Raw genomic sequence first — 144,179 nt, forward strand, 5'->3', positions numbered from 1 at the left:
AAGTTTTGTACGTACAAAACCATGGCTAAAGTTGAGTGAAAGCTGCAATGGACACTTTTCACAGACTGTGATGATGTGCTTCCACAGTTATAAACATCGCAAAGCTAGTTTTTCAAAGTTTTTCATATTTTAAAAATGTAATACACATTTATATTGATATATTTTGTTATATTACCTTGTCAGTAAATGACAAAAACAAATTAACGCTACTGCGAGGATGTTTCTAATACAGTGGCTGAGGGAGTGACAGCAAATTTGTTTACCCAAGTTTACCCAACTATACCCAACTATGATGACTTCCTCTTATGAGAACTGAGAAATGTGAAAAGGGTCCATAGAGCTGAATCACAGTTGCAGTAGTTATAAATAGTTAGATAGTGTTTGAACAGATAGTTAAACATAACAAACAAAAACAAACAAAGAGTTGCTGATGCAGGGCTTGCTGCTACTGTTTTCTTTAAGCTTTGTTAATGATTTCCAGGGATGGCAAAGGCTGTTTGGCCAAGGACTTGCAGTTGAAGGACAATATGATAAGCAGCTGGAGACTGAACCAACAACTAGTCTGTGATGTCCACTTACAACCGAGACAGCGACACATGATCATGTGAGAAAATAAGCAGCTTGTAAACCATCATAAACAGCAGTTAAATTTAATAGTATATATAGTTACTACAGGTTTCCAAGATTTTACTATTCATTCATTCATTCATTCATTCACTCACTCACTCACTCACTCACTCACTCATTCGTTCATTTACTCATTCATTCAGTCACTCATTCATTCATTCACTCACTCACTCATTCACTCATTCATTCACTCACTCATTCGTTCACTCACTCACTCACTCACTCATTTGTTCATTCACTCATTCAGTCACTCACTCACTTACTCATTCACTCACTCATTCGTTCACTCATTCATTCACTCACTCACTCACTCACTCACTCACTCATTTGTTCATTCAGTCATTCACTCACTCACTCACTCATTTGTTCATTCAGTCATTCACTCACTCACTCACTCACTCACTCATTCATTCACTCACTCATTCACTCACTCATTTGTTCATTCACTCATTCAGTCACTCACTCACTTACTCATTCACTCATTCATTCACTCACTCACTCATTCATTCATTCACTCACTCATTCATTCACTCATTTACTCATTCACTCACTCACTCATTCATTCACTCATTCACTAAATCATTCATTCATTCACTCACTTATTCACTCACTCATTTGTTCATTCACTCATTCAGTCACTCACTTACTCATTCACTCGCTCACTCACTCATTCATTCACTCACTCATTCATTCACTCACTTACTCATTCACTCACTCACTCATTCATTCACTTACTCATTCACTCACTCACTCACTCATTCATTAATTCACTCACTCATTCAGTCACCCACTCACTCATTCCCTCCATCACTCATTCCCTCACTTATTCATTCATTCACTCACTCACTCACTCACTAATTCACTCACTCATTCATTCACTCATTCCCTCACTCACTTATTCACTCACTCATTCACCCACTCACTCATTCACTCACTCATTCACCCACTCACTCATTCATTCATTCACTCATTCATTCCCTAACTCACTCATTCATTCCCTCATTCACTCATTCCCTCACTCATTCATTCATTCCCTCCCTCCCTCCCTTATTCATTCATTCACTCATTCATTCATTCATTCACTCACTCACTCACTCATTCATTCATTCATTCATTCACTCACTCACTCACTCACTCACTCACTCACTTATTAGAATTGTTTTATCGGCGCCAAAGTACACGTTTTTAAAAGAGGAAAAGAGTGTTGTTTTCCAAAGAGTTTGAACTATACTTTGGTGTGTTATAATCACTGGATCATATTTCCTCACCCTGTCAGCCGTCATGGACATGATGAGACAACCCCTATTGGGCAATAGCTGGTGTCCAGTTACAAATGAATAAGAGACAGGGATTTATCCACAGTTTGAAAATGTTCATGTTGGCATTGTCATATTAATAGAGTTGCAGTTTGGCCTTTGTTTGGTAAAAGTCAACATTGTGTCTAAAGAACACCTGTAACACAAGGACATTTCATTTTAACAAATTATTTCATAGGAAATCTAAGATTTCAGTGTCTCTTAATGTGAAGTAAAAGTATTTATTACATGACAAGGAGACGGTGAAGAGGACCAGGAGGTGCTCAACACGGAATGTGTAGGAGATAGTAAAACTGCACACAAAGTTCACTTTTAAAAGGTGTTTTTCTCCTGAAGGAACATGGCTCTGCTCCCAGATATCTACATTTTACAATGTGAAAGCGTCACTAATGAGTCTCTGTTTCAAGCAAAATTCTTGACTAATAAAAAAAAGTGGATTCCTCATTTGAGATCTTACCTGAACTAGCTGCACTAAAAGTATGCATGATATTTACATTTACATTTGAGCTTTTTCACATTTACATTTGCTATTGGATATGGATGCTATGGATTGATTCTATACTTCAGGGCATGCGCTTACAAAGGCTCCTCTAATTTGGGCTATAATTAGCATGTTCACATGAGTCAAACAGGAAATAACATGCTTGTATCCTGTAAAATAAAAATACACTTGCAAGTGCAAATTTGAACTATAATGCATGTGTGCAAACAGTTATACTTACTTTTTTTTGATGGTTATAGAACACATCTGGCACACTAAGGTTTTGTCAAACACAGAGAAAAAAAACTGGTCACAAACTGTTAGAATGCTTTGGTAATTCAGATGTATAAAAGTAAATTGTATTATCAGCTCATGTGAATATACTGCCAACTTTGTGTTTTGTTATTTTGTTACTCCATCACAGGGTCTTTCTGTGATATTTGCTTTAAATTCTCCCCAAATGTGAGGCACCATCCACCCCCTCCGTCATGCATGTAGCTGCACATATGGAACGACTCAAAGTTTCCATGTGTAGACTTAGGCTTGAGCTGACCTAGCAGCAGTTATTAAGTGGAAAACCTGAGGCAACGTTTGGAAAGGAAGTAAATGACCTCATAAATCTACAGTATGCCTGTTCATGTCTCTCACACTCATCAGACTGTACCTGTACCATCTTTACAGTGGTCAGGATATATGCAACCTCATTTTCATTTCTTATCCTCAAATTAGTCAAATTAAACATTAAATATTGGGTTATACATACTCCCTATGTGATGTTATGTTTTTATGTCAGAATCAAGTTTCTTTTTAGGGCCCGAGCACCGATGGTGTGAGGACCCTACTGTAAATGCTCAGTCAATTATTCTTATTCTCCGAAATGAATCGCATTTCTGAGGGCCTAAACATGCTCGAAAACCCATGAAACTTTGCACACGCTTTAGAAGTTCTGAAAATTTACATCTGATGGTGTGGCAAAATGGCTCCACAGCACCACCTACAAAATTTCAATTAAGCGCCCTTCGTGCTACGTTTCACGTACAGGTATGAAATTTGGTAGACACATGTAAAAAAAAGCCCCTGGGTGCAAAATCTGAAAACCAAACAGGAAGTGAGATATTTCGAATTTTCATCGCAAAATATTTCCAGACGTTGTACTCTAACAAACTCCTCCTAGAGCTTTAATCAGATCAACATCATATTTGGTCAGTCTAATCTAAAGTCCTTTGTGATGTTAAATTGCGAAGATCTAGAGTTTTCGCTGAAGGGTGTGTCCGTGGCGGCCAGACAAAGTTTGATGTTTCGCCATGAAACAGGAAGTTGTTGTAACTCAGGCACACAATGTCCGATCTGCCCCAAACTTCACACGAGTCCTGGCCTGAAGACATCTACATGGCAAAATTCAGTTACAGTCATAAAGCCACCTGCGGGCAACAGGAAATAACATGTTTTACACAGTCGTAAACTCCTCAGATTTAACCAGAACCACATCATATAAGACCTTAGCAATGATAAATATCAAAGATCTTGAGTTTTCGTTGAAGGGCGCGTCCGTGGCGGCCTGACAAAGTCTGATGTTTCGCCATGAAAGAGGAAGCTGTTGTAACTCTGGCGATCTGCCCCAAATTTCACATGTGTGATAAGAGACCTGGCCTAAAGACTATTATTGAAAATCTATATGCCAATATTCAGTTAGTCATAGTGCCACCAGCTAGCAACAGGAAATGGCATGCTTTGCACTATAATTCACTCCCAGAAACACATTTGTATATGTCATGAAGTACCAAACATAGTAGAAACACGTTAAATCATGCAACACTTTGCTAAGTGCTAATGTACGCGATTAACGCCACAAAAGAGGAAGTTGTTGTAACTCAACTAGTTGTTGTCTGCTCCAAACTTCACAAGTCTTGGCCTCCACCTGGCCTGGAAGTCAAAGCACCACCTGTTGGCAGCAGGAAGTGTGGCACTTTGAAATGACTGCTATAATTCTCCTGTATTTACTCGCTTACATGCATGTCGCCCACTGTTCACCGTTTTCCTAAGGCCAACGGGTGGCGGTGAACCTGGGTGCGAGGGCCCTTTCATCACTGTTTGCAGCTCTTCTTTTCTTCTTCTTTTTTTTGATAACAGTCAGTGATAGGTTATAACTTGCATCATGCAGCATGTCTAGACATAAAATTAAACCACAATCAAGTCAAACAAGTCTTTTTGTTGAACTTCTAAAATCGGCAAGATCTGTTTTTAAAGCCTATTCCATCTGTCATGTATCTGTGGGCAATGTACTTTAAAATTAAGTTTAAAATGTTTTTATTTTATATTATTTAAATTTTTTGACCCACTTATGGAAACTAGGGCTGCTAGGCCCTTTTAATATAAAAATATATCAAATAAACATATCTACTTAACATGTTTAAAGACTGAAGAGCTTCCTAGAAGCCACCACAATTTTTTGTTTGTTTGCTAGCTACATTATAGTGGAAAACATCCTTACAGCAAAAAAAGAACATATGTCTCCCAAGGATGCATGTATTTTCGCGTTAACCTCAAATTATACTGTATAATAATAGATCTAAAAGCGCTAGTTTCAACTTTGTAGTAAAATAAAATACCTTTTTGCTACAATATGAAAGTCTAAGAACTCACTGTTACGGTGACCTGCTTTCATCCAGTCCAGCAGATGGCAGTAACCCATAACCGACCGTTCACATACTGCATGTTTCTTGTTCCGGAGTTTGCATCATCAATCATAGCAACGAAAACACCGACTTACCTTCATAATGGCAAGTACATTTCACCAGTTGTTTTTGATAATAAGTGCTTATATTTGAAAATGCATGTTTGTTAGCTCGTTTTTGTCTCGGTTTAGGTTTTTTGCGGCTAACATTGACTGCAGGGCGTTGTCATTCACGAGACGGTCCTTACATTAGCCAAATACTGCTCGAGTAAATAAAATAAACAATGCCAAATATGTATTTCCCCCCCCGCAGATTTATTTAGGGATTTCACAGAGTGGCTGTTCCGAAGAATATTAGATATTAGGCAATGACATACAGCTGGTTTTACTCTTAATTAGGCTGTTTTAATCCATTAAGCGTTTATGTTGCAGGCTGAGGTGGAGGAGACGATGAAAAGGCTCCAGAATCAGAAAGGAGTACAAGGAATCATCATTGTTAATGCAGAAGGTATCTGGCAAATGAGAAATGTTGCAGCTGTTATTACATATTTTAGTTTGGTTGTCATGTGCTTCAGCAGCAGCATGAAACTTATAAAACAAAGAGATCTTTGTTGTTGTATCTGCAGTTTTCCCTATGTGCTCTCTTTTAATAGGCATCCCCATTAAAAGCACCCTTGACAACGCGAGCACAGTTCAGTATGCTGGTAATATCCACCAGTTGCTCATGAAAGCTCGAGGAATAGTGAGGGACATCGACCCTCAGAATGATCTCACCTTTCTTAGAGTTCGATCAAAGAAGAATGAGATCATGATTGCCCCAGGTAAAGAGAAGTACACTTATGTAATGCTGAGTTATTTAGGTTAGTGCAGTGGTTCTCAAACAGGGGGCTTGTTGACTTTTTATTATAATATAAATATAATATAATGTCCATTATGGCCAAACTTTATATTAGGTGTCATAAAATAATATGTACTTACGTCAAAAAAATAAGTACAATATACTTATTGTGTTGTATTGCAAAAGACATTTGCTTCTATTGAGATGGGATATGGGTAAGGTTAGTGACAGGTTTGGTGGTATGGGTTGGTTTAAGGGTGGGTTAAGGACTTGGGTAAAGTTGGTTTTATATTCGCACATTCGGACTTCTGATAAATTCAGACTTTCCAATAAATGTGCAATAAATTAATGTTTGCGAATTTTAAGCAGCGACATGATATTGACAACCAACGATTGTCAACTTACAACATTTTTCACAGTCGATCAAAATAGGCAAGTATTGTTTTAATGGCATATTAACTTGTGAATGTCCACTGAATGTCCAATGTAGTGTGATTAACAAGGCTATTGAATATGGATGTCCGAATGTGCGAATATAAAACCAACTTTACCCAAGTCACATAAGGGAAGGGTCAACAGTGTAATTATAGATGTAATTACATGCAGGTATTTTCAGCAGGATCAAATGTTTATTGAAAGAAAAAGAACAACAAAATATTATTACAAGGCGTTTCAAAATCACAACAAAACAGTCAAAAAAAATATGTGTAAATATACATATATAATCATATACACATAACATGCAGGCATTTTTAAAAATATATGTACAATGGAAAAACATGTATGTACACAATAAGTGCATTGTATCAAATTATTAATTTAAATGTTAGTACAGTGTAGTTAAAGACACCTAATATAAAGTGGTACCATTATTATTATATTAAAACAATCCAACTTGATTCAAATTCTAAAAAGATGATATTTGAGATGTAAACTTTTTTCCTTCAATGACTATATCAACAGCCCCAGTACCTTTTTAATAATATATTATAGTTAATATATTGTAGTTATGTTAAAGGGTTAGTTCACCCCAAAATCTAAATTATGCCATAATTTACTCACCCTCAACAAGCCATCCTAGGTCTATATGACTTTCTTCTTTCAGTCAAACATAACTGGAGTTGTATTAAAAAATATTATGGCTCTTCCAAGCTTTATAATGGGAGTGAATAGTAACCAAGATTTTGAATAATAATAATAATAATAATAATGTTTTATTTATTTAGCGCCTTTCAAGAACCCAAGGACGCTTTACATGAAGTTGCTAGATAACATGAATAGTTTGTTCCAGAGCTTAGAAGCTGATATGCTGAATGCCCTACCACCCACACTAAATAGACAGAACTTGGGTACTGCAAGCAAGTTTTCAGAGCTCGATCTCAGAGTACAGGCAGGGACATAGGGGATAATCAATTCGGAGAGATAAGAAGGTGCTAAACCATGATGAGCCTTGAAAACTAGAGCAAGAATCTTAAACTGGATGCAGTGACTAACAGGGAGCCAATGTAGTTGCTGTAAGACAGGGGTGATGTGAGCTGATTTTTTGGTAAAAGTGAGGACACGAGCTGCTGAATTCTGAATGAACTGCAAGCGATTTATGACTTTTTTTGGGTAGACCATAAAACAAGGATTTGCAATAATCAAGACATGAAGTTATAAAAGCATAAACAACAGTTGCTGCATCTTTGAAATTTAGTCTTAAACAGACAATGTTGCGAAGATGGAAGAAACAGGACTTGACAAGCTGATTGATATGGGTTCAAAACATCGCCTAGAATCAAACAACACACCGAGGTTTCGTATAGTGGAAGAGGGTTGAATCAAAACACCGTCAATGTTAATAGAAAAGTCATGTTGGGTGAGATTAGGGATTAAGGGCCTACTAGCAGAATTTCATTTTTTTCCATATTCAACTTTAAGTGGTTTTGAGCCATCCATATTTTGAGATTGTGTAAGCAAGATGTTAAAGATGAAGCCCAAAAAAGCACATCCATCCATCATAAATGTGATCCATACGGCTGCAGGGGGTTAATAAAGGCTTTCTAAAGTGAAACAATGGGTTTTTGTAAGAAAAATATCCATATTTAAAACTTTATAGACTATAATCACCAGCTTTTGCTAATGTCCGTCTGTGCATTCAAGAAAGAGTCAAGTTCCAGTGTATGACGTAGGATGTAGGAATAGCGTAAGCTTAGGTGAGAGTAGACAACTCAACAAACTCAAGCTCCTCCAACATTTCTCTCCCATTATATAAAGCTTGGAAGAGCCAGAATATGTTTTAATATAACTCAGATTGTGCTTGACTGAAAGAAGAAAGTCATATACACCTAGGATGGCTTGAAGGTGAGTAAGTTATGGGATAATTTTCATTTTTGGGTGAAATAACCCTTTAATATTATAATATACAACCCCTGGTAAAATTATGGAATCACCGCACTTGGATGGATGTTCACCTACATTTTTTACTTTATAGCAAATAAAAAAATCACAGATATGACACAAGTAAGGTTTTATTCAATTGCTTAACATTCTGGCTTCATGAAACATACCTCAAACTAGTTCAATTACATTTTTTTATTATTAATGCATGTTTTTTCCAGATCAAGTAGAGAGAAAAAATATGGAATCACTCAATGTTGAGGGGAAAATTATGGATTCATATATTAAATTGCATTTCTAAAACAAATACTGGGATAAAAAATGCTAAGTTGAGATCATTTTGTAAATAAAACCTAAACAGATGAGAGTTGAATATGTCATAATATTGTATTTTTGCTGCCTGTCTGCACAAAGCCAAATATGCATCTGGTGTTTATCTGATATAAACTGATGACTATGATCATACATTAGTAATGTATTTTATTCTGTTCTCTTCACAGACAAGGACTATTTCCTGATCGTCATTCAAAATCCTACAGAGTAGTCCTGAATTCCTCATAGTAGCATTGCCATAGTATTTTGTTTTCTAAATAATGGCCAAAAGTGTTTCATTTCATATGTTCCAGTAAAGTGAAGTTTATGTAGTAACAGTTACATTTAAAGGAAGTTGCTTCCATCTCATTATAAATATTAGGTTTGTACTGATCTTGCTTACCATTCCAATAATTTGCCTTTATTCTGTAATTTATTATCTCATATTCTCTCTTTTGCAAGTACCCGAGCTGTTCATCATCTATATGCATCAACATGACACTATAACATACTGTACTTGTTTGTGTATGCTAAAAAGGACAATAAAACAACAATGCATTTCCTTATATTTATTTTTTGCCTATGTATTTTCATATGAAATGGAAAGAGTGCTCTTCAGTTTGCCATAATTTAAAACATAAAGTTTAGATTTGATTGTACATGAACTACTGATCTGTATATGTATAATATGTATAATGTAAAAAAAACAAAAACTTAATTATATCAATTATAAGGGGTTACTTAAATACACTATAGTTATAAAATGTTAATTTACAAGATTAGGATAAGAAAATTTGTAACTATATTGTTATTGCAGGCCTATACTTAAACTGGGTCCTGTCCCTTTAAATCCTGCTATGACATCACGAACTTTAGTACATTGTCTCGAGCTGTTTTGCTTACAGTGAGTCAGGAGCTCGAAAAGAAGCGAAGTCGACCGAGAATTCAACATTTAATAGCTCCTTTTTACCACATTCAAGTCCAGTTATGCCGTCTGACAGACCCTTCAAACAGAGACGGAGCTTTGGTAAGATGAGTTTTATTCGTGCTGTGTCAGCACAAGTGTGTTTGTTTATCAGGTTTGTTTTCGTACCTAGCCTGCTAGCAGCTTTGTGACACAGTGTTTACAATTTTTCTATAAGGCTTCAAATGCTCGATGAAGCGATATTTAGTGATTAGTACAAGTTTAAACGACGGTTTTTAACCAAAACGACAGGGGTCAGTTACTATCCAGTGAAACAGCCTGGCCTAAAGGCCTCCTGTTCAAATAACAACAAGAGCTTTAAACCACAGTTGATTTAACGTTAGCTGATTTGTTAAAGATCATATATTTATATTGCTGTGTTGTCCTTTCCACATTTGAACTGCCATCCAGCTTTTGGGAAGATCAAAATTTAAAACATTTATGATACATTTTTTTTTTCACAATGATACAAGTATTATTGTATAACAGGTGATATGAAATAAACCAAGCAGTCCATTTATGAATATAAATTGTTTAATAGCAACATTAAAGAAATGGATGGACAAGACATATATTGGTGAAATGATGCTGTAATTTGAGCTCTTTCTTATAGTCCAGACTGAGGACAGGGTGTGGGGAGGGAGGGAGGGAGGAGCATAAAACCCTTGCATAATCTTCCTAAACATAACAAACAACATAGATCTGCTGTTTTAAACACATCTGTAAGTGTCCCGGTCAATGTGTTCTGCATACGCTCTCATATTTGTCCAACCTTTGGGATTATGTAATTGACACGACCCTGACATGGGATGAGTTAAGATGACACATTGATGGGGCTCTTACTCTACCATAATGAGCAAGCCGGTTTGAGTGTTTTTGCATTTGACATGCATGTTTTATCCCCAATGTTGATTGGATTGTCCCAAACATTATGCACGTAGGAAAAGAAGGACAGTTCATTTGACTTCTCAAATACAGTCGGGTCACTCCAGATAAAATAAAAGTACTAATATCTTATGAGATTAATTGTGTGGTTCTGGTTTCAGAGCAATGCTATATCTGAAGTTAGATATTAAACTCTTTGAGAAGAATGAGTTTCATATCTACATATTATCAGTATCATGGTGGAATAAGTTTGTAGAGTAGGGTGTCAAACAGCAAGGTAACAACTCATCGGCAATAATCAACCCTTATTAGTTTCCTATGCATCAGTAATGTTACTTGCCTGTTTCTGCAAAACAGGTTTTCAGTAAGTAATGCTAATGCAGTGACTGTAGTGTCTTGAGCAATGAGGGAGGGCTACAGTCATGTCACTCATGTGCTTTCAGTTACATAAACACATCCTATCCTCAATTTCACAGACAAGGCTTAAGATTAGTCCAAGACTAAAATGCATGTTTGAGCTGTTTTAACTGAAAGCAACTTGCACTGACATATTTTAAGATATGTTTTGTGTCAAGATGCACAATTGTAATGTTTTTTTTCTAAAGCATGTTTATAAAAGCTACTTAAATGTCCTAATTTAAAAGGTCTAAGCCCTATCTGTGAAACCAGGCCTATGTGTTATAATTAGACTGTTAAATGTGGTTAACAGTCCACATAACAAACTTTTTTTTTTTCTTCTTCTTGTTTTTCAGCTGATCGTTGCAAGGAAGTGCAGCAGATACGAGAGCAGCATCCCAATAAAATTCCAGTGAGAAACTCTTTTGTCTTTTGGATGTGTCATAAAAGAATTAAGACTGAATTAGCGTTATTGCTTTCAAGATATTACTTTTGCATGTCAACTTGAGATTTCTTTTAAGATGCCAAGATTTATTACTCTACACTAGTGGTTTTTACCTTCAAATGGGGCCTCAAGATGACTTAAAATTATTTTAAATAAGACAATATTATAAAATAAACTAAAACAACTCAAAATCAATATATTTCTTATTTTAATTTGCCTCCTTTGAAGAACCACGATCCCACTGGTCTTGGGAAACATGGATATTTGAGGAAACCTGTGAAAGTCATGTGTAAATGAATAAAATCTTAAAACTCCATGGGCATTATTATAATGAATATAATATTTTTCTAGTTAAACCCAACTCTGAAGTATTTTATCAAACAACTGGAAAAGTCATAGATATTGTTGGATCGAATATTGTTGTTGGCCCTTAGAGTAAAAAAGGTTGGGAAGCACTGCTCTAGACTTAATTCAAGACTGTCAAAACACTATATCAATTTGTCTTGTTAATATTTTTTCTTACAGGTGATCATTGAGAGATATAAGGGGGAAAAGCAACTTCCCGTCTTGGACAAGACAAAGTTCCTTGTCCCTGACCATGTTAACATGAGTGAGCTGGTAAAGATAATCAGGTAAACATAATATCCAGAGCCCAATTTTGGATCTTAAAAAATGCTTTTTTTTTTTTTACTTGTTGAATTTTTTTTAAACCAGGTTGTTGAGTGTAGATTCTTGCCTTTCAGTTGATATCATTGACAGTTTTTTGACCACGCACAAGTCACTTTGAGCACCGTGAGTCCCGTGTGTTTCAGCCTCATCTGGTTTGTTTACTCGTCTGGTGGGGGTTTGGCGCAGAGTGGGGGAGGAGAATGCAATGGTGTGCCAATTTAGAGTGTCCGCTGACCTCGTCATCCACAGGGGACTTCTACGAATGCTTTTAAACAGTTCAAACTTGAAAACTGTTTTTCAATCATTACACAACATCCACATTCTTTGTAGTGTATATCCTTTGTGTTTTATTATTTTAAAAACAAGACCCTAGTGAGCTAAACTTTCCTTCAAAGATAAGCTTACAGCTCAGTGTTGCCTTCCAGGTATTTTAACACAGGCTCAGTCAGATGATCAGACTGAGAATGTTTAGTTGGACCCATGCTGCCTATCATACTTCATAATCCTTGGCTACAAGTCATGACTTCTTTATTTATAGTTCAGACTTGAAATAATGATTAAGTTATAATAAGAGTTTAAAGGTGAAGTGTGAAATTTCTGCTGCACTAACATCACATTTATAAACTAAAAACTAAATAAAAAAATATATGAATATGAATGATAATAATATTCCGGGTTCAATACAAGTAAAAGTTACAAGTGCGTAGTCTTCTCTGTTGTGACGTATATTCAAGTGAAACAGCTTCTGAAAAATGTAGGGCGGGACTTGGATCGATTGCTGTGATCTCGTGTGATTGACAGCTTGTCCCGCCCTCAGTAAACAAGTCATCAGGGAAGAGAAGAGATGTCACTGTAAGAGGGAGGGGAAGTTATTTTGATTAAAGATTATGAAGGCACATGAAAAAAAGAAAAAGAAAAAAGATATGCACGGATAAATCATTTAATAAATACCTCAATATTAAAAAAAAAAGAATTTTATCAATTTTGATTTCATGGTTTGTGTAGCAACTCGATGTAAAAACTGCACATAATGTAATAAGTATTACATTATTATTGTAATAAAATGTTCATAATGTAATCATTTTCTCAAAATGCAATAAAATCTGAGCTCATATTGTAATAACAATTTTTACATTATGAGAAATGTATTACATTATAAACTCACCATAAATTATCATAATTGTAATAGCTTTTAAAACATAAATAGTATTCCCTTACTGTACATTTTTAAAAATCTAAATCCAGTCTTAAAGGGATAGTTCACCCAAAAATGAAAATTTGCGCATCCAAGATGTAAGTGACTTTGTTTCTTCAGTAGAACACAAATGATGATTTTTAACTCCAACCGTTGCCATCTGTCAGTCAAATAATGCTAGTGGATGGGAACTTCTACTATAAGAGTAAATAAAACTTGCTTAGACAAGTCCAAATTAAACCCTGCGGATCGTGACGACACATTGATGTCCTAAGACACGAAACGATCGGTTTGTGCGATAAACCGAACAGTATTTATATCATTTTTTACCTCTAATACACCACTATGTCCAACCGCGTTGAGCATTCGCTTAGTGAGGTCTGATCGCGCTCTGACAGCGGCAGTGATGTACCGCGCATATACTTCAATGAGAGCGAGACATCACTGCCGCTGTCAGAGCACGATCAGACCTTACTAACGAGTGCTGAACGCGGTTGGACATAGTGATGTATTAGAGTTAAAAAATTATATAAATACTGTTCGGTTTATCGCACAAACCGATCGTTTCGTGTCTTAGGACAATCAATGTGTCGTCACGAGCCGCAGGGTTTAAATTTTCATTTTTGGGTGAACTATCCCTTTAAACTACCTACAAAATGCAGCAGATTTAAATATTCATGCAATTATTATTATTATATTTTTATTAAACGTAAAGCATTGGTATTCCTTTACAGTACATTTTAATAATCTAAATCCAGTCTTAACCTGCTTACAAAATCCACCAGATTGGATACATTTTGAGAAAATTATTACATTGTGAACATTTTATTACAATAATAATGTAATACTTATTACATTGTGTGCAGTTATTACATTGAGTTACTACAATGGTGAGTTTAAGCTCAATGGACAGAATTTTGTGGTATAATATTGATTACCAAATAAATAAATAAAAATGTAAAAACGGATGTGTTTTGATATTTTTAAAACTTGTGTATCATTTGAGATGTTTAAATCATAAGTTATACAGTCGTTTTAGGGTTTTTATGGCAATGAAATTGCAAAATAGGTTATAACTTTACACAAATTTAGTAAATGATTTTTTTTAATACTAAAATCAGGGTATTACGCATATTGCCTATGGCTATACAATTGAATCAGAGGGTATTTTAACAGTTACAATCTGAAAAAGTCAGGACAAGTGCAATTTTATTTTTGTGGTAATCAATTGTATGATTGAGCTGAACTTGTACTGAACCCAGAAAATCCCTTTAATTTGACTTGAATGTGCATGTTTTGTCATTATAATCAGTTATCAAATCAATTCTCTTTTCCAGGCGTAGACTGCAGCTCAACCCCACCCAGGCCTTTTTCCTTCTTGTCAATCAGCACAGCATGGTCAGTGTGTCCACCCCCATTTCTGAGATCTACGAACAAGAGCGAGATGAAGATGGCTTCCTCTACATGGTTTACGCCTCCCAGGAGACCTTTGGTTGCTAAGCAGGCCACTCGACCTTTGAGGGAGGGATAGCAGAGAGAGGGAAAGACAGCAACAGGAAGCAGGCTCACCCAAACGTACCCCTTCTTTCTCTCTCCATCATCACTGCTCCTCCCTTGCTGGTATGAATCTAAATAAAACCGTTGATTCTTGTCTATGTGACACTACAGTGCAAACCACAGCACTACTGTAAACACTATTCTGACCCTTTGACCCATTTCAAACTTAGTTGTTTTCCTTTATAAGCTCAGCATAGGTATTACACTGTTTATACTTTGTATTTGGGCCTAGTAGCTCTTTTCCCCTTGCGTTTTATTACTTTTAGGCCGTTATGTCAAATAATTAGTAACGCATATTGCTGTAAATAGGTGTGTGTGTTTTTTTTTTTTTTTTTAGGATTAATTTACTGTCTGTTTGCTCGTAGTAATTACCAGACCTTAGTGGTGCTGGTGTAAGATTGTAAAATCTTACTTCAGAATTAAGTGCTTATTTAAACCAAGTAATTAATCAAGATGCAGCGTAATTCTCATCAAATTTCCTGTTAGATCCATTCTGTGGTTCTCAAAACAAAACTGTAAGGAGACCAATGGCTCCAAAGGTGTAATTATAAAAATGATTTAAACTATCAGAGGGTTTCTGAAGCCTTTATGAGCCTGTGTTTATTTCTGGGCTCCTGTGTAAAAATAACTCATCATTCATTTATTGTAGAATAAAGATATCGCCTGACGGTAACTGTAGTCAAAAGCCACATTGATCTGTACTGTACACGTGTGAGCCAGAAGAACATCTTTTGGCATACAGTATTCTGCAGTCAGCCTCACATAATCTTTAGTAGATGCGAATAAAATGCTTTTTTTGCACAATTAAAACATCTAAGAGGACAACTTATTAGAAGTTCAACAATTATAGTACATAATTATATTCTCCTTTATACTTGTTTTTTTTCCTCCTGTGTCACCATACGAGCTGTATGCCTTCTGTTAAATCTCAGATGAAAGGATCGTGATGCCCTACTTTGCATGTTTTTTTCTCAACCTTTTTTATATTGATTTTATGCTATAGATTTAATTATTTCAGCTTTATTTAAAGAAAAACAAACTGAGACTTTTTAGATGTTTTGAAACCAAAAAAAACAAAAAACAAAACTGAAATATGTATGTCTATGTATGTTTGAAATGTTTGAAAAACAAGTGTGTGTATAAATCATTGTACGAAATGATTATGATGTGTTATGTTTTTAATTTCCAGACATATAAGCACCGATGATATATTGTCCAGTACCTTATGTGAACCTCACAAAGTTCATCTAGGGAAAAAAAAAACACATTTTATGTTTCCTTCAGTACACATCTGACAAACCTAGTGGGAATCTTTACTGTAGCTTAACAAAAATAGCAACAAATATTTGTAAGATGGGACAGAGGCACAGACACTGACAATTATGAGACATACAGTAATATATTTTTTTCATGCAAATCATGAATAAAGTCCATAAAGAGCAACAAAACTGCTCAGAAGTGCTAAAGACAATTAAAACAGTTACAATTAAATTGAGCTGCAAATGTTTCTGTATTTTGAAACAATGAAAGATGCATATGTTCAGTCCTTAACAGCTGGGCAGTCTATATTTGCGATATGGAGGAAGTTGTGTAACATCTGTAACTGTAAAATGCACCCAGTATGTTTTCCCTTGAACTAGTCTTTAGTCGTTATTATGAGCATTACATAGTCTATACCCAGTGTTGGGGGTAACGCATTACAAGTATCGCGAGTTACGTAATTAGATTACTTTTTTCCAAGTAACTAGTGAAGTAAAGCATTACTTTTAAATTTACAACACAATATCGGAGTTACTTTTTCAAATAAGTAACACAAGTTACTTTGATTTCCCATTTATTGTCCGACAGCTCTCCTGTCCGCATGCTGAGAGAAATCCTGAACTCATTTGTTTAATTTTTTTTTTTATTGTTTCAGAGTGAAGAGTAACACATTACTTTCCATGAAAAGTAACTAAGTAACACAATTAGTTTTTTTAGGGAGTAACGCAATATTGTAATGCATTTCTTTTAAAAGTAACTTTATCTAACACTGTCTATACCTGAGTGGTTTTCAACTAGGTGTTCCTATACCTGTGTACCACATGACACACGAAGCTGTAATGAACACCACTGAATATTAATGTGCATGTATTGTAAGATAATACTGACCAACAATATATGACAAATATATTGCAAAAGGAAAATCTAGGAAAAGTAGCTTTAAATGCTTCAAAATGTGTCACATCATGTTTCATTATAAATGATAACAAGCTAAATGATTTACACAACTATACACAGAAATATAAACACATGAAGAAAAATACATGGCTAATTTTGGTCCCATTTTCCATCATGGCCAGTTAAAGTTCCTTTCAGAAGAGTCTGTAGCACCCTGTGGCCATCAGGTGGCAGTAATGTCTAGCAGGAGATGAGCAGAGAGTTGGTGAGAGACTGGTGACTCTCTGCTCTCTGTATCGTCTCGCCATTAGAGAGGATCTCACACGCAGCCAGCTCATGACAAAGAGCGTTGAGCACCTCCAAGATATGTGCTTTCCCTGCAAATCAATTAAAGAGACGAGCTTTAGATATATGTATGTGGTAATCTTTCAATTCCATCAATTTTTTCATTATGAATTATCAGCGAAATAAAAAAACAGTATGAGTTGAAAAGTTTGATATGATTTGAATTGAAACTATATATAGTATATAAATATATATATATATATCTGATTGGCTGAGAGTCGTGCAATATTCTAGTGATAACAGCACTCCTATCTTTTCACCTTTTGTATCACTCCGCTTGATGCGACTGTCATGGAGGCCGAGCAAATCCATATTTTAACTGTTTTTTAGGTGAGAATGTAGTTGTTTAGACCTGAAATATGGACTCATTTACAATTTGTTTATACATTTTCTGAGATGCGAGCTCCAGGCCATCAGCAGCCGTTCAGTGCTCATGTACCCGCCAAGAACAGCTTCATCTTGGCCAGTGTTTCGGAGATTTGTCGCTGTGCCTTATAGTGGTTAAACATGAGCTATAATTCATTTTGGGTACATAAAACAGACAATCTTTGGTCTCAATCTATTACTTGTTCCTGAACAAATCAGGGGGAAAAATTGCTCATATATATATATATATATATATATATATATATATACACATAACAAAAAAGTTATGGTTTTAGTTAATAACATCAAGAAAGATCATTGTCACAAATATGAGTTTGATTTGTGACCTACCATTAGTGTAGAATCTTCCATATTTCATTAATTTTACATAACTTTTTTTTTTTCTTTTTTTTTTTTTTTTTTTTTTTTAAATCCCAATAAAGAATCCCTGATATTTAAAGTGGTCTGGGACATTTGTAGCACACTGTATATCTAATGCTCCAGACACATTTTCATTGCACACCAGGCCTGGTAAACGGTAAAGGTTTTATAATAGCAAAGCTGGCAAGTTAAAAGTTATTGTGTCTCTTACCATGCTGAGGATCACTGCAGGACTCCAATGTGCTGAGTAAAATCTTTCCTAAAGATCTTCTTGAGACATTCTACAATAAAAACAAACATTTTTACATCATAAATAAAAAAAAAAAAGGTAATTAAATGGCAAAATACTGTTTCATAATAATAATAATAATAATAATAATAATAATATAAATTTCTGATTAATATTATGAGGGGGAATTTTAATATTTATATACATAAGTTTTAGGGGTTTGTTCAAATCCCTTTGCCACACTACCAAACACCAATAAAATAATTTAATTAATACATTTATAAAAGAAATATAAATCATTTATAATAAAATTGCAAAATACTCAATTAATCCTAATTTAATGTGTCAGTATTAAAAATGAAATCAATAGTGTATTCTACCAGCCTGACATCACAGAAACTGAACATAATTGCACAAAATACTCTACTTATATCTACGGAAGAGGATTAGGGCCAAGCAATAATAAAAAAATAAAACCATCTCGAGATTAAAGTTGTTACATTTCGAGAAAAAACTGGTTAAATTTCGAGAAAAAAGTCGAAATAAAATGTTGAGAATAAACTCATTAAATTACGAGAAAAAACTCGTTAAATTTCAAGAAAAAAGTCGAGATAAAATGTTGAGAATAAACTCGTTAAATTACGAGAACAAACTCATTAAATTTCGAGAAAAAAGTCGAAATAAAATGTTGAGAATAAACCAAGCGGCAACCTCCCCCTTTCTCTCGTGAAGCCAATACGGAAGTAACTTAAACTGCGATTCATCGACTGGCCGCTAGGGACAGGCTCCAAAAGAGAGCAGAATCTCATAGAGTCCCATGTTAAATTGGCCAAGTTTATAGCAGAAAAAAAACATGTTTACAAGTTGGTTCAAATTGTGGCTTTGGTCTATACTGCTATTTTTGCCCTTCATGACAACTCTGAGGGGGGTGAATTTTTTTATAACTTATCCGTTTAAATTATATTAAGCCTTAAAGTTCTGCATAATTAAGGGCGTGGTCACTTGAGTGACAGGTAGATTGCGCTGCTGTCTGTGAGCCGTCATGTTACCTCAGCTGCCGCTGAATTTGGCATCTCAGCCGTATTTGTGCTCGATTATTTTATACAATTATAAAATATGGCTTGCTGCATAATATTCGAGACTGGTGTGTGTCTGTGTAGATGTGCATGCATGGGGAAGAGACACAGAACACACGTTGTTGGGCTGAAAGTTTTGGTTGTGAGATTTACTACAATGACAATGGCGGGAGGATATCAAAATCCGACAGCACTGCTTGGATATTATAACTAAAACTGCTGCACTATTTTGAAAAAAATATACTTTGGACATAGGCTCATTTGTTTGTTAGATACGATCGTATACAGTTTTACAACATAAAGGCTGCTCAGATTGCATCCTTTCTTGAAGAACGATGACAGAGAGCAGATCATTCAGAAGAAATGTGACATGTTTTTTTGTTTTGCAATGGACACTCATATTTTACCCAAGTGCCACGGATTGGATTCATCTCGCGATCTCTATTTCATTATAAAGGTATGAAGTCCCATTTGATTTTCCATGTTATTTGCACAACCAATACTACTGGTGTTGGAGGATCTATATCTTAAAAAACACCATAGATTGACAGTAAACCTTTAGAACGTTCTGATGATAAAACTTATCTTCATTAATATTTTAGATCGTATCTAAGATAGATAGATAGCTCCTTTGCTGCTAACATGGTCACGTCAAGCTAGGCGGGCGTGGTTTCAGCAACCAGTCATATCAGCTCAAACCACCTCCCCGGCTCTTTGCCCATTTTCAGTTATCCGGGAGTGACGTGCGATGACGCGCAGCTAAGATGGCTGCGGCCTCATTTACGCGTCAAAACTGCTGTTCAGAACTCTATGGGTGACGTCACGGACACTACGTCCATATTTTTTTACAGTCTATGGAATAAACTCATTAAATTACAAGAAAAAACTCGTTAAATTTCAAGAAAAAAGTCGAGATAAAATGTTGAGAATAAACTCGTTAAATTACAAGAAAAAAGTCGTTAAATTTCGAGAAAAAAGTCGAAATAAAATGTTGAGAATAAACTCATTAAATTACGAGAAAAAACTCGTTAAATTTCAAGAAAAAAGTCGAGATAAAATGTTGAGAATAAACTCGTTAAATTATGAGAAAAAAGTCGTTAAATTTCGAGAAAAAAGTCGAGATAAAATGTTGAGAATAAACTCATTAAATTACGAGAAAAAATTCGTTAAATTTCAAGAAAAAAGTCGAGATAAAATGTTGAGAATAAACTCGTTAAATTATGAGAAAAAAGTCGTTAAATTTCGAGAAAAAAGTCGAAATAAAATGTTGAGAATAAACTCATTAAATTACGAGAAAAAACTCGTTAAATTTCGAGAAAAAAGTCGAGATAAAATGTTGAGAATAAACTCGTTAAATTATGAGAAAAAAGTCGTTAAATTTCGAGAAAAAAAGTCGAGATAAAATGTTGAGAATAAAGTCATTAAATTACGAGAAAAAAGTCGTTAAATTTGTTCTCGTAATTTAACAACTTTTTTCTCATAATTTAATGACTTTATTTTCAACATTTTATCTCGACTTTTCTCGAAATTTAACGAGTTTTTTCTCGAAATTTAACAACTTTAATCTCGAGATGGTTTTATTTTTTTATTATTGCTTGGCCCTAATCCTCTTCCGTATATATGGGAACAACAGTGTACAAGCATGATAATCATATGCCCGTGTTGCTGACATGGCAAATATCATTTTAGAATCATCAGCAAATCGGATCTGCTGGATTAACACCCATCTCTATGAAATCTCTATTGTGCTAGTAAACATTTACAGCAGCAAGAGTGGGCTGATGAGTCTGAAATCCCTCCAGATTCACTCCCTAGAGATTTCATTTGACTGACCAGCTCTCGCAGCTGCTGCAGAAGCTGTAGCACATCCATCAGTTTCTCCTCCACCAGAGACAAACGCACCCGCTCTGTCTCCAGCATCTGCAACTCCAGGTGGAGCAGCTCCGTCTCCTCAGCCTTCTGCTGTAGCTCCTGGACCAGGGCGTCCCTCATCTGCAGACACACGACACTTACCATTGACCTTGCGCATATTTAAACACTAAAGCTCCAACACACAATGAATTTCAGGTTAGGAGAATCCTTGCCAGATGTGCCGATAGCCCGTAATTCAGCCGAGACACATAATTTCTCAGACAGAAATAGTTCAGATATGCTTGTTTTTGGCCTGTCTGACCATATGTCAAAAATCCACATCTGCTGACTGTGCTCACGTTAATGCTCGCCCCAAACTGGTTATGCTCAGAATGTTCCAGGAGATTTTTCCATGAATATGTGTGGGGCCTTTTTAAAAACACTAGCAACATAGTTCACGTCTGGTGCATCGCAGCCGAGGTGTGTCTAACAGCTCGATGTACATGTAATTGTGTAAGGCCTGGAGGTTTGTTCCTGTGGTCATCTCAGGAAGGGACAGCGATTGGCTGCTCACACTGACACACACGCGGCTGGTTGCTTGGGTGGGAGAGTGAGAGCTGTGGCTTTTCTTTGAAGCCCGTCGTTCTCATAACAACCGCTCAGTGGGCAAGTGCCTTGTAATCTAATTTTACACTCCTGCACCCGAAAGCAACCATGAATGTAAAAGTAAAACAGAACAGAAAGTCCTAGTTGGGTGACGTAAGGCGTTTAAAAGAGTTTATTTGGATGAACTTGTGCCCCTGCGAATGAAAATGTTTTACTAAGTATTTTAAATATCTGATATGTATTTTAACTGCTGGGTTACAATGTGTGTTTAATGTGATTCTGCTCAAATGAATCCAAATATTTAGTTGTTATGTCAATTCACCTCTATGTTCTTTTCCAAAAACACAGAGATATTTCTGGCTATGTAAAGTTAGCTGAATGAGCACCTTCATTAAAGGTGCAGTAAGTGATTTCTGAGAAATGCTGTTGAACACTGTTGATATTTGAAATCAAACCAAACACACCCCTCCCTTTATTGATCCGCCCCCAAAACGCACAAATACGCAAGAGCGGATGTCTCTTTATCATAGCTGAAGCGAAGCAAAATAACATTTTGGCGAAAAATAAAGCGAAGATTACAAGTCCTACAGGTTTGAAATGTCTTAAAGGTGAGGAAATGATGACAGAATTTTCCTATTCTTGAGTGATATATCCATTTATGTGTTGAATATATCATGCTATCTCACGAGCTGATCATACCTGGTCTGTGTCTATCTCCACCCTCCTGGCCTGACTCTCCTTCAGTTCTAGTTGTTTGTTGAGTCGCGTGACCCTCTCCAGCAGCTCTAGCACAGCCGTCTGACTCTCCTCTGTGCGAGAGTCGCCGAAATGAGACAATAGCTTCTTCACTGCTTTCTCATCACACCTGAGAGCACACAAAACAATTGAATAACCTAAATGAGTTAGTCAAATAATTGTAGACAGCAGTACAAGAGCAGTTGTGAACTCATCAAATGATATAGTAGGGATGGGTGTACCTGTCTCCACAGCAGGACAGTCTGGTGAGGATTCGCTTCACCTCATCTACTTGTCTCTGCTGTTCTCCGGTCCATCTCTCTTCCTCTTCATCAGACGCCGCCTGACCTTCCACTGAACGGAAAAGCTGCTCCTCCACTATGTAAGCATAAACATGCATGAAATATCTAATTACACTCGAAGCAAGGTGTCAAAATAAAAATATAATTTTGTTGGTTTCATCTAAAAAAAAAAAAAAAAAATTTTTTACTTGAATAAAACGAGATCATTTAGATGTAACCACACGAAGGTTTATACACTACCCTTTAAAGTTTGGGGTTGATAAGATTCTTTAAAGGTGCACTATGTAATATTTTCTGTCCGCTAGAGGTCGCTAGAGGCCTATTCAAAACAAAGGCGTAGCTTGATGACGGCAAGTTTGAGCACGGAATCTTGGGAAATGATGTCTTTACCTCAACAGCCGGTGGAAAACAATCGGGATAGGACTCGGGAAGAAATCATGCTCATGGATGCGATTATTAATGTTACTGTAGTATGAAGCAGAGCAGGACCGAGCATTGTGGGAGCTGAACGAGGCCGCTGGAGCGATTGCACAACACACACCGCGAGCAGCAGAACTTTTATTATGTCACAGTCGCCGGCGCTGCTTCCGCTTTTCTGGTCATGAGTATGAGGTAACGCAGCTCTGTTTATCATATTAGATACATCTGAAAGTTGAAATGATGTTATAATCACCGAGCGTTCGCTCGGTGGCTACTGTGAGACACTGGTTGCACACTGCAGTAAGCTACATCGATTTTAGAATATCATATTAAATGCTGGATGCTTGTGTTGATAAATGGCATGCAATTCATCTTAAAACTTATTGTATGATGGAGAAAATGCTGTATTACTGTTATTAAAAATAAAGCTGCATCTGATTATACTTCACAAAATAGTGTTTTTCTCTGAGGCATGGTAAAGCATGGTACTTGCAAAAAATCAAGAAAATTAGATTTAAACAATAATACTAAACGTTGAGCTATATAACAACAATTCGTTTTCTGTCTATATATATATATATATATATATATATATATATATATATATATATATATATATATATATATATATATATATATATATTGACAGGCGACTCCTCACACGTCCCGGAGCCTTGGTTAAAATTGCAATTTTCTCACGATTTACAAATAGTTGTTAACATTTGGGATATTGTAAGTACTCAAGTGAACAAAATATATAACACTGGCCTAGTGTTTTTTGGAGACTGCAAAATTCTTACATATTGCACCTTTATTTCTTTAATAATCTAAAACGTCTCTTATGCTCACCAAAGCTGCATTTATTTGATCAAAAAGTAAACAGTAAAACATTAATATTGTGAAATATTATTACATTTTAAAATACTGTCTTTTATTGCAATATATTTTAAAATGTAATTAATTCCTGTGGTGGCAAAGCTGAATTTTCAGCATCAGTATTCAAGTCTTCAGTGTCACATGACCCTTCTGAAATCAGTTTAATATGCTGATTTGTTGCTCAAAAAACATTTCTTATTATCATCAATGGTAAAAACAGTTGTGCTGCCTAATATTTTTGTGAAAAACGTGATACAAATGTAATGATCACCATTCTTTGATGAACAGAAAGTGCAAAAGAACAGCATTTCGTTAAAACTGGAATCTTTTGTAACATTTTTGTAATTGTAATTTTCGATCAATTTAATGTATCCTAATTGAATAATAGTATTAATTCCTTAAAAAAAAGGTTGAGCTCAGACTTTTAAACATTAGGTTACCATTTATATATTTTTTAGTTTATAAAATATCATTGAAAATGGAAGTATCAACTATTTACAAGTTGCACAACAGAGTCTCAAAAAGGCTTGAGTAATGTGAATATTTGTCTTACTGGTGTCAGGCACAGTCTCTGCACGTCCCGTCGGTGAGCGCCGATCCTGCTCTGTGTCTAGACAACAGCGTGGCGCAGTCTGACTGGCCCCATTATACCGTCTGTCCGGTTTACCGATGAATGGGATGGATGTTTTAGACACTTCAGATCTGTGAAGAATAAAATAACCGGACAGAGTAGATCAGATCATAAAGGTTCAGGAAAATATAGTAATGTACAGTAACACTAGCAAATAAACAGCTCAACAATTAGTATTTATTAGTTGATTTAAATATGCATTATAAACGTTTGATGATATAAAGCATGATATAGCACTAAACTTCATTTCCACATCTTTATTTAAAAAAGAAGTCAAGTAAAATCTGATGAATGCAATTTTCATCCTCAACCACTGTATTACTTTCACTGGCTCTTAAGAGGAGATGTGAGCAGTGAAGGTGATTGTGGGTAATTGTAGCCAGGCATGGTGACATTAGATCCATCAAAGCGAAAAGAAACATCAAAGATCGTGAAAACTATACGTAACTAGACCATAACATAAAACACAGTATGCATTTATGATGAACCGTTAACATGCGTCTGACGTACGACGCATATCAGAAGCCAGGTTTTAAAAGTACATTATTTGACTTTAAATAAACATATTTTGAGCATCTTTACATTTGTCAGACAGCTGTTAGTGAAAGCAATCGATTATGTTTCTGTCATTTCAACACAACCGTTTTTCTGAGCTTTGCGACAGCAGAAATGCAATATGGGGCTTTCATGAATCAAAGAATAAATGTTTCCAGATGACAATGTCTTGCCTGCAGAAGAGAAAAAAAGGCTGCAGAAATCCATTTGCTCCAGCATGAATCCCAGAGAGTAAAAAAAAAAGGGAAAGAATTTCAAGCCGGGTGCACTCATGCATATATCCTGCTGCCATGAGGAACCCTTCAGTGCAGAGCGGCCATAAATATAGCCCGTATGAGCCCACAGAATCATCCCTCGCAACACTATGCTTTCGCACAGTTTAAGGTCAATATTTGGAATCCACATTGTCAGATGAGGGGGTGAAGGGTGTTTGAAAAGGGGGGTGGGTCAGTTAAAGGTGGCTTTCAGGGCTCTCTGATGACCTACAGCTGCCGAAGCAGAGTACCAGGGAGACCCTAAACAGGCCTGTCAGGGTTGCTATAGGAACCCATTGACATAAGTGTGGTATTATGGTCTAGGCACGATGATAAAGAGATTGCACATGCACAGTGTAACTAACTGGAGTTTAACTGAAAAGGATGTTGAAGTTTGTGTTGGAATAATGTGCACCGTACTGAAAAAAAAAGGCACTTTCCAAGAACAGGTTACACGTTTTTTATTTTTAAAACTGTAAATTCATATTTTGTGGGACTAAATGCAGTTTTAACTGATTTTCCTTTCCATTCAAAAATGTTTTTTTTTTTTCACCAAGCATGCATTAAATTGATCAAAAGTGACATTAGACTTTTACACAGTTTTTGATTTCATATAAATGCTGTTCTTTTGAACTTTTTATTAAAGGTGCCCTAGATTCAAAATTTGAATTTACCTTGGCATAGTTGAATAACAAGAGTTCAGTACATGGAAAAGACATACATTGAGTTTCAAACTCCATTGCTTTCTCTTTCTTATGTAAATCTCATTTGTTTAAAAGACTTCTGGAAAACATGCGGATCTCAACATAACACCGACTGTTACGTAACAGTCAGGGTGTACGCCCCCAATATTTGCATATGCCAGCCCATGTTCCCAACATGTTGCTAATGTACTGTTAAATGAGGTTAAAGTTACCATCGTTTCTTACTGAAATGACGGAGACAAGAGTCGTCGCTATTTTCATTTTTAAACACTTGCAGTCTGTATAATTCATAAACACAACTTCATTCTTTATAAATCTCTCCAACAGTGTAGCATTAGCCGTTAGCCACGGAGCATATAGCCTCAAACTCATAGAGAATCAAATATAAACATTAAAATAAATACTTTACTCACATAATTCGAAGCATGCATACAGCATGCATGACGAACATCTTGTAAAGATCAATTTGAGGGTTATATTAGCTGTGTGAACTTTGTAAATGTGCTGTAATATAATCGAGAGCTCGTGTGGCAGGGAGCACGCGAATTAAAGGGGCGGCGCGCTGAAAAAAAATCAGTGCATAGTTAATGATGCCCCAAAATAGGCAGTTAAAAAAATTAATTTAAAAAAATCTATGGGGTATTTTGAGCTGAAACTTCACAGACACATTCAGGGGACACCTTAGACTTATATTACATCTTGTGAAAAAGCATTCTTGGGCACCTTTAAAGAATTCAGAAAAAAATATTAAGTTTCAAGTTTTCAACATCGATAATAATAAAAAAAATGTTTTTATGCACCAAATTAGCATATTAGAATTACAACAGAAAACTACTATTTTAACTGTAACAATATTTCACAATTTTAGTCATTTCAAAACCTTTTTACTGTATTTTTGATCAAATAAATGCAGACTTGCTGATAACTTCTCTCAAAAACATTAAAAAATATTACCGATCCCATATTTTTGAACGTACATTTGTACATGTCCATGATTGTAATTTTCTAACAAAAACATATGAAATGATCTTCAAAATAAAACTATATATATATATAGTTTTTGAAGTGCCAAAAAAGATAACTCTGTGCCTCTGAAAAGGCAAGACACTATTGTATGCTGCATCTGCTCAATGTCAATACTGCTCTTGTAGAAGCGATTAAAATCGTGTATATGACTAATACTGCTGAAAGGATCTGCTTTCTGTCAAACTATTTATGACTGAGAATAACAAAATGAAGATGAGCTACTGAAAATACTCAGCATCCACCGTCTGTAGAAATGGATGGTGGAGCACACATTGAGAGCAGATAAAGGAGCTCTCTAGACACCTGAATCCACTCCAGACTCTTGGAAAGAGTCTCAATATTAGATCCAGTCATCTTGGCCCCTTCAAACACAGACTATGAAACAAGTCTGCTCAGAAACAAAGTAGAACAGAACAGTTGCATAAGAGGTTATGAAAATGCAATCAAAATGAAAATTCAAGGGTGGAGAAAAGTACTTTCGTCTTAACAGAATCAACTACAGGGGAATAATGGATTTTTGTCAAATTATTCTCAACATTTTCAGGAGGTTTTTGGGGGCATATACCATAGTAGTAGCACCATGTAAATGTTACAATCAATTATATGGTAATCATTTTGTAACTGTTCAAAAGTTTGGAGTCAGTCATTTCGTTCACAATTTTTTTTTTTCACAAACTCAGCGCAGTTCAACATGTCATGATGAGCATCAACTACAACATGAGTATGTGCGCTAACCTCTAGGCCACAGCTCTGACAAAACGAGAAATTTAATTTGCATTATGTAATGCACACTAGATGCTGAAACACACAGGTTTTATTTCAAAGCGTTCACAGAGAGAGAGAACAGAGCATAATTATGTCTGGATAAGACAAACACAAAGCCCAAATTTGACACAACCTCCATCTGGCATACTTTAGCTCTCCTAGTCATTAATTCCATTCTATTTGATTCCATTTCTACTGTCTTCCAAACATTCACCATATACAAAGCAAATGTATTATTTAGTGAACGCTGACAGAAGACACAGGAATGAATCGGCATTAGTGAGAGGATGGGCTGATATTCTATTACGTTTCTTTGTGATGCAGTATCATTTGAATTTAAACTGAAAGCAGACGGTTTTATTAGTTTAGTGGAAACTAAAGAGAAACTAAAGAGCATCTCGATTTTTTTTTTCTTCAGTGGAAAAGTAGAGGTGGATTGGACATTTCCTGAACAGTCTGGACTGGCTGTACTAGCATCTGCCTATCTGAATCACTTTCAGCTGCCTGAGGCACTGATAAGAGTCTGCAGAGAACTTTACAAGCCACATACTGAACAACCAAAAGTTCTTCTTTAAGACACATAGGCTAAAATACTACCTGTATATGTTTAAAGAGGAAAAAGACAACATTTACTCATCATACTTTTAGCATTGAGTTCTTACTCTTCTTTTTTTAACAAGAAAATTTAGGGAAAGTTACAAAACCAAAACATATGCAAGACAGAACTGCATGTGGCAAAGTCTGTATCTCATTAGTCTGTGTATCACTTTTGGCTGCCCATCTCATCTCTTGTTTTGAACAGTTCTTAGGACTCTATTTTGGTGGTCAAGCTGCTAACAATAGGTTTCTATCTTGTGACTATATTTACACTGGACCGGAGTGATGTACTAACATGGGGCGAGCCCAGCTGTTTGTGGTTTAGACGTGCACTTCCTGTGTTTATTACGGCAGGATCTGAACTTCCAGACCCCCTCTCGCACCCAGTTTACTTGAGAGGTATTTCAATGGAATGAAGACTCGGAGCATGGTTTGAAGGATGAGACGATCATATATGGTAAACAACCACATAAATAACAAGATTAGGTATGTCCGGATGTTGCGAGGTCCTTGATAAATGCTTGATAAAGCAATCGATTTATCTTGAGACTATGAAACAGATGTCCACAATTAAGAGTATGCCCATGGTAACACGATACCTGGTTAAGTAAGACTAGGGAGGCTGAGTCAAACTGGCAGACATGGAACATGTGTGGATGCACAGACGCCGTTAATCTTACACTACGGTCTGAGACGTGGGAAATCACCTGATCTTGCTGGGGGGTGCTGTCTGGAACCGTCTGGAGATTCCAAACGGAACCAGACGGTAATTAATTGAGTCCAGAAATTTTGTTATTACGAGGGCAGTCCCAGTAAACACAGCTTTGAAGGAGGTTTGCGAAGTGTTTACGCATCTTAACAAGTCATAAACATGAAATGGACACATTGGGGAAGAATCCAAATGGACTTAAACAATTCCATTTCAGAAGTCGAAATGTTTGCAAATAGAACTGGTCGATTACTTGCAAATTGTTGTCCATTGCAAATTTCATGATAAAAATTGTACTTAGTATTGTAATCTATTACATTACATATTTTAGGCAATGTAATCAGGCTACTTTTTGATTAGGCTACTTTTGACCTAACATTGATTTGATTTGATAATCTTGGCCGATATTGATATAAAAATGGAAATAAAAATTCCATTCAGGGGGTACTTCAAGTAAATATAGGTACGGCTGACAGGAATCCCTGCATTACATGTAAATACAAAATGAAGACTTTCCGAATGTATATAAAGAAAAATGTAAAATAAGAATAGGGAGACAATAATGTATGACTAATTTACTGCCAATGTGTGAATTATATGTACTCCTGCAATCAATAAAAAAGTAACTGTAATCTGATTGAATATTTTAAAATGTAATGTAATCTAAGTACAAGTACTATAGAAGTAATACAATCTAATTACAAGTTAATGTTTTGAATCGCTTTATATAATCCAGATCACATATAATCAGTTATTACCCAGCACTGTTCACAAAGAAAAAATTTACATTTTCAAGAACATTTCTCCCCCAACTTAGTAAGGTAGGCAGTTTATTAGTGCTGAGGTCTGCAGAGCAAGAGTATCAGCTGGCCGAGAGTGGGAGGAGAAAGGGAAATGTTCGTAGCTGTGTTTGAAAATGGAAAAAAATTCAAGGTCTTGGGAGTTTTTCATTCTCAAAGTGCTTAGAAAATACTGGACCAAAAAACCCTGCCGTACAAAGACCTCCTAAAGACAACATTTTTATGAGGCCTCATTTTGTTGACATTTCTTTACCTTCTTCAGTCATAATACAGGGAATTTTCAAAGGACTGTTCATTCCATCTGTCCAGCCCTGTTATTATGTGTTGAGGTACAACAGGTTACCCGGACACATTTTACATGAGTCGGCCGCACCACAGCTGAAATAATAGTTCTCTGAATAATAACTGATTATTTTTGAGCGGTTAGACGGCCATGTCAGTCTCTGTGATGTCAGCGCAGACTTGATGATAAATGCAATGCTTTTCACCTGGTATGAATAGAGAGACATAAAGAACGTCTGAAAGCTGAGCGATAAATAGAGTAAGATGGTGGAAATTCATTCCCACTGAACAAACAACCGAGTGTTTGCCTCTTCCTCCAGATGGCGGCTCTTGTCCCCCTCCCCTCTTTTTGTTCCTCTCGCACCGTCTGTCTCTTTTGTCCTGAGGTCTGCCTTGCTGCGGTTCTCTTGGGGTCTAGGTTGAGGGCTTCGGTCCATCTTGGATTCTGAGGGAGAGAAAACGCCTCCAGGCAGGACGCACACGAATGGTGTGTTTTTCATGGTAATGAACTGAACAGATCAGGTCTGTTCCCACCACCTCCCCCATGAGACCTGGCCTCTATCTAAACCTCTTCCTCTTCCTTTATTAGGGCCAAGAGGGCTTCAGGAAACCTTACGCAATATCTGTGAGATCTACACTTGGACTTTCTCTCATTCTGGGTGACTGCAAAGTGTTGAAAATGACCGGAAATGGCTCATAAAAAAATAAATCTCCAGGGGCCACGTATCACAATAATTACTTTTTAGATGTACTACCTTTCAAACGTTTGAGGTCAGTAAGATTTTTTTTTAAAGAAATTAATACTTTTATTCAGTATGGATGCATTAAATTGGTCAAAAGTGACAATAAAGACATTATAATGCTACATGTAATTTCTATTTCAAATAAATGCTGTTCTTTTGCAGAACAACTTTCAACACTGATAATAATAAAAGTTAGTGAGGTCATTATCATTATACACATAATATTGTTGTGTGCAGAATCTGGAGAAAATTGTACAATAACTCAGATGCTTTGGTCGGGTCCAAGGTTGTGTAATCACACATCTTAAAGAAAGAAATCTGATGTTAAACTGTGTCTCTAGAAATGCAACATTTCCAAGACCATTATTATGAGGAAAGAGAAAATGAGTTTAATAGACATCCCTTTCATGTGGATAAAGAGTCTAATATCGTTGATTATTGTCGTGCCAGATGGGGAGGTTAAAGCGGCAGGTGGGGGAATTGAAGTGAGCTATTAAAATGTGTGATTATTACAAGAACTGCATTAAGGTCTGAACAAAAAGGACATGAAAAATAGCCAGCGGACACACCTCTCTCTCTAGATAAAAGGCATTGCTCTCAGTGTGAATGGGTCAGTCCGTGACCCACGGAGCATGACCGGTATCCTCTTCGCCCACTGGCAGCTGCATCAAAAGCTATCCTCCAGCGTTTTTGTTTTCAGAGAGCTGTGTGCCCATTGGATGCACTCTAGAGACTTTTCAACACTTGCCCATGGGGCGTTCTGGCCTCAAAGAGAAAACCCTGCTCTGATCTGCCACAGACCAGCCAAAGCGCTCTGCACGTGTCTACGACACAATGAGCATTTACATTTCCACTCCAGAAAAGAGCAGCTGAAACACGAGACCCATGACTGCTACAATTACTTTCACTTTCAACTTTTTAAAAGGAACAGGTAATCTATGTTGGTTCGTTTAATTCAATCCAAATAGTCTTTTGGCACACTTATGCTGAATTAATTAATTAAACAAAACACTGACGTTTTCAAATCTGTAATAAATAATGAAAGTTTACCAACTAATAATTATCCTAACAGAAAGCCCTCTAACTGCCACTATAGCTAGACTTTGTGAACATCTGTTTGTTACCAGGCAAAAAGATGCAAAGTGACTAACTTGTAATAAACATGTTTGGTTATTGAAATGTTCATAAACCCTGAGAAAAACCACTTGTACATATGTATTTGTAATACATATGTAGTTACGTTTTAAATGCCTTTGCTGTGACCAAGTAAGACATGCTGCTTCTGCTGTACAATATAGCATACATGGATTACACGTAGCAGATCTATACAGGTGGAGCTGGGGAAGGTGGAGGGTAGGGCTGCACGATTTATCATGATTAAACCACACGCGATTTGGCAAAGGCTGCGATTATTTTATGCGCAGCTTGTCAGAGCTGTATGACTCTGTGATCAGTAGTAAATGCTTCTCCATCTGAAAGTCAGAGGGCACTCTTGCGCAGAAACTCTAAATATGCCCTGCCGCAGAAGAAGATAACATGCGTCATATCGCTGTAGTTGAATAAACAGAAGATTGAAATGCTTTGCTTGATTAAACATGAATAATAAACACACGACTGCCTTATTCTGTGTAAATAGCTACATCATCTCACAGAAGGATGCTCAACTGTCGTTATGAAGTGAGTTTGGAGTAAAAACATGTTATTAAATGTTGTCTTTTATTGGACAAGATGTTAATAAATGTTTCTCATGACTGGAAAGATGTTTGATGCATGTTGCTTACATCGTGTTCTAAGAACGACGGAAAATTAAAAGTTGCGATTTTCTAGGCCGATATGGCTAGGAACTATACTCTCATTCTGGCATAATAATAAAGGTACTTTGTCTCTCACAAATGTCTCCATGGTTGCAAGGCACGCTCCCTGTGCAAATGGGATCACAGCCACTGCGTAATATCATTGCGCCTGCTGCATCCATGGTACGGCAGCAAAGTTCTTTGATTATTACGCTGGAATGAGAGTATAGTTCCTAGCCATATCGGCCTAGAAAATCGCAACTTTTCATTTTCCATCAGTCTTAGAAGACGATGTAACTACAGAAGTGTCAAGTTTTAAATAGGAAAAATATTGAAACTCTTTGGTCATTTTTGAGCGTGATGCTAACGGTCTAATCAGATTCAATGAACTATGCTAAGCTATGCTAAAAGTGGTACCGCCAGACCCGGAGATCGGCTGAATGGATTCGAAAACGGTAAAACTCAACTGTTTAACTCTAGGGGAGTTGGAAAATGAGCCTATTTTCAAAAAAAGTGGAGTGTTCCTTTAACCAAGTATTTGAAGGTTGAACACGCAAGCTCATTGGCTACTGATACAGCAGGAACCAATCAGCTGTGCCCTATAGAGAATGATGTGATTACAAACAGGTTGAGTTAAGGACCTATTAGCCTGCGCCATCTAGAGTTTCATGACAGAACTTTATACACACACACATTCATATAAAGATTAAAACTCTTCACCAAATATACATGTTTGACGACCTTCTCCCTTTTGTTTTGACTTTGTTCAGGGGGCCTCAATCATTAACTAGGGGGGATGGGTATTCGCATACCAATTCATAAATATTGAATATGTTTATGTGAAATCACCCAAAATATGCCCTTTCACTCTATTATCAAAGAGTGAGAGAGGAAGATAGTCTTATTAGCCTTTCCAAATTTGATTTAGCTTTAAAATGTAATCTGGCCACATCAATGGAGTCAAAAGGCACCATATCTGGCAAAATTACTTTGAATAACTGCATGTAAGTTTCTACCATATTCATTGCTGTGTGAAGACTGTAAATATAGCATTGGGATGTGAGGTCTGTTACTGGTTATGGCTGAATATTAAAACAGCGGCACAGCCCAAGGAATTATTTACACCCAAACTAATAAAGTCTACAAAGAAAGCAGCACTTCTGAATAACATACTCTCCGGCAGCATCGCAACTATTTGGTATTTAACATAAAAACTAACAAGAACTTACTTTAAATATACTTAAGTAGCATGCCAAGATCTCTAAACTTGGTGAGGGTGGTAGGAATTGTTGCTAGGATACAGACAGGGAGTGTTCATCCATTATTCTGTAGAGCGGGGAAACTGTTTGAAGATAGATGGGAACTTTCAATCTGTTTAGGTGAGGGCTTGCCGAGCTGAATGGAACTCTCCCCGAATGTGTCAGCACCATTGTGATCTGGAATGAATTATTTGGCTTAAGAGCATCAATGGAGGGGCCATAGAAAGGCTTCCTGGTAAAGTTCACCACAGACTTCACATAGATTAGTGCAGCCTGGAGGTATAAAAGTGAATGTTTATGAAAAAAATGTCAATGTGTTTCTGTCAGTAAAAACCACATCTGAATTGATGCCATGACCACTGCAACATTCATTAATATAATATCTTATTTGTGAAAGAGAAGGACACTATAGTCTTAGTAGCATATAATATCCCTCAATAACAATAAAAATGTCTCTGTAAATGAGAAGAAAAAACAGACTTTCAGTAAATCGACTTTTATCAGGATCGCCAGGAATGCTGTCCCAAAATTAGCATGCAAGAAATATGTAAACACTGATGACGTTAAGCTTAACTGCTACTAAACGTAAATTAAATGGTTGTGCGCTAGGAAAGTTCAATGACAGCCTAAGTATAAAACCCAAACTACGAAATGAGTGGCTTCCAGCAGTAGCTGTGCATAATTTCAGCTAACCAAAATGGGAGCCCAGCTGCCACACACGTTGACAACTAAATGAACCCAAACAAAACAAGGTCTGCACTCGAGAAGCAGAACCACATCAAGCCAACCTAAATAACATGTATGTTGGCACACGTTCGCATAGTCAGGGCCAGCAAGTTCTGGCGGGAGCCATTTTAACCCAGAGGATTCTCAGTTCACTGTGATTATTTGAAGCTACATTATGTAATGAGACTGTTTACTACATTCAGTCTGGTTCAGGTGACAATAATGCTTCAAAGCAGAGTAGTCTCATTAAAATCCTGATAAACAAAATGCAAACCATCATTCCTAAAAGAACTTTATCACAAAACAGCAGCAGCATAAAACAGAGTGATATTTAATGAATCTAGGTCGAGCTCTGCAATTTCTGTAATACCTTACAAACTGTTGAACAGCTAAAGTAAACAACCTCACTTGTTAGAATAGTTGCCAGATTGTCCTGTTTTGACAGAGTCTTATACATTCACATCGGTGAAATCCCCAGAAACAGATGCCAAATTGTGGTAAGTGAAGATAATGTCTTCTTTATGCTTTGTGATTGCTGAAGTAAGCTATCTCAATGTAAAAACAGATTACCTCAGTGTAACAAACGTCTGTGGGAATATATGATCCCTAGTTAGGCCTACTGCACAAGCGCTGTCAAAACTGCATGAAACAGTAGTTCAGTAAATAAAGTGTGATGCATTTCACTTGTTTTCGTTCCTTCTGGCAATTCACGTAAGTATTATACTAACCTGTAGTACAGAAGCTCCATCTCTAGCTGCTCCACGTGCCTCTGCAGAACAGGCACATGACTGGCTTTGGTCTCAAGCTCCTTCACTTTCTTGAGGCCACTCAGCACAGCTTGTCTGGCTTCCTCCACCCTCTTCCTCATCTCCACCTGCTCCTTCTTTAGAGTCCTGTTACATTCCTCCAGCATCAGCACAGTTTCGCGTGATACTCGCAGTTCTTGCTCCAGCTTCTGGTTGAAGAACATGGCCTCCTCGATCTGCACGTCACGGGAATTCCGGATAAGCTCAACTTCTCTCAGGAAACTCTGGATGTCCTTCAGGTTCCCAGAAATGTTGGGCTTCTGGGCTGTTCGCCTTTGGTGGGCGATGAAACAGCCACCCTCTGGTTTATGTTTCGAGTGGCTTTTCCACAGGCCCACCTGTGACACACAGAAGCATGTCAGTAGAATGTGATATAGAAGGCATATAGTATAGACCAGGGTTGGGCAACTCTGAGTTTAGCAGCAAACTCGCCTGCCTGTGACTTTCTAGTAATACTGAAGACTTTGCTTAGCTTGTTCAGGTGTGTTTGATTAAGGTTGGGGTTAAAGGGTTAGTTCACCCAAAAATGAAAATAATGTAATTCATTACTCACCCTCATGTCGTTCTACACCCGTAAGACCTTCATTCATCTTCGGAACACAAATTAAGATATATTGATTAAATCCGATGGCTCAGTGAGGCCTGCATTCAAAGCAGACACTTCCTCTCTCAAGATCCATAAAGGATAGCATTAAAAAAATATTTAAAACTAAAAATTTTTTAAAACTATTCATGTGATTTCAGTGGTTCTACCTTAATATTATAAAGCGACGAGAATACTTTGTGTGCGCCAAAAAAACAAAATAACGGCTTTTCAACAATATAGTGATATTGAGTTGCCGATTTCAAAACACTGGCTTCTGAGTCACTGATTCCATTCGTAAAGCTCAGAAGCTTCATGAAGCAGCGTTTTGAAATCGGCCATCACTAGATATTGTTGAAAAGTCATTATTTTGGCGCACAAGAAGTATTCTTGTCGCTTTATAATATTAAGGTAGAACCACTGAACTCACATGAACTGTTTTAAATATGTCTTTAGTACCTTTATGGATCTTGAGAGAGGAATTTGTGTTCTGAAGATGAACGAAGGTCTTACGGGTGTAGAACGACATGAGGGTGAGTAATAAATGACATTATTTTCATTTTTGGGTGAACTTACCCTTTAAACTCTGTAGGTAAGTGGATCTCGAGTTGCCCACCCTTGGTATGGGCCATTGCCACTTATAGCCAGTTACAGAGTAGTTTAAATTATACCCAATACTCAACACACATTGTTGATAAAAATACTATTTTAATTAATATATATGTAAATTTCTGTTTGTCAGCATTAGCTTGTAGTTTAACCTTTTGGTTACTAAAAGGTTGTTATAAAACGCTGCAGTAACCAAACAAGTAGCTCGTTTCCTGTCGCGAATATCCTTTTGCGATCAAAAACCTGATAGTAACAACAGCAACATTACTTTATTACAACTTTATTATTAGGCTAGCTAGAGATTAGCTGTATGTTAAAATATTTTGAAAAGGCTTTAAGATACGGCCACCAAAAGATTACTAGGGTTTGCGAATAAGAAGAAACAGAAGAACCTCAAAAATACCTATATAAATCTGATAGAGTTCTTTTAAGTAGACTTTATGCAGAAAATATTGTTGCTTGGTTTATATATTAGTATGAACTTTATCACAATGACGTTACCTGTAAGGCTAGTGATCGAGCATCACTGCTTTGAAGAGCCGCGCGCATGTCCTCCACCAATTCCCTGAGACTCGCATTTTCCTCCTCAAGTTTGGCTATCCTGTCCTCGGCCTCTTCAAGGGCCACAATTTCCTCGTAACACTCCCTGGTGCAGGATCCCAGCTGCCTACAACCTGATGTGTGTCTATCCTCAGTGGGAGAAGAAGGCTCTCCACTTTCTCGCTTATTACTGGTACCCAACGACAGCAGCTTCTCGCGCCGCCTCAGAGGGCTCCGGAGTCTGATCTGCGTCTCTATATGCTCGCTCTCCTTGCCAACCAACAACCTCCCATTCTCATAATGACACCCAGCTTTCGTACTGAAATAACCGCAGAGTTTTGCGTGAAACTGCCTGAAGCTGAACTCTTTGGGTAGATTATCCAATATCCCCGCGCATTCCTCTAGATCACACTCTTTATTGAGTCCTAAAATCTCGCAAAGAATGTTAAAATCCTCGGCTGGTATTTTTCCATCTCCCTGACAGTCTAGGTGATGAAATATCTCTTGGAGGTATTGATCCAGCCCGGTTGCGAGGACTATAATTTCGTTTTCCACTCCACGGTCTAGTCCGTAATGATACGCCAGAGTGCTCACTATCCATTGTGTCCTGCGCGCGGGTCGGCTGTATGGATCGCATGCGTCCGACTTTTCCATCCTTTTTCCCCTCACAAGAATTCCATTTATAGAGCCTAAATGGATTAATGGATTCAACAGATCCTCTAAGCATACAAACAGCATACCAAGTTCATGTCATCTGAACACCAGACCGCCCCACTCTTGTAGTAGAAACTCTCGCGCTGTGCGCGTGGGGGCGTTGCTGTGAAGGGAGCACTGCCCACAAAATCTTAACTGCAGAGGGGAAAAAACTTTTGAAAAGTGAACAATATAGAGGCATTTCGAGAGTCATTGTAGTATACAAGATATGTCATACATATTTACATTAAATAAACCGATATATCCTCCTGGGACCTAGAAAAAAAGTTTTTGAATTTAATATTTTGTTTCACATCATTACATTATTTAGAGCATAAGAAAAAAAAAGTGAAAAAATAACATTTTTGAAAAATTATATTTTATGCTATGGAATTTTTTTTTGTTCACCAATCAATTTTTAGGTTTTAGGATTTTTTTTAACTAAATTTTGTTTAAAGATGATTCTCAACTATGTTATGAAAGATAGAATGGAATTATGAATCTATATACTATTTTACTTTATGCAATATGTGGGTAAAATGGCCATACATAGATTTTCCCATTCAATACAATGCATCTATACACTGTATCTAATTTGCATATTAATGTGTTCTTGGAGCAACATGTAATGAAAAAAGAAGTGTAATAATAGGAGTAAAAATTGGCAACATTTTCGTAATAATATCTAATAATTAATAGGAATATTGATATATAATTTATTTCGCTATTCACTTGTTGTGTGTCCCAAAATGCCTGATAATCATGATTTAAGTCCTGTTGTCCTCTACAGAGGTCATGTATGAAATCAATGCCCTGTTTTGTAACAGAAAGTCATATTTTTAGTAGAAACCCCATAACATTTTCCTGAGATGTTGATTTATAACAAACAATTTAAAAAACAATCCAATTTAAATGATAATTACAAAATATCATATTTCCATAAGAGTGCCAAATTTGATCACAAAGTTAATGTCAGAGACCAAGGAGAAGTTGTTGTCATCATGGGGAAACTTCCTGGTATCTCTGCAAAGCCCTGAATGTGCTCTTTACAGGACAGCCAGACTTAAAACTGTGACATGTATGCTGTCAGAGAATTTCACTAAAATATAAAGTCCACTACAGAGGACAAAAGTCTATTCCTGGGTCCCATGAGGATATAGTGTTAATTAAAACTTGCATGAACAAGCCTAAAATCTATGTTGCATCTTAAAATAGGCCTATCTACTGACACATACAGGTTGTAAAATAGATGATGTATGAAAGGTATCAAAACTGAAGTTTTCATGAATGTCAAATATCCTATGCACAAAAGAGACAAAAATAGCCTATATATGCCTACATAAAAATAAATAACGCAATAACTAAAGAACAAAAATATAACATAAATATCCTGATGTGGGCCTACATAATATATTCATACAGTATTTTTTGTTTTAAAAATACTGTAAAAATATGCACTTATAATAGGTCTACACAGAGTTTTATTTTTCCTTAAGTTTTCATTGGCTGCAAGGGAATTGTTTTATACGTAGGCTATAGCAGAAATAATCTTTTCCTTTCAACCCTCGAGTAAGTAAAAGCTTTGAAGTGCCGGTGGAGTCGAATGTCGATTGGTCACTGTGTAACTGCTGTTGACTGTAGTTACTGTTCCATGAGCCGCTTGTCATTTCCTATTTACCGGCGCGCGCGCTTCATTATGTTCACGCGACTCTGGTTGTCAAGGCGACGCAAAGCATTCCATATAACAAAAGCCACGTTTCAAAGTTCTCTAATGCTTACGCGCTCAATTAAAACATAAAAGTAGCGGTGACGGGAATGCTGGAAAACTGCTGTCAGTTAAGGTAAGTTTTGTTGAACTTTATAAAATAATAGTGCTTATTAAACAAAATGAATGAGTACAATAAGATACAGATGATTTTATCATCGTTTTTGTATTGCCACCTGAAACCATAACTGTACATTAGTACCAGTAGCCTATAATATATTCTAATCCAAAACCAACATTTCTAGATCACAATGGAGTGCACGGACTCACCTGACATGAAAAGAAGTGAAGAAGACCGCTTTCTCAAAGATTTGTCTTTAAAATCCCAACTACTCTGTGGACCTGATGCTGACAGAAGTGAAGATCCATATATGGAGATGCCAGAATCCAGTTCTGTGGATGAACAAACCATAACAACATCCTCAACAGACTCCAGCTACATTGTCACCTGTACAGTCAGCATTGCATTAGCTATCTTTAAAGGTATGGTGGTGGTATTGTTTTAATGCATTGTTTCAGACTTGATGGCTGATGTGCATTTTGATGATAAAATAATTTTTCTATATGAAATAAATTGACATTGTCATGCCTAAATAGCCATATAGCTTGAATTCTGTATTTTCAAGCAGAACAAGAGGAGAATTTTACAAATTCCATGAAAAGCAAAAAAGGGCCAAAGCAAGACCCATCCAGTGAGGTAGTGGAGGCCCCCAGAGCTGAGGGCTATTATTGCATTGAGTACAACTTGCTGCCTGATGAGCCTGAACCAACCAGAGCGGATCTAGTGATGTTTGGTGCGGTGGTTAAACTCTACATGGCGAATGAGACTAAGGTAAACTATTGGAATTAATTAGGGGTTAATATTAAGCAGGAGCTTGTGAACACTCAATTATTTATATGTAGAATAATTCTAACTACTACTTTGATCTGATAACCAAACAGTTGTTGTTGTTGTTGTCGTCAATCTATGCTAATACATTATGCATAAGATTTTGCATCACTGACCCAAAGAAAGCTGGGCTAGAGTTTCAGTTAATTGCCTTCTTGGACTTCTATTGTGCACCTCGCTGTTTAGGGCGAACACTTTTTGTCTGCCACTTAGAAAGAATTTGAGAATCTTTGCATGTGCGATTTAATTGTTTATCATAATTTTTTTCAGTGACATTAATTGTGTTATACATACAGTACACTAACATTCAAAAGTTTGGGGTTGGTAAAATTTATGTTTTCGAGTTATGCTCTCCAAAGGACAATTTATTTGATAAAAAAATACAGTAAAAATATGAAATATTATTATAATTTTAACTGTTTAACATATTTAAAATGTATGCTGTGAAGCTGAAATCCTTCAGAAATCATTCTAATATGCTGAAGAAACATTTCATTATCAATGTTAAAAACAGTTCTGCTGCTAAATATTTTTTGGAAACCTTTATACATTTTTTCTGCATTCATTGATGAATTGAAGGTTGAAAAGAACAGCATTTATTTGAAATATAAATCTTTTGCAACTACAAATTGCAATTTACAATTTGCTGAATAAAACTATAAAATTCTCTGACCCCAAACTTTTGAACGGCAGTGCAATTCTATTTTTGTCTTCTTAAAATAGAATAAATCTTCAGATAATCATGAAATCACGTGTTCTGACAAGGTGCTGAAGCCTTGGCGGGAAGGAAAGCAGGTGTGGGTGAGTTGGTCTCAGACTCTGGAAGTCAATGTGACCAGAGAGCTCCTAATTAAAATGGCCTCCCATAAGGTCACAGTTAGAGTATGGGACAGCAAAGACAAGATATCCTTCAAAGCCAGGAATGACAGACCCAAAGGCTTCAGACTACCACAGGAGAGGTCTGGAGAGGATCCAGATCAAATGGGTACGATCTACCAGAGTTTTACCTACCTGATCTACCTTTAGTCTGAACACCTCTATTATACAGCAACATCTATTCTTAGACACTGCAGAGCATAATGACTTTATGAAGTGAAATGTGTTTATTATAGTGAAATAAATAAAAGAATATTTGGCTTACCCATTTACTTCAGGAGGGGGCCACAGTGTGTTTTAACTGATTTAAAGACGGTAATTTACATCACAGTAGGCAGAACCATGACTATGAATCTCATGTGTGAAATTCACGACAGGTGCTACCCCATAATTACATCCTCATATATTATACTAATGTATAATATGCACAATAAAACATGCAGCATTTTTAGTGATTATTCTTGGAAAAAATCTTCAGTTGCAACATCACTAAATGTCTTCAAAGGTGGCATCAGGAAGATGGTTTATGAGATGAGAGCTATCTATGAGAAGGAGGACAGGAAAACAAGGAAATTTATGAAACACAGCAAAGATCCAGATTCAGCTGACTATAGGAAGCGTTTGGAGCTTCGCTGTGACACAGGTGTGACATAATGCTAATGTTTATGCTGTATGCAAATAAAAGACTATGTTCATGATTATGTTTTTCAACAATATGCATAGGTTTGATTGTGTATGTAGTCATATTAATTCCAAAGTAACATTATATGGAAAATGTTTTTTTATTGTTTTTTAAAAGAAATCTCTTATTCTCACCAAGGCTGCATTTAATTGATCACAAATACAGTAAACCAGTAATATTGTGAAATATTATTACAATTTAAAATAACTGTTTTCTACGGAAAAGGATTAGGGCCAAGCAATAATAAAAAAATAAAACCATCTCGAGATTAAAGTTGTTAAATTTTGAGAAAAAACTCGTTAAATTTCGAGAAAAAATTAAAAAAAAAAAATGTTGAGAATAAACTCATTAAATTACGAGAAAAAACTCGTTAAATTTCAAGAAAAAAGTGGAGATAAAATGTTGAGAATAAACTCGTTAAATTACGAGAAAAAACTCGTTAAATTTCTCGTTAAATTTCGAGAAAAAAGTTGAGATAAAATGTTGAGAATAAAGTCATTAAATTACGAGGAAAAAAAGTCTAAATTATGAGAACAAATTCGTAATTTAACGACTTTATTCTCATAATTTAATGACTTTATTCTCAACATTTTATCTCGACTTTTTCCTTGAAATTTAACGACATTTTTCTCACAATTTAACGAATTTGTTCTCGTAATTGAACGACTTTTTTGTCGCAATTTAATGACTTTTTTCTCGAAATTTAACAACATTTTTCTCATAATTTAACGAATTTGTTCTCGTAATTGAACGACTTTTTTGTCGTAATTTAATGACTTTATTCTCAACATTTTATCTCGACTTTTCTCAAAATTTAATGAGTTTTTTCTCGTAATTTAACGAGTTTATTCTCAACATTTTATCTCGAAGTTTTTTCTCGAGAATTTAACTACTTTAATCTCGATTATTGCTTGGCCCTAATCCTCTTCCGTAGGGGGTTTTCTATTTGAATATACTTTAAAATGAAATTTATCCCTGTGACGGCAAAGCTGAATTTTCAGCAGCCATTGCTTCATTTCTTATTATAATTGTTGAAAACAACTGTGCTGTATTATATTTTTGTGCAAACCATAATACATTCTTTCAGGATTCTTTGATGAATAGAAAGTTCAAAAGAACAATAGGCCTATTAATTTTAAATATTAGTCTTTTGTAACATTATAAAAGACTTGACTGTCATTTTTGATCAGTTTAAAGGATTAGTTCACTTTAAAATGAAAATTACTCTTTACTCACCCTCAAGCCATCCTAGGTGTATATGACTTTCTTCTTTCTGATGAACACAATCTAAGTTGTATTAATAAATATCCTGACGTGTCCAAGCTTTATAATGGCAGCGAATGGGGCCAAAGAGTTTGAAGCTCAAGAAAGTGCCTCCATCCATCAAAAACATACTCCAAATCACATCAATTATGCTTTTTCCTAAGTTGACTACGGAAGGCGTAGGATGTAGCGTAAGCATTTTGAACTGCGAGAGGCTTTGAACTTTCTTCGTAAGTTGAATACGAATATATAACTTGTTAAATTTTTCTAACACAAATGCATCGCTTCGCTTCAGAAGGCCTGTATTACCACCCGGAGCCGTGTGAAGTACGTTTATGATGGATGGATGCACTTTCTTGAGCTTCATACTCGTTGGCCCCATTCACTGCCATAATGCGTCAGGATATTTATCTCCGATTGTGTTTCACCTACAGTCATATACACCTAAGATGGCTTAAGGGCGAGTAGAGCTTGAGGTAATTTTCATTTTAAAGTGAACTAATCCTTAAATGCATCCTTACTGAATAAAAGTATTAATTTCTTTCAAAAAACCTACTGACCCTAAACATTTATAACGGTAGTGTAAATCTACCATTTTAAGGATTGATGATTTAATACTTATTAATTGTGATCGCTTATTAAATAGTTTGATGCATCTATATACACACACTCTAAAAAAGCTGGGTTGTTTCAGCCCATGTTTGGGACGAATGGACAAACCTAACCATTGGGTTTAAAAATGTCATTAAAAAATGTAAACTAATGGTTGGTTTTGTCCATATTTGACCCAAACATGGGATGAAACAACACAGCATTTTTTAGAGTACACAAATTCCCTTATCACAGTTTTATCATTGTCACTCTACTTCTCACTTTCTTTTAGTTCCTATTAAGAGTGGCTTAAAAAAAGAAAAGATCCAAACAGCACCCACTAAGAAGACACTCTTCCAGAAACCCACCCAGGAGATTGCAGAACTCATGGAAGTCAAACAGGAAAAGGAGGCCGCCTCACTGGAACTTAGTTTCACTCCTCTTCTTGCAGGTAGTTTCTTCCTAGCAACCTTATAAGTGTCTATAAAGTTCATGTATGTTTGTTGAACAAGATGTTCTTGTATAGCATTACCATAAGACACAGAGTAAGATACTTGCATTAAAGTCCTTATGGTAGTTTTAGGATCAAGTAGCCAAAAGCAGTTGTATTCTCCCACTCATATGGCTCTCATACACAGGTTTCCTGTAAGTGAATGTAATGTTTATACAATACATCATGAACATGACTTTAGCGAGGCAGCCAGCCATTTAGGGGCTGTTTCCCTTATGCCGGAGCGCTGTGGGGTGGATCTGTGTAAGGGGGCTTCCCTGCAGGGTCCTTGCTACTTAGCCTCTAATTGGCTGTGGAATGGCACCAGCCAAAGCCGAACGACTGCTTCTTTAGCTTTTGATGTGTCTCATCCAGACCCCCAGCAGGAGCTCCTGATGAAAGCCTTCGCTTGGGAAATATTTTAGCCTTGTTCCCATAAAGCCGAGCCAGACAAATCACATGTAGCTCCTTTCATTGCAGGGTTGGATTTTTACAGGATGGAGGCTATCATCCAATCCTGTTATTATTATCCATTAAAGACAGAATTCTCATATGCACTTTATTAGAATTACAGCCATGTAGAATGATATGGGAGTGAAGGACATTCCCATAGTTAGACTATGACATTTACACTACAGATCGAAAGTTTAAGGTCTGTAAGACTTCTTGAGAGAAATCAATACTTTTATTCAGCAAGGAAGGATGCATTGACCAAAACTGACATTAAATACACTTATAATGTTACAAATGAGTTCAAATTCTATTCTATTATAAATAAATCCTGCTCTTTTGAACTTCCTATGAATCAAAGACAATTATTTTTTTTTAACTGTATTTTTAATCAAATTAATGCAGCCTTGGTGGGCATAAGAGACTTCTTTCAAAAACTTACTGACCCCAAACCTTTGAATGGTATATTTTTTCAAACATTAGCTACCTGGCTAGCATATTCTATCTCTTCATCTTAGGGAGAATGATGCTCATCGACTGCCTGGGATTCTGTTCCGGAGAGGTGAAAGAAGGATTCTGGAATATCACTCTGGATCAGCCGCTTATATCAGAGCAGCTAAAGGCTGAACTCAATCCACTAGTCATCACAGTTTTATCTGCTTCTTCTCTGCCATCGTCTCCCATTCCTTTCCATGTACTTAAGGTATGCTATTTCAGAAATGATTAGTTGCATTATTCAACAATTAATATATTACATTAAACACAAGAATAATCATATTAATCGTTCAATAGGAGACATGTCTTCCCGTCTACTGCCAGTACAAGTTCCACAACATGCCTATTTACAGAACCAAAGGCCATGATCACAACGATATTATCTACTTCAAAGATGTGAATGTGATTTTTACTGGTCCAAGCCCTGGAAAGCTGTTGGAGTTTCTTAGAGGTCCACCTATGGAGATCGAAGTCCATGATCGGGATAGAAAAAATGAAAAACACTCCAGCACACCCGCTGTATTTGGAACAGACCCCAATGACACCAATCTAGCAAATGTAGATCTATGGACTATTCATAATGCCTTAAAGGCAGATATTGAACACCATGATCCATATGGAATTGCAAAACTAGATCTTTCAGATCTTCTCCGAGGATGCCGATATTTGAATCTGACGTTACCCATTAGGTGTTCTGCTTCTGAGATAAATGAACAGAGAAGTTCTTTTGAAATTCCCTCAGATATTACAATGCCAGTTGGTCATTATCTTGAAGCTGATGCCCAACTAAAAGTCCAGGTGCAGATAGCTTACCCCCTCCATCCTGAAGATAGCAGTATTGAAGGAGATTGTCCTTTTGGTCGCATCATTTATGTCTTTAAGTACAACAATACTCACATCTTAGCTAAACTGACATCTGAAATTCTAAAAATTAATGCAGATGCCTTCCAGCTAAATCATTATCCAGAGAAAACTATTCAAAGGGTCCTATCAGGTCATAAAATAAGTGCTAGAGAAAGAGAGAACAAAAGGCTGAATGTTCTCACTGGATTTCATATGATGGATAAGGCTCTACACCTTTTTGTTCTGGAAGGATTGAAGGATCAAGCAGTCAAAAGACTGTGGACTACAGTGCATATAAAGTAAGAAAGTCATCATTTAAAATTCTCCCACATGTGCACAACATTTACCAATATGCAGCACAGCAAAAATTCCTGAAGATCATACAGACCGATCTGATCTTTTCCAGGTTGGATGGAGATGAGGAGGAACAGGTGACTGTGCTGTATAACTCAGAATTGAGTTTCTCAGAGCGACTATATGACATGCTTGATGTGGGTCTTAGTCCGATTTGCCTTCTGAAGCCACTTGATACCATTATGATGGAGCCTCTTGTATTTATCAGGAATTCGGTTCCTCCTGCCTGTCTTGAAGCCATGAAACGGTATAATTGCAATTACACCCAAAGATCTTCTTTGCCTTACAGGTTCCAGCATAGTCCTTTTTTCTTGCTTTTTTTCTCAGTAAGCTATGCAAGAAAGAACAGTGATTGGTTTAGTAGAGTATTATGGTTTGACTACAATTTCAACATGGTAACAAGTACTTGGATGCAATATACTTCACAAAAAAGAATTTGGTGTGGTATTTGCTAAACCTAGAGGAACAAATGTTGTGAAAAACAGAGATACTGTTCAAGAAAGTTTAAATGTTTGAAACTAACCTTTTAGTATAAGCCACATCCGTCAAGCCAAGAAGCTTCAAGAAGCAGTGCGCTTCAACCTGTTCCCGTCAGCCGACATGGTTCTCAGTTTAAGGAAGGAGTTTGGATCGGATCTTGGGATAGGAGAGCTATGGATGGCAACAGAGTCCCAGAAATCTCAGGATATACCTGATCATCGTAACATTAGAAAGAGAACTCGCACGCCTCTAGACAACTTCAACACAGAGTATTTGCAATGGAAGCAGAATGAGGGCAATAATGTGAAAGACTTCCTTCAGGTAATGAATTACTGCTATGTTTAACAAAAAATGTTTACCATCTTATATAATGGGGAGAAAACTAAAAAAGAAAATGCATTTTTTATTTCAGGCAAATATCGAAGATGTCCATAGGGCAAGTAACAACTTACGAAAGTCAAAGCCTAATGTGCTTTTGCATAATATAACTGACGGTCAGACCACCCATTACCACAATGTTCAAACAATGAACTCTCCAACTCAGGGTGGAGAACTACTCTACAGAGTACTATCAAAGGTTGGCATCAATTTCCATGAAATATATAAAACAACCTCTAAGGCTTTATTTAGCAATGCCAAACTGTAAGTGAAATATGTTCTTTTTCCTCTTTCTAGGACTCCACTTGCATTCGCTTCTCTTACCCAGGTTTTAGGAGCAGCATTGAATCCAACCAGCACCCAAAGCGCCCAGACGATGCTCGGATAGAGGAGCTGAGAACGGTGCTGTTGGGGTCATGCCATACCACCGTTACCCCCATCTGTGTCATGTTTCTCTCTCAGTGCAATGTCAACTTTATGGGCATTCCTGAGAGCTTAAGCAAGAAGATAGAGTTTTACTGATGTTTACCTACCTTGCCCACCTCTTTACAGATCCCCAGAGCTTAAAACAGTATTTAGTTGCAAGTACAGTGACAGGGCTAACGCTGATTGACTCATGGGACACAAAGTGTTATCTAGAAGCATGTGGTTGGCTGAAATTGATTTATCTGCCTTTCAGAGTCTTTAACTTATTGTTCCCTGCTGAATATGAGCATAGCACTCAAAAATGCGAACGTTACAGATGACAGATTGATGTTATCATTAGCAGTTTCTCCCATTTAAGCAACTGTGAATGTGTTATATTTGTGTTTACCCCCTCAAAAGCATTAATTTTTATGCCTATTGATTCACAGTCTTGGAGAGAAAACATTCTCCATGGGAATAAACTGAAGCCAACGCTTTCCAGATCCAGGCTGCCATGGATCTACAGATATCAGGATTTTGAACTTTACTCCAAGCCCCCATTTGGACCAGAGCTCCCCCTGAGCATCCATTTGACTGGTAACTTAATCTTAACATTCTCGTTACAATTAACAAATCATGCTATTTCACATTTGATCATTCTTATTAAATGTCTAATCACCAAATCAGTAAATACATGGACATGAAATATTGATTTAACTAGAAATATTTTTATAATTGTACCTGTATAGTATCTTAAAGCTTCCACTAAAGACAAATAATCAATTAGTGGCCGTTCACACAGAATGTTATTTGCACATAAAAGTTTTACGTAAATATGCGGCTCACGCCTCATGTTCTAAAAAAATTTTTTTTTTTTTTTTACTTTTTTAAAACCTTACCTTAAAATAGCATACCTTAACATTTCTAGAACTTGCATTTTTTTATTCTACTGCCCAGCTGCATCTCACATTTTTAAATGTGCGCCAATAGCCTAGTGGTTAGTGCGGCGACATATGGCGCAAATGCGTTCACGGCGACCCGAGTTTGATTCCCGTCTCGAGGTCCTTTGCTGATCCTGCCCCCCTGTCTCTGCCCAATGCTTTCCTGTCTGCTCTCTTCTGTCCTCTTCAAATAAAGGCACAAAAAGCCCATAAATATAACTTAAAAGAAAAAGAAAAACGTTCCGTGTGAATGTCCCCTTACATTGTAAAATACAATCGATCAAGCAACACTGCAACAACATTACATTAATAGGACTGAAGTTCTTGGATGCCATTTTCACCACAATCGATATGTCAGATGCGTTTGAATGAAACATGAAAAGCTGTGCCGATGCTGAACAAGCGAACTGAAATAGCATTGCCATGGAAGATGGTGAATACAAAATATCGGACCGCTGAATGCAGAGACTAGTGATAGGAAAAAACTTTACACCTTGTTACAAACCAATTGCAAGTCATTATGAAAGTGCAATCTATTAAATGTAATGTACAAAAAATTAAATGCCATTAAATATAAAATTTGTGTTCTTTTATTATTTTGTAGTGCTTGTTTTGTGTTATTAGGCAGGGCTTGGCAAACTAGATTAATTAGCAGCAGTTAAATATCATTCTCCTTTCTCTACACATTAGGGGTGTCGCAGTATACCGGTATTGACGATAACCGTGATATTCAAAGTATGAAATATCGATATCGTGTTAATTTAGGGTGTGACGATATACCGGTATTGACGATAACCACAATATTTAAAATGAATAGGACACTTATGATATCATGACATGTAAATACTCCAGCGGCAGTACCTGGTTGAGCTCGCAGGTGGCAGTATTGCACCTTAACGCTGAAGCCTGTTAAACAAGAAGACGACGCAGCGCGCGCAGCTATTCCGAGCGGGAGATTGAGAAGCTCCTCTGTCCACACCCGAAGCTTGAGTATGGGAGTTTTTTGTTCAAATGATGAACAGCTGAACAGAGCCCCCGTGCAAGAGAAATGTTTTTCTTATTCTGAATGAATCCGCGTTTAGAACGAATGAATCCGAGCTTCGTTCCTGAATGAATCAGTCATTTGAACAAATCGGTTGACTCACTCACTCATTAAGACAGTGACTTGCTGCCACCTACTGGCAGTTTAGTTTAGTTTCATATTTAAGGTACATTTTAATTAAAGTTAAAATTAGAAAAAAAAAATATTTAAATATATAATATTGAATTAAATTTATGTAGACAAATTGTAAATGCGGTGTAAATATATTAATGCCACTTCTCATTCTGTGTCACCTCTGTATTGCAAAGATAGATTTTGTTGATAATGATTTAATTTGACTGGTAACAGCCATAATGTATAGGCTACTATGCTAGTATTCATTTTTAATTCTTCAGGTCTTAAAAAGCCTTGACTTTAAAAAATGTGCAGCAACCCTGAAAGAGAAAAACTAAATATACAAAGTAAAAATTATTTAGACTGATAAATCTGATAAAATTGTGTATTCCAGAAAGCTGTGTAATAAACAGTTATAATCATCAGCATCCTGAATCAATTGATACTAAAGGGACTCATTTTACCTTGCATTTCGCTTAGGAGAGGCTCTCCATGAGGATGCTCAGTACAAGTGGCAGAGGACGATGTTGCTTGGCGAGAGCTCAACAGGAAGCGGAAGACTTCCCGAGTTCAAATGTCACATAAAGAGAGCAGGCCTGGATAAGCTACAAGACATACTGAAGGACAAGCCAATGAAATATTCTCTGAAAAGGCCAGGAATGGCTTTAAAAGTAAAATAAATAAATAACCTATCCTATCTAGAAAATTTCTCAAAATGATATTACTGCAGTAAATAATAATATGCATGAGTCAAATATCATTTTTAAAATTATGTAAGTTTTATTGTTAATATGGATACTGATGTACATATTTTCTTGACAAACTCTCAACAAACATATTTCAGTATGCTTTAAAACAGTTTAAGCTTGCTATTCAACATCTAATCCGTTTTTCCCCTCAGCCCATTCCCGTTATTTCTGTGGTCCGGCCTTCTGAAACGACCGGCTCAGCAGATAGGGAGGCCAATATTCCATTTGGTCCGGGACCTTTTCAGAACCACAGCCTAAGCTGGGACAAAAACGCAATTCCAAGATCCTCATCCCAGTACAGCAAATTCCACTTCCGGTTAGAAATAATCCTTGTGTTTTCTTTTATACCGTTTTAAATGAATATACCACAACTTGGTATATTCAGACCATATGAGAATGGTATACGAGAACCATTCAGACTACTGATATAAACTCACTTCTTGGAAGGGTTTCTGGCACACATTAATGAGAAAAATTTAAACAAATTTTAAACCTTAACCTCACAATGAAACTGCTCTGACATTAACACTTGGATTTTTAACAGAGATTACTGGAGGCAACATTCATTCCTGCACAAGCGAAGTTCTTTACTTTTCACGGATGAAGAGAAAAGCATACACTCCTTCCAGAAACCTGCTGAAGGTCCACAGACGCCTATGAAAAGTGCCCACTTCAAACACAGCAGAAACATTATAGAGATGAGAACCAACAAAGACATCACCTTACATGTACATTAATGGTATTGCTTAGATTTTATATCCTTCAACCAATATTAAGCAGCACTTAGGTGGCACTATGTCATTAGAAAACTGACATAAAAAGAACTAAAACATTATAAAGTGAGGCTCAATCATTACTGCATATTGTGAGAAACAAGTATATTTAATTTAATAACCACAGGAGTTACTCTCACTTCTTTCGGGTTAAACCGAGACACATGGTTGTGGGAAGCCTGTCAGACAACGAGAGCTGTATCAAAAGGTCCTGTCCAGAGGGTGTGAGCAGACGTACGCTCTCTTGGCTAAGACCTCCTGGGCGATCTTCTTTATGTTGGCATCGCTGTTCTCCGGGGAATCTGGAGAGAACACACAACCCAATCATTCACTAAATCTGAACGCTCTGATCTAATGCGTCGCATTGACTGGAGTTATTAGGCGGATGGTAATTGGAACAGCATGAAGAGCGCATACAAGTGTTAGTGACGGACTTATGGTTTGTAAGGTTGTGGAGGAAATTCTACAACATGTGCAAGCGCTTTGTCTTGCTATGCAATAAAACGAGGAGGGCTGGTATCAATTATAGCTGTGCGTTTTACTCACTTTTTTGAAGCTGAGTCAACAAGAAGTTGTTCTTGAAATGAGCATCCTTGCAGAAAGTGTTGGTGAGCAGCACCTGAAAGCCAGCAGAGATTTAACAAGGTCGTTTACATTAACGATTTTGAAATTAACGTGCAAGCAAATTTCCTTGATAATGACGTTTTTGTTGACAAAACTCTGTGACCTTCGAATAAATTTAACAAAAGGAGAATCGACAGAAAGAACATCATGGAATTATGAAATTAATGTTTAAAAGCATATATAACATCCTATAACATTTTATGAGTTGAATAAAGCCAATACAAGCAATCACAGCTTGACCAGTCATTCAACTGTTTCGGTCAATTGTTTCTCTCATGCAAAATCAAAACCGCTCTGCTGCTATGAATTAAAATTCAGCATATTGAAATGCTTCCCGGGACTTCTGAGAAGAAATAATTTTTGTTTTTTCACATAGCAACATCCACAAACAAATAAAATCATCCTTTTAAGTTGAGTACTCTCTCTTTTCAGTTAATGAACCATTTCTTTTTTCTTTTTTTTTCTGCCCTAATCTGTATCCTTCATTTAAATGCTTTGACTGAGCAATGAAAAGAAAAGGGTGAAGTCTCAATACTGGGAATTGATTTACAGGTCCAGGTTACATGCTCCTTCACTTTGGCTGACCTTGTGACCTCAGTGAGGAAGGTTTAAGAGTCTGTTACCTCATGGTCATGGTTGCGCAGGCCGATGCTGATGGAGCGACTGGTGCGGGACAGGACGGCTGTCATGGCGTAGAGGTTAATTAATACATCTGCAACTTTCTTCAGCACTAGCTGCTCCTCAACGATTGTCTGAAACAGAACAAGTTACAAATGAGCTGTGATATCTGTGAGGTCTTTCTATAAGAATCAAAATGCTATGTGAAAAAAAAGTTTTGAAAGAAGTCTCTTATTCTCACCAAGGCTGCATTTGTTTGATCAAAAATACAGTGCGTTCACACCAGACGCGACTTGCGCGAATAAATCGTAGTTGGACGCTTGAACATTTTGAGTTTACTCGCTTCATTCGCGCGTGAAAATCCCTTCACAACAGACACGAATTCGCGTCATGAGAGGGGCTCTCCCGCTCCTTTATGTGTCCCAGACTCTCCCACTGCTTTCTGCACACTTCCTCTGAATAAACACAACTTGTCAGTGGGGAAATAATTGTAAATTACAGCGAATAAGCTCAATTGGTCGTCTTTAGTTGGCTTGTAGTCTTAAATGTATATATAGCTCAAATTGAGTAAAGACCGTTTTTTACAACTTATCAGACTGTCCGACCTCCTCACTCACTTTCTTTCAAACACGATCCTTTTTATTTCTGTTTCTATAAATGTATGAAGATGTACAGCGACGATGATTCTGTCCTCCATTGTTGTTTCGAATTTCTGCCTCAGCTCGCTACGTCACGTCACTACTAGAGCAAGCTCCTGATTGGTTAACGCGGCGCGGAAATAGAGGGTATGCACGTGACGTCACCGTCGACCGTTACGACTGCGGTCACGCCGCTGAGTGGCAAAAGACTGAGCGGCAGCATTGGTTTTCAGCGTGAATATCGCGAAAAATACACAAAACACGTCCAAAATGGAAAAGAGCTTTGCGACTGACTGTATAAATAGCTTTGACACAAAACCTGAGGTATATATTTAAAAACTTGCGAAAGCTACAGAAAAAAAAAAAAAGCAAATGGATTACTGCAATTCACAGAAACAGCTCGACTCCAGCAGAGAAACATGGATTTGCAGTTATCATTTTGTGTCAAATTGTTGTATTTTGAGGTAAAATTATACCGTATATATTGTATTGTTATATATTATGTTGACAACTCATTAATTAAATATTTACCATCTTATATTCTGCATAATTGGGTGTTTTTAAATAAACAACACTGACAAAAACTATACTATAAAACTATATATATTTTAGGGCTGGACAATATGACGATATAACATTGATATAAGTGATTACGCGGATTTAAACCTACCTATATTGTAGTTATATAAAGCGTTCACAGGCAGATTTGCTTTATATATCCCCACCGTCAAATCAGGCACATATAAATATCAGGAAACACGACTCCTGGCTGCATGTCAATATCCATGGATTAGGTTTATTTGACAAGTTGTAAGGAACACTTTTGAGCCCAACCTTTAGTGTAATTCGTTAGTTTTACTCGCGTTTTCGCAGTTTCCCCTATTAAATCCAGTCACGCAGCAGGTTCTTTTACCACTCAGTCCAACTGAGGGAACGCGTTTTCGGCGGGAAAGTTCAGATTTTTCAACTTGCGCGAATCACGCGTTAAGCGCGTCAAACGCCCGAATCGCTCAATTCGCGCCGCAGGATGTCAATTCGCGTCTTTGCATTGACTTAACATGTAAATCACTCGCTCTTACCGCTTCATTCGCGTCCGGTGTGAACGCACCATTATATTGTGAAATATTATTACAATTTAAAATAACTGTTTTCTATTTGAATATATTTTTAAATGCCTTTTATTCCTGTGATGTCAAAGTTGAACTTTCAGCATCATTACTCCAGTCTTCTTCAGAGTCACATGATCCTTCAGAAATCAGCAGATCAGCATATTAGAATGATTTCTGAAGGATCATGTGACACTGAAGACTGGAGTAATGATGCTGAAAATTCAGCTTTGATCACAGGAATAAATTACTTTGTCAAATATATTTAAATAGTACACAGGAAACATTTCTGAAAACAGTTGCGCTTAATATTTTTGTGGAAACTGATGAATAGAAAGAACAGCATTTATTTGAAATATTTTTTGTAACATTATGTCTCATGTGATAAATGTAATGCATCTTTGCTGAATTAAAGTATTAATTTCTTTAAAAATAAGCAAGTAATATTTTACTGATCCCCAAACTTTTGAACGGCACTTTACTAAATTTATCAAGTTTCTCATGATTTTAAAAAACATTTTTGAGCCAAAAGTTTATGCTTTGTAGATAAATATAAAATCTTTTTTTATATATACATTTATTTACAAAAAAAAAAAGGTTTGATTTTTTAAATTTATTTTTAGTCACTATATTTGCTGTTGCTTTCATTTGTGTCATTTCATAATTTTAATTACAATGAACAATAACATTTAGAAAATAAAAAGAGTACTCCAACCTGTGACCTGTAGTGTATCAAGTAAAATGTTAATAATACACATGTGAGCACAGATTTGTCTGCATCTAGAATTGATCAGTGTCTGAATAACATATTTCAAGATGTTTCAGTTGATCTAGGTCATTCAAAGTAGGACAAATCAAGGCCGTCCTTACGGTAATACCCATAAAGAGACAAGACGTGCCTGCCTTTCTACAGTTCGTATTTCACACAGCAAGTAGGCAAAAACTCTGTGGTGGGGGGATTTATTCCTTTAAACGTTTCCTGCAAATGAGAATGAATGAAGATGAAATGTGGTGCGCTCCAACAGAAAAAACAGCGCGTGGAAATCTGAAGCACTTCCAGGCTGCTCTCTTGTGACTGCAGTCTGATTACAATAGCACGGCCACACAGACGTTCATTCAGAAAAGAGAGAGTGAGGCCAGCTGTGTCACACATGAACATTACCTCAGCCCAACAGGAAAGAAGGGACCAGAGACGAGGTCCCAGCAGCGCTAACGGCCCACGCTAATTGCCTTGTGCGTTACGATAGCAACCGAAAGAAATAACACGCCTGTACATTCAACGAATGGTCATTTTTTTATTTTCTGGCAGCATCTGAGGAATGTGGACAAACTCAGATTAAAAACTGATGGTGGGGAAAATGTGAGATTGATGGGAATGGTGACTTTGAGGCTTGGTTTAGCTATAAATATAGCATAGTTTTTATGCAGAAAGAGTTTTGCTTTAGCATAACATCATCTAGAGTCTGATTAAAAATAAATAAAAATTGTGAACACTGAAGTAAAAAATTAATAAAATTCAGTAAAATTATACAATAAATAATAATAATTTCTTTGATCTAAAATCAAACCAGCTGCAAAGCTTCAAAATAATGTAATAACTAATAAATGAAATAGTTTCATGCTAAACCTTACCTTTCCGTATCGGTACAGTAAGCTTTCCACAGTAGAGCCGAAGAGTGCAGCGTTCTGCTCGAACATTTTGGCGCTCTCCTGTGGGAGAAAGATGACATCATCACTTCACTGAGAACAAGCTGGGTTCAATTACTCGACCACACGTGTTTTAAGGAGAGATCAGAAGAAAGGATTCCGCCTGATGAAATGTCACTGGCAGGAGAACTGGACGAGATCAGATGTGAGGGTGACGGGACTTTTACTGGACATCCCTGAGCTGCTGTTAATATTACCATGACGTAGTACGTACATTCAAATTTATGACCACTGGTGTTATTTTACTATATATAATTGCTGATTACAGTCATATAGAGCACAAGTAGCTTCTGTACCGTCAGACTGGGGTGCACAACACCATCTTTGCCGGTCAGTCCAAAGTCCACCGTTTTCACCACCGAGTCCTTCAATTTCTTTCCCAGAATCTCAAACACCACCCCCACATTTCCCTTCTTCATCTCCCTGCGAGAAGACATTATCACGTGTTAAAAAAATGCAGCTTACTCTTAAATAGTAATTAATCATGAAGGATGACAAATTATAAATGTATATATTTCTTACATACTTTATTTTTCCTGTTAGTATTTTGCCAGCATACTGCATTCCTGTAAGTGCGACGTACATCCTCAAAATCTCATTAGTGCCCTAAAAACAGAGTGAAAAAGAGAAAAGAAACAGTATTATATAATGCATTTCTCATTTAATTGTTTTTGCACATTCATGCTGGAACCTTGGGTTTGTCAACATGCCCCCTGGTGGTCAAAATCATTTATTTCTAATTTTTATGAACTAAAAATTTGATTATATTATTACACAAATTAAAGCTACCATTTATTTATTTTTTTTAAATGTAATAATAACATGATGCACCAATTATTTAAATCTAATTAATAGCAGATAATTACATATAATAATAATAATTGATGAGAAAAACAAGCCTCGAGTTAAACTGATCCCTGCTTTAAAGGTTTAATATTAATAGTAAAATAACAAAATAATTGCTTTTAGTCTATTTTTTGGCCACTATTTCATGTACATTTGCATATGCCAGCCCATGTTCAAGGCATTACACAAGGGCAGGACGTCTGGATCTGCGCACAGCTGAATCATCAGACTAGGTAAGCAAGCAAGAACAACAGCGAAAAATGGCAGATGGAGCAATAATAACTGACATGATCCATGATATCATGATATTTGTAAATTGTCTTTCTAAATGTTTTGTTAGCATGTTGCTAATGTACTGTTAAATGTGGTTAAAGTTACCATCATTTATTACTGTATTCACGGAGACATCGCTATTTTCATTTTTAAACACTTGCAGTCTGTATAATTCATAAACACAACTTCATTCTTTATAAATCTCTCCAACAGTGTAGCATTAGCAGTTAGCCACGGAGCACAGCCTCAAATTCATTCAGAATCAAATGTAAACAATATAACAGTATACAATACTCACATAATCCGACGCATGCATGCCGCATGCATGACGAACACTTCGTAAAGATCCATTTGAGGGTTATATTAGCTGTGTAAACTTTGTTTAGACACTGTTTAAGGCAAGCGCGAGCTCCGTGGGCGGAGAGCACGAGATTTAAAGGGGCCGCACAGCCTAAATCGGCTCATATTTAATGATGCCCCAAAATAGGCAGATAAAAAAATTAATAAAAAAAAATCTATGGGGTATTTTGAGCTGAAACTTCACAGACACATTCAGGGGACACCTTAGACTTATATTACATCTTGTAAAAAAATGTTCGATGGCACCTTTAAATAAACGCTGTTCTTTTGAACTTTCTATTCATCAAAGAATCATGAAAAAAAAATCCCACAAAAATATTACTGTATTTTTGATCAAATAAATGCAGTCTCGGTGAGCATAAGAGACTTCTTTCAAAAACACTGTACAAAAATGTACAGACCCCAAAGTTCTGAAACATACATTAAAAGCACATAAAGTGATTTTGTGAATTTGATTTCACAGCACCTGTACTTCACAAGTCTGAGCTTGTCACAAATTTCGATATAAATAGTTTCTCAAGCGCTGAGCTAACAAACACAGCTCTGCTTCCATTTCAGGTCAGTATAACACACATATTACAGCTGTAACCATGTTCTTCTGTACCTCAAATATCTGGAGGATACGGCAGTCCCTGAGGTAGCGCTCATAGGGGTAGTTCTTGGTGAAGCCCAGGCCTCCTAAAACCTGCAGGGCTTCGCTCACGCAGATCCAGCTGCCCTCAGAGCTGAAGACCTGTAAAATCACCACTGAGAGTCATCTGATGATAACAGGAGCAGCTCCAGTGTGTTGCTTTTCATTTATAATTTTAAGTGATTTCAAGTCTCTTTACCTTGACCATAGCGGCCTCCAGAGAGCAGTCTGGGACTCCAGGTCGGTCCATCATTCCAGCAGTGAGATAAGCCATGCTCTCCATCACAAATGCATTTATGGCCATGGTAGCAAACTTATCCTGTGCCCAAGTAAAATAAAAAACATATGCGAAATATATAAATATTTGTACATAAAATGTACAAATATCAAACTTTAAGAGTCCAATTTGTGTTTGTTTGTGTGTGTTTATTGTGTGTGTGTGTGTGTTGAATGTGTCCGCATCAGTCGGTCCGCTGCGGCAGGATGTTGTATCCCACTAAATTTATGTTTAATAAAGAAAACAAATTTAACATAATCATTTAATATGACTAAAAACATCATATGTACCTGAATCATTCCAAACTCAGAAAGGCTCCTGTTGAATTGTTTTCTCGTGCCTGCATATTCTGATGTCAACTCTGGAAACACAGGGCATGTAAATTAATTTAAACTGATTTTAACTCAAAGGACGTGTTGTGAATTTTCAATGAATCATGTTCTCACCAATCAGCTTCTTGATCACCCCTGCACCTGCACTGCCCATGCTGAAGCGGCCATTATTCAGAATGTTCATGGCGACCTAAAGAAGACGACACATGTCACGTGTCAATGCAACATCATGCTATCAGAGTGTTATTAAATGTGCTGGGCTGTGTGTTTGGATCACCTTAAAACCACCACCGACTTCACCAATAACATTCTCGATTGGCACCTTGGTGTCTTCAAATGAGATCTCACAAGCTGTGAAAAGTACAAATATTAAATGAATGTGCAAAAAAGGGGCCCATTTAACTTCATTCATTGAAAAAGTAAAGTATGGGATTACTCTGAATTTTTTCTGTAATCTAATTACAGTTACTTCTGATGTAATTTCATTAAATACTGTATAAACTATAGAACAATTTTATATAAAACTATAGTGGATTTAAGATCGAAATTAAACGTTTGTATGTTTTTAATGTAACCTTCTCCCTTTAAATACTTTGGTCAGTTCAAGAATAATTTATGCAATTTTATATTATTTATTTAAAAGAATTAAAAGAGCAGTTTCATGTCTATCCTTGTAATGTTCAACTGCTCGAGGTTGATATGGGATTTAGAAAGTAATTAGTAATAAATAATTCAATACTTTTTAGTGAAAATAGTTACATTGTATTAAAGGTGCCCTAGAATTAAAAATTGAATTTATCTTGGCATAGTTGAATAACAAGAGTTCAGTACATGGAAACGACATACAGTGAGTCTCAAACTCCATTGTTTCCTCCTTCTTATATAAATCTCATTTGTTTAAAAGACCTCTGAAGAACAGGCGAATCTCAACATAACACGCCCCCAATATTTGCATATGCCAGCCCATGTTCAAGTATTAGACAAGGGCAGCCAGTATTAACGTCTGGATGTGCACAGCCGAATCATCATTCTAGGTAAGCAAGCAAGGACAATAGTGAAAAATGGCAGATGGAGCGATAATAACTGACATGATTCATGATAACATGATATTTTTAGTGATATTTGTAAATTGTCTTTCTAAATGTTTTGTTAGCATGTTGCTAATGTACTGTTAAATGTGGTTAAAGTTACCATCTTTTCTTATTGTATTCACTGAGAGACAAGAGAGCCATTGCTATTTTCATTATTAAACACTTACAGTCTGTATAATTCATAAACACAACTTCATTCTTTCTAAATCTCTCTAATAGTGTGTAATGTTAGCTTTAGCTACGGAGCACTATCAAACTCATTCAGAATCAAATATAAACATCCAAATAAATACCATACTTACGCGATTAGACATGTTGCATGACGAACACTTTGTAAAGATCCATTTTGAGGGTTATATTAGCTGTGTAAACTTTGTTTATGCAATGATAGAGTCGAGAGCTCGGGAGGGGGCGGAGAGCGCGAGCAATTAAAGGGGCCGCAGCCTGAATCGGCGCATTTCTAATTATGCCCCAAAATAGGCAATTAAAAAAATTAATTAAAAAAAAAATCTATGGGGTATTTTGAGCTGAAACTTCACAGACACATTCAGGGGACACCTTAGACTTATATTACAGCTTGTAAAAAAAACGTTTGATGGCATCTTTAATAGCTAGTAATTATATAATATACACACAGTAATATTCAAAAGTTTGGGGTTGATAAGTTTAATGTTTTTTTTTTAAAGAAGTCTCTTATGCTTATACTTTTTTAGAGTAACTTACCCAATATTATATTATATTATATTATATTATATATATATATATATATTATATATATATATATATATACACATACACACAAACATTATTGTATATATCTCAAGTTTGGGGTTGATAAGATTTTTAATGTTTTTGAAAGAAGTCTCTTATGCTGCATTTATTTGAATGCAAAAACTATAAAAACTGTAATAATGTGAAAAATTTTATAACAGAATATAACAGAAAAGTAGGTGAAATTAATATAACAGAAAAGTAGGTGAAAGTTCAAACTCACTGTTTGAGCCTCTGATGCCCAGTTTGTCTTCAGGTTTGCCGCTGGTGACACCACCGAATTCCCGCTCTACGATGAAAGCTGTGATCTTATCTTTCTTTTGACCATCTTTGTCAACAACTTCAGTTCTGGCAAACACGGTCATGATGTCTGCCCATCCGCCATTGGAAATCCAAAACTTTAGAGCAAACATCAACATTTAATGGAAATACAGCCAGTGAAGAGATTTTTGACTAAACCAGACAGAATGATTTGATTGAAGCAGTCACCTTTGTGCCATTGAGCAAGAAGTGCTTCCCATCTTCTGTCAGCGTGGCCCGTGTCTGTATAGATGCAGCATCACTGCCGCTAAGACACGAGATTTCATTTTAAAATCATAATCATAACAGATTTGAAAAAGGATCAGTTCTAAATCTTAGATGAAATACAGTACCTTCCAGGTTCAGTGAGGCAGAAAGCTGCAATATGCTCTCCTGTTGCTAGTTTGGGCAGGTATTTTGCTTTCTGAGCGTCATTTCCAGCAATCAAAATTCCCTGAAATGCAGCAGCCATGTAATGTAACTTGTCTTTAAAATATCAAACGACATAGTAATTAATATAGGACCCACAATCCAACATCGTAAGTCGTTCGCTCACCTTCAGGCCAATGGCTTGATGTGCTGCAAGCGTGACCGCAATAGACCCATCTAAAGACGTGATCTCTCCTAACCTGGCATACATGGTGTTTGAGAGGCCCAGACCGCCTGGAGGAAACAGGCAAACAAGCAGATGAAACTCTCTGACAGTATATTAGAAATGATCCCTCATATGAGGTCAAAGGTCAGTCTCACCATATTCTTCAGGTATCTGGATTCCAAACAGCCCCAGTTCCTTCAGCCCATTCAAAGTCTCAGGAGGAATTACAGCCTCATGGTCAATCTTACTAGAATCAACTAGAGGTGATATATGCACAAATACAGGAGAAAAGGACATTTCTTAATCATTTGTATGAATCCAGGAAACTGCAAAAGCTGAGATCAGGTATTTTATATATAAAATTTGAAAATCTTAAACTTTTTAATTTTCGTTGTACAAATGGAAGATCTCTTTGCTTCCACTGAAGCAAAAAAAATTATGTTTGTTAAAGCATTAGTCCACTTTCAAATAAACTTTTCCTGATAATTTACTCACCCCCATGTCATCCAAGATGTTCATGTCTTTCTTTCGTCAGTCGAAAAGAAATGAAGGTTTTTGATGAAAACATTCCAGGATTTTTCTCCTTATAGTGGACTTCAATGGCCTCCAGACGGTTGAAGGTCAAAATTACAGTTTCAGTGCAGCTTCAAAGGGCTTTAAATGATACCAGACGAGGAATAAGGGTCTTATCTAGCGAAACGATCAGTCATTTTCAGAAAAAAATGTAAATGTATACGATTTATAAACACAAATGATCGCCTTGCACATGCTTCCGCTTTCTTCAAAAAACTTACGCCGTATGTCCTACGCCTTCCCTATTCTACTTACGGAACGAATGTGGTGCCAGTTTCGTTTTTTCTGTAAGTAGAATAGGCAAGGCATTTTGAAGAATACGGAAAGCGGAAGCACGTGCAAGGCGACCATTTGTGTTTATAAAGCATATACAGTTGTATTTATGTAGAAAATGACCGATCGTTTCGCTAGATAAGACCCTTATTCCTCATCTGGTATCGTTTAAAGCCCTTTGAAGCTGCACTGAAACCGTAATTTTGACCTTCAACCGTCTGGAGTCCATTGAAGTCCACTATAAGGGGAAAAATCCTGGAATGTTTTCATCAAAAACCTTAATTTCTTTTCGACTGAAGAAAGAAAGACATGGACATCTTGGATGACATGGGGGAGAGTAAATTATCAGGAAATTTTATTTGAAAGTGGACTAATCCTTTAGCATTATTAAAAAAATATATTCACTCTTATTTCTATCTCTAATATGTCAAAAATGCAAAACGTTTCTTGTTAGACCGCTGAGGCAGACCAGCCTAAAAATGTAACTTTTACAAACTTTTTTTTGTCATCCTAACAACAGAACTGTGTATAATGGAGTACAAAATCATCAATATCATCAAATATTAGGGGGACAATTTGGTTATTTCTAATATTTCTAATATCTTGTCCCCCTTAATATCTTATTGTGGTTACGGCCCTGCTTTGTTATGACAAATGCTGTTTTATATTGGAAAAATTGCACATTTTCACAAGTGGACTCCACTGTATTTTTGAAATATCATAGTATGTAATCCAACTTACAGGAGGCACACAATAAATAGACAAAAACACAATATATGCTTGCTTTGTACCCACCATCTTCACTGAAAAATTTCTCCACAGGCTGAACAAGTTGGTTTATCTCCTCCAGTTCTTCATTGCTGATTTCTGGGTAGGGAAAAACTTCAGCCTGAAAGATGTATGCATATATTTATTTATGTAAAATTACTGTCTTTTACAGAATTTTTTTTTTTTTACAGAATAATGATTATTTAACGAAGAATATTACTAACATTATTGTCGCCATTATATATATATGGTCATATTTAAATAGATATGTCAGTTATGTAAATCATAGTAAAACAACAAATTATTCCGCATTTTGTTTACATTACCTTGTTTACTTTGCCCAAGAACAGATCTTTAGCATATGCCAAACTCCTCGCACTGGATCTAACGGAGCGTCGCGATTGAAAGTGATGCAGACAATCTCCTGTTTGCGCGACTCGTGCAGCGAACACACTTCTCCCAAGCTTGACAGTATTTGTCAAAAGAGTAAATTTGTTCAGACTCATCTTCAACGTAGATACTCACCCCGATCACCTTACGACTGGCTGAAACACCTTTCACCCATTTTCGTCTCACATTGATGACGACACGAGTCTACTAGGGTGCAGTTCTTTTCATGCCCTGCAGATGTCAGTGTTTAGCTGCAATACACATATTGCTATTCATTTCAATGCTGATTGAAAACATCGATCGTGAATTCTTACTTGTCACCGATTGCTGATTTATTAGTCACAATTGTTGCTCAGATTTATATGGATTCCTGCGTTCAGATATTATAAAAGGAAACAGTAATTAGTAGTTCAGCGGTTTTCTTTCGTTGCAGGCCTTCTTTGGGCAGCGATGCCGCCGTTAGTGTTGACAATGAGGATTTAACTCTCAAAGCTGCTCTATTTATAGCCTACAGCAAGCCAGACAGACACAGACAAAAAGGGCACTGAGTCCCTTTCTCACCACCTGTCTGTAGGTCACACATGCATAGGAAACAGTTTATCCAGACATTCACAACTGAGCTGCTGTGCAGTTTCTTCTCGAGGCTTTCAGCCTTATCTTTATTACAAATACTACTACCATTCAAGTAGGGTTGGTGAATTTTTAAATGTTTTTTTTTTTTTTTTTTTAATATCATGCTCACCAAGGCTGGATTTATTTGATAAAAAAATACAGTAAAACGGTAAAATTTTGAAATATTATGACTATTTCAAATAACTATTTTCTATTTCAATATATTTATTGAATCATTTATTCCGGTGATGCAAATGGCTGAATTTTCAGCATCATTATTCCAGTCTTCAGTGTCACATGATCCTTCAGAGATCATTCTAATATGCTGATTTGGTGAAACATTTCTTATTATTATCAATGTTGAAATCAGTTGTTTTTGTAGAAACCATAATATTCAATTCAATTCACATTTATTTGTATAGCGCTTTTCACGATACATATCGTTTCAAAGCAGCTTTACAGAGAATGCATGTCAACATTACAATTTAGAGAATGCAGTTAGTTAATAATGTAATAATTTAGGCAATTAATTTACAATCACTGTTAGCAGTTTAATTGAAGCTAGAAGCAATGAGCTCCTGGAAATAATCAATTACATATTAACAATAATTAGGATATATAGAAATTTTGGGAATGTGCAAGTTGATCCAGATGTTGCGTCATCTGAAGTCCTCGCAGGAGTTGGCGCCGTCTCTTCATTTCAAAAGAACAGCATTCATTTGAAATATAAATCTTTTGTAATATCATAAATGTCTTTAATAACTTTGTTCAGCAAGGACACATTGATAATCTAAAAAAAAGAGATTTTTTTATACGTTTTTAAAATAAATTTTCAAAGCGTTTGTGTGATGTCTCGGCTCTTTAATGTCTAATTCAGACCTCATATGGATGGTTGCGTATAATGGAAGATTTCTTTGACATTCAAATTCCAGTACTTACCTTGAGTTTGACGTTCACAATAAGAAAGATATTAAAAAACTCAAGCTCATAAAAGCTTTTAAAGAGTACCGAGAAGACTAATAGACTACCAGCTATTCATAGAATGCTTCAGAAAGAAATTTATAACTAAAAATATGTCAGAATGATAAAGACTATTGCAAAAATTCTTCTGAGAACCACCAAGCCTTACAGAAAATCAGTTACGCGATGACCTTGCTGACTCAAATGTACTGTATGTTGAATTCGACAAGAGTTTTGAAGGCTATTTCTCATGCTTCATATCTAACATCTACAAGAGTTTATTAAAGGTGCCCTCGAATGAAAAATTGAATTTATCTTGGCATAGTTAAATAACAAGAGTTCAGTACATGGAAATGACATACAGTGAGTCTCAAACTCCATTGTTTCCTCCTTCTTGTATAAATCTCATTTGTTTAAAAGACCTCCGAAGAACAGGCGAATCTCAACATAACACCGACTGTTACGTAACAGTCGGGGTGTACGCCCCCAATATTTGCATATGCCAGCCCATGTTCCCAACATTATAAAAGGCATTAGACAAGGGCAGCCAGTATTAACGTCTGGAGCAGCACAGTCGAATGATCAGACTAGGTAAGCAAGCAAGGACAATAGCGAAAAATGGCAGATGGAGCAATAATAACTGACATGATCCATGATATCATGATATTTTTAGTGATATTTGTAAACTGTCTTTCTAAATGTTTCGTTAGCATGTTGCTAATGTACTGTTAAATGTGGTTAAAGTTCCTATCGTTTCTTACTGTATTCACGGAGACAAGAGCCGTCACTATTTTCATTTTTAAACACTTGCAGTCTGTATAATTCATAAACACAACTTCATTCTTTATAAATCTCTCCAACAGTGTAGCATTAGCCGTTAGCCACGGAGCACTATCAAACTCATTCAAAATCAGAAGTAAACAATATAACAGTATATAATACTCACATAATCCGATGCATGCATGCCGCATGCATGACGAACACTTTGTAAAGATCCATTCTGAGGGTTATATTAGCTGTGTGAACTTTGTTAAGGCACTGTTCAAGGCAAGCGCGAGCTCTGTGGGCGGAGAGCACGGGATTTAAAGGGGCCACAGCATAAAATCGGCGCGTTTATAATGATGCCCCAAAATAGGCAGTTAAAAAAAATTAATTTAAAAAAATCTATGGGGTATTTTGAGCTGAAACTTCACAGACACATTCAGGGGACACCTTAGACTTATATTACATCTTTTAAAAACATAATCTAGGGCACCTTTAACAAGATGGTTCTTGAGATCCATCAAAAATGCACTGAAAATGATTTACTTCAATGTAATGTGTGCTTTAATGCAGAACAATACAAGTTCATGGTATATTGTTTTATTTCATGTTCTCAACATGGTCACAGTTATAGTTAAACATCAATAGGGTCTCGTCATCTACTTAGAAACAGAATGCATATTAAAACCATAGTTCTCCTCTCCTCATTTGGAAGTAAAAAAAAGAAGAAAAAAACAGAAATGTATGTTTGAGTGGACGCACATGAAAGGCGGTGAGAGTCATGTAACAGTCGGCTTATTAAAGAAGATCCTATGACAAATTCAAATAAGTACATTTGGTAGCAGAAGCAGTGTCATGTTAATATGAGTCTCTTCAAGGTGGAAAAGGACTACACCGTCAATGCGATGGCTGAGCGAAAAACAAAAAAGTATAATACAGTCTATGTACACAGCCATCCAGAAACCCCCTACACTTACACTTTCCCTTTATCATCCATATTAGATTTCTATATATGATATGCATTTTTTTTCTAATTTCTCACATTGGTTTTATGATATATATATATATACAGCGACAGGCTTTTTATAGAAGTGTAATGATCTTTTCAGGGAGTAAACAAGTGATACACATGCCGAGAAGTGGCACAGAATAAAATGCAACAGCAAGCCAACAAACAAAACAGAAACAAACAATAAAACCAATCGAACAAACAAAAATGAGAAAGAGCATAATAAAAAGAAAGCACAATTCTTCATTTTTAAATAAGCTCACATTTCAACCAGAGGTGCTAGGCATCAGCTGCATGCAAAGCTTTGTGATGTTTTGACTTGACCGTCCAGTACTATACAGTACAAAGCTGAAGCACCACAATACATTTACAAATACACTGCACTGAAATCCATAAAAACATTCAACTCAGAAGGTGAAAAAACCTAAAAAAAAAATAAAATAAAAAAAAACATATAAAAAGACTCAGTTCTCTGAATTTACGCTCAGAAATGGCTTCGGGTGATCGCATTCATACACAGAGACGGTCTGATTAATGTTGTGTTGTACAAATTACTGGCCTCAGTGCATCTTGGGAACAAGCCAGGTGTTATGAAGTCTGATAATGACATAGACACGGATTTATTATCCATTATCCGTAAGCTTTTATTACTACACTGACGTGCCCTTGCGGCTAATATTTTCGTTTATAAACTATTGGATGATCAGTGTTTGATTTTTAAGCCCTGATAAACAAACGGATGTCTCCTAATTGATTCTATTTCGGTACGAAACAGGATAAAGACATTTCGAATGAAGAGAAGTCTACAGATTTTAATATGTTCATCATCATCATCATCATCATCATCACTCATTTAACAACGGTCAACTGTAACACTGATAATATCTCTGGAAATATGCAATATCTAGAGAATCTTTTGTACAATATACATGCAAGAGTACTTTAGTTGACATTCCTGACAGTATGTTGCAGGTAAAACAGAGACGAGGGAGAAGAAGTTGTCGATGTGGGCGAGAAACAATATGGGGTCAGATGTATATGTTGTTAGAAATATGATATAACAAAAACAAACCAACCAACCAACCAACCAATTGGTTGAAATTCTGAATTTACAAAACCGAAACATACATATTGCACATGATTAGTTTAAAAAAAAACAAACAAACAAAATTAGAAAAAAGAGAAACAATGCACAGCAAATGTCGTAAATGCTGACACTGGTTTTCAGTTGTGATTTCTGTACATTAAGTGAGTATTTACAAAGACAAGTGCTGTTCAGAAGCTCTGTGCTTGAGTTAAAAGAGCGTCGACACACAAACGAATACATCGAATCACAGCTCTGTCACCATTTACCTACTTACAGTATAAAACAAGTCAAAAAGTGAACCGAGAGAGGGGATATGCGTGAAAAAAAAACATGTCCAAATCCGTTCTGAGTGAGAACACATCCATCCGACCCACTGCTACATATTATATGCAGTTTACATTACGTTAGATTACATTACATTAGCTGTGTTTCTGAGCAAGTGAAAGGCATTCTCACAGGAGGACAGAAGAATATGTATCAAATCTACTTCATTTCCACACAGAAGAGGGCACACGCTCAGCCTGCTGAGAAAAATCTACATCTCTGCACAAACTAAGCTCTGAAATACGGGGAGAGAATGGATCAGCTTTTAAGTGCAGCCTGCTTTCCTCCGACACTACCGCTAATGTTAGACGTCAAAATAGCCTTTTCATCGCAACCGGCTTTACCATAAACATCTTCAAATGTACATTTGTTTCATATTGTTTTATTCATCACTAAAAAAATAGTTAAAAAAATAAAACCATGTTGCAGCAGTGGCCGGGACCGACAAGTCGAGGCCGTGGAGGATCCGTCAGTGTTCCCCCCCCCCTTCCCACAATCCCTGTGATTGGTTAGCGCTACGTAGATCCCAAAGGAGGTGGAACAGACACAAGCCGGAGATTCCGGGAGAATCTTCCAACTCCAAGGCAACCAATAATTTCCACGTTGTTCAATTGGCCACCTACTGAGTTCAGTATCAGTGAAAACTAGTAACTCCTACGTCGTGAGTACACAGAGAATACTGAGATTTTAATCTGAGGCTTCGGATCGTCTTTGTTCTATACCAATAATAACAATAGTTGCTAATATTATTATTATTATTATTATTTTACAAAATACTATATGCACGACATACACAAAGCAAATCTTTTTTCTTTTCTTTTTTCACTGCTTTTTAATAATTGGCACGTTATAGTCCCCTAACTATATCACAGAAATGTGTGGTCTACAGCTACATTAAATACTGGAACACCACTCGTTGTGACTGACTTCGACAGGCCGATCTCTCAAACCGTTCTTCTAGCAAAAACATAGTTTCTGCAAACTAATAAGCAGGCTATTTGTTAATGCATTTAGGTAATTAAGTACAAGAAAACAGTTGCCACGGTCTTTTGAGCATGCTTTTGCTTCACCGCCAAAGTCGAGAGGGTTGAAAGTCTCTAAAATGGAGCAGCAGCAGCAGCAGCAGCAGCTTTGTCTGGGGCTCTACAGCTTGAGCAATGACTGGTAAGAACTGATGATTTGAGTTCTAGCCGCCCCAGAAGGCCGGTGCTACACATTGTGGCTCCCTTTTCTCTGAGGAAACGGGATGAGTTGAAACGTGAGTCAAAGGTGCCCTTTTGTTCATGTCCCAGTAGGCAGCAACAATCCGTTGCACGTTACAATCTAAACAGAGGCCCAACGGTCACCCTGCCAAAAACGGTCCCGTTCTGAGGAGAGAGTTTATGGAAAGGCTCAAACCACAGTGCTGATGCCGCTGTGTTTGGGCTTGGTGCTGCCGGCCGCCGGAGGAGGAGCCGGAGGCTGGCTGTGGTGGTGAGGCGCATGCTGGGAGTGGGAGGGGTGCGACGGGTGCGGCCCGTGGCCGTGGGGACCGTGCGAGTGGCTGTGAGAGGAAGAGGGGCCGGGCGGGGGTGGTACTGGTGGGGCGGGTGTTGAATGTGCGCCGGGGGTGGTAGTGATGGTGGTGGTGGTACGGAGGGGGATTCTGCATGTGGCAAAACTGAGCGTGGTGGGGGTGCATCTGGGCTTGGGTCTCGGTGATGGTGACGCCGTCGCGGGCCGTGTGGTGCAGGTTGGTAGGGTGCGGGGTGTGAGAGATGAGTGTCGGGTGAGCGGGGTGGGAGGACTGGGGAGGCAGAGAGGGCGACTTGCCCCGCTTGGTGCCGAATAGGGAGCCAAGGAGAGAGGAGGAGTTGGGGATGGACTGCTGGCGGGAGGGGCAGTCGCGGCTGGAAGGGGCTCGGCGCCGTATGTGGGGGCTGCTAATGATGGACCCCTGCAGGAGGACGAGGGAGAGAGAAGAACGGAGAAGTTAAACACAAGACGTGTACAGCATGCTCAATGAGTCAAGAGCACAGTTCCATTTATTAATATTCCGCATTCTGAATTTTTAAATGTGTAATTATCAGGGTTGGGAACCAATCCATTTTTCCATTTAAAAGAAATAAACAAACAAACACCACCAATGATTTTCATGTTAACGGTTCTAGAACGTTCATATCTTTGGACCAGCATAGTCCAGTTCATTAACAAATGACTCTTATAAGCCAGTTCATTTTAATAAATCATTAAAATGACTCACAAATGAGTTCTGGACTCATGAGGTATTGGTTTTAATCAGTGTAATGGCTCACTCGCTAAATAAATCGATTTGATTCTTGAACTGAAGTCATTACTTTTGTCATGCCCAAATCAAGAAGAACCACAAACTGTTACTGTGACGCTTAAATCAATGGAGATGTAGACAAGTTGTGCAATGTGTAAAGACACGTTCAAAACAGAGCTTTGACATAATAAATTGTACTTTAATTATTCATAAAAAGTATTAAAATGTAACTAAAAACATTTATTGAAAAAAAGGACCAAATTTTGATTGTTATTGCAATCAATAAGGAAATTGAACCATCCAGTAGAATCAGATTCAAAATAAGTGTAATTCAGTTGAATTCTTAATGATTCCCATCCCTAGTAATTAAATATTTAATATATTTAAAAGTCATAGAACATAAATACACAACAGTTCAAACGTTTGGGGTCTGTAAGATGTTTTAAATGCTTTCAAGTCTCTTATGCTCACCAAGGCTGAATTTATTTGACCAAAAATAAAGTAAAAACAGTTATTTTGTGAAATATTATTACAATTTTAAATAACCGTTTTATACATTTTAAAATGTAATTTGTTTCTGTGATTTGTTCAAAGCTGAATTTTCAGCATCATTACTCCTACAACGTGGATTCCTTCAGAAATCATTCTAATATGCTGATTTGGTTCTCAAGAAACATTTCTTCTTATTATTATTATTTCTTATTATTATCAAAGGAACAGCATTTATTTGAAATAGGAATCTATAACATTACAATTGTCTTTACGGTCACTTTTAATGCGTTCATGCATCATACTGACCCCACATTTTTGAAAGGTACTGTAATACTGAACAGAAAGTTAATAACCCAAATAGTATCACATAAAAAGTACTGTAAAAAAAACATTCCTTTTATGACAGTAATAATAAAACAAGGACCCAGCACTCGAGCAATGCATCGTGACCATCCATCAGCAATTAATGCATTTATAAAAGACTGAAGCAGATCCCTGAAAGCCATGCATTACATGCAAAAGCTGGAACAGGCAAGATTGAGTTAGTCAGCATTTAGTGATGTTAAAGCGAGCATATGGGTTTTCCTGCATTCTAGGATTGGCTGTCAATCAAACTGGCACACAAGATAACCTATACGGACAAAATGGATGTCAATCCGAATTCAGTTTATTAAAGCATCACCTTTGCTATACTCCCTCGTGTTTGTTATGCTTATCTGCACACAGATGGGAAACTATTTCGAGGCATTCCGAGAGGTAAAAGGTGCTTAGGCCAGAAGAGGAAGAGGTCAGGTGGTTGGAGGTCGGTGAGGAAATAAAGACTTTGCACGTTTTGAAGTGCTCTAACGCAACACTATTGTTCACTTGCAGCGGCCAAGTGAAACATGCCATCAGGAATCAAATCAAAACAATTTACAAAGTAAAAAGACACACGCAGCCCACTGTACGTGACATGGGATGTTTGCATTAGTTGAGTCATGCTGACTAAGTTGGACCGTGGAGATGTTATGATATGTGATGTGAGCCACGGGGGCAGAATTCCCCGTCATTCCACATAAGCTCCACAGGAACAGGCAGCTAATGCATGCAGGGTGGCCTACTTAGTCCAAAAACAACACCACACACATACAGATAGTTGAAACTACTGAGCAAAGAAGCAACCAAAAAGAAAAAAGATGGTAGAAAGACCAGAGAAAGAAAGAAATAAAGCAAAGTTGCAGTTTCAAAATGCAACACTGTCACACAGAATAGCGGCCTGTTGTAGGTTCTTGCATCCTATATCACGGTACTTACTTCCATATTGCTGTCTAGAGATCCTGCACTGCTGCGGCGCCCCCGCTTGCCTGAGCGAGACATGCAATATGATAGATTAGAGCACGCTCGAACAGTCAGATATATAGAGGCGCATGTAGAAGCGTATATATCCTGCCTGCCTACAGGGGCGCTATTGAGACATGAAGCAAGCAGCCGTAGTCTGAAAAGGGAGGAAGGGTAGAGCCAGGTGGGTTGGGAGCTTTTAAAGGGCCAAAGGATGAGGGTATACTGGTCCTAACATCAATAAGCATAGAGCTACATCTTCAACAAGTGTCTTAAGCAAACTGGGCTTTGGATGACTACGAGCAAACTGAAGATCCCTACTAGGGCTGCACGATATATCAAATTAAAATTGATATCGCTAAATATCGCTTACTATGATTGTCAAATAGCACAGACTGCTATGTAATTAAATAAATATATGCGCTAACGGCTTCAGAGCGGCACTACTCGTCTACGGGCGTGAAGCCCATGATACAGAGCTTCACCAGACCAGAATTCAGTTGAATGGAATAAAAGCTTGATGGTTTAATGATAAAAAAAAAGAAGAAATTAAGATATAAATATTAGTATTAGAAATTTACTACAAAATATAATAAACATTTTTTTTATTAAATAATCAATTTCTTATTTTAAAGTAACAATATTACAATATATTTCTTATTTTGTTTAATATGTTATTTAATAATAATCTCAATAAAAACCCAATTATTTATACTGAATTGGTCAAAAACAGTGGGAATGTGCGCTATGCAAACTCAAGTGGAGATATATATTTTTTTATACCAAGTATTTTTTATACCAAGTAAACCCAAGTGTGAAATAAATAAATAAATAAATAGCTTGCACTAAAAAAATGTCTTGCAATCCCCAACAAAATCATCCCACTCACTCTAAAATAATCAATTTGCATAAAATATAAATATCGCAATGTCAATTTTTTTCCAATATTGTGCAGCCCTAATCCCTACACTAGATCACAAAAGCAACTGAACAAAAAAAGCCAAAAAAAAATATATATATATTCATTATCATTTTTGATGTATGGTCAAATACAAATGTGGCAGCTCAAACCGGCAGTATGAAACAATCGTCAATCTGAAATAAGTATTGAATGACTGAATGACAATGTTAGCAGAGTTATCAACTGCTATACACATAGATTCTTCTTAATCCCATTTTATACAAGATACTACACACATTTTCAGTGCTGTACAGGATTGTTGGGAGTAGGATATTCATAGCTTTGCCAGACATCTCTCGGGTTCATGTGTGTAGTGTCTCCTGCCATCAGTCTCATCGACCAGCTCGGTCGAGTTCAGTTCACACTTACGGAGTGTGACTACGCTGTGAACTGATTGTTCTAACAGAGAAGGCATGTGAGGACACACTTCACACTATCCATTTTTTTCCCCCTGTGTAGTGACTGCCATGTTTAGGGCTCAAAACCATCTGCTAAATAGGGTGAGAAGATATCACAGCTCACGAATTGTGTGAAGGTTCAATTACAGAGTGGGAAAAACTAATGTGGAGGATAATATTTGTCAGGATGCATCTAGCTACATTAGCCATGGTGAAGGACATTCATAACAGGGCTGGGTGATACAGGTTACTATTATTTTTATTATTATTAATATATTTTTCAGCATTTAATTTTTATTTATTTATTTTATATATATATATATATATATATATATATATATATATATATATATATATATACATATATACAGTATACAATTTTTTAATTTTTTAATTTTTATTATTATTAATATATTTTCCATCATTTTATTTCTTTATTTAATATAATAAATATTATAATTGAATTATATATATATATATATATATATATATATATATATATATATATATATATATATTTTTTTTTTTTTCCAATCACAGGAGCCATCAATTTATCCAAGCAGCAATGGAGATATAAAAAGTTTAATGTAAAACATAAATACAGTAAAAAATCTGTGTTATTTTAGTATTATTTATATACTATTATAGTATGTATAATAGCTTTTATTTTTATTTTCAGTTTTCATTTACGGTTTAGTAATTTTAGTATGCCAACTTCAACTTATTTCTGTTATTTTCCAAGGCAACATTTCAAAATTTTTGTTTTTCATCTATTATTTATATTTTACTTCAATTACTGAAAACAATTTTTTAATAATTTTGGATTTAGTTTTAGTAAAAACACTGGTAAAAATCTAAAAGAAATAATAAATAATGGTAAATAATCAAAGAATGCTTTCATATACTGAATACTGATTTTCACTAGAAAAGGACCACGAAACTAGTCAAAATGACAAAGTCTTTAGAATACCTAATAGTCAAATAAGAACACATTAAACAAATCAAATTATAAATTTTAAATTGGCAATAAAATCCTTGAATACTGTGAATATTTTATATATCACCCAGCTATAATTGATAAATAATTGAGGCTACACTAATGCTTGTGGACAAACACCAACTTAGAAGCAAGCATTCAGCGATCTACTTTGGCAAGAGGTGAAGTATTGTTTGGACAAGACTGCACAAAATAATCGGAGGTTGTGACAGATAAAGCCAGAAGCACATCATGTCGTGGATCTGTACACTCACCTGCATCCGAAAGGTCACGTAAGGAGCTGCTGAGGGCACTTCTCTTGAGGCCTTCACCTATGGCGTAACTGTCATCTAGACTGGTGCGACTCAGATTGCCATTTCCTGTCTCTTTCTTCAGCCCTGAGCTCTGGGAAATGCTGGGTCGCACCACACCTTTTTGCTTCTCCAGTTCAGCTGGAAAAAAACCACCACATCAACTTCACCGATCATGTCATTTCACGTCGTTACGTCAATGCACTGAACATTAGACAGGGTTTGTAGTGCAAGTTATTTGAAAAAAACAAAGCCCATATAACTTTCTTTTGTGGACTATCCTGGTCACTCTTTCCAACATAATGAAAATGAATGAGAACCGCTTACATTCTATTCTGTACTTCTCCATCTCCTGCACCTCTGCGATGGACTCCCGCAGGTCATCTGTGAACTTCTTGCGGTCTTGCGGGTTGGGGGCGTTGAAGTTAATGAGAACCTTGATGTCTGCGCCTGGAAGAGCTGAAGTGAGACGCACTCCATTGGGGTAATCTGAAAAGCAGCAGCGGGAGAGGAATATTTACAGACTGGCGGATCATGACAGCACTCAGACGTGCCCTTTTCAGAGGGACACACTAATCGATATTCTCACATTTCACAATCGCATATGACAAAGATTTTAATCTTTTTGTGGGAGAATAAATCGTAATGCACAATACTTTGAGAATTAATTTGTTTTCAATCAAGTATTTCATAACCTTTAACACCTGTTTCTTGTTTTCCTGTGTAGTGAAAAGCCTGGTTTTTACTTGACACGCCAGCACGAAACAATCAAACTGTATTAAACATGGTCCGGAAAGGGTAATATGGGGTCAAAAGGGCTTTGACCCTTCACTTACACTGGTTTTCAAACAGAAGCACCTGCATCCCGTATAGAGAGAAGGACTGCCTGAAGCTGTACGTCACCGAATTCTTCTTCTTCTGGAAAATCTTAGTGACCTGAATCAAAAGCATGTCACATTAGGACCTCATCTGTTCCTAATTATCTTCTCTTCAAGCCTCCGGAAAAGCTGAGTAACACTTTCTGACTGTCTTTTAGACACATGATGTACACTTACTGACCTAGAATTAGACTAAATATGTCTTGCTGACCATTACACCATCATAACAACAAGAACATAACAACATAACAAAAGACGCTATGATGTAAGACTGTTCTGTCTCATTTTTTTCCTGTTGTTATGTGTTCTGTTTTGCATCATGGGCTATGATGTGTGTAATGTGGTTTTTCTTACCACCAAAAGGTCATTGAACAGGAAGATCTCTCTCTGGTGGAGACCCAACTTCTGAGGTTTGTTAGGGTCCGGCACTTCGAACAGCCTGCAGTAACATACCAGTCTGCGATGTGGTAGAGACAGCACCTGTATGTGGGCCACAAATATCGATTAGCCTGAACCTGGTCCATAAACGAGAGCCTAGACATATTCAAAATATCATTAATATCAAGTATTGCTGCATTATATAGTGCGTAGGTATATACAGTATGCACGTTTATACTTCAAAAACTGACCAGAAGGAGTGCAAAAAAAAAAACTAAACTAAAATAAATCATTATTTTTTCAATCATTTTTTTGTAACTGTAGTTATCAGACTTAAATTGCTGAATGACATTAATAGAATAAAAACAGTGAACATTATACTTACACATCCAAGGCCATGGTGCAGAGACCCGATCTGAAAAGAGAAAAATGAGACAGATGAGTAAGAATCATAGCGAGAAGACTGAGGGGAGGCTTGAAGGTCAAACAGTGGTCTCTCTCTCTCGTTATCAAGACCCCCCTCCGTCTACCTGTCAGATGTGAGCTGTGCTGTATGAATGGGGTGAGAAGGGAGGTTAATGAGGAGCCAAACTGCTGCTGCTTGAAACTGTGACAGGAAGTCTCGGCCCATTTTGAGAAACCTAATTACAGCACCCGGGATGCGGCGTCTGCAGGCAGGGGTCTCGGGCACAGCAGCCTTCTATCTGAGCTCCACAGGAGATCTCCATTATGTCCTCTTCAAAGATATGTGGAAGATACACCAGGGAGAAGGTTTTCCTGGCAACTAAGCCATGCGTGCCATTTCCATTAAAGCTTAAATGTTAATTATTTCAGCTCTGAAAACCCACAGTGCCTCCAAATTCAACTGTGTGCCAGGCACTCAGTAATGTAATGAAGATGCAACAGCTTCAGTTAGTTTAGCTTTGGAAGAGAGCGGCATCTTGTGTGGATTAAATAACAACGCTACCTGAATGCTTTTCTTAAGCTAACTCCATCGAGATGTACACGGCAAAATCCCCAGAGTTAAATCAACTCTGCTCAGATTACATATAGTCCCTCTCTATATAGTGTTAAAGCAACACTGAAGCAGAGTTAATTCGATAATTAAGTGATTAATTAAGTTATGATTGAGCATTAGTGATGAACACCTGCTGTTAACAAGCAGAATCACGAAGAGAAACACAATAATTACAAATGACTTCCAGACACAGTCTTAGATTGAATAAACTGAAGATAAAAGACATTAAATCTCTCAAGATCTGATAAAACAACTCCACAAACAGCATATTATTATTTTAACTCTATGTAGAGAGGGACCATATGTTCTCTGAGCAGAGTTGATTTAACTCTGGGGATTTTGCTGTGTACATCTATGAAGGTAACAGACTTTAGTCAGGGTAGATGCAGACACATTACACAAGGACACATTAAATTGATCAAAATTGATAGTAAAGACTTTTATAAGATTACAGAAGATTTCAAATAAATGCTGTTCTTTTCAACTTTCTATTAATCAAAGAATACTAAAAAACATATTAAGTATTATATTTTTCCACAATAATATTAAGCAGCACAACTGTTGTCAACATTGATAATAATTAGAAATATTTCTTGAGCACCAAATCAGCATATTAGATTTCTGAAGAATCATATGGCACTGAAGACTGGAGTAAATTCAGCTTTGACATCACAAATATAAATTACATTTTAAAATATATTAAAATTAAAAACTGTTATTTTAAACTGTAATAATATTTCACAATTTTATAATCAGGGCTTGACATCAACATTTCCTCAAAGTCAATTTTGGCAAAAAACTGCCATATAGATATTTTTTTTAATATTATCTCATAATTTGGCAGCAGGTATATTAGGCTTCTGTCACTTTAAGACCTGACGCACAGATCCATTATACCTTATACACATGCATTTTCTTCCTCAACTGTTTACTTTAAGTTAAAACATGACTGACTGTGTTTACGTGAATACTCGCCAAGACCGGCATTTTGACATTATATTGTGTGTATTTGACTGTTTAAGCGCAACAAGCAGTGAAAAAGAGTGCAATTTAGTACTAAGAGGCAGTACAAAATCTGTAAAATTGTGTGCAATACGCGCAATCCCACGGCAAAATTCAAGCCCTGTAACACCAACAATATTCATCCGGATCAAATAAAGCAAGTGAGTGAGGGGAGGCGGGTCTGTCAGAGTCATGAGAGGGGTCCTTATGCTGATTTCATTTGCATCACATTAAATGTTTCCTTAAATTTTTATGGTTGTAACTCGCTGTACCACATGAAAAGGTGCTTGAGTTCAAAGCAGGTGAACTGTCAGTAGATTTAATCTTTAGGTAACTCTGAAGGCCTCTGTGGAGAAGCAAATCCCATTTATCACTGTAGAACATCACGCAACCCTCACCACATGACTTACATGCACGCAGACACCACAGTCAGACACCGTGAAGGTCTTGAGATAAGTATTAGATCTGTCATAAAGAAGAACATCTTGTAGATAAAGAATCTTCTCAGAGACCTCTTGAGGATAAAAAAAAGCATTTACAAATGGTAACTGACAGAACGATAAAACCTATAGATCTATCTACGCTGCATAGAGTGGCAAAAGCATACAAACACACAATAGGTGAGGGAAGGAACATGTTTAACCAAAGGCCTTGGATCATTTCACACCCGCGGACCATGACTGGAATCGATAAAGAGTCATTTCTAGAACTGGGGTCAATGTAAGTTCACAACATGATTGATAGAGATGGACTGTTCCAGTAATGAAGACACTGCAAGTTACTTTGGATAGAAGTGTGAAAGACAAAAGCGACAATGACACTCACCGGCTTCTTGCCAACAATGAGTTTCTCCACCTTCTGCACCTGGGACACATGGTCTTCATTTGTCTTAAGCTCTCGTTTCCGGATTCGCTCATAGATGCCCACCAACATCTCTCGAGGGATGTCCTCTCCATCGTCCACCCCTGTGCACGGGAAACGCAAACAAAAGAGAAAGCCCATGGATAATTAGGGCACGTAAGATGATTTACGGAAATTTTAGGAAAGAATTCGAAATGTAGGTTAAGCAGGACATGAATATATATCGAAGTTAAAGGTGAATCTCTGTTTGCTTTGCTCCAATTATTATGCAAGGTTGTGACAGGAAAGATGTCATTGCTATCCCAATGAGGCCATTAATCAGTGTAAAGCACATGCATTAAGCTTAATTAGAGCACATTTGAATATTAATTATTTTTAGTAAAACAAAAACCTCTGAATGACTCTGAAGGGGAATTTATGGATGAAAGAGTTTCAGTTTGCAATGAAAAAACGTTAACGTGAATCTTACCGCGAAGGTTCTTTACAAAGTCCTCCAGTTTCATCTTCCTCTCTGGCTTCACGTTTGGGCTGTACATGTCCGTGTTGAGGAGTATAATGGCAAACGCCAAGATGAAGATGGTATCTGGGTTCCTAAACTGACGCACCACCCCCGGGTTGCAGATGCAGTAGCGCTGACTGAATGGAAATAAAAAACAACAAATGAACAAAGTGAAACAAATTAATATGAGATACCGCTTCTACAGAATCAATATCTGCTCTGGTGAGTAATTGGTTCTAGATGCACTCGTATGACAAGAAAATGGTAAAACTGCCACCTTGTTAAAGAGCTATGTTCATTTAGATAACACCTGAATGGACTTTAAATTGTTCGTTCGGAAAGAATATGTCTGGCTGCAAGGGTTTAGCCATAACAATATTTTTTGAAGGTCTGAGGGTGGTGAACAGGCAACCGTCGGAGTGAACTTCGTACACGTTGTAAGCTGGTGTGATCGCTCAAATAACAGACGGTCCTTGAGATCCGATCGAACAATGTTCTCTGAGGACTGAGGGAGTGTTTTATGCTTTTGTTTTGGTGCAATCTAATGAATGCCAAGAAAACAAACTAGAGACTCTCCTTGCTTCTTATTGGCTATAAACAAAGTTTAACTGGACACTAATTGGGCCATTTTTATTGTGCATTCACCACGTTTCTCATAAAGGGGCAGTTCACACCAAAATGAAAACTCTCTCATTATTTATTTACCCTCATGTCAGTCCAAAACCATATGACATTTCTATACGGAGCACAAAAGGTGAATATCCTGGCCATTATTTTCAATAAAATGAACATTAATGATGAGGTTGTCAAGCTCCAAAAAAATGTCAAAAAAAGCCTCATTAAAGTATCATAAAAGTGGTTCATATGACTCATAGGCTATATTCCAAGTCTTCTAAACATTTGTGACCAACATTTGTGTCATTATGCAATGAAAATCTTGATTTCCACACTATCTCTTTTGGTTTCAATACAAAATATTATTTTGATTGTGAATCATTGGTCTGAATGAGTCATTAACAAATCAAATGGATCTAATTATACCATTTTGGAATGAGAGTGTTTTTATTTTTGGGTGAACTATCCCTTTAATTATGTTTTTTTGTAACACATTAAAAAAATCAATGAAATTGTTTTTCACCTGAAGGCTTCAATGAGTCGTTCCACCTTCTGTGCCTCTCCCTGCACCCGGATATGCGCCTGGAATTTTCTCAAGGCTTCATCTAGCTCCATTCCAGAGAAATCCATCTCATCTACCACACAGCTGGAAAAAAGATAATGAACAGTGTATTCAAAGGACCGCCACATTCTTTCCTGCACTGTAGTATATCCATGATGGTGTATTCAATAATGGTTTGGAAAATATCTGGAAAAAATTACATTGTACTCCATGCATTGTATTAATTATTATCATGGCACACATGAAGATATTTTAAACTGAGAGTGGTCTCTGCTGTTAGTCAAAGAAAAAAAAAAAAAAAAGAGTCAAATTTAGTATTTCAGATAAAAGCAAGCTCTATCAGTCTCTAAATCACAATCGTTGGGCATACAAAGCAATCGGAGTGACATTTTGCTCCAGGGATACTCAGAGTGCATTTGATCTGACATGATGTCTAGATTTACTGATTTCAAGGAAGTGCCTTTTAAAAAAAGTGCTGTCAGACTGAGCTGAACACAGACTGCATGCCTTTATCTGTCCCCATTATCTTGACTGTTACTTTCAAACTGAAAAGGGAGGATGAGTTAACTTAAGAGTGAAAATGAGTTGATTCATTCTCAGGCACACGGTGTCAGAAAAGTACTTCATGAACCCAGACACCTCAGTCAATATATGCAGTATAAAGCAGAGAAAGAGTCCATATATCATCCCTCTCTCACATTTTAATCCCAACAGAGGTTTGGCTGGAATAATCATTTGTCATGCGCGCACTAATTTCACAGGGTCACTAACAATTACAGCAAATGGTTGTGGTTACAATGAAAACGAACCAGTTTCAAAGACAATAGAACGTGATGTTTTCCACCTTTGATCCTAAATGCACTCATTTTAAAAAGAGGACACTAAATGGTTGTGGGTACAATTGTAAAGAGCCAGTTTCTGAGACAATGGACTATGATGTCTTCTACCTTTGATCCCACATGCGCTCAAAGCCACAAAAGCTTGGAAGGCTTAGACATGGTGCTCAGTTTGTCTCAGGAGGGAACACAAATTCATACAGGCTCCAGTGATATTGGCTTTAACTAATTAATTCTTTTGTGGCGAGGATAGTGAATGATAATGAAAAGCAAAATTACAAAGGAGCATCATATAATAAATGATTATCATGATGGATAATTTGTTTTTTGTGCATTTAGGTAAAAAATGGTTATGCACATGGAAATTACTGTATATATATATATATATATATATATATATATATATATATATATATATATATATATATATAAATAAAAAGAATCACCCAAAGTGAAATATACTACAAAGAGAAGTTATTTCAAATTGAAATAACTTGTCTTTGTAGTATATTTCACTTTGGGTGATTCTTTTTTAATACAATATACCCAATTAACCCAGTTAAATTTGCTGAACATACTCAAGAACATCTCTGTTGAACTGTTTCTGCCTGTTGCCCAGGAACTCGCCAATCATCTGTCGACTCAGCCCTTTTCTCTGTAACAGGAAATGGGCAACTCCCACAGGTGTGTCTGGGACAAATCCTCGCTCAATCAGGTATTGGATGCCCTTTTCAGGTTTCCTAGAGACAACAAAAGAAGATCAAGAGTTTGAACAGTGCATTTGGTCCCAATGTGTGACTAAGCAGCTCTCAGATCAAGTATGTTCTTGTGACTGAACCGTTACCACACAAGATTAAAAGGAACTTAATGGCCCAGTGCAAAGACAGGCAAATCCACAATCATCTAAGATTAGAGGCCCCTTAAAACAAAGCTTTAAATGAACAAACACAAACACATACTGGAACAAAAACATGCACGGTCCCAGCACTTTCAAGCAAGCACCTTAATCCATTCAATAAAAAATGAAATCTGATTTGAAATACCTCATGATTGCAAAATAAATGATCAAACATAATCCCTACACTATTGTAAGAAGCTTAAAAAGAATTCAACTTGTTTGTCTTTCTTAAGTACAAAGAGTTAGATGGTAAACTGTGGTTATGAGGGCGGTGTGCTTTTTTGATCAGCAGCCCAACTAAACTAATAGTGTTCTCATCACAGTTCTAATTGCTTGATCGCTAATCAAATTTAGAGCGCGGAGTGGTAATCAAACAGACAGCACAACATGCATTCACACAGGCACGCACTGAATAAATAAATGATCCAAAATTATAATGAATGTCTGGAAAAGGAAAACACATGACTATTGTGCACTGTATGCTTGGTTTAGATGATAATTGAAAAAACATTAGCTCCCGGCATTGCTTGCACACTCAGATCTTTCACAGCTATTAACACAGCTCCGATTGGTGCTAATGAAAATCATTACTCGATGCAACTGAAACATGACACTCCAAACCAGTGTATGCAAGTGGCGTGGGAATGAGGAGCATCATATTTGTATGGCTGCAGCTCAAACAGTAGAGCATGGCCATATTCAATAGACATCTGTCAAATGCATAAATGTAATGTTTACAGTTTACAAAATGTGTAACATATAATACAATAGCGTGACAGCTACAGTTCACATAATGTAATGTGCTAACAAACTCTTAAATGTGTCAGAAATACAAGATAAATTTATGAAATATTGTAATAAAGAAGGAAAGGTAAACGTGAGTGTAGACATGACTAAAAAATACTATCAAATGCAATCAAATGTTGGGTAATGCGTCATTATCTCTTAAATGAAGTGCAAATGTCATTGTGTATTGCTCTCATTATTGTAAGGAAATTAGTTAAGGTGTGGTTACAATGCAGGCAAAATGAATTAAGCTCAACAGGAATCCACATAATCAAGAATTTTGCTTGAGGGACATGTGAGGCAGTAATATGAATATGAATATAGTATTATGAATATTGTAATGAATATAGTAATATGAAGCTTCTTGGTTAGGAAGCGATCATGTTAGTATGCTGTGATCATGCTGTTTCGCTACACTATTGATAATGGACAATGGACCTGCTTTGTCTGCAAAATTTATCCAAAGTTTTGCAAATGTGACTGTGCCTTTACAGTAACTGGGTGCAAGTTTAGATTAAAGCAAGTAATGGAAAACCAGGAGTGGATTTGGAGCAGATGGCTATCACCAGACCAAGCTCAATTTAAAATTGAACATTGGTCTGGGGAGTCTGTATGTATTCTCTGCTGCACAAGAGGTGTGATCAATGAGCATTATTCACACAATTGGATAGTCCTTCAACCAATCAGATCAACGAACCGGGTGACATACTTTGCAGAGCGACGCGAAAACACCAGACAGGTTTAGTTTGTATTGGTTTGTAGCATTGATCTGCGGTTTGAAGAAGCAGCAATGGCATCGAGCAATTTTTACAGGTTGTGCAAAAAACAAACAAAAAAAAAAACATGAAAGTGAGTGGTATTTACACCCACTCGAGCAATTTATTTGTCATTCAGCATCATTCAGCATCGTCGAGAGGTTAAAAGGAATTGGATTGACGGTCGTGCTTGCCATCGCTTCTCTATCGTCATCGTGTTATACCCGCCAATAGCAAGCAAGGTGGATAAGCCAGTCTGTGATTGGTTCCCGCAAAAGTGTAACAGAAGCAGTAAAAATGAATGTACAGGTTTTCCAGAGTGAGTTGCTGGGCGAAATCAAACGCCGGCAGATCAGGCTGGGGTTACCCAGTCTAGATGTTTTGCACAAGGTGGGTAAACTGTTGTCTCTCCACTCCACTCACATACTCTTTTCCCAACTACCTTTCTACAACCAAAAGCATGCATTCATATACTTCACCTACTTGTTGAAAAGGTTCAGGCCGATGCGATAGTGCCTCTTGCGGATGATATCATTGCTGAACGCTGGTGAGTCCCAACTGTTGCGTGTTTCCTTATGATAGGTCTGCTTGCTGAGGGTCTGCTCTCGAAGACTATCCCTGGATGAAGACTCTGAACTGCAGTTGATGGTATCATTGGAATTGGAAGTGCTGTTGATGCTGTCGTTATCCCCGTCAGAGAAGTCGGACTCGGATTTGCTCTGCCGGTTGGCGGTGCCATTGATTGCCAGGTGGCTTTCCAGCTGCCGCGGCCGATGACGAGGAGCGTCGTCATCTCTCGCCGGTCCCCGTGGTGGGAGCGCGTGGGAGGGGATGTGTTTTGGGCTGCCCTGCTGGCTGGCGATGCCCCGATCGTAAGCGTTCTGTCTTTTGAGCGAGCTTCGGTCAGAGCGGTCGCTCAGCTCAACTGAGCTATCGCTGGGAGGTTCGATAGTGAGCAGGGGAAGGTGGTCTATTCTCAATCTCTGCTCTTGACACTCCAGAGATGGGGTGCTGCGGCAGCTAGTGTCTGTGTCGCCCTTTTCATCTTTATGAGCTAGAGACCAGTAGTCCTGTGAGTTCAAAGAACGTAGACGAAGATCTGACTCCGTGCTAGAGGGTCTTTCAACTGATTGTGATAAAGGAAGAGGAGGAGAGAGCTCTTCCTCATCTATATAAAGTGTCACATCACTGTAGGACGCTGTCATCTCATCTCGCTTCCGGTGGTCACTGCTGTGGGAAGGCTTGACCTGGTAGGCAACCTCTTGCTCTATGTCTGGATGAACTCTGGTTGACTCTGGCTGTCCCTCATCTCCATGTAGGCTGCGACAGTTCAGAGCATCATCTATCGACTCTGCCAACGACTTCACTTGTCGAGAGAAAACGTCCTCCAACTCTGTAATGGCGTCTGTGAAATCGCTCTGGACCGCTGGAGACTTCATGTTGGCGGGGACCATTTCCCCTCGCTCCGATTGCACCAAGGCTCCTAGTTTAGAACCATCGTCGGTAAGAGACACCTGCTTCCCCTCAAAATAGGAACTATGGACTTTTTCAGGTCCTTCAAACGAAAACTGCATTCTCATATTGGACAAAACTATGCGTCTGGACATGCGGTTCTCCGACATAGAACTCCTGAGGCGCTCAAAGTTCTTATTCATCTGATATTGTCGGAAGGCAGTCTGGATCGTGCGAGCAGCATGTCGGGTTATAAAACGCCCTCCATACTTGCGCTCCAGCATCTCCACCTGTGGAAACAAGCAAAGATCACCACTTTTAGTGATAGTAGCAAACCCACATGTGCAAATGTCCCTCCTTCTTTAGTTTAATTTTGTTGTAGATGGGACTTAAATAACATTTTGACCTCCTCCCATGACACAACATGACTTGACCAAACCTCAAGCCAAAAATGGTAAGCCACATTAATAAAAAAGACAAATAAATGCCACACATGGTACTGACTAATAAAGCTAGGATATTTTGCCAGGTAGGATGAACAAAACTCACCATTTCATCCCTTTTAAAGGTATTGAGGACTGAAAAACGCCTTTAGCATGGTACCTAAGAAACCCACTCATGCTAAAGCCAGCCCAAGACCTTTTTAGCCTGAAGAATGGGCAGAACTAATCACATTTCTCAGCTCTGTGGGACCTCACACAGAGACTGTGGGCAGCACGCCTCTGGATAGTACCACAACGTCGTCACCCTGAATACGAATCACTCTCTCTGCATGCAGTGAGTTACGATTCTCTTCTCCCAAATCCTAAAAGGTTCTCATTGATCTCATATCAGGCTTTGGGTGTATTAAATTACATCATATGAAAGACATGCAGTCACCACAAGCAACTTGAAGGAATTAATGTTCTCCCAACTACAATAAACCAGATTTATTTAGACAGTCCTTTGAGAGGAAGTGCATTAAGTATAAGATGAAGCCACAAAACCTCAATCACACTCCCTCTGCACCAAAAAGTCTCATCGCAATGTGAATACAAATAGTCAGTGGAGAATTTATGGTTTCTTGGTAGCCTTCCAGTTAAAGATCCTGAAGAACTCTACCTGTTTGTCTTGGAGGTCGGTGGAGAGTTCATAGCTCTCAGACAGTGATCGGGAGCGTTTGATGGCCTCCTCCTCTGCCTGCTTGCGTAGGATCGACTGGGAATGCTGGAGTTTAGGTCGCCGTGGGCGCTGCCGTACCTCGTGAACGTACAGTGGAGGGCCGTCGAAGTGCTCGCCACTGATGATGGCACTGCGGCTCACCGGCCCTCGTAAGTAACCACCACTGTTCTCTAGAGAGGGGCCCGCCTCACTACCCGGAGCCTCACCTTCCACACTGTACAGGGAAACAGAAGTAAATCATAAGTTCATATTGTTTGTTAGAGGAGACAAAAAAGAGCATAAACAGTTCGGATTGTCAATTGATTGAGGCATACCAGCAGGGATTTGGATTTTGAATCAATTCAATTCTCATTAAGATTCAACGAGTCAGTTGTTCGAGAATCAGACTACACTTATTGTGTGGCATGTTTTTGATTTCCTAAAAAGAACAGACTCGTTTGTTTGTGAATTGTACTGTTCTGTTGCATGAAACAGAAAGATGTTTCTTGTCATTACTTCATGGTACATGGTCTGTTATGGCATACCATTCAATACAGACTGCAAATTCTGATTCATAACTATGAAGAAATATGAAGATTTAGCCAGCACTAATTGCTCTTTACAGTACATACAACACACGCAACCCTGTTTTCCCAGACACAAATCAAAGTTCGTTGTAAATCCCATTATCCACTCCCACAAGCTTACACGTGAGGTTACGAGATGAACTTTATAACTAGTGTGGAGGTATAAAAGCAAACGATTATGTTTATAGCAACACACTGTGGAATGGCGCATCTCTGTCATAATTAAAGAGCAACAAAAACACTTTCTTCAGAAAAACAATGCATACTGGACGTTCAGGAAACAGACTTCAGAAACATTAACATTACTTTTACACAATCCTTAAATTGATTAGGTTAGTGTTTACCTTAGTACTTTGGTGTAATCTTGGAGCTTCAAACTATTATAACATACAGCCTCTAGTCTATAGCATGTGTTTTAGTGCCTGAATTTCTGTAGTACTGCATACTAAGATAAAACATTCTAGCAGTCTAGTGTCAGCTGTCACATACATCATGCTTACACACCAAACGACACACTCCGGGCCATAGCGCAGAGAATCAACAGCATAACTCCTACCTGTCAACACCGTAGCAGAGGTATACCTGCTGCGGCAAATGACTTTTGTTGCTCGAGGCGATGAGTAGAAAGAGAACTGAGACACGTTCATAAACAGACAACAATCACACACTTCAACCACGCCACCTCTAATGTGATTGCTTGGAAAGGTCAAAGTACAATGAGGGTTGTTTGATTACAATGCAATATCAGTTACACCGGTGAAAGAGAGATGACAGGTATAGGTGACTTTGAAAACATGTACAATATATTGATAGATATCAGCTATATACACATCTGATCTATCAATATATTGTGCATCCCTATATTACTGAATATTATAATCTGTAATGCTTACATATTTTATTTTTAGCATTTATTTTTTATTTTTTTAATCAAAATAGTAGAGATTGATAATATCAGCCATATAATTATCAGGTTGTCTGTATCTTCCAGAATTTTAATATCACTGCATGCTTAGATAGAATTGCATTTTTAATAGAAATATTGTTCCAGGAAGACATCCTACTTGGCCTGATACAGATCTCAAAGCTAAATCTGAATTCTCTTGGTATGTTTGTTTTGCAAGTTTACTGCTTCTCATCCCTACACTCCTTGTACATCCTTGCATCAGCTAAGTGCCAGCAGATTAACTTTCTAGATTAAGCGCTCTTCTTTTAATTAAATGAATTAGTGTGCAGTCGAGCACCCAGTATTACAGAGATGAGAACACTGACAGTCAGATTGATTGAATTTGTTCATCTTGTATAGTGGGAAGTGACCGAGGTGTGGATATATGTAAGTCAGAGCATTTGCCTCTGTTTGCAGGCGTTTGCAATCTTGGATAAGACAATACGAGAGCTTGGTGTAGTTTGAATTCAACAAGTAATATCCTCAGGCGGCAGGCTCTATTGAGCCGATGAGACCCCTTATACAACCCCTGGAGCTAGTGCAGTGATCATCAAATGACATACAGAGGATATGCCAGAGAGATGTCAAGTCAAAGATATAGACTGTTCTCACACCTTTTGACAGGTCTGTATTCACCTACTGCTTCTGTAAAAAATAGTCTGAGCTACAGATTCAAAAGGGGAGGTCGCCACAACAACCAGACATAAACATGTTTCCTCAGAGTCACAGGTCATGGCCGTAGAATCGATTACTGTGCATAGAGACAACAAGAAAACTAAGTGGATGTCACCTGCATGCCCTCCAAATGGCACAAAGCATGCCACAGTAATATATATATTTACAGGTTCTGGATCCACAGAATAGAATAAATATTTGGGGGAAAAAGAAGTAAAATTTCATTTTAAAATTCTAAGATAATTTCAGTTGTTAATTAAAACTAAAAATATTAAAAATGGTTTCTTTTAATTGAAATAACCGGAAATAAAATTAAATTAGAAATGTTGCCTTGGCAACTAACTAAAATAAAATAACTTCAGGTTGACATACTAATATTACTAAATCTAAAACTGAAATAAATATAAATTAAAGAGTTACAGAACAAGAACAAAAAAAATATAATAATAATACATAAATAATACTAAAATAACAGTATAAATTTCAAAAAGTGCAATAATTGGCCTTACATCTTTATATTAAAAAACAACATGAAATAAACAATTTTATAAAATACTGCTGACAAAAATCATAATGTGCATCTATAACTATACATCAAAATGAACAACAGTTGTTAACTGCACTAATTTAAGTCTAAGTCATTTTAAAGCTGTATATGTTTGATTCACTAAAAAGAACCGACTCAGAGTCATTTGTTCGTAGAATTGGAACACATTGGATGTACTATATGTTTATTATTGACTAAAAAGAACCAAATCATAAGAGTCAATAATAGCGATAGAGTTGTCTGTTCCATGCTGTAGACAAAGTAGCACAAGTTTCACCGTTCCCAACCCTAGTACTGCCTGTATTATCATGCAGAGCACATTGAGATGTCTCCGAGTGCCAATGTTACCTCTAGACATGACCCACAGTCAGTGAACACACATAAAGCCCACCTGCCGCTCTGAAGGACACAGCTAATGAGGGGGTAAGATGGGTAAAGTCAGAGGTTATATATAGATATAAAGGTTAATACAATGGCCTTGTTTCATGTATTGCTACATGCACACATAAATACTACTGCCCAGCCAGTGTTTGGTAATAAAGGAAGATGAACAAATCTTGTTACATGTGATTGTACATTATTTGAAAACCCGGCACAAGGTAATTCAGATGATGAATTTGGCAGCTAATTTCCCCACATCTCTGTACTATGGCCACACGGCTCGAAATGACTTTCGTTGTCTGCCGCCTGATGTCTCCTGAAAGAGCTCTCAGTGGGTCCCTTGAAGGGTGGCAGCAAATACAATTTTCATTTTGTTTGGTTGCCTTCTCATCTCTCTGAGGAGAGCCAGGGTATTTTCAAAGTCTGACTCCCCCTAAACTGTGATTGATGATGGTGTCTGAAAAAGTCGCAATTATTGTGAACACAAGCGATTTAAAATCCTTCGAGGATGCCAGATGACAGGTCTGTGAATAGATTCAATGAAAAATATCAGAAAATAAATACTTGGAAGTGTTTTGAGATCATCACAGTGATGACAACTTTCTAAAATGGAGGACATCCATTCATCTCAGAGCAAAACAACCTACAGTACAATGGGCTAAATGTTCAAGGTTGAGTCACTAAGTTTAAACTACAAGGAAGGACAAAGCTGAGTGAGTGGCAATCCAGATCTCATATTAATTGTCTGCCTCATGTTATTTTATAAGACAGTGAACGGAACAGCAAATTGAATTTAATGAGGAAAAAAGTCAGCTTTAATTGAGTTGAGGGCTGTGCTCTCAAATCTATACCCTAGTGTTTAAAACACTAATTAGAAATAGGTTCATTGTTAAAACGAACACAGATTAGCTTCTATGGGCCAGATTTACTAACAGCTTGCGCCACAAACCCTCTTTTGGCGTTAAAAAAAACTACTGCCAGATTTACTAAAGACATGCAGTGAAAAATTTGCACTGAAAAGGCGTGGACAGTTATTTTTGCGGCTGACCTTACTGCATATACATTTGTGGGAGTTTCCCTTTCAGAGTATTTAAATGAATCACGCAATGTGATTTACTAAGGTTTGTGCTAATCAATTTACTGGTATTTGCACCATTATTTAACTCCCAAAAAAAAAGCATCATCAGTAAATCACCCGCAGAACTCTCCACTCCCATCTGCACTTTTATGGGATTGCGCTATCACGCTAATTTGCCCTGTTTAATAAATCTGGCCGCAAGTCTGTCAAAATCTAACTTGCATTCTTGTAATGAAACAAACAGACCACTAGGGGCACCAATGAGCATTTCAGAAATTTAGCCTTAGCCTTAACTTTAAAAGGATAGTTCAGTTTTAAACAACATGAGTGTGAGTAAATGATGTCAAAACTTTCATTTTTGACCAAACTATCCCTAACACTCAAATGTAGTTTACAGTAGGGCCTATATAGATAGCTGATTTTAACAAACTAAGTGAAGTGTGGAGACAACTGAGGCTCTGTCATACTCAAATCTATAATTCAAGACAGCTGGCGAAGTTCTATATTCTCCAGAGGGTCTCATTAGGCAGCAAGATGAGGCGCCTCTATAGGACTAGTTTGGGCTCCAGTCACGTCCAGCTCAGAGAGTTATGGGAGGTTCTGACAAGGGTAAGAGAACACAAGTGCTAACAAGATGGTGAGGTGTTAAGATCTGACAGAAGATGAAACGCATCGTCTCTTGCGTTCCCCTTTGGAGTTCACCTAAATGGAACTCTCAAAAGAAGACCTCTATCTTATAGTGCTAAATTACTTGTTTGAAACTCAAAACCAAGAAACTATTGACTTACAACATGCCAATACAAAGAGGAACTAAGCACTACTGATTTCAGTCATCTACAATTAAAGTTCAAACAGTTTTATTTACATTTCATCCCTCCAACAATCGGAAGAGTCTGCAATTACTATGCAATTATTTTTGACGGCCATTTCTGCTGAGTTTATTTAAACTTTGTACTTCATCTAATTGACCGTGAAGCTCAGGTACAGATGCTGAGTCTAATGAGGTAAAATAACAAGCTCATTTACATTTCACTTACCTAAACTACATTTCATTTGAACTCTTGGGTGCTGTTTTTGGAGTCTTTTTCATGTTTTGAATCTTCAAGCTCTGAAGGTTTTTATTGCCACCCTTACACCTGACTTTAGTTTTTCTCTATGCTGTATGTTGAACATTAGAAGGTTAAAAACAGTAAAAGCTTCTATAAACTAAACTCTTTTTGCTTAATATTTTTTTCAAGGCTTGTAAGAAAGATGATGTTGTGCTGTTAACACAGGTTACTCATACTCTAATTCCAAGTTTGAGAGCATTAGAGGACCAGTCAGGCTCCATTCACAAGCGTGGCACGTCGCATGAATGCAGCCCTGTTGATGACTGGGAAATGCTCCGGCATCTTGCATAAAGCACTTATTGTTCAAATAAAGCTTGCTTTACTAATATCACCGAGCTTATTCTGGTATTACATGAATTTCAATGGGGCGGATCTACTCTTACACAGTAAATACACATATCTCTATTTGCTATTATTTTTTTGGTAATGCCAAATACTTCATTCATTAGCAATAAAAACAGATTGGCTGAGGTAGAAACCCCACTGCAAAAAGATATTCTTCTATCAGCATTTACAATCAGTGATGGACAGAAGTCATCAAGAAAAGGAAAAATCTACAATGACATCAAAGCAAATTTTTGGGCAAATGACATAGATATAAATACATCTATCCGGTGCAAGATCAACTGAAACATCACTCAACCGCACAACTAGAAGCAGAAGTGTGCTGAGAGCAACAATGGAGAGGTTTGCGCAATAGAGGAAGATCCCCTATAATTCAAAGCAGGTAAAAAGAAACAAAGAACAACGGAGGTGAATGCCACATAAAACATCTGTGATCTACTTAAAAACACACCCCAGATACAATGATACACCCCATCCCAATGAATACGAACACAGTGGAGACACACTTAAAACACATTTCTCATATTTATGTTACACACACATCGAAACCTTACCAGCTCCCCAGTTCCAGCAGAGACTGGCTTCTGTCTGAAGCGCAGTGCAAACACCACATGTCGATCTCTGATCCCTACAAACATCAACATCCCTTTGGCCTGTGGCTGCCCATCTCCTTGCCAGGCAAAGCCGTCTCATAGGAAAAAGACGCACGCTCTCAGTCCAACTAAAGACCACTAAATCCTCACCCTCTCCGTTGCGCGCGCTCTTTCCTTCTCTCCTTTTTTCCACTGACTTTGTGGAAGGGGTGCTCTGAGGGGTGTGCAGGGAAGGGGAGGGAGTTCCACAGTCCGGAAAACTAATTACGTGATGGCGGGAATATAAACGACCAGCCCGACCCAAAGAGGAGGGAATGGGCCGGCCCGGCGAGTCTGGAGCAACAGAGCCAAAAAAACACAGACTGGGAAGCCATGAAGGGATTGGGAAGCCCCTCTGGAATGACAAAAGGATGTGAGTCTATAAATAGCACGATCGCAGGATGGACTAAAACTGGATGGATTGGATGGAGGAAGTTCCGCTCTTTCTCAGGTTTCAACGGCTGCGGTAATATGAGCTCATAACGTGTGGCACACACGCTACAGTCTGGACTGGAGAAGTGCAGCCAGCTGCTCAGTCAATGGCCAGTTTACACACTTATGATGAAATCTTCTCAAACTTACAACTGAAACTTCTAATTTTTGTCCTAACGATGTGGTCTAAAGCAGCTGTGTGGATTTCTGATCCCTCAGAGTGATTTAAAGAAGAAAAAAAAACTGGCTTTCTTTTCTTTAGTGGAACTGTTTTTGTCCAAACAACCAAAGACCCCAGTGACTTTCATGATTTGGGTGAAAGAAAAAACAACAACATTTCAAAATATCTATTTTTGTGTTTCACAGATGAAAGAGTCATGCAGGTTTTGGAACAACATGAGTATGAGTAAATAAACTTCCATTCTTGGGTGAACTCTCCTTTCAAACGTAAAAAAGCCTCAAAACACCTAAAAACATTCTAAAGTACATCCAAATGTCAAAACATTGTCCAGTTGACGCCTTTTTCACAGACACGGCTCTGTTGTCTAGTAAAAGAGGTCTAAAAACACACACAGAGCCGTATTTATAGCCAACAGTTTGAAAAACATCTCTATAATCTTTTCCTTCTTTTTCTCCTCCCGTCTGCTTACATAAAGAGGGCGGCCTGGCTTACGCATTTCCTTTCTGACATCATTACCTAAACAATGGGCGTCACACAGGCAAAGCCCAGATGCTATCACCCGCCCGAGTGTGCAAAGTGTGCAGTTTGGACTGTCCATTGGGTCAGAGAAAATAACCTCTCAAATGTGGACTTGCATAGGAGTCTCGTCAAAAACGGTAAAGAAAAAGCAAACACGAATAGCTTCCAGGTGGTGACATCTTGGAGTTTGGTGTCTAACGGTTGAGAAGTGATGTTCTCTAATTAGAGTAAAAGCTCAAAGCTGTTCCCTAGTGAGAGCCCCTCTTATTTCCTGTTTCTTGCTCTCTTCCTGAACTAAGATTCCCTGAAGGAAGACTAAAACAGGTTGAAATTGGACCAAAGGGGTCCAGACAGCCATATCAACATCTGTTCTTCTATGGTAGCCTCAAGATGTACATGTGCTCTTTGTCAGAGATCTTCAGCTCTGAAGTGCAAAGCAGCAATGAGGGAAAAATCACAGCAGGAAGCTGAAATACTGATCTCGTGTGGCCTTTCGGATCACACGGGCCAGTTTGGTAATGTCTCGGCACACATGGAATAAATAAAAGCATCTGCGAGGACAGGACATCTAATGAGTCAGAGGAGTCATGCGTTCAATAGCATATGACTCACTCCTAAAACGCAGTCACAGAATAAGATAGACACATGCAGAAATAACAAAACATCACTAAACTGATGAACTGCTACTTTGTATGTACAAATGAATGCAGCTGAAGTCATTCAGGCAAAAACCCATTACACGTTTCTGTATACAAAATAGGAGGTCACTGTGAATTTTAGAGCCACATGACAGAGTTCATTACTGAGGTCCTCAAATCTTTTAATGCTAAAAGGTTTGGGGAGCAATAAAATCTTTCCTGCTTGTCAGAGCGAGGCTTCAAGGAAAATAGCATGACAAATTTATTCATTTGGTTCTAGGTCCACCTATCTGACACTATTAGCCGGAACTACGGCTAAAACACCACAGTGACCATGGAAAACATCCATTTCTACTATATATTTGCTACATGAAAAAAGAAAAAAAAAATGCCCGGTAGTTTGAACCTTCACAGGCCTTTCCATTTACACTCTGTATTAGCATCCATTTAGGATGAGCCGATCACAAGTGGACAGCTGTAAATGGGTGGTTAATGGGTTGCACAGGGGTGCATGGATATAAATGACAATAGGCTATTAATTATACTGAAGAAGCAACCACAAACAATGACAATACAAACAAAATTGAAGAAACACGTAATCTTTAAGATTACGAAAATAGATGAATGAAAATATGAATGTTGAATGAATAATTCAATGACTCACTCATACAAACAGTCTTGAAGGAATCGGTTTAATGTTAATGATTCAATGAGTCACTGATTTAAATTAACAAGTATAAATATACTTTTTTATTATTATTTGTATTATTTTATTCTAGATTTGCTGTGAAGTTACTATTTTTTCTTGCCTTTTCTTTACCAGCTGTCGTTTATTCTTTCATTACTATTCTCGGCCTGCAGTCTGGGCTGACAGACAGCTGAGTTTCCTGTGAACTCGAAAGACAGAGGACAGAGCCAGTGTGTCATTCCAGGTCTGACTTCATTCTCATCTTTAATCCATGGAACAAATTCAGATGACTGTGGAAAAGAAATACAGTATAATTGAAAAGAGCTGATTTTTCCTGTTAGCTCACTGCTGATTCCTAAGAAGCAAAACCATGTGAATCTACAGTACAAGTGTGAATTAAATTACTGGCTGATGTCACGGAATGGCTTAATCTATGATTTCAGTTGTGTCTGTCTGGAAAAACCTCATTGTTGAAATCTGTCTGCAGTGACACAAATCCCTAGTGTTATTCTGCAATGGATTTTGGTGTGAAATGACATGTTATCTACACTATGGATAATGAACTCATTTCTTTCCTTCTCAATAGTTATAATATAATATAATATAATATAATAACATTTTACATATAATGAAATTTAATGGGAATATGGGTCTAAACAACTTCACAATATAGTGCATTTGAATATAATGCTTACATACATAGGCTTGTGAATATAATGAATATATTTTATGTTCGACAAGAAAAAAAAGTAACACAGGTTTGGAATGACGTGGGTAAATGATGACCTTTTTTTTTTCTTTTTTGAGAGAACAATCCCTTTAACCCTCTGGAGTCTGAGGCTGATTTGGGGCCTGGAGAAGTTTTGACATGCCCTGACATTTGTGCTTTTTTCAGTTGTTCATAAACATATTAATGACACAAGTGTCATTACACTGTATTCAGCACAAACTAGGCTACCATAATATGTGAGGAACATGTGTGTACATGTTCGTGTTTTTGAAGGAATAACGTTTATGCGTGGTTACTGAAAAAACAAAAAACTTAAGTCACTGATATAAGGCCAATAAAAGTATATTAAATCTGTGTTCACAAGACTTTTGGGTATTGAAGGTTGTAGACTAGAGTTTTTGCTTCAAAATTATGTAAAAATTATGCTGACTACTCTTTCATTTATAACAATATACTGATTTAGTTTTTGTAAGACACTTTTTTGCCAAGAAACACGGTATGCGAGGAGGCGTGAATCTCCATGAATAATGGCTCATTCTCACCTGTGAAGACAAAAGAATTGAATAGTAATGACCTGAAAAGACTTGCATATTAATGAGGCATTTCAGTCAGGTAGGCTGTGAAAAAAAACTTCTGTGATGTCTCAAGCTCATCATGGTATATGAAACATACAGAAAAATTTTATTACAATATAAAATAATGGTTTTATATTATACTTTAAAATATAATGTATTTCTGTGATGCAAAGAGTCTGAATATAGGCTTTTAGTTTAAAAGCATGCACATTTGGAGAAATATAGGATTCTCATATGTTTATGTCAATTTTCTATACAGAGGAGTTATTTTTTATTTAATATTCATTGTTATCTCTATGAGCGCTGGTGTTTGCAATTCATACTGCAGCCGGAGGGCGCTCTGTGCATTTTAGTCCACAAATTCACCTAAGAAGAAGACGATATTCCATGAATGGTGTTTACCAATTCATACTACAGCCGGAGGGCGCTAAAGAAACAAAAACTCACTTAAAACTTATCAATAGAAGAAAACAAACAGGAATTTACTGAATGTCTTCCAGAGATCGCTAACCATGGCTTTTTCATCCAGATAAACAATTTTCAAGGCAATAAATACACGATTGAGATGATGAATGCATGTGTTGTCTCTGAATTTGCCTGTGAATAGCGCTGGCTCCGTGGGTGTGGCCGCATTAGTGGGTAATGAGCTGAATCACGGACTTCTGACATGGCTCTCTTTTCATACAGATTACATAAACACAGAATGTTTGTTTTCGATTTGACTTGCACGATTTAAAACCTGACATTTCAACGTTTTGTTAGACATAAGTATGAATTTTTTGTGATTAGTATTCACTAAGTTACACTTCATTTTCTGAGAACTATCAGATTGGACTTCGTTCAGAGGGAGATGAGAGATCACGCATCATGTTAGTTTTCTTTATTTTACAAAAAGCACAACATTTTGTTTTTACTCTGAGTGTATACAAATAAAAGGAGATATTCTATAGTTTCAATTGATGTATTACTTATGTCTCTATGACAAAAAATGACAGAGTATTTTAAGTCTGTTTTGCTGCAATGTGAAAAAAAACCTGCAAAACGCGCCGGCGCGTTTTTAGACCTCAGAGTGTTAAACTCTGTTTTGATGTGAAATCAGAATTCTACAGACTAGTGTTTTCAAGTAACAACCACTCTGTAATCTATACAGCTACAAAACAATAACAACAATTACAAAATAGTACAGAATGATTTCAATGACCACCCCAAGGCACTTAACGTGGGTTTTGCAATGCACCTCACCCTCATTTCATGTACACATAATTATATGGCAGCGGCCATCCACCCGACAGCCAGCCCAGCACTGAGACGCAGACACACACATCATAGCAGCATGTTTGCCTTTAGGTCCAGCTGTAAATTAGAGAACATTAAGCCTCTGTGAGTTAAGTGCTCCTTGCACCCTTCTTAAACCTGATCAAACAGAAAAACAAGTGATGTTCCTGTCTGAGTTGCAGCAGTGGACTAGTAAACTCCAGTTAATTGCTTAGCTAGTTGTTTATCAGCAAATACTTTCATTCTCCCACATCTAATGTCTCAACAGCATTTAAACTCACCCAATATTAATCTACAACTTAAATGGAGCAAGTTTCAAGTCCATCCTGGTTGACAGATAACCGTTTCCTGTTTAGTTTGTAAAGTTTGCAGACAAATTTGAATAACACTATCCATATAAGGACATCTAAACGTGTTTGGTTGGGGGACGTTGAACTGTTTGTTGTCCCCTCCCCCCATACGCTGTAATGGAGCTTAAACATGCTTTTGGCTTCTCTCACAGGCCTAATCTCTAATCTGAGGGATCCTGTCCACGTGTGGTCCTCCATCACGGTTTCCCTCATGGGCCTTTGAGATGGATTAAATGTTGCAGAGTTACATTCCCATTCCAATGCAAAACAACCATTTCTGCTTCCTGGATCCTGATTAAAAGAGCAAATAACTTCCTTGCAGTTCGTTTTTGGAGGGTCAGTCTTGGTCAGGTGCTTTTTACAGGCTTTGGTCTTCCACTTCGTCACCACACTAGAGCAGTGGTTCTCAAACTTTTTAGCGTGAAGTACCCCCTGAAGGGATTCCCATCCTTCTGCGTGCCCCCTCTCTTCCAGTTCAACTGCAGTCACACCTTTTCCATTAAGGGACAACATTTGTCCCCTAAATTGATTTTCCAGTGCATATTTTTACGTTTATGAATAACTTTATAAAATAAATAATGTTTTATATAAAAAATGTTTAATAGAGAAATATGCAATGACGGTAAAACGAAGTGATACTTTTAAATATTAAACTAAAACTGCCAGTAGGTGGCAGCAAGTCACTGTTTTTATGAGTGAGTCATCGAGTCATTCATTCAGTAAAGCCGAGTTCAGACTGCACGATTTTCAAAGTAGTCGGGTCACTGTTCTTTTCACACTGCATGACTATCTTGGCTAGCATCCAGTCGCTGCTGTGTTCAAACTGCACGATGGACCGGCGATAGAAGGTTTCACACTGCATGACTTTACAATAGGAAGAATCGCCGACAACTCTGTCTGGCACGCAAACTACGTTTCTGATGGATCCGAAATGGTCAATATTCATATTCATGCATTTTTATTAATATTCATTTTTAATCGTTTATGGCTTATGATTTATCAGTTTTAATTTTGCTTTCATATATTTATGTACTAATACTTTATATGTTAATTCTTATCATATTTTCAAGGATTTACTTGTTATTGTACCCTTATGGTTATTTTATATTTAAGAGTATGCTTGTTATGTTCAGTTGTTCTTCAAGTGTTCCAATGTGACAGGTCACGCTGACACGTTTGTGGTTAGACATTGGACGCCTGCAGAATTAACCATTTGAATTTGAAATCTGATCAAAATATGTCTGTTATTTTTCCTGATGACATTTAAAAGGGTAAGATTTGCAAAATTCCCTATAGGGGATAAAACAACTATTTTTGACACTGGACCAGTAGATGACGTAATGGGTGAAATTAACCTTTTCTTTTAGAACAAAACATCAATTTGAGTGGGATGTAAATTTCCCTATATGCTCATGGTATAAAGCTGACCAAGTCATTGATAATTCAGCTTTTTCCCTCCTTTGCTCTCCTTTGCTCCTACTTCTTGTCTCTTATCTGCAAATGTCTTAATTATTGCTCTTTTTGATCTTCATCTATTAGATACAATACTCTGGATTTTACAATACTCTAAATTTTATTATTAAATATTGACTAATACTTTATGATGGTTATTTTACCTTTTGGTTTTATTAAGTATTTTCATTATCGATTAAAGTTTGCGTGTGAGGCTAAATTTAATTGTAATGAATAAATAATTTTTCATCAACTTTATTTACTGCCTGGATCTCATTTTCACAAGTTTTTGCATCAGTTTCACAACCAAACACACGCGAGATGTGACAAGGAAACAACGCGATATCACGCGTGCAAGACCGGAGTTATTATTATTATTATTATTAAAAACGGTCGTCCGCAAGAAGCTTGCAATATGAATTGCCTGTGCGCTGATTTGCAGCGAAAACAAGAAAAAGAAAAGAAGAATATGGAGGAGGAAATGGTTGGGGAGACTGTGATTGTGTGTTCTGCAACGAGAGTTGGAGGTTAATAAATAACTTTTCAATGTGCTGCTGTTGCGGATGGTCAAGCAAATGTTTGTGCTTTGTTTCTGTTTGATAGAATTGTAATGTTTATCTGAAACGAAGCCATGCTTGCTGATATTGTGGTCTATAACTCCTCCCCGAACTCCCCGCTGCTCTGTATCTTGCTCTCTCATTGGCTGTCGGTCATCGCCGATGTAGTTTTCAGTCAGAACACTTTTCACACAGCAGGATTTTGAATCGCCGACAGGTCCAGATATTTAGCATGCCAAATATCTCACGGGTGTCGGCGACTCGTCGGCGATTCTCTCAGATCTCGTCTTTGCTCATTCACACTGCGTGATTGTCACTCGCGTGAACGAGCACCGATTTGCCTGTGATTTCGGGCATTTGCCGGCGATTTCTCAAAACCTGTCGGCGAGCCAAAATCGGGGCTAAAATCGTGCAGTCTGAACTCGGCTTAACGAAGCAAGTGGCTGTGAATGAATCATTGACTCTCACGATTCGTTCAAAGCCGCATTCGTGTGTTGTAGTTCTGCTCTGGTTTTCGTTAGAAATATTTTTTCGTTGCTAAATAGAGTAAATACTGACAGTACTGTGCTTAAAATGTACGTTTTGTTTTTTGACCTGTTGTATAACAATGCACGTTTGCAGTCATGTGGATATTTGGGTACAATTGCATTCTTCCTCGTTATTAACATTAAATACAAGAACTCACACAAGGTATGTTTTTGTATCGAAGAAAGTTTGAGTCTTAAATTGATATAAATCCACTATCTGTGTCTATATTTGTTCTTCATGCAAGTGCTAAATCCCCACTTTTACAAAGGTGCATTGTCGAGAACGGCAGTAATTTAGCGTGATTTAAGGCAGCAGATTCTGCACGCAATCTATCATATGCATGCTGCTTGTGTGGATACAGTCTTTTTTGACTGCAAACGATAAGGTAATTTGATTAAATGTACTGGATTTACGACATTTTGCCAATTAGAAATACATGCTCGGTTTTAATATTATTTTAAGGTATGGTAGAGTTAAATTAACTACTCCGCATTTTGTTCACGTACCCCCTTTTGTCACCTCACGTACCCCCGGGGTACGCGTACCCCAGTTTGAGAAACACTACACTAGAGGGCTGCTTCATGGGACGAAATTGTAAAGTCCCATTTACCTCTCTATGTCATCCAGTAGCGATAATACAGCAAATGTGGCATGTGATGTGAATACAACAAAACGGCTGCATGCTCAAATTTCCCGCGGAAACCCACCAGTACCATTAATATTAATATTGGATAATTTTTAACCAAAAAATGTTACAGACTGCAGTTTTAATATCATCAATTAACAACCTCATAGCTCACAGTAGGTCTGTTTTTAATGGTTTATAATTTATCATTAACAATCAATTCCCCTATGAAAAAAGGAACGTGATTTTTACCCTTGGAACCCAACTGCTGCACTCTATAATAATAATAAAACACATTAGAACTGTCAGCCACTGATACAAAGACAATAAATAGACAGACACATCTTTCTATTGCAATGTTAAAATCTTTGTTTCAACAGTGTAGTATTTTGACTCAAGAATAAGACCCTTGAGAGAAGATTCTTCTAATGAATCAAACAAAAAGACTCATAAGTAACAGGTTTAAATCTGTTACAAATTTAAATCTCGCATACAAATTAAAAAGCAATAACAACAAAATCAGCATTGCTTTGTTGAGTATGTCGTTTGGGCCTATTATAAGAGGTCTGGAACATGAGGCTTTGAATTTAGCTTGTTTAGGAAGTTGTATCTTTCTAATCACTTGTGTCTTAAGACACAAAGCGTTTCTGTCGCTCAAGCACAAATAGACAAATAAACAGGCTGGGCAGTTTCGACATGCTCAGACATTATCAGGCCCCAGACGTTCCCTCTCGTCCAAAATGACCACTGAGGTTGAGTCTAAATAAACAGAGTTTGAAGGATGTGCCTTGTTATACTCCCTGTCTGCTTCAGCAGGGACAGAGTAGCGCCATCTAGAGCCAGAGTTCTGCCAAGCAGCTGTCAAAGTCTCAAACACGGCTCTCCAAATTGCCCCAAGGCTGACAGGCATCTTACAGTGGGCGGTCTGTGGCAGGCTGAGACTTCATTCAGCTGTCTGATACATGACCCTCAGACTGCCATCTTTTGAGTCGATAAAGGAAGCAGACAGTGAAAACTGAGCAACAGACACAGCCAAGCTGCACAAGTACTAAAGAAAGATCAAATAATCAGATCGATATTATATATACTGACCCCAAACTTTTGAATGATAGTGTATATGATACATTATGTACATTATTTATAGTTTAGGCATATATAATGCTAATAATGGCTAATGTTCAATGTCTATAGTTACTCATTTTTAAAATTTAATCAAGGTATTGGTACTGAAATCAGCAATATTAGCCTTGATAGTAATACTTGGTGTCGGATTAAAAATCATATAAGTAAGCAAGGACAGCAAAGGTTTATCTGTGCATGTTTGTCTCTTTAGGCACCTTGATTGATGGGTAGTGACCAGACGAGTCTCATCTCATCACAGTGAGAGACGTGGTGGCGGTGCAAGGGGCAACTGACACATTCAGAACTCAGCTTCTCTCTATTCAGGCTTCAAGGTCGTTTTATAAACTCATGGACTGCAAAATTTCACCCTTTCAAACACTGTGAACTCTCTGTTCCACATCTTCATCTCTAATTATGCTGCAAAAAATAAGTTAGGGCTATTTGCAGTTTGCTAAACATGTGATATGTCATTACTAAATGCAGAATTAGCTGAGACAACAACAGACACAAAACACACACAACAGCCAAACACCCTCAAATCTAACAACATTAAAGGTGCTTAACCTACCCGCATGAAGGTAAACACTTAAAATGATGGAGTAATGCCAGCTGTCAAAACACGACACGAATCTCCTCTAACCTCGCTTGTAGTTCCTTAGTTGTAGTTGTACTGGAGGTCACCAAAAATGTGGGCACTGCTTCTCCTCCTTCAATACAAAATCCATGTTCTGTGCCACAAGATACACACCCTCAGGGCATTAAGAGGAACCAGCACCTCCCAACACTGCCGTCTGCTCCAGTATCAGCATTAGCACTGGCACCAGGTATGTCTCTGTGCCCGTCCTATCGTGTGTGTTCCAGCTCTGCTCAGGAGAGCGCAGGCAGTGGTTAAGGGGAAGTGCTGTGTGTGTGTGTGTGTGTTGAGGTTAAAAGGAAGGGAGTGGTGCCTGTGACAGAGCGGTTTGCTGTCTCTGAAATGAGTGTGATTTAAAGTCAAAGTGAATGTGAAACCATGTAGGATTTTTTCTCAACATAATGCATCTTATCTAATGCTCGTGTTTGCACATGCTTTCTAATCAGGGTTATTATCGCTGACTAAAACTAAAACCATTAAAAAAAACCCAAAACAAAACATGAACTTGAAAAGACTTTTTTTTTTTACCTGAAAAAAGAAAATCAATTTCTAAAACAGTCAGTGGGTTATGAATAAATCTTATACAGGTGGGCCATCAGAGCCTTTGTTAAATCCTCTGTGAATTTCTAATACAAAAAGAGATGAATCGTTTTCATCGCTTTGTGCTCATACAAAGGAGATGACACTGATTACTTCTTTACAATAATGTGCTGCGTCAGTGCGCGAGAAATTTATATGGTCATCCATTCAAGAACGATCCCAGGGCTCATAACGTGCAGCAGATCAAACGATCGATTTCACTCGCACATGTGGGAAGTTTCACACAAGGACCTTTGTAAGAACTTCAAGGCTCATGTCAAAGTCATTTTGTCTCAGTGCGTAAGAATGCGGTATGAAACGTGAGAAGGGCTGGAGTGTTTTCAATTTGAGTGCTCAGAAAAACTTTGATACCATTTCATCTCTTAAAAATTGTTTTATAAAAGAATCACAGACCTGATACAAGGAACTTCCCCTTTTTTGATCAAAATGATTCAGAACTGTTCCTCCACGTCATCCAGCATCATTCTTACAAAATGTTATCATGGTAACCATAGTTTCAAATCAAAATACCATTGTAAATAAGGTTATTGTTAATACTCTCTATATTATATTCTGTTTCTGTCCAACAGCGAGGATGAGATATCCATCTCCTCGCTGTTGGACAGAAACCTTGTGTATTTATTTTTTTTTATAAATCACCCTTTACATCAGTCTGTGGGTTTTGCAAATTTTCAACCAGCTAAAAAGTATTAATAGAGCTTGTGACCAACTATACATACACATTTAAATCATTTTAAATCATTCAATATAATAATTATTTTATATAATATAATTATAGTAAAATACAAAAACTATGGTTACCATCATTAATGTCAGAGCCATATTTAAAATCAATATTTTAAACGATGGAATGATTCTATGCCTAATTGTATCATCATCTTGTACTGTGGCAGGAGGTAATAACTGGAGAAACAACCATATCTTCATATCTATCTAAACAATTCCCAATCAGAAACATACCCCAGACCAGAGATGACCAGAAGGTCTAATTCAGCTTCTTCTGATGAATGAAATTTGCAATTTCAAGGTCAGGGCACAACAAAACAACACAATTTGTTTCAGCCATTTAGTTTATGAATACCAATGAACTTCCATTTCATGCAGCCCTTCCACAACAGTTGCATGAAAGAATGAAACTGTTATGGAAAATCATTGTAAAACATTGCATTTCAATGCAAGCATTAAGCCAAGGAATGATTGAACATCACATTACGATGTGAATAAGTATTTATGGTTGCTTACAAACATCAGAATATGAATCATGATTTGATATCAAAAGATTGGAACTTTATGGTGCAATTTAACAAAAAAATGTTGCATTGACCTATATGTTCTGGCAGTGGCACCTCTGGCAAAATGGTTCACTTTCTGTGCCAGTTGAGTACGTTCTTATAAAAGATAATAGCTTGACATAAACCGATCCCTGTAAAATTCAAGCACACCAACATGCGCTGAAAATGGTTAACAAACTCCTATAAAATGAAATTTTTCTATAAATTCCAAACTAGTTTACTTGAGTTACCTGCTGAGGTGGTCTCGGGCAACATTTGCAATTACACAAACAGTGTAGCACATCTGGGAGCTGTCGAGAGTAACCTTTACAAGGGGCATTCAGCAGACGTGTAGAGCCGTCCGTGCATACCGATACATATACGCAATATAACACTGCTGCTCACTGCTTATTCTGATCTAGAACCAGTTCAATTAAACCATGCATCATCTATAAAAACCATATGGTCTTTAAATATGACCTACATTAGATTTCTATTTATTTACCATACCACAACTTTATCAGCTAAGTTAGCTATGTTAAAAAAACATGCAATCTGTGGACCTTCTGTGCTGAAGAAATCTTTGTATCTCTGCGGACTGGATTTAAACATGATAAAATGTGTTAAATAAAACAGAGTACTACATCCTCAGCTTAAGTGCATAATCAAATTACCCAAAATATTCAATAAATGAACATCTGTGGGCACAGAATCTGAGTGGGCCTACTTATTAGCAATGCTTCTTTGCTTTTATTAGCAATAATTTGGAGTTTTATAGCAAAATGCCATACTTGTGTGAACGGTCAAATCTCATCAAAAACACCCTTTTTAAATCAGGCTAATAATGTGCACATGCCAACCAGGCTTAAATTGTTAAAACAACAAGCTATTACATCTTTCATTAAGAGTTTTGTTCTACCCACTTTGACGATTAGCCTACTTTGTTTCTATTCCTGCATTGTTTTACTTAGTAGCCCCGCCCACTGTGCAATCTCATTGGCCCAGAATCTCTCTCTTAATAACATCAGATATGTTCTGATTGGTTCGTGTCACTTAACACAGCGGTTTCACATGAAGCGTAAAGTCAAACAGATCATCATCTGGATAGTGCACTGTGTTATGTACATGCTAATCACGCTAGTACGCTTATTTTTCCAACATTTCAATGGCCGTTGATACTGTAAGTGAAGGCTGTATAATGCAATTTTCAGAAAATTCTTGTCTGGATAGTTTTTAATAGGGCTGCACGATTAATTGCACGAGATTGTCATGCGTGTCTCATCAGTAAAGCCGGTTCTGTGATTAGCGGTAAATGTCCATCACCTGCTTTCAAATGGAGCGGCACTTAATATACAGAGCCGTAGTTCGCGGACAAGCTACGCAATATCGTGTTCATAATCGCAGATGAATTGCTTTCGATTACGAACGCGATATTGCGTAGCTTGTCCGCGAACTACGGCTCTGTATATTAAGTGCCGCTCCATTTGAAAGCAGGTGATGGACATTTACCGCTAATCACAGAACCGGCTTTACTGACGAGACACGCATGACAAAAGCATGCGATTAATCGTGCAGCCCTAGTTTTTAATAGTCTTTTTGGAGAGGTGAGTGACAGCAGAACTGTGGCCACTTCTGTTCAAAACAAACATAACCTGGTTAGACCACTGTGAAAGCGGATGTGTAAAAATTTCTTAGGCCTCAGGGTCAAATCCTGTCCATCCCAGAAACCTTTTAACTGTCTTTACAAGCTTAACTGAAGATAGGTTGCGCTGGCCTACAGCTTTTTCTCCCAAACATTCCCCTCATGTTGACAGCATGTTACCACACTGAAGCAGTCTATATTTACATAACTAGGCGTGACACCCTTCTGGTGATAATCGGACCATTTCTCGTCAGGCTTGTGCAAAGTGAAAGAAACTAACTATATGATTCAAATTAATGAGAAGTCAATGAGTGCGAGCACAATAATTACGTACTGTGCCCTTAAGGTATTAATACTATGATTTGTCATGACACAGCTAAAGAAAAAGGCAACGGAAAGAAAGGCAGTATTAACATTGCGTGAGCACAATATTTGAAGAGTGACATCTAATTATTTATTGCTTCTCTATAAACGTGGTGCTGAAGGGTCTGCAGAAAATTTGAGAGGAAATATAATTTAACAGCAAGAAATAAAAAACATATACACACACACACACACACACACACACACACACACACGTTTTATGGGTACTTTCCATAGACATAATGATTTTTATACTGTAAAAACTGTATATTCTATTCCCTAACCCTAAACCTAGCCATCACAGAAATATATGCAAAACAACATATAAAAAACAGATGATTTTGGATGATTTATAAGCCTTTTAACCTAGTGAGGACCAGTAAAATGTCCCCACTAGTCGGTTGTCATAATATTTCACTATATTAGCCAAACCTGTACATACACACACACACACACACACACACACACAAATGCCGGATAGGTTCACTAAGGCTGCATTTACTTGATTAAAAATATAGAAAATCAGTAATATTGTGAAATAGTATCACAATTTTAAATAACTTTTTTTCTGTTTTTATATATTTTAAAATGTAATTTATTTCCTGTGATGGCAGTAATTACTCAGTGAATGGTAATATATATACTAATTTTTATTACTCAAAGGTTAATAGATGAAAATATTAACATATTAACATAGCTGCCTTTATATATGAACGTCATTGCCAAAATATGCCACCTTATATGTGTTGGAAATTTCTAATCTCAAGTAACTATAAACCTTTTATGTGGCAAGTAATTGTTTATGTGGAATTTCTTCAGAATAGCGTGTCAGGGAATCTTAGGATAGGGTGATACGCTGCTGTGATAATTCAGCCTGTCAAGAGCTGACGTAACCAGCAAGCCGCATGACTGCTTCTGTCCGTCCCTCCCTTCCCTCCAGCTACCTAGAGTCTGTTTCTTTAACTCTAAATGTAAGGCAGCACAAGCTGGCACATGCACACACACACACACACACACACACACACCCTACAGTCAAACATCTGCAGTGCTAACACTGCAACTCTGTCCACGCCTCATCCCATAAAGCAGCTTTCAGTTTTGTGCACTTAAACAGTGATGTGTTTCCATCGGTCACACAGAGGCCATTCCTCTAAAACCCACTTTTTATATCTTTCAGAGCTTGGCACAGATCAGTGCCTCATTGTTTTTCATATCCAAGGAGAAATTAAAGCTGATGTGTGTAATTTAGAGTGCGTTCACACTTGTAGTTCAGTTCTCTTAGTTCTTTTGGTCTGCACCAAAAAAGAAAATGATGCATTTAGTCTTGGTTTGCTTAGCATTCACACTATCAATTTTAACAATGAACCTAAATATACACAACAACAACAAAAAACAGCTTTAATGAAATATATTTTAACTTGGTGAACATCCAAAACAATGCTGTGTGCTGGGCTAAATGCGCTCAATGTATGTGTGTACATATTAGGGGTGTAACGATACGCGTATTCGTATCGAACCGTTCGGTACAAGGCTTTCGGTTCGGTACGCGGTACACATTATGTACCGAACGGTTCGTTGGACTAATTAATTACATTTGGAAAATAAAAAAGTTTGTGAAATATAATGTTATACGTTCAACAAGGTAGCCCAATAACCCAAACGACGTAACAGGCAACGCCCCTGACACCCCCGAAGAAAAAAAAAAACACCAACTTAAACGTTTATGTTATGCTGCGTTCAAACCGAACGCGTCTGGAGCGTCTGATTTACATGTGGCTACTCAGGCAGGCGCTCGCTCACTCAGTACGCGCTGAAGGCTCTTTGCAAAATGGCTAATGTGTTTAACACATAGACTGTAAAGGTTTAACAGACCAGAAATAGAAGATCGTCCAAATAACCAACAGGTCTGGTGTTTGGATGCACTTTGGATTCCCTGTAAGCTATATAACATTTTCATTTTTTTTTTATAAGGAGCTGTTTTTGTTTTATCTCTTTCGAGCGTGAGTTTAAAATATTCTAATCTCCCCCCAGAGTGAGTTTTTTTTTTAATGCAACCATTATTTTAGAACGTTTGCCTTTAATGTTTCCATAGGGACGCGTCTTGCGTGTCACTAGCGCTGAGCGCAGCAACAATAACACTGTATGACAGATGGATCGCTATTATTTTGTTTTTCCTTGTTTATTTAAAATATTCCCAAACTTGCTTACCATGTTATCAACTATCTGATATTCCGATCCTCAAATATGTGTAAGTGAGTGTGTTTTGTCGTTTAAAAGCCTTCATAAATGATCTTTATCTTGATCTATAACGCGAGATAGGCGCCGCCATCTTAGTTTGCGCTGCAGTTCACAGAGTCCTGTCAGTCGGATTTACAGCAGGTGAATTCATCATTTTCTCCCGAAATATATGCAAGTAAGTGGCTGGTGAACTGGAAGAATAATAGAGTAAACTTTATAGTTACTTAGGCCCATTATGTGTGTCTGATATGAATAAATATCGGCAAATTGTATATGAATGGATTGTTATTGCTCCTTCCACTGATGTCTGACATCAGTGTGCATTTTATAAACTCTAAATATATTGTTTTAATGGTGCTTATGCATATATAAATGTCTGAAATCTTAAAAGAATGAACGTTAAAGAACGTTATGTGGCTGAAAACACTGCATAGTTGTGATAAAACGTACCGAACCGTACCGAACCGAACCGTGACACCAGTGTATCGTATCGAACCGAACCGTGAATTTTGTGAACCGTTACACCCCTAGTACATATGATGGTATTTTTATCAGAACTCACAAACAGCTTATAAAATGTGTAAAGGAGTCAAAACAGGGGAAGGTTCCGACACCTGTATTGAACCGTAATGGGCAATATAGGTCTTATATTGAGAAGAATCAGGCATGCTTGAGCATTCTGTCCTTTTTAGGGTCGCATCTTGTGACACCACGTCCTGTTTTGATGTCTGTGGTCCGTGTTGCGTTCAAATTTCAGCCGAACTGCACCAGAGTTTGTTTGTTTGCATTCACACCTCTTTAAATGAACCACACTAGCAGAGCAATCAAGCCTGGTCTCATCAGAAAAATGTACCTGTGGGAACGTTTTTGCGAGTTGCAAAATATGTACCAATACGTACATATCACTGCAGTTTCAATATGAAATGTCCACTGAGTGGCACTAAAAGCATGTTCATTTTTTTGCCGGACACCATAAACGTGAATATGGTGCGTTTTTATGACGCTGGTTTTATACGTATCACCGCAGTTCTGATTTGAAATTTGTCTGGTGAGTGGTACTAAAAGTGTAACGCTCCATTATGTTTTAAAATAACGTACCACCAACACTACACCTAAATGTGACATAAAAAGCATCTGTAATCGTGTCGTTTTAGCTTGTTTTTATCTCTCATCTTTGAGCTCTTTTACCGAGACTAATTTTTCCCCGGATTCATACCCAAGGCTTCCTCGCCCTAAGTCCAACTCCATATCGGCTGAGCTACCGAACAAGCTTGTTACGTCAGAATAACGAAACATATGGAGCTGGTTAAATATGCACTTTGGTAAAAAAGCGTTTTGAAGTCATGACATAATATTGTGCTAGGAAACGAGAAAACAAGTCTTTATTGATCCATAATCTGACCCTGTAATCGTAACTGTGCGTGAAAACGATTAAAAGCTGTTTTACTGCCTCTAGTGTTCATTTCTGTCGGAAGCTACAGTGATATGTACGAAGCGGTACGTATTTTAGCGACTCGCGACCAGGTACGTCTTTCCATGAGACCAGGTTGGAGCAATCACACCAGAGTTTGTTTTAATCAAACCAAACCTACCAAGCGTGAACACAGCCTTGGACACTTGTGGTGGCATTTTTTGTTATTCTGGAAGTGATTTAGTCTCATTCAATGACTTGTGTTCTGCCTAGGGAAATGAGTTCTTTATTATTGCAGCTCAGAGAGGAAGTGAGTCACTTCCAAAGTCACTTCATCCCATTCTCCTGTTTTCAAAGACTTGGCCAAAAATGCAGTTCCAGCAAAATGTTCCTGTCTTGTAAAGAAAGAGGCAAACATGCACGCTACCTCCATATGCACTTTTGCTCCTGCTGAAAGATGGCCAGGTGGTGATTAGCAAGTCCTGCAAACCTCAAACCCAAACAGTCCTTCATCACCCTACACCTTGTTGTTACGACAAACACTGGTGCTGCATTCTTCTCCTACGGATTCCTGGGAACTTTTTTTTTATGGGGAAACCGGCAGACTCGGCTGAGGGGAGCCAAACGGCAATTATAACAGAGCCTGCTGCAGATCGAATGAACCCACCGCAACAAATTACAAACGAACTTGACATCATCTATAAACATGAGGCTTCGCTAAATAACAAAAAGAATGTTTAAGGGCTGTTTACTTGGAGCGAACTACAACAGTGAATCTGTAGCATCCAAACAGTGTGCTGTTGTTCAGATTATAAAGATGACTATCTTGTTTTGCATTTTTGTATTAAAATAGAAGGGTGAAATGTATAACAGTGCCACAAGAATTGTTATATAAACCAAAGAAACTATTTTCCAACAGGAATTATCTACAGCTTGTGATTATCTTGGTCTAAGTTTTGTGTGGATATTTAGAGTGAATCAGTACACCAGAGCTGACCCGACAGGTGGCTTCAATAAGCACTAAAGCAAAAATAGATCATACCACTGAGCCTCCAACAACAGAAACACTCAGGGGCAAATGAACTAAACAGCTGCATTACTTTCGCACACAGTTTTTCAGTGCTATTTACTAACCACTCGCAATCCAATTTAGCTAGATGCTAAATACACTAATTAACACTGCTAAGTTCTTTATACCCAATCAGCATAAGCGACTTTCTATACTTTTATCAAGAGTTAGTAGGTACCCTGCTGGTTCTGAGAACACTATGCAATGCAGAACTCAATAGTACAGATTTATTAAAAAAAAAAAAAAAAAAAAAAAAAAAAAAAAAAAAAAGTTTAACTCTGATTTCAACTTGTCCTTATATATTTATGCATTTTATTTAATAAAAAATCTAAATATATTAAATACATACTTGTATACACATAAATTAAGTGCATTTAGCCCAGCACACGGCATTGTTTTGGATGTTCACCAAGTTCTGTCGCAAAATATATTTCATAAAGGCTGTTTTTTTTGTTATGTATATTTAGGTTCGGTGTTAAAAATGACAGTGTGAATGCTAAGCAAACCAGGACTGAATGCATCATTTTCTTTTTTGGTCCAGACCAAAAGAACTAAGTGAACTGAACTACACTCTAAATTACACACATCAGCTTTAATTTCTCCTTGGATATGAAGGTGAAAGTCGTTTTAAAAGTAATGCATTACAGTATTGCTTTACTCTCTCATAAACTTTCAAGTCAAGTCAAGTCACCTTTATTTATATAGCGCTTTTTACAATGCAGATTGTGTCAAAGCAGCTTTACATTGATAACTGGTACATAATTTTTGCTGCACAGCAGATCTTCAAGAATAGTGTCAATGCAGGCAGATCAGAAGCACTGTTGAATAAATGTCAAGAATACTGTTGAATATCAAATGTCAAGTCAAATGTCAAGTGTCCCCAACTAAGCAAGCCAAAGGCGACAGCGGCAAGGAACCCAAACTCCAACAGGTGACATCAGGTGGCAAACAAGTGGCAAATAGGTGTTAAAATGGAGAAAAAAAAAAAAAAAAAAAACTAATTGCGTTACTTAGTTACTTTCTTTGGAAAGTAATGTGTTTCATTACTTTTGAGTTACTGTACATTTTCTCGTCAGAGTTGCTTGTTTGTTTTCAATTACAAAAACAAAAGTTCTATGTTTGGGAAATATAAATGCCCTTTCACACCAAAAGTGAAATGAATAAGCTGAAGGAAATGCAAATATCCTGTTTTTATTCAGTTTGAAGAATACTGAATCTGTTTTTGTGAAAGTGAGGTGAGTAAATGTATGCTCACATTTAGTCTACAACTACAACAGCCATCATGTTTACATTAATAATAGATTGGTTAATAGATGGGAAAACAAAGTAACTTGCGTTACTTATTTGAAAAAGTAACTCAGATATTTTGTCGTAAATTTAAAAGTAATGCATTACTTTACTCGTTACATGAAAAAGTAATCCGATTACATAACTCACGTTACTTGTAATGCATTACTCCCAACGCTGGGGTCTGGTATAAACCCACAAGTGATCAATAAAACATCAAATCATCAAGTCTTTCCTTAAATTTAACATACCTTGTGTCTCATTCCCTACGATCTGTCCTCAGAGGCTCCCTACATGACACAATGACACAGCAGATTTGGATGAGAAGGTACAAACCACTGCTTCTTACTGCATCAGCCTGGCTTTGCAATATTTCATGGCCAATGATTCGAACGTACGTTCTGAATACTAATTTAAGGACAAGTCCTGCAGTATTTTAAAGACAGGACAAATTCTTGTGCACCAAATGCTCCTCGGGCCCCAAGAAATGCAATCATAATCAAATATTTAACATTTATTTTGAGCTAAAGGGAAAGAACTGGTTTGATATCTCATCTGCTGACAGAGGACAGAGCTGAATCTTAATTTGGTTGACCTCAATTTTCAAACTTATTTATATATTTAAGCCAGTTATTTAAAGTACCAAGACAGCTGGGGTGTTAGCCATCACAAGGTGTCAAAAAAATGCATTCATTTAAATAGTATTTGCACAATGCAAATTGGATAACAGCTGCAGAATATATAAGGCTTTTAGATTCTTTACATGACAAGCAGTTCATTTTAGTTGTTTATATGTCATAGTACATTTCTATAAAGTTATTATTTGCCACCCACTGCGCTTAAGGACTACTGCCAGCTTTCCATATGTTTAACAACATAATGTCTGATAAAATATGGTTTTATCTGTGGATCAGTGATCATAATCTGGAATAACAGAGCTCTGTTTCCGAAAATCACGTCAACCAACCTGAAACCGCCAACACACCCAATCTGATTGCGACCATCGCTGTCACATTCCCACATCCACATCATACAGCCAAACACACCAGCAATCCCCTAGATACAGCTGGAGCTGTTTGACAGAAATAGACTTGTTTTGTTATGGCCCTGTGAATCCCTCGAGGAGAGCAGCCATAATAATGGCAAGATCGCACAGAATCAAGGGAGAATCAAACCCCAATGTCAAACTCACCAACACATCAGTGCCCGGAGAGATCATTCAAATCACATGACTGTCAGGATCTGTTCAGCTCAACTGCACAGTGACAGAAGAAACTGGGACCATTAGTATCATACCATTATCATGCTGCGCAATCTGTCCTTGTTTTTTGGTAGATGTGTGCGAAAATGTCTGTGTAAACCTTGGAAGAGGTCTGAAATGTTCTTGATGAGTCATGCGGGGTTGGATGACTAAACAAATGCACAGCTGTTATTAATGCCACAGTAGAAATAATGCATTTTGGGCTGTTTCAGCTTGATCTGTAGGCACAAATATAGACAAACAGCATAGAGACTAAGGGATAGTTCACCACCATATTGAAATGCTTACCTTCATGCTTTTATGAACGTAGTATGTCATTCTAAGGTACTGTTTGGACAAACTACTCTGTTGGCGTACTGTTTTTCGCATACTATATAGTGTTGTTGAAAGTACTGACCGCGATACCAAGTCGGTACTGAAATTTTAAATGATGCTTTGAACACTGTTGAGTGTATTCGTAAACACCTCTGATTGGCCACTGTGTTCACATGCTCATCAGATATATCTGTAATTAGCTAATAATGATCAGCGCTTCAAAAACATGTTGAAAATAGACATCAATGACGCTCTTCACCAAGCGCTTACACAGATACACACATGAGCATTTGAAAGCAGGCATCTACCAAGGGACCTGTCAGTACACTTCAAATTCAAACACTTCCGTGTGCTTTCAAACGCTCCCATGTGTTGATCATTGTAGCCGATCACAGGCATGTCTGATGAGCACGTGAACACAAAGGCCAATCAGAGGTGTTTACGAATCCACTCAACAGCACTCAAAGCGTCATATTTTTAAAATTTCAGTACCGACTTGGTATCGTGGTCGGTACTTTTGACAGCACTATATACTAGAAGTATTCAATTTTAAGACTTTTTACAGTGGAAAGACAGACATACAGGTTTGGAACAAAATTCTGTAAATGATTGGGTGAACTCAGTACATAGGGCCGATAAATATTATTTCAAGCTAATATACAGGGCTACCTGTTATCACTGATATCAGCTTTTTTGTGTTATGCCCAGAAATATTTAGCTGATATTAAAAAAATAAATCAATTCAAAATTCAGAACTAAAACAAATCCTTTTAAATATTACAAATACTTATACATACAGCTTTTGGTGGTGCGTAGATCCAAAGATAACTCCAAGATCAAAAAACATGAAAGATCCACACACAAGAATAAAGTCAAAAAAGCTCAAACGAATTTATTTTCTAGAAGCCACAAAAAGTGCAAAAGTGCAAAGTGCAAAATGAGCATGTAAAATTAAACATCCAACAGTGAGTACAATACACAATAAACATCATACAATAAACACACAAAAAAAATATCATCCGATATATGGTACATACCTTCTATATGAAAGCAGAGCATACGTTTATGTTGAAAATGTTAATGGTTGTAACCCCACATGATCACATATTCCAAGTATGTGACTAAAATTGGTATCCAATTACATCAGCAGATCCAAAGATAGTTTAGCTGACACAAATGTGAGTGCAAAAACACCACCAGCTCATATCATTCTAGCTGAAATCATAACCACAAAGAATGATTATTGTTGCATTATCTGATACAAAGCAGCTTAATGCTGCATAATCTTGCCCCAAACTGAAAATCCACCTCCCAAGGACATCACCGGAGCCAAAACAACAAAACACCGGGGGCACAGTAAAATCATAAAAAAACAGCTTGATGTCAGGATATGTATGAACATAACAAGTCTGCTATACATAAATATAAAACAGAAAGGAAACAGTGAGGAACGTCAAGCGCAAGGATGTAAGTATTCCATTTACTCTTGCATTTAATTCCTTTAATGGCCGTAAGCGAGCCAATCTACTTTATGATCTAGTTAAATGTGTTTGCGTCAGTTGTTTCTGCTTCAATGTCACCATTCTAATGGATGGACATAACAAACAGGCACCGAGATCAATGCTCGCTACCCTACGGATCACAGTGCTCCATCAGCAAAGCCACAAAGTTACAGCAAGAAATGTAAAGTCAAACTGTGGAGGTCAGAGATTTTCATCATCCAAAAGTTTTATATAGTCTGTTTGGCTTAGTAAGCAAACAACCCGGTGTCCTCCAGGTAGTCCGCATCAGTCAGAATGACATCAGACTACGGAACAGAGAGAGGGAGAGAATGAAAGAGAAATACAGAGAGAGAGAGAGAGAGAGAGAGAGAGAGAGAGAGATAGCTGCATGCCTCAACAGCTGCTGCAGTCATCTTTGCCAGACACCTGCATGCTGCTCAAGCACCCACGAACACACACACACACACGTACCTCTCACTCCATCCTGAGCCCGGCTGCCTACAAATAAAATGCAAACAGCAGCGTCTGGAGGTCTGCTTTCTAACTTAAGGATAAACTGCAGAGGATAAACTCAGTCGTCCCTGAGAACGAAAATCCTGCATTGTTGTGGCCATCGGAGCTCCTCTCACCTAGCGTGACGATGCACTCCACTGGGCTGTCTGCCTCCCTCCTTTCCCCCAGCCTCCTGTCCCTTGAACGCCTTCTCGTTTTCTCTGTCTCTCCACGTCACTCTCTCTGCTCTTCTTAACCCCTCCCCCTGCATTTATCCCTCTCCCCCCCGCCCTCTCCCTCTCTTGCCCTCTCTGTCTTTCTCCCTCAGTGTGTTTTCTGTTGAAGGTGGCATCTCGGTGCTCTTGCCCCATGCAAAGCGGCTGTGCCCTGTTTTTCTATTTTATTTATTTATTAACTTTTTTTTCCCACGCTGCAAAGTCACTGTTTTTTTCACAATTCTAAAAAAGGGTTGGAGATACAGAGGCAAAAAAAAAAAAAAAAAAAAGGCAACGTGAGGGAGAAAGAGAGAAAACAATAAAAAACTAACCAGATTCAAAATTAATTAAATAAAAATAAATTTAACATAATATAAAAAAATATAATAAATAATGCCATTATAAATAAAAAATATTTTAACAATTTACTAATTTACAATTTTAGCATAATGATAATATAAAAGCCAATTATTTTATTTATATTGTCTTTACAATATAACACCTCATAATTATTCTCAAAATTAATAAAAAAACAAAACAAAATTAAAATATAAATAAAACTACAATTCTTTTTTTTATATTAATATATTTGTTATATTAAAGGGTTAGTTCAACCAAAAATGAAAATTCTGTCATTAATTACTCACCCTCATGTCACCCGTATGACCTTCGTTCATATTCAGAACACAAATTAAGATATTTTTGATGAAATCCGAGAGCTCTCTGACTCCCCAATAGACAGCAATTTAACCACCAATTTCGTCACTTCATAAAATTAAGGTTGAACCACTGCAGTCACGTTGACTATTTTAACAATGTCTTTAGTACCTTTCTGTATCTTGTAAGTGGGAGTTAAATTGCTGTCTATTGGGGAGTCGGAGAACTCTCATAAAAAATTTCATAAAAAATATCTTAATTTGTGTTCCGAAGATGAACGAAGGTCTCATGGGTTTGGAACGACATGAGGGTGAGTAATTAATGACAGAATTTTAATTTTTGGGTGAACTAACCCTTTAATATATTTCTTTGCCACTATAACCAGATTCTCCTAGAAGAACTTCTCAACCATTAATGAAGTACATTCTGTAACATTTCTGAACATACTTTGTCTGACATGTTGACAATGACCTTTGATCCTGTGTGTTCTTTTGACCTGTTATGTACGAACATCAACCATAAAAATAATTATCTTCAGTTTACAAGCCCAATCTAAACTTTTTAAGGTACCTATAGCATTGACACTTCAAAAGAGTTATCTGCTAATCTCAACTCCCATCTGAATCTTAAACTTTGCTGCTTTTATGCTTGTATCTTGTTTTGATAAATCACATTACCAACTAACCGAAGCTAAATCTCAATTCTGGATATCTGCTCTTTATATGTGGATTATGGTAAATAAGTGTTGCTCACTTACTGTTGCACCTTCAGACGGCAGCTGGCATGAAGCGGCATCAATCTCCCGTACACGTTCCTGAAAAGCGAATGTCTCAAGGCTGACCTTGGCTCACACCACAGAGAGATCCGAACCTCAGAGCGTTCTCGGCATCCGTACGAGTGCCAGGACGGCAAGTTTTGTGTATGTGCTAATCTAAGCCCAATACAATCTCTCTTTCACTGTATAGGAAGGATTTAGCTTTAATGGGATTGCAAGCTGAATCCGGCAGGTGGTGTCCACGATTAGCTCAAGTTCAGCTTTTGCTTTTAAAAATGGCAGAGCCTTGCACAACAAACACCCAGAAGCCCAGTCATCTGTGGCGGTACCAACCCCCCTCATGACCACTTCACAGAATTTGTGACTGAAGTGGAGTGGCACCTGGCTACCACTGGAACTAGAACAGTCCTCGGATAATTACCTAAAGATTCCTGGTAAAGCAAAACGACTGCAGCAAAGTAGCCTTAAGTAAGTGATCACTAGTGCGCCTACTGAAACTGATCTAGGAGGACAGCTGCCAAACTCTGCTAGGGTCTCCTTTTCAAACCCAAACACCCTTGGTCTCGGTATATTACAAATCAAATACACACAAACACACAAACACACACACACACACACACACACACACACACACACACACACACACACACACACACACACACACACAATGCACTGCATTCTCACTTGAACAGACATAAAGCACACAAAATTATGTCAAAATGTGGGTTGTCGAGTATCTTCATAAGTAGTCTTCAATGAGTTAAAGAGTGTTAAATGAATGTAAAGGGTTGCAAAAATAGGACGATCCGCATCATGTGCATCAGGTCCTAAAGTGACAGCAGCCTAATAAACCTGCTGCTATCTGTCATTAATGTTAATCAAAGAACAAATGACAAAAAGATAAACACTCACTTCTTGACTGAATAACTTTTGTAGCTTTAATAATGATTAATCTATATTTATTGCAGCTTTGTAGCTTTATTGAGGATTAATCCATATTCATTTTATAATTTGCGCAGTAAAGACTGTGCAGTGCTTGATTATTCAATTTCTCTATATTTACCTGTTAGACCTATCATAAAGCACTGTTTACAAGGTTACATGGATCAAAAACAATGAAAACAATAAACTTTTTTTGGTGCATTTTAGCAGAGCAGGTAAAAATCTGAACCGGCACAACTGGGCCAGTAGAAAAAAACCTTAGTGTTGAACTCTGATACAGAATATTAAAGGCATAACTCAATGTGACATAATTTCACTTAAATTAAAAGTTGTTATACTTTTTAAAGCCTATTAAATGTTAAAATTTATAGCTTTCGATTATACTGTAATGTTGAATGGCTATAATTAATGCCTAGAATTGAGGAAAAAATCAATTTAATACAGACATCAGTATCAGTGATACAGGCCTTCATTCATAATGCTTAATAAAAAGACACTATTAAATAAATATTTAATAAATACTGTCTTTATGCTGTTTCAACATTATTTTGGAGATTCAATATGAAAGTGTTACAATTTAAAAATATATTAAAGTCTTTATATATTAAACAGTGTTTGGTCTGATTTATCGCGAAAAATTACAGGAAAATGTGTTATTAATTTTTTTAATTTTTATTTTTTTAATCGTTTGACAGCACTAATATATAGGCCTAATACATACAGTACACACACACACACACACACAAATATAAATATTACAGCTGCACGATTCTGGATAAAATGAGAATCACGATTTTTTGGTTTCAAATAGAGATCACGATTCTGAATAGACAACTAAACAAAATAACAATTTACTAGAGTTTCTGACAAAATATCAGTTGATGGACTCTAATTACAGGAAAACTGTTTAATTAATTTGAATGAATTATTTAAAAAAAAATGGTTTTAAATGAATTCAATGACTTATATAATAATAAAATACTGTGAACCAGTGGTTTTGAACGAATCTTTTGAATAAATGATTCAATGACAATACATTTTTTAACAGTAGCTTGTCGCCACGTAGTGGCATAACAATGTAATTGATACAACCGTTATTTAAAGCACCAAGTTAGTTTCAAAAGATGATTTGCTCTATTTTGATTGCTATCGTAGAAATCAGTGTTTATATCCTAACTGTAAACTTTAGACACAGGCAAAACGTTGTCTTTAATAAATAAGATTGCGTGGGTATCACAATCGAGATTGTGACCTTTTTATGATTAATCGTGCAGCTCTATTATATATATATATATATAATATATATATATATATATATATATATACACACACACACACACACACACACACATAAATATAGTCATCAAAAAATGACCTTTGACCTATGTCTCTTCGTCAGTACTTGCCATAGAACCTGCATCAGTTAACCACTCTTCAAATGAATGTCTAAATATAGTCTGCTATGAGGATTTACACTGTCAATCAGCATAACCAATTGCCTTTATGACTTTGCCAGAGTAATGGACAAAAAAATGTCCTGATGTGGTAAAATACCCTCCTGGGACAAATCATGCACATGCACAAATAGGGAGCAGCTGGAGGGGAGTACAGGAACTTGAAAATGGAGGACCCTTCAATCCACAGACTGCTGTGCTCCTCCTATTATGTCTTACAACTGACCACCTGGGACTGCTGTAAACATCGACTCCAACACCCACCCAATCACACACACCCATCAGTTAATGAAGCTGGAGAAACACACCGCCTGGGCATTCATGTGTGCGCTGAGCTATGATTGAGGATGATCATAATAATATGAACAAGACAACCTCAAGAATAGCGGAACTGTGCATTATGAATAATCTTGTTTTTCTTTCAGATGGGAATTTTCGTGTTAATGGTGCCCTAGAATTAAAAATTGAATTTATATTAGCATAGTTAAATAACAAGAGTTCAATACATGGAAATGACATACAGTGAGTCTCAAACTCCATTGTTTCCTCCTTCTTATATAAATCTCATTTGTTTAAAAGACCTCCGAAGAACAGGCGAATCTCAACATAACACAGAATGTTACGTAAGAGTCGGGGTGTACGCCCCAATATTTGCATATGCCAGCCCATGTTCAAGGCATTACACAAGGGCAGCCAGTATTAACGTCTGGATGTGCACAGCTGAATCATCAGACTAGGTAAGCAAGCAAGGACAATAGCGAAAAACGGCAGATGGAGCAATAATAACTGACATGATCTATGATATCATGATATTTTTAGTGATATTTGTAAATTGTCTTTCTAAATGTTGCTAATGTACTGTTAAATGTGGTTAAAGTTACCATCGTTTCTTATTGTATTCACGGAGACAAGAGCCGTCGTTATTTTCATTATTAAACACTTGCAGTCTGTATAATGCATAAACACAACTTCATTCTTTATAAATCTCTCCAACAGTGTAGCATTAGCCGTTAGCCACGGATCACAGCCTCAAATTCATTCAGAATCAAATGTAAACATCCAAATAAATACAATACTCACAAAATCCGACGCATGCATGCAGCATGCATGACGAACACTTTGTAAAGATCCATTTTGAGGGTTATATTAGCAGCGTAAACTTTGTTTATGCACTGTTTAAGGCAAGCGCGAGCTCTGTGGGTGGGGAGCGTGAGCATTTAAAGGGGCCGCAACATAAAATTGGCGCATTTCTAATTATGCCCCAAAATAGGCAGTTAAAAAAATGAATTAAAAAAAAAATCTATGGGGTATTTTGAGCTGAAACTTCACAGACACATTCAGGGGACACCTTAGACTTGTAAAAAAACCTTCGATGGCACCTTTAAAATAAATGTGAATTGCCATTCACAACACATTTTACTTTCATAATGTGGCGAATTTCTGAGGAAAACATGATATTTAACAAGAAAACAAACAAAAAGACTCTAGAACGAATCATTCTCTCCAAATAACTATTAATGTCATCTGGGGAAAATTCCTGTATTTTGTCCATATCAAAATACATATAGCAGAAAAAAAAACTAAATAGTGCAATGTCATTTTTTCCCTAATATCGTGCAGCTCTAACAAGAAGAATAGTTCACAATAACACCAGGAACACGAATTATGAAAGAACACGGGGTCAGCTTTAATTTCACATTGATTTTAACGAGGTGGAGACCACAAAGGGCCATTTCTTGACCTGAGGTTTATGAAGTGGGGTTAGTAAAGATTTAGATAGAAAGAGGGAACACTAACGAGTGTGGAGAGGCTAGTCACCAAGGCCCTTAATCTGCTGAAAGCTGGACAGATTATGACATCATCACCAGCATCCAATCCATTGCCTGAATCCTAATGATTCAGATTGCAGAACAAAACACAGACAATTACACAGCAAAAACGTATAACAATAACACCACCATAAAATATTTTTGTACTTAAGAAAATCTCTAGATATTAATGCATCTTCATTTCTGCACACATGGGTTGAGGGACTCCCTTTGGCACAAACAAGTATTTCCATACAGCTTGCAGAAATGACACAAATATGCCTTAGGTTTGTGTTTTCTTTGAGCACCAAACTCAAAGAACATTAAACTGTGTGCTACTGGCTCCCTCAGTTGAGTTAAACAATCAAGGAGAATGAAAAACCTTGAGGCAATGCCACACTTGCTTGCTCAAAAGTATAGGGCTACAAATAGACAACTTGGCTTTTTCAAACATATGGACATATTCTTTGCAAAAATGTACATTTTCTTCTTCAGTATATGCATAATGCATAGTTTTGAGCCAATGCAATTCATGGTAATATTAATAATTTAAAAACTTTTCTACTGATGACCATCGGTAAATACACAAAACTTGAAAGAAACAGTGGTAATGTGCCACAACATGGTTCAATCAATGCATAAAAAAATAACGCATTTATTTTCCTTGGTAAGGAACCATCCAGTGTTTTATCCTGTCAGAAGTCACAACCCCAGTGTGAACAAGAGGAGGGTAACAGTGTTTGTGTTTTGATGAGCGATGCTTAGTTTTTGACCTCACTTCCTCAGAGGTCAGGAGGAGGTGTGTGTGAGCGTTTCTGAGTGAGTCACGGATGGCCGAGCAGCCACAGATGGAGTGTTTGGTATTCCTCAGCACCTGTTTGGCACCCGACTGCAGACACAGGCAAGTGAACAGACATAACAATCCATTCCAGTAGTATTGAGCTTGCAAAGCTGCTCTGGAAATATGCAGTGGAAAGGGAATTGACATCATTGACTTGTCACATTTTATTACCAGAATGCTGAGCTCACTTCCGTTTCAGCCTGTAGGGGGAGCCGTCGCACAATCTACATGTCTGATGACGACAATGGAGAAAGATATCACATCATTATTCTCCGTAAAGAATCTAAGACAGAAATCATTTCTGAAACTGAAAATCATTCTGATTGGCCAATTGCTAATGAACATTTGCAAATCCACTGGACGCTATGTTTTATAAAACATTAATTGACCGATTTTGACACTGATTTGGTCTTGTCATATGAAACTATTCCCTAATTCTGCACAGAGATATTTTTCAAAAGGAAGCTGTAATGTATATAAACATTATAGATCTTCAGAGATGAACTGGCGTGTTGCAGTGGTATTATCCCTGCAGCCAATTAACACAAGCTAGGAGAGCCTATACTTGACTGTGATTGGCTGAGGGCACTCAGGGGATCTCATTACAGCATGGTAGTGCAACTCTTCACTGGCACAGCCTCTGACAGCAGTTTGATCACTGGCTCAAAGAGTGCGAGCACGGACGACCACAACTCCAGTATTCTTTTTCAACCAAACTGTCATAGTTCTCCATATTCCATACTGTTTTTATACTGCAAGGTAACCAACACAGCTGATGTGATGATCCAGTCTGATTACAATCGACACTTCAGTGATGAACGGACCCCAAACCATCAGTATTACAGTTTGACAGATAATCCTTCACCGCACATGAGCGATACCTCAAATCATGCTGCTTGCCGAGGAGAGGCGAGCTATTACTTTTGGTGCAATCAGATTTACGATTTTCTCCCGCCGGACCATAAACCGTAACATTTACACTAAAGGAGGGTCCCTAATACTATTTTAGAGTTTTAGGGTAAAATTTACCTATGCAAAGTCAGACATTTATAATAGTCAGAAAAATAATAATAATAAAAAATATACAACTGTCAATTGAACCTTCAGGGAAAATCTGTAATAAATAAATAAATAAATAAATAAAACGTATAATTTTTTGATATTTCAGGCTTGCATGGTATTGTATTGACCACAATGAAATTGTATTTTCATTGCATTTATAATCTTTGAATTTGAAAATATTTGAAAAAATAATAGGTTATAAATTATATATACATTATATAATAATTAAATTATTAAATATATAATAATAATAATAATAATAATAATACATCTAAAAATTATGGTAGTAAGAACAAATAGAAAAAAATGTGTTTAATATTTTAATAATTAAACAAATATTTTACTAATGAAGACTGGATTAATAATAATAATAATAATAATGAAAAATATATATTTTTATATTATAATATAATATATTATTAATATATAATATATATATATATATATATAATATAATATAATATATATATATATATATAATTTTTCATTATTATTATTAATCCAGTGTTCATTACTAAAATATATATATATATATATATATATAAATATTATAAATATTTAAATATTTAAATATATATATATATATATATATATATATATATATATATATATATATATATATATATATAAGAGAAATAAAAGTACCTATTTTAAATGTATCTTAATCTTACAATTATTTGTTTGTTTGTTTATGATTTAACGCCATGCTAGCTACCCTGGCTATATTCATGGCGACAATGGGATTTAAAAAAAAATAAAAATAAAATAAAACAAATTAAAAATAGGTTTTTAAATTTGATCTTAGATAAAATTTCTAAAACTAAATCTGGAATTCTAACAGATTTCAAACTATCACAATCCATCAAACTATGCTTCAGTGATAATGGATTCTGGCACAAGGGGCATAAAGGGGGATCTTCATCTGTTAATCTTACAATTTTAATTCATATAATCATAATTCATTTTTTGCATCTAATTATATTAGATATTGCATAATTACTTTCTGACATCAAAATAGAAACAAACTTGGTTATAGGGCATACATTTCTCCAGTCTCATCAGAAGCTAGCAAACAATTGTGGAAATTTTATCATTGCCAGACCCAACACAAAAAGTCTGCATAATGACATTCCAGCGAGAGAGGTAGGGGGTGCAGTTTGAGGGGCCCAGCTGATTTATCCATGCTCTCTGAGAAATGTGGTCAGAAAAAAGAAGCACTGCACATGAAAAGCACATACTGTATAAACACATGAGAGGACATAGACGCTCATGTGCATGAACTCTTCTGAAAACCTCCAAGAGCAGGCCGGTCTGTTATCACAGAGCCGGATGGATTCGTGACTGTGTGCAGAATGAGGAGCTTTATAATCCAGACAGATATATAAAGCTCTATAATACAAACAGAATGAAGCTTGGTAAACAAAGCCTTTACCTGAGCTTTAGCTACAGCCTACGGCCTGGAGAAGGTCCAATGTCTGCAACTATAGAGAGTGTGTGTGTGCGTGTGTTTACACCACGCCATGCAGCGAGAACTGGATTTAATGACTGTTTACAGGCCGCAGTGACGTGTGTTCCACACATACACAGCTGTCAGTGCGGTAACTGCCTCTTCACTGTGTGTTCACATGCCACGATTAATTTAAAGGGAAGCCAAGACTTGTGCATCCTGCTGGGATGTTTGCCATAGTGAAAAGGGGGAAGGGTGACGTCCGTATGTCAGGATACTCTCTGATGCCATATGGGGATGATGCCCAAGGACTGAATGTACTTTTATTTAACAAAGGCCTTTGTACACATTTAAAGGGATATTCGTTCATCCAAAAAAAGAAAATTCTGCTGTCAAAGTTATTTTTAACTATATAAGGAACTAAGGTTCATCATGTTCAAGGAATGCGAAGCTCCAAAAAGGACCAAAAATACTACAAAAGGAGCATAAAAACATTCTTTGAAGACTTATTCCTAGTCTTTTTTTTGTCAAATGATGACTTACATTTTGGCGTGCTAGTCACACAGATCTATTGTAAGGCTTCAAAAGGCTTGGAATATAGTGAATGAGTCATATAAACTAGATCTATGATACTTTTCTGCTGCTATTTTGGTGTTTTTTGGTACTTATGATGTATTCTTGAGTTTTCCATAGTGTTTAAACACTTGTGTATCAGACATTTTCAGGCTTTTCCAGGTTCTTTACAATGACAACAAAATTAAAAAGCCTTTTTGAAAAGATACACATGTGACCCTTGCTGGCAAAATGAGTCGCAGTGAGCAATTTTTCAAAAATGAGTTATTGTTATTTTCACAATTTCTATTAAAAAACCTTCAAAATTATGTATGATTTGTTGGAATCAGACAAAAAAAAAAAAAGGAGCTGAGCTATGCATGTTTGAAGTCGATAGAGTCAGCAAAGTCAATTTTGAGAAAAATCGAGTTAAAGTTTTCTGAAGGTTCCAAAACAAAATCACCTAGCAACCATACCCTAAAATCCCTGTTAATAACGCCATATTTGGCACACACCTCGTCAAAACCAAATATCTATTGGAAAATATATGTATTCAACATTTTACTTCAATATTTTGAAGTACCTTAATTCAATATGTGTATGTCGGCATCGCGCTGAGGCGTCTTTGTGCGAGTGCTTCGGATCTTTCAGTCAGCGCGAGTAAGATCGATTTGTTTACATCAGTATGAGTTTGAAAATCACATTTCATTGCTCCAGACTCATGCCATCAAAAATTCACTATGAATATTCACAAAGTTGCGCTTTAAAACGATACCAAACATGGACAAATGAGGAAGTTGCTGAGGGGAAGCACGAGTGGTGAAGTGATTTTTCATGGACAAAGATACTTTTAGATGTTTAATTGCTATTTGATCGCATTGGGATCGCTAAATGAGGGCTTAATGAACTCATTTTTGTGAAAACCTCAAATTTGACCAAAATCAACATTTTTGACTGCTCGTAATTAGCCCGTGAGCATTTTGCCAGCACGGGTCCCATATGTAATTTCCATTATTCTTCTATTCTCAACACACAACTTTGTCAAAAAGCTTCTGTTTCAGGGATTTACCAAGTACTTACCTAAGTTTAAAAAATTTGTGATTGATGGTGTCTGAGAGCAAAGTATTTGGCAAAAAACACCTCTGGGACTCTTACACCCTCTGATATCTCCCTACGCCTGCCTTATCCATTACCAACCATTATCACTCCACATGAATGAATAATCTGCAATGAATTTCTAATGTCCCGTTTCTCTGTGACAGCATCACACAATTTATCATTCACAGTGTCTAGTGAAGCTGGCATAGACTGCTAGGTGATACTGCTATATGGAAATGGACTGAGTTAAATGGACAAGCAGAGGACGGATGGACCAGTAAACAATGCATGAGCACACACCCACCTGGAGCCTGACATCCCCCTCTTTCCTCTGTCGTCCCATTAAAAACAGCTCAGATGCACAAACTGCTTTGCATTATGGACAAAAGGAAGACAGATTGACAGAGGACCACTTATTGGGAAAAGAGCTGCCATTTCATCTCCAGAATCAGCACCTGCCCACCCCCAACCAATATCATCATCTCAACATAAAATTTTGTACATGCACTTATATTAAAATTGTGGCTGTTACTGATAACCAACAAATGGAAATAAACTAAAGAAATAAACTGCATCACAACATTATAATGTACAATATAAAAAATGGATGTTCAGTTTGAGATTTGCTAAAGGTAATGTTTAACTGTTTTTAAAAATTAACTTGTGTTAGATGACGAAAAAAAAAAAGGTAATCTAAATGCATAAACGAGCATACCCTATCCAATATCGACTGATACTGATAAACAATCTCTAATATCAGCAGATAACAGATATTGATATATTGTGCATCCTCTCAAAATGACCAAATATCTATCCAGACTGCAAAAACGACAATAACAAAAGCCAGACCTGTACAAAAATGTCGAAAAGAGCTCAATTATCCCCCTAGCACCTCCAGCGAGATCTTTATATAGACTGTCTGAGTCTACTGAGTGAAGCAGCCTGGATTACAAAAAAGAGAGCAGCTGGAAGCAGAAGGGTAATGAGTGACAAGCATGCATCAGCAAAAAGACAGAGCTCCCTAATTACAGCTTATACCTCCAGCTCTGGCTCTGCTTAAACACAGAAGCGGATGGAAGCAGGCGTTGAAAGAAAGTGAGGTACGCTTCACTGCGTGTTCCCTAGATATTACTTTATCTTAGATGTTTTGAGTGGCAGTTGAAAAGCATCTCCCGAAATGAATAATTTTGCTTCAACCCCAAAAAAGCAAAGATTGTAACGCTTTGTTCCAGAGCCTTTCATCGTCATTTTTTCATTCGTTACATCTGAAGAGGGTAAGAAAAAAAACGAACAGGCTCCTCGGCTGAGGCAGAGCGTCATTTTAGTTTCCGTTGAAGGGATTTCCTTTTTTTTTCTCTGTCTCTTTCTTTCCAGTAGATTAAAATCCTCTCCTTCCAGTCTCTCATGCATAATTATGTTCATCACAAAGGATGAGCCTTTTAAACGGGAGGGAATTGCAGATGAGGCTGGATTGATTAGTTGCCGCCATGAGGTAATTGATCTGGAGTTTCTGTCATGTTAGTCCTGTGTCTTTTACTAGATTCTGCTCCTGAATAGGAAAAATGCACTAAATGCTTAAATTTAACACTTAAAGGGGTTCAATTATATATATATATATACACACAGTACAGTACAGTCCAAAAGTTTGGAACCACTAAGATTTTTAATGTTTTTAAAAGAAGTTTCGTCTGCTCACCAAGGCTACATTTATTTAATTAAAAATACAGTAAAAAACAGTAATATTGTGAAATATTATTACAATTTAAAATAACTGTGTACTATTTAAATATATTTGACAAAGTAATTTATTCCTGTGATGCAAAGCTGAATTTTCAGCATCGTTACTCCAGTCTTCAGTGTCACATGATCCTTCAGAAATCATTCTAATATGCTGATTTGCTGCTCAATAAACATTTATGATTATTTTCAATGTTGAAAACAGTTGTGTACTTTTTTTTCAGGATTCCTTGATGAATAGAAAGTTCAAAAGAACAGCATTTATCTGAAATACAAAGCTTCTGTAGCATTATACACTACCGTACAAAAGTTTGGGGTCAGTAAGAATTTTTATTTTTATTTTTTTGAAAAGAAATTAAAGAAATGAATACTTTTATTCAGCAAGGATGCATTAAATCAATCAAAAGTGTCAGTAAAGACATTTATAATGTTACAAAAGATTAGATTTCAGATAAACACTGTTCTTTTGAACTTTCTATTCATCAAATAATCCTGAAAAAAAATATTGTACACAATTATTTTGTACAATTGTACACATTAAATGTTTCCTGAGCAGCAGATCAGCATATTAGAATGATTTCTGAAGGATCATGTGACACTGAAGACTGGAGTAATGATGCTGAAAATTCAGCTTTGCCATCACAGGAATAAATTACTTTGTGAAATATATTCAAATAGAAAACAGTTATTTTAAATTGTAATAATATTTCACAATATTACTGTTTTTTTTTACTGTATTTTTAATTAAATAAATGTAGCCTTGGTGAGCAGATGAAACTTCTTTTAAAAACATTAAAAATCTTAGTGGTTCCAAACTTTTGGACTGTACTATATATATATATATATATATATATATATATATATATATATATATATATAGGCCAGTGTAAAAATGGCAAGACGAAACTGAATGAAAGTCTCAAAAATTTAGACTCGCTTGAGATTAATTGCTTTACAGCATAAAATCAATATAGTAGTCAAAAACAGCAGAAAATGAGGCTTTCCATAAGCTACAGTTTGTTTGATGTGAGACAATATAATTGTCAAACATGTTTGTTCTTGGCACATTCATCTTTGAAGAGGAAGAATAGCCGAAGTCTGTCTCTCCAGTTCTCTAATATCTTATCATTCAAACAGCACAGTCCAGGTCCATTTCTTGTCTCACCACTACAAATGTGCCCTAAATGTGTCCGACTTCAAGAGTGGCTTTCAAAAGAGCTTTGCACAAGAGTAAAAGAACATCAAAAAGCTCTCACAAATCAATACTTCAGACGAGAGGGACCACTGAGAAAGAGTGATAAACAAATGGGCTTTACCTTGTGTGTAAAATGACCTCCTGACAACAAGAGGTGTCATATCTAGCACAATTCCTAGATGTTATGAACATTAAGACAATGAATAACAGCACAAGGGTGTGTAAATGATGACATAGCATATATTTTTGTGTGTGCTTTGCCTTTAATTGTGTGCTTTTGGGGTATTTGGCTATTCCAAGTCTTTCCATCCTGCTATTTGCACTCTCCAGACATCATTTAACTATTCTCACAAGCAGAAGTTGTGGTTCATCTGTGGACAGAAAGACTGGAAACGGTTTCTTGTTTGGGTTGAGAGTAAAATGGCCAAATATTTCCAGCCACGTCACTCAGTCTGATATTTTCTTCCACTTTATAATGGGAAAAGGTCTGTCTCATCTTTCCTCTCTAAAAGCTTCCTCTTTAGGGGTTGTTGTGCTGCCTCTGGCTGTTTTACAAGGGAAATTATGTTTATATGAGTTACATAAAGCTCTGTCAGTGGAGCTGAAATCCATTGATGCTTTTAATGTCTCCTATGAAAAAAGTAACTTTGGAAGAGTCCTTCATATTGAGTTTTTTGAAATGCAATAAACAAAATAGAAAAGAAGGCACAGAAACTCCCACTGAAATGTCATTGAGAGTTTCCCGCGGTGAAAATAACAATCTTTCCAATAACACACTGGGGAGACAGTGGTCCTTGAAAATGATATATTGAGATAAAAAGTGGTCTGTAAGGGGAAAAACTGCTATCGTGGCATAAAACCAAGTAAAGATCTTCGATGTTTGCAGCTCTGCATCATTAATTGTCCAAATCAATATCTAAGATTCACTCTCAAACAAAAAATTCTGAAAGAGAGGAGCTTGTGATGAACTAGATGATCAATTTTAAATTTAAAATAGTGGCTGGAAGGAAAGTCTAGGGCGGCGTTTGTGTGCATAGGGCCCAAAGGGTCAGGCAACATTAAACAAGAGATGGACTGACCCATTCGCAATGAGGTCATGACCGCCATCAATTTTAGATGTGCAGCAGAGAGAGACAGCACTGGGCAGTGTGCTGCGAGATACATAAAATATTGAGCCCCAGGTGGAGGAAACAGGCCAATATCCAGCCATTAGTCTGGCCTTGAGCTGACAGACCACTGGCTAAAGGTTAGATCATGAAAAAGGCACTCAAAAGCTAAAGCTGAGCTTAGAGTCTCAGCAAGATGTACACAATATGTGCTTGAAAGATTTTGAGGCTATAATACAACCATGTATCACCATAAAAATGTACAATTTTTTAGCATAACTCCATTAAAACTGTCTAATAAATGACAGTCATTTTAAAACAAGAGCTATAACATATTTTAAAAGATTCAGTACCTACGGAAAAGACTTTATGAGCCGAAAGGTAAGCTTCGCGGTGGTACGATAAGACAGGATGGATTGCTTTCAAATGCATTTGAAAGGTAGGGCAATTCACTTTGTATTGTTAGGCAGAGCTGATATAATTTTAATGAGTACTCTCAAGCTCGTTCAGATCGAATAACTAGGGGAGCAAGAGGTATGAATCCTTTCAAAAACGGGCTGATGTGAAAACCATTCAATCTATTTTAAAAATAAACCACATTATTCACAGAAAACAAAAGTTTGAAATAAAACAGCAATCCATCAAACCAAAGAATGTGTCATGTGATTATATTGCCAAACGCAACCTAATTACTCAGTGTAAACTGCAACCCTCGCTCTGAAATATTAATAGATGCTAATAAGAATATTGGCGCTGTGTCAGAGGAAAACGGGAACAGTGCCTTCACTTGTGTTGACATGTTTGTCAACGAGGAAAAATGATTAAATAATGAATTTTTCCATATTGAAATATTAAATGCCAATTATACACACCACTTGACGGTGAAAACAATATTACTCTAAGAAAAAAAATAGATAAGTTTAATCAGAGACAGACGACGGATGGATGGATATAGATAGATAGATAGATAGATAGATAGATAGATAGATAGATAGATGGATACATAGATGGATAGATGGATACATAGATGGATGGATGGATGGATGGATGGAATTCATGACTCATATAAGCAAATGACTGAACTAGTACAAAAATATCTGAGGGCTCCTCTAGTAAACTCTCCCTACATTGCGGTGCAGTTTCACATCCAGCCGAGAGGCCGAGGAATCAGACAGAATTGCTTACTCACCCACAGACAGTTCAGTGATCTGTCTAGAGAAGAGTGATCTGCTGTCTTTTTGCTGTTGTTTGCCCACTTGATCAGTCAAACGATTCTGAAAAAGTCCTCTGAATACCAAACTGATATCCCTGTTGGATCTGTGCACGTATCTCTTTCTTGCTGTAAGAAAAGTCTAAGAGCAGCAAAGTCCGAGAAACTTTCTGAAGTCTGTTTATGGTTCCTTGAGCCCAAGAAAGCCGGACTGCAGGCACAGAGAGCAGAAAAGCCTGGGAGATTCCTTTACAAAACACAGGCTCCAGCAAACAGGTCGGCCCCGAGAGCCCCCACCAAAGGTTTGGAAAATATCTGCAAATGTCTGGTGACGCACCGGAGGCAAACTCACGGATACAGACAGCGAGTCACACAACCCATAGGAAACACTGCATAACTGGGAGATTCATGAAGTTCTCCAATGAGAGTTCGACGCGAGGAAAGAACAACTACCTCTCTGATTCTACACTGTGTTAGAGAAGGAAAGACAGCAAGCTGAACAGGACAAGACGGGTACCTTCAGACACAACTACAAGCCACGCAAAGTAAATTAATAATGTGCTGTGCTTCCACGGTGTGCTAGTTTATACTGCTGGATCAGGTTGCCTGACATCTACAGTTTCACAAGACCTTTATTTTAAAACAGCCTAAAATTTTGAAGTTATGAGCTCTTCCAAAAAGCAATTTCCTTTAGCCTCGATAAAACACCACAGGGGGTTTAACAAACTACAGATTCCTTTCGAATCAGAAATCTAAGATTGTATAAAAAAAAAGAAAGAAAAAAAAAGATTCCTGGAAGAAGGCACTTGTCCTGGGTTTGTGCCCCGAAGGCCGATGAGGAGACATTTTGTTCCTTGTGAAATGAGATATAGATAGTGAGCTCATACTAAAGATGACAGCAGAAAGGCAGCAAAGAACAGCCGGAAATGAAACGAAGGAGAACCTCGGAACTCTGCTATGAGACACCCAACAACAAGAGTCTGAGAGTGGAGATCATGGAGCTCGGGCATACAGGAACACTATAATCAAAATCCCTCTAAAACACTGGCAGCTCTGTCTTCATTAATTTCCCTGCCAAAGACCTTTTCTAGTTCCAGAGTTCTCGTTTGAGACAAAATGTGATCATGGTGTTGTGTAACAGAAAATCATGTGATTTAAAGAAACAGTTGACTCAAAAATGAAAATTCTCATAACTTCCAAAACTAAGTCATTATTCACAAAAAAAATAAAATAAAAAAAAATCCAACCATTCATCCAACCAAAAAAACCCCATCCATCCAACCCAAAAAAAACCATCCATCTATGACCCACTAACAGTTTGTCAAAGGGCATTCAGTCTTACTTTTTGGAATCAAATTAGGCCAGTCTTTCTTTGTTTCTTTCTTTCTTTGTTTCTTTCTTTCTTTCCAACCATCCATCCAAATAACCATCCATCCAACCAACCAACCAACCAACCAACCAAAACCCATCCATCGATCCATCCATCGATCCATCCATCAAAACATCCATCCATCCATGCATCCATCCATCCATCCATCCATCGAGTCAACCAACCATCCAACCAATGAGCCATCCGTCCATCCATCTATCCATAAAAAATCCATCCATCCAACCAATGAGCCATCCATCCATCCATCTATCCATAAAAAAATCCATCCATCCATCCATCCATCCATCCATCCATCCATCCATCCATCCATCCAATCAACGAGCCAACCAACGAACCATCCATCCATCCAACCAACCATTCATCCAACCATTCATCCAACCAACCATTCATCCAACCAAAAAACCCATCCATCCAACCAAAAAAACCCCATCCATCCAACCCAAAAAAACCATCCATCCCTCCATCCATCCATCCATCCATCCATCCATCCATCCATCCATCCATCCATCCAATCAGCGAGCCAACCAACGAACCATCCATCCAACCAACCATTCATCCAACCATTCATCCAACCAACCATTCATCCAACCATTCATCCAAACAAAAAAAACCCATCCATCCAACCAAAAAACCCCATCCATCCAACCCAAAAAAAAAAAAACATCCATCCATCCATCCATCCAATCAACGAGCCAACCAACGAACCATCATCCATTTCTTTCTTTCTTTTTCTCTCTCTCTCTCTCTTTCTTTCTTTCTTTCTTTTTCTTTTTTCCAACCATCCATCCAACCAACCAACCATCCATCCATCCATCCATCCATCCAACCAACCATTCATCCAACCAAAAAAACCCTCATCCATCCAACAAAAAAAAACCCCATCCATCCAACCAAAAAAAAAAAAAAAAAACATCCATCCATCCATCCATCCATCCATCCATCCGAGTGTGAAGACACAAGGATTTTTATCTTCATGAAAGCTATTCCCTAAACTATACTGTATGTACACCCCAGGCAGAACCACAGGAGACAACGTTGGGAAGAATGCCAAGAGCAACAAGAAGACAACAACTGTGAGGGAGTGCTATATGTCTGTGGATATAGGAAATGGAAAATGTCTGAAAGAGGAGGATCTGAATATGTGTATCTATGCAGAAGGGGGACAAAAACGCCTTTACACTTCCACTACAAGCCAACTGTAAAGTGAAGGATGATTCAGAAGATTCAGTACCAAAACAGAGTTGAGTCTGTGGCTCACCAAATGCTAGGGAGCAAATTACAGAGCCCTGGAAAACTGGTTGGCTACTGTGGTGAATGAAGTGGCTTGACTCAGAGTCTCTAGTCACTAATTTTAGCCAAGCTGGGTGGAAGCACGCAGTCTAGTTGAGTTATTAATGAAATAACTGTACTACTATAAATAACAGAAGAAAAACAGTACACAATTTTAATTATAAAGAACAAATTAAGCCATTTAAGAAAAGAAGCTGTACTTCATGTGTTTCATATATGTATTTATGTATTATGCTGAGTGCATTCATTACATCTCGATGCATTTATGATTGCAAGAAAGCATAGAGTATAGAACTTTATTTTAATGACAAAAACACATATGGAACAAAATACCTGAGTACTTCAGATAAAAGACATCAAAAATATCTATAAAACCTCCTTAACTACACTGAAAAACAATATTTACTCAGAATTTCACAAACTATATGTGAAAATTTGAAGTAGATAAACAGAAAGGGAATTTTCTTGAAAAACGTACTTATTTACAACTTTGAAAAATATTTTTTTATTGTGTACTGTACTTATAACATGACCACATCACAGCCTAACCAGATTTCTCCTGGCCAAAAACATCCTCTCTGATAGAGCCAAATCATCAGATATGAATGGACAGAACAGGTGTTCTGCTGGAGAAGAATGTCATGAACTTATCTCCACCTGATTTAAAAATCTCCTACCTTATGGTACGCACTGAAATGCAGTATTTCCACATCAGATTCAACATGAGGGCATTTCCTGCCAGTCTTCAAAACAAGGTGGTGTAGATCCAAAAGAAGGAGAAGAAAATACAGTGGAGCTCAGCATGTGTTGCTTGACTCAGCTCAACTCCAATCATCCAGAATAGCCGCTCCTTCCTCTTTCCCTTCTCTCAACCACAAACAGTGAGCTACGCTTGAAGTGCTCACGAGTGGGGGGAAAAAAATCACTAATTCATTCACCCCCAGTTCAAGTTACAGCAGTTGTTGCTGCTTTTGAAGCATAGACATCTTTAGCTTTGTTTATGCAGCCATACCCAAATGTTCCCCTCTGGGAGAAGTTGTCTAGCAGCATTCAGAGGTTCCCATGCTAGCTGAGAAACGGAGTACATCAGAGACACATCCGGATGTAATCGTTCTCCTTAAGAAGATGCACTCCTCCGTCATCCACTTGTAGTGTGTCTCAGTTCGTTTGGAGGTTATTAAATCCAGTTTGGCCAACGCTTGTGCCAAGTGTGACATGTCTCCCTAAGGAGGCCAGGGAGGGTCTGACCAGTGTTTACACCCTCGAGTATGACTTGTAGATGTAGTTAATTAGTCTCAATAGTATTAAATGTGTGTCGTAATGGAATTTTAATGAAAAAAATGCTGAAGCTGTTGAGCTGGGTAGGGCCAGATTTGTCCAAGAGAACAGTGCTGCAGGAGGCTATGAGATCATAATCAAAGCCTGTCATTGGAGTAAAAGCTTGGCACACCCCATGGAAATGGATTACCCTCAAAAACTGTAACTTAAAGCCTTACGCACCAACACTGGAATACACATGGGAAAGCAAGACGGAGGAAAAGTCATGAAGAAAAAAACGGGATAGGAGCCAGTGAAGGAACAGAGAAATTAAACTATTCAGGAAAGTTTGAAAATGAACTTTAGGTTGGCTTTACAACGTTCTGCAAGTACAGATGAGTGAAATATATACAGTGAGATCGATTTCAGAGGATAACATTTGTTTTTGCTTGGCTCTGTTCACTTCCTCTTTGGTTTTGAAATGTTTCCTCGACCTTCAGGTTAAATTGCCGGCTGTCCACTGTAATTTAAATGGAGGCTGAATATTAAAACATTTTATATAAGAGTTTACTTTGTGAGGTTAACTTAAAATGTATGAACAAAACTATCTGAGAAAACAACCATTTAACAGAAGAATAAAGTATTTACATACACTGCTGTTCAAAAGTATGATTTTATAATGTTTTTGAAAGAAGTTTTTTGCTTTTTCTCAACAAGGCTGAATTTATTTGATCAAAAATACAGTAAAACAACAATATTATGAAATATTAATACAATTTCAAATAACTGATTTCTATCACATGATCCTTCGAAATCGTTCTAATATGCTGATCAATGTTAAAAACTACTTATTTTTGTGGAAACAGGATACTTTTTTTTTTTTTTAGGATTCTTTGATGAATATAAAGTTCAAAATAACAGCATTTATTTAAAATAGAAATCTTTTATAACATTATAATTGTCTTTACGGTCACTTTTAAATCTTACTGACCCCAAACTTTTGAACAGTGGTGTAGTAATCTAGTAGTCCATATTGACAATATAGATTGAAATATTGTGCTAACTATTGGCTAGATATTAGAAAGGTACAATAAAAGCTGATCAGCTGAAAAGAAAAGATGTTTCAGAGGTGGAGCAACTAGAGTCAGTTTTGATTATAAAAGGACTTTTTTAAAGGGTAGGTTCACCCAAAAATGAAAATTCTGTCATTAATTACTCACCCTCATGTCGTTCCACACCCGTAAGACCTACGTTTAGATAAGATATTTTTGATAAAATCCGATGGTTCGGTGAGGCCTCCATTGACAGCAAGATAATTAACACTTTCAATGCCCAGAAGGCTACTAAAGACATATTTAAAAAAGTTCATGTGACTACAGTGGTTCAACCTCAATGTTATGAAGCGACGAGAATACTTTTTGTGTGGCAAAAAAACAAAATAACGACTTTATTCAACAATATCTAGTGATGGCCGATTTCAAAACACTGCTTCATGAAGCTTCGAAGCTTTACAAATCTTTTTTTCGGAGTGTGTATCAAACTGCCAAAGTCACGTGAACCATGGCAGTTTGGCAGTTATTCTTATTCTTTCTGGGCATTTGAAAGTATTAATTATCTTGCTGTCAATGGAGGCCATCGGATTTTAATCAAAAAATATCTTAATTTGTGTTCTGAAGATGAACAAAGGTCTTACGGGTGTGGAACGACATGAGGGTGAGTAATTAATGACAGAATTCTTATTTTTGGGTGAACTAACCCTTTAAGTCATAACTTTTAAACTGTACCACATTTAGAGGAAATCTGGAGGCTGAAAAACATGGTGTTAATCTTCCCATAGGAAAATGTACAACTAAATATTATGAAAGCAATTTCATTCAGCGAATGAAAAATCAAAAACTGCTTGCTTTCCATGTCAACTGTAAAAGGCCTTACATTTCACATGCTGAGGAAAACGGAAACACTTTTTCAAAAGGATAGTAATAATTAGCAGCACTTTCTAAAGCATCCTTGTTGTTTGTTGTTTCTGTTACTGACAACAGAATACTTCCCTGAAGACTGCCACATCCTCCAAAAAACATCCTTCTTTTCTCTAATTACTGTCCAACACATTTACACACATACGTCTAGACAGAAAAAGCACACACATTACACTGGCACACACAGACATGCTTTCTGTAGCCTCCAGCTTATTGGCAGCAAAAGACTGAACAAAATGCAATTTGGACAAAAGCATTACAATTAAAGACACAGAGCACACAAACACACATATATCCCAGCTTTACGTCCATCATAAAGTAAAGGGCTGCTGTATCGCTGTTAAAACTGACAGTTTAATACTGGCTATTTATCTTAATAATAGTCAAAATGAATTTATGACTATGGCTTTATTTATGACAGTGTAAATACCTCTATATGGTCTCCATCTGACATACTAAAATAATTAAAAGACAAATCAATATTTATTCGGTGATTAATCATGTAATAGGCAGGATAATGTACAGTTAGACTATTATTATTGCAACAAAACCACTTCAACCACATCAACAGCATAATCCTAAACACTAAATGTCACAGACTAAATGATTTTGAAAGTAAGGCTTGATTAACTGATTGATGAACAATAAAAAACAAAAATAACCTATTGAATGAATGTATGAATGAATAGATAAATATATAGTAAACTTTCAATTGGAGACCAAAATTTTAAGACTTTGTGTAAAAATTATATGCCTGGAATACACCTGGATACATAACACATTTGTGTATTAGCCAGATAACTGATTAAATACTAGCAATTAACACATTTATGAATACATGCAAGGACACTGTACTTATATTTACACCCTGGCAAACACTTCGAACACATCGAAAGCAGCTTCCAGTGCATTCAAGCTATAAATTTTATCAGTATGTGAGGTTCAAACCCATGACCTTGGCGCTGATAGTGTCATTCTCCGCCAGCTGAGCAATAGGAACATACAGTTCACTCCTATTTACACAAATGAAATAAATGTATGAGAATGCCTCTGCTTCACCACAATTACAAGCAAAAAGCTCCATAAAAGGTGAGTCTGTTTTCAAAAATGACCACAGCAGGAAAGAAAGCAACTCTTGCTCTTTTTAAGGATTCAGCGTGAAGGACTCGGTACATCAAAACACATTCCAATCTGGGACGTCTACACCCACATCAGCAACTGAGGGGAATATTAATGACCTGCCCTGCTCATTTGCATGTGGAAGTGATGCTGTGTTCGTCCCACTCTGTGGTAAACTACGAAAGTTTAAAATGGCACAGAATACATTTCTAAGACACTAGATACAGTGATAACATGATGGATTCAGAATGTTTATTAAGGAGAAGAGGAGTATGACACTGAAGCCAGCAGAGTTTAACAAAGAACAAATCAGTGTAATCAGCAATAAAAAATATCCGCAATAATGACTGTATGTATTAATCAGTGAAGCACCAGTTTATGAGGTCATTTAAAGGGATAGTTCACCAAAAAGCGAAATTTTTGTCATTACTTATTCACCCTCAAGTGGTTCCAAGTTTCTTGGCACCCACTGACTTCCACAGTAGAAAAAAAAGAAAAAATACAATGGAAGGCAATGGGTGCCATCAACTGTCTGGTTACCAACATTCTTTAAAATATTTTCTTTTGTGTTCAACAGAAGAAAGAAACTCATACAGGTTTGGAAAAACATGAGGGTGAGTAAACGAAGACAACATTTTCATTTTTGGGTGAACTATCCCTTTAAGATGCCATTCCAGTCTTAAAGGGCCAGTGCCCCTAAATATATTCTGTACATTAATGCAGCTATTAGAGGTACTATTAGCTAAAATGGAGTAATTTGTTCATCAAATCATCCAGATAATGCGATGACAGTGTAAAAGGCCTGTTTCTGATAAGACTATTGAAGATATGTCTGATTCCATTATCAACGTGATTGTTTGCCCAACAAAAATGTAAAATGTCAAAGCTTATGAATCATTTTAATGTGCTCTAAAGAGGTTTCGTTGGGCCGCTCATACCCTGACAGTACCAGCTGCATAATTCTGTTCTGAAACACCTACGCTGACTGTCTACCACATGGCATGTTGGGAACAAAAATAAAGGAGGATTTTTCTCTTTTGTTTCTTCAGTTTTATTTCAAATGTGAGGTTGAAAGTCACCAACGACACTCTATATTGTGTTTGACTGAATGCACACAAAGGCCACATTGTGTGAACTGCACAGTTTCCACTCATTACAGCAGTCATTACAAGGACACGGTGAGGCGAGAAGGTCAGCAAGAACAGTTGAGAGGGGATTTCCTGAGTCAATGCACAAGTCAGAGATGCCTGGATACCTTAGTCAGCAAAGGTTAAGCGTCATCATTTTTTTTTTTTTTTTTTTTTTTTTTTTTTACAATGGTCATAGGAAGGGGAAGAAATGGGGAGACCCATAAACGTCAAGGCCTGCAGGTATCAGTAATGACAACTTGCTTATCAGTGATAGGACACCTTTACACAATAACTCAAGATCTCTGGTTAAAATAAATATCTAATGTATAAGGTACAGTAAGGGTATTAAATAAAATAAAATAAATAAAAATGTCAAATAAAACAAATAATAACTACTAAATAAAATATAAAATAGAAATGTGTGTGTGTATATATATATATTTATTTACATAAAAACTAGTAAATAAAATATTGAAATAAAAATAAATCATTAATCATTACAATTAAAAATAATTATTAATGATGAATAATTTTTTTAATTAACAAATATTCAAATATAAATAGTTTTACAATGGAATATAGCATGTCACATTGTATGGCACTGCTTAAAATTTCATGTCAACTTAAAACCAAAGTTCAAAAGGACATAAGAATATCCTGGACATAAGGAGGAAGACTATCCTCAAGCAATGATAGAGTACCGGACAGAACAAGGGCTTGAAGGGTCCCATGCCCCACAACAGAGAATCAGATCAGTGATGGAAATGCTTGTCAGGTCACAGAAACACAATAGACCTCAGCTTTACAGCCCTTAACTCACAATAGCACAAAGATATGCTGATCTGAGGTCAGTCACGGCTCTTTACTGACTGAATAACAGCCGGTGAAGGCTTTAATGAGCTGATCTGAAAACTGCTACTGAATGAGAACAATACAGTGCACACGGTAACTGTATACGTTTAACTGCTCCAACAATAAAAGCATTTTTAATTAGAAATTAATTATTTGTAGAGTGACAAAGAGAACAATAATCACACATTACCATAAGCTGATAATACCATCATTCATTTGTAAAGTCATATTTTTTATAAAAGCAATAGAGTTGCCAGCATTGAACAAAGACCTCTTACCTTTTATAGAAGCCATTGAGAGGCTGCAAGCAAAGAAACTGCCAGTAATCCAAACAGAACGTCTTAAGCTTCAACATTGTCCTGAGCAAGAACTGACGAGTTTTGTGATTTAGCCTATCACATCCCTGCTAGCCTGCAGAAAAGAGCTGAAATGCACGTGGTTGCACCATCACACCTGACTCGGAGGTGTTTGAGTGACGGTGACTATGCCAAACATCCCGCAGATCGAAGTAAGACAGGGCCTCGGCGGTGGCTGTAAATCCTTCCAGCATGAATAGTAACACCCTTTGTGATATCTCTCACACCCTCAATGAAGAAGTCACACACACCATGTGCGTGACTCTCCACCGCTTCAGAGATGAGACGCAAAGTACGATGAGAAATATATCTGTATATCCTTTAGCTCTAATCCAGTAGCAACAAAACAGTCCAAACAGAATAAAAAAGGAAATCTTTCTCAGATTTGAATTACAGCTGCTTCCATTGTCAGTCAGTGCCGATGACAGAGTCCAGCGTCAGTGTGCTTCACCGCAACCACAAAGCCCCCTCGACCCCCCTGCCTGGCCCGTATTAATTATGCTTTATCTGATGGTGCACTCCCTTTGCCAGCCATGTGTGTGCTGAGCAGTGCTAATCACTAGAAGCACATGGTGATCAGCAGGGACTGACGCTCACCAAACACAAGCTGGCTGATTTACAACCCCACTCTGATATGCTGATGCCCGTTGCCGGGATACGGGATCACTGGCGATAAAATGCTAAATGGAAGAATTAAGATGATGCTGATTGGCTGAGAGTGGGAGAGAGAGGGCGTGGCCAAGAAGGTGAGTGAGGCCACAGTCTTTTTTTTTTTTTCGGGGTAAATTTGATAAAATGCAAAAGCAAGAAGTTTTATGGGTAACTGACATGAAATTTCAAGCTGTAAAAGTAGAATGACATGCACTTTATTAAGAAACTTTTTTTTTTACAAATAAATTGTATATGCAGGTTTTGTGACCACATATTAAATGAAGAGTTAAATTTAGTAATTTTAGAGTATTTACCTTTAGAAATTAATATATTACAGAACAGGACACTTCAAGTGACCTGCAAAGAAGCAAAAATAATTAAAAAAAATGTGAAAGAGAAACTGACCATTTGCAACACCTAAAATTCACTTTCCTCACACAAATTTTATCCTAAAATCTTGATGTCAAAGTTGATGGACATCATTTGTCAACCTGAAATATCAAGCAGTAACAACAATATCTTAATGTTAAAAAGGACATTAGACAATGTTATTGGTCAACCAGTATTACACTTACTGACACAGACTAAAGAAAAAAGCAACAGCAAAGATACAGATACATTATTATGCATGAGCTGAGTCTGAACCTGAACATGCAGAGAAACAAATGAGATGTGACCACAATGTCATGGAAATTGAATGCACTGAAAGAGGTATATTTAAACACTTGATAGCACATTCAAGCAATCCATTTCAAGGTAGCATGACCAATAATTACCAAACCCTGTAGGCGCTCATTTCTCTAGAGAACATCAACATGCTCATATGTGTGTGTGTTGTGTGTGTTTGGGATGCTCGTCATTATGCGAGCTACTGAAGCCCCTGCGAGCAGGCCGGATCTTTCTGCTCCCTCTCACGCCCTCTAAACTCTCTCAAATC

The 144,179-nt window shown here is 37.1% G+C and overlaps 6 protein-coding genes across 10 annotated transcripts; 3 read left to right on the plus strand and 3 right to left on the minus strand.

Moving 5' to 3' along the window:
• The first annotated feature begins 5,062 nt into the window (after positions 1–5,062).
• dynlrb1 (dynein, light chain, roadblock-type 1) lies at positions 5,063–9,193 on the plus strand. The gene is made up of 4 exons (XM_048172060.1): positions 5,063–5,204; positions 5,531–5,606; positions 5,752–5,919; positions 8,816–9,193. Exons 1-4 carry the CDS (start codon positions 5,202–5,204, stop codon positions 8,857–8,859), a joined length of 291 nt encoding a protein of 96 aa, XP_048028017.1. The 5' UTR covers positions 5,063–5,201; the 3' UTR covers positions 8,860–9,193.
• A 301-nt stretch (positions 9,194–9,494) lies between these two features.
• map1lc3a (microtubule-associated protein 1 light chain 3 alpha) lies at positions 9,495–15,899 on the plus strand. The gene is made up of 4 exons (XM_048172059.1): positions 9,495–9,654; positions 11,229–11,284; positions 11,843–11,949; positions 14,519–15,899. The coding sequence occupies exons 1-4, from the start codon at positions 9,615–9,617 to the stop codon at positions 14,679–14,681; spliced, it is 366 nt and encodes a 121-aa protein (XP_048028016.1). The 5' UTR covers positions 9,495–9,614; the 3' UTR covers positions 14,682–15,899.
• A 623-nt stretch (positions 15,900–16,522) lies between these two features.
• On the minus strand, positions 16,523–38,300 carry efcc1 (EF-hand and coiled-coil domain containing 1). 2 transcript variants are annotated; one of them, XM_048172057.1, is made up of 8 exons: positions 37,426–38,300; positions 35,655–36,070; positions 24,636–24,784; positions 22,727–22,862; positions 22,449–22,614; positions 21,195–21,284; positions 18,199–18,268; positions 16,523–17,272 (listed from the first exon to the last, which is right to left on the minus strand). In XM_048172057.1, the coding sequence occupies exons 1-8, from the start codon at positions 38,200–38,202 to the stop codon at positions 17,136–17,138; spliced, it is 1,941 nt and encodes a 646-aa protein (XP_048028014.1). In that variant the 5' UTR covers positions 38,203–38,300; the 3' UTR covers positions 16,523–17,135. The 2 variants fall into 2 exon arrangements, with proteins under 2 accessions (XP_048028014.1, XP_048028013.1); XM_048172056.1 differs by having other exon boundaries at positions 21,126–21,284.
• A 1,400-nt stretch (positions 38,301–39,700) lies between these two features.
• Positions 39,701–51,734, plus strand: cfap92 (cilia and flagella associated protein 92 (putative)). 3 transcript variants are annotated; one of them, XM_048172555.1, is made up of 16 exons: positions 39,701–39,998; positions 40,168–40,405; positions 40,549–40,754; positions 41,577–41,796; positions 42,193–42,330; positions 44,516–44,674; positions 45,682–45,866; positions 45,956–46,800; positions 46,908–47,102; positions 47,386–47,656; positions 47,748–47,912; positions 48,011–48,115; positions 48,568–48,715; positions 50,696–50,886; positions 51,117–51,280; positions 51,509–51,734. In XM_048172555.1, the coding sequence occupies exons 2-16, from the start codon at positions 40,174–40,176 to the stop codon at positions 51,699–51,701; spliced, it is 3,417 nt and encodes a 1,138-aa protein (XP_048028512.1). In that variant the 5' UTR covers positions 39,701–39,998; positions 40,168–40,173; the 3' UTR covers positions 51,702–51,734. The 3 variants fall into 3 exon arrangements, with proteins under 3 accessions (XP_048028512.1, XP_048028513.1, XP_048028514.1); XM_048172556.1 differs by having other exon boundaries at positions 39,707–39,998; positions 40,552–40,754; XM_048172557.1 differs by lacking the exon at positions 39,701–39,998 and having other exon boundaries at positions 40,286–40,405; positions 40,528–40,754.
• Positions 50,973–64,121, minus strand: acad9 (acyl-CoA dehydrogenase family, member 9). Of its 2 annotated transcripts, XR_007182122.1 has the most exons (19): positions 63,847–64,121; positions 63,548–63,641; positions 62,062–62,163; positions 61,868–61,974; positions 61,665–61,765; positions 61,501–61,579; positions 61,235–61,409; positions 59,427–59,500; positions 59,264–59,339; positions 59,108–59,178; positions 58,740–58,859; positions 58,514–58,642; positions 56,957–57,036; positions 56,727–56,853; positions 56,356–56,433; positions 52,985–53,113; positions 52,284–52,356; positions 51,878–52,039; positions 50,973–51,634 (listed from the first exon to the last, which is right to left on the minus strand). XR_007182122.1 is itself a non-coding variant. In XM_048172558.1 (18 exons), exons 1-18 carry the CDS (start codon positions 64,024–64,026, stop codon positions 51,939–51,941), a joined length of 1,896 nt encoding a protein of 631 aa, XP_048028515.1. In that variant the 5' UTR covers positions 64,027–64,120; the 3' UTR covers positions 50,973–51,938. The 2 variants fall into 2 exon arrangements, 1 of the variants encoding a protein (XP_048028515.1); XM_048172558.1 differs by having other exon boundaries at positions 50,973–52,039; positions 63,847–64,120.
• A 2,707-nt stretch (positions 64,122–66,828) lies between these two features.
• iqsec1b (IQ motif and Sec7 domain ArfGEF 1b) lies at positions 66,829–99,296 on the minus strand. The gene is given in 17 exon segments (XM_048173224.1): positions 66,829–70,235; positions 70,238–70,273; positions 70,276–70,600; positions 72,716–72,765; positions 75,350–75,526; positions 75,713–75,874; positions 76,222–76,321; positions 76,618–76,743; positions 77,027–77,056; positions 79,487–79,626; positions 79,992–80,158; positions 81,160–81,282; positions 82,613–82,774; positions 84,957–86,215; positions 87,027–87,300; positions 93,288–96,648; positions 98,207–99,296. Coding segments are annotated over 16 exon segments (3,369 nt in total). The 5' UTR covers positions 93,347–96,648; positions 98,207–99,296; the 3' UTR covers positions 66,829–70,056.
• Between the last annotated feature and the right edge of the window lie 44,883 nt (positions 99,297–144,179).

This window comes from Megalobrama amblycephala, linkage group LG21 (genome assembly GCF_018812025.1).
Source record: "Megalobrama amblycephala isolate DHTTF-2021 linkage group LG21, ASM1881202v1, whole genome shotgun sequence".
Taxonomy (NCBI): Eukaryota; Metazoa; Chordata; class Actinopteri; order Cypriniformes; family Xenocyprididae; genus Megalobrama; species Megalobrama amblycephala.

Bases quoted from the DNA above. Each gene is read 5' to 3' on its own strand.
- map1lc3a (XM_048172059.1), top strand. From the start codon at position 9,615: ATGCCGTCTGACAGACCCTTCAAACAGAGACGGAGCTTTG. The intron at 9,655-11,228 runs GTAAGATGAGTT...CTTGTTTTTCAG, and splicing joins CAAACAGAGACGGAGCTTTG to CTGATCGTTGCAAGGAAGTG. The intron at 11,285-11,842 runs GTGAGAAACTCT...TTTTTCTTACAG, and splicing joins AGCATCCCAATAAAATTCCA to GTGATCATTGAGAGATATAA.
- efcc1 (XM_048172056.1), bottom strand. From the start codon at position 38,202: ATGCTGTTTGTATGCTTAGAGGATCTGTTGAATCCATTAATCCATTTA. The intron at 36,071-37,425 runs GTAACGTCATTG...TGTGTGTCACAG, and splicing joins CTCGATCACTAGCCTTACAG to GTGGGCCTGTGGAAAAGCCA. The intron at 24,785-35,654 runs GTTAGTATAATA...TATTCTTCACAG, and splicing joins ATGGAGCTTCTGTACTACAG to ATCTGAAGTGTCTAAAACAT.
- dynlrb1 (XM_048172060.1), top strand. The intron at 5,607-5,751 runs GTATCTGGCAAA...CTCTTTTAATAG, and splicing joins CATCATTGTTAATGCAGAAG to GCATCCCCATTAAAAGCACC. The intron at 5,920-8,815 runs GTAAAGAGAAGT...TTCTCTTCACAG, and splicing joins TGAGATCATGATTGCCCCAG to ACAAGGACTATTTCCTGATC.
- acad9 (XM_048172558.1), bottom strand. From the start codon at position 64,026: ATGAGTCTGAACAAATTTACTCTTTTGACAAATACTGTCAAGCTTGGG. The intron at 59,179-59,263 runs GTGAGAACATGA...CTGTGTTTCCAG, and splicing joins GGTGATCAAGAAGCTGATTG to AGTTGACATCAGAATATGCA. The intron at 58,643-58,739 runs GTAAAGAGACTT...GTGATTTTACAG, and splicing joins TGGAGGCCGCTATGGTCAAG to GTCTTCAGCTCTGAGGGCAG.
- cfap92 (XM_048172555.1), top strand. From the start codon at position 40,174: ATGGAGTGCACGGACTCACCTGACATGAAAAGAAGTGAAGAAGACCGC. The intron at 41,797-42,192 runs GTACGATCTACC...ATGTCTTCAAAG, and splicing joins AGAGGATCCAGATCAAATGG to GTGGCATCAGGAAGATGGTT. The intron at 48,116-48,567 runs GTGCTGTTGGGG...ATTGATTCACAG, and splicing joins GGATAGAGGAGCTGAGAACG to TCTTGGAGAGAAAACATTCT.